General features: G+C 30.3%; 15 protein-coding genes across 17 annotated transcripts; 9 read left to right on the forward strand and 6 right to left on the reverse strand.

The window, feature by feature from the left end:
- Positions 1–5,013: 5,013 nt before the first annotated feature.
- LOC127241777 (non-specific lipid-transfer protein-like) lies at positions 5,014–6,830 on the reverse strand. Its single transcript, XM_051260986.1, has 2 exons — positions 6,389–6,830; positions 5,014–5,311 (listed from the first exon to the last, which is right to left on the reverse strand). The coding sequence occupies exons 1-2, from the start codon at positions 6,733–6,735 to the stop codon at positions 5,302–5,304; spliced, it is 357 nt and encodes a 118-aa protein (XP_051116943.1). The 5' UTR covers positions 6,736–6,830; the 3' UTR covers positions 5,014–5,301.
- A 19,967-nt stretch (positions 6,831–26,797) lies between these two features.
- LOC127241806 (uncharacterized) lies at positions 26,798–28,877 on the reverse strand. Its single transcript, XM_051261028.1, has one exon. It carries the CDS (start codon positions 28,867–28,869, stop codon positions 27,010–27,012), a length of 1,860 nt encoding a protein of 619 aa, XP_051116985.1. The 5' UTR covers positions 28,870–28,877; the 3' UTR covers positions 26,798–27,009.
- A 920-nt stretch (positions 28,878–29,797) lies between these two features.
- Positions 29,798–32,311, reverse strand: LOC127241757 (putative DNA glycosylase At3g47830). Its single transcript, XM_051260957.1, has 4 exons — positions 31,930–32,311; positions 30,787–30,987; positions 30,267–30,323; positions 29,798–30,168 (listed from the first exon to the last, which is right to left on the reverse strand). Exons 1-4 carry the CDS (start codon positions 32,284–32,286, stop codon positions 29,923–29,925), a joined length of 861 nt encoding a protein of 286 aa, XP_051116914.1. The 5' UTR covers positions 32,287–32,311; the 3' UTR covers positions 29,798–29,922.
- A 2,217-nt stretch (positions 32,312–34,528) lies between these two features.
- On the forward strand, positions 34,529–36,935 carry LOC127241867 (U-box domain-containing protein 38-like). Its single transcript, XM_051261101.1, has one exon. It carries the CDS (start codon positions 34,705–34,707, stop codon positions 36,319–36,321), a length of 1,617 nt encoding a protein of 538 aa, XP_051117058.1. The 5' UTR covers positions 34,529–34,704; the 3' UTR covers positions 36,322–36,935.
- Positions 36,936–40,056: 3,121 nt separating this feature from the next.
- On the forward strand, positions 40,057–44,046 carry LOC127241866 (endoglucanase 5). The gene is made up of 10 exons (XM_051261100.1): positions 40,057–40,552; positions 41,174–41,374; positions 41,542–41,628; positions 41,703–41,867; positions 42,400–42,523; positions 42,614–42,777; positions 42,868–43,183; positions 43,283–43,336; positions 43,413–43,466; positions 43,601–44,046. The coding sequence occupies exons 1-10, from the start codon at positions 40,082–40,084 to the stop codon at positions 43,894–43,896; spliced, it is 1,932 nt and encodes a 643-aa protein (XP_051117057.1). The 5' UTR covers positions 40,057–40,081; the 3' UTR covers positions 43,897–44,046.
- A 2,000-nt stretch (positions 44,047–46,046) lies between these two features.
- On the forward strand, positions 46,047–49,933 carry LOC127241774 (aminoaldehyde dehydrogenase ALDH10A8, chloroplastic-like). Its single transcript, XM_051260982.1, has 15 exons — positions 46,047–46,298; positions 46,644–46,786; positions 46,937–47,017; positions 47,095–47,243; positions 47,368–47,460; positions 47,621–47,744; positions 47,818–47,883; positions 47,969–48,035; positions 48,107–48,183; positions 48,268–48,381; positions 48,468–48,545; positions 49,008–49,159; positions 49,243–49,303; positions 49,404–49,510; positions 49,652–49,933. The coding sequence occupies exons 1-15, from the start codon at positions 46,190–46,192 to the stop codon at positions 49,740–49,742; spliced, it is 1,512 nt and encodes a 503-aa protein (XP_051116939.1). The 5' UTR covers positions 46,047–46,189; the 3' UTR covers positions 49,743–49,933.
- Positions 49,934–53,271: 3,338 nt separating this feature from the next.
- Positions 53,272–57,078, forward strand: LOC127241734 (aminoaldehyde dehydrogenase 2, peroxisomal-like). The gene is made up of 15 exons (XM_051260913.1): positions 53,272–53,444; positions 53,771–53,913; positions 54,140–54,220; positions 54,308–54,456; positions 54,769–54,861; positions 54,951–55,074; positions 55,151–55,216; positions 55,294–55,360; positions 55,487–55,563; positions 55,638–55,751; positions 55,831–55,908; positions 55,993–56,144; positions 56,232–56,292; positions 56,556–56,662; positions 56,828–57,078. Exons 1-15 carry the CDS (start codon positions 53,336–53,338, stop codon positions 56,916–56,918), a joined length of 1,512 nt encoding a protein of 503 aa, XP_051116870.1. The 5' UTR covers positions 53,272–53,335; the 3' UTR covers positions 56,919–57,078.
- Positions 57,079–59,874: 2,796 nt separating this feature from the next.
- Positions 59,875–63,247, forward strand: LOC127241862 (uncharacterized). The gene is made up of 14 exons (XM_051261094.1): positions 59,875–60,368; positions 60,448–60,545; positions 60,715–60,815; positions 60,895–60,973; positions 61,120–61,180; positions 61,262–61,401; positions 61,483–61,573; positions 61,978–62,026; positions 62,114–62,230; positions 62,306–62,453; positions 62,529–62,621; positions 62,697–62,765; positions 62,839–62,881; positions 62,959–63,247. Exons 1-14 carry the CDS (start codon positions 60,311–60,313, stop codon positions 63,057–63,059), a joined length of 1,248 nt encoding a protein of 415 aa, XP_051117051.1. The 5' UTR covers positions 59,875–60,310; the 3' UTR covers positions 63,060–63,247.
- Positions 63,248–68,016: 4,769 nt separating this feature from the next.
- Positions 68,017–71,259, forward strand: LOC127241653 (anaphase-promoting complex subunit 8). Its single transcript, XM_051260805.1, has 4 exons — positions 68,017–68,180; positions 68,267–68,594; positions 69,771–71,021; positions 71,118–71,259. The coding sequence occupies exons 1-4, from the start codon at positions 68,098–68,100 to the stop codon at positions 71,199–71,201; spliced, it is 1,746 nt and encodes a 581-aa protein (XP_051116762.1). The 5' UTR covers positions 68,017–68,097; the 3' UTR covers positions 71,202–71,259.
- Positions 71,199–71,914, reverse strand: LOC127241654 (protein COFACTOR ASSEMBLY OF COMPLEX C SUBUNIT B CCB3, chloroplastic). Its single transcript, XM_051260806.1, has one exon. The coding sequence runs from the start codon at positions 71,912–71,914 to the stop codon at positions 71,399–71,401; it is 516 nt and encodes a 171-aa protein (XP_051116763.1). The 3' UTR covers positions 71,199–71,398.
- A 3,323-nt stretch (positions 71,915–75,237) lies between these two features.
- LOC127241656 (uncharacterized) lies at positions 75,238–82,235 on the reverse strand. Of its 2 annotated transcripts, none has more exons than XM_051260807.1 (6): positions 82,156–82,235; positions 81,470–81,626; positions 80,780–81,291; positions 80,436–80,550; positions 78,743–78,909; positions 75,238–76,209 (listed from the first exon to the last, which is right to left on the reverse strand). In XM_051260807.1, the coding sequence occupies exons 3-6, from the start codon at positions 80,808–80,810 to the stop codon at positions 76,190–76,192; spliced, it is 333 nt and encodes a 110-aa protein (XP_051116764.1). In that variant the 5' UTR covers positions 80,811–81,291; positions 81,470–81,626; positions 82,156–82,235; the 3' UTR covers positions 75,238–76,189. The 2 variants fall into 2 exon arrangements, 1 of the variants encoding a protein (XP_051116764.1); XR_007836587.1 differs by lacking the exons at positions 75,238–76,209; positions 80,436–80,550 and adding exons at positions 76,219–76,513; positions 76,735–76,901 and having other exon boundaries at positions 77,396–78,909; positions 81,124–81,291.
- Positions 82,236–84,770: 2,535 nt separating this feature from the next.
- On the reverse strand, positions 84,771–86,769 carry LOC127241824 (uncharacterized). The gene is made up of 3 exons (XM_051261046.1): positions 86,602–86,769; positions 86,428–86,516; positions 84,771–85,131 (listed from the first exon to the last, which is right to left on the reverse strand). The coding sequence occupies exons 1-3, from the start codon at positions 86,635–86,637 to the stop codon at positions 84,978–84,980; spliced, it is 279 nt and encodes a 92-aa protein (XP_051117003.1). The 5' UTR covers positions 86,638–86,769; the 3' UTR covers positions 84,771–84,977.
- Positions 86,770–87,835: 1,066 nt separating this feature from the next.
- On the forward strand, positions 87,836–90,789 carry LOC127241853 (vacuolar protein sorting-associated protein 29). Of its 2 annotated transcripts, XM_051261077.1 has the most exons (5): positions 87,836–87,978; positions 88,281–88,480; positions 89,805–89,942; positions 90,036–90,370; positions 90,511–90,789. In XM_051261077.1, exons 2-4 carry the CDS (start codon positions 88,349–88,351, stop codon positions 90,327–90,329), a joined length of 564 nt encoding a protein of 187 aa, XP_051117034.1. In that variant the 5' UTR covers positions 87,836–87,978; positions 88,281–88,348; the 3' UTR covers positions 90,330–90,370; positions 90,511–90,789. The 2 variants fall into 2 exon arrangements, with proteins under 2 accessions (XP_051117034.1, XP_051117033.1); XM_051261076.1 differs by having other exon boundaries at positions 90,036–90,789.
- Positions 90,790–103,597: 12,808 nt separating this feature from the next.
- On the forward strand, positions 103,598–107,315 carry LOC127241773 (TORTIFOLIA1-like protein 3). Its single transcript, XM_051260980.1, has 5 exons — positions 103,598–104,576; positions 104,665–104,773; positions 105,368–105,918; positions 106,086–106,533; positions 106,700–107,315. Exons 1-4 carry the CDS (start codon positions 103,764–103,766, stop codon positions 106,494–106,496), a joined length of 1,884 nt encoding a protein of 627 aa, XP_051116937.1. The 5' UTR covers positions 103,598–103,763; the 3' UTR covers positions 106,497–106,533; positions 106,700–107,315.
- A 16,585-nt stretch (positions 107,316–123,900) lies between these two features.
- LOC127241807 (transcription factor MYB1R1-like) lies at positions 123,901–125,726 on the forward strand. The gene is made up of 3 exons (XM_051261029.1): positions 123,901–124,274; positions 124,681–124,889; positions 125,046–125,726. Exons 1-3 carry the CDS (start codon positions 124,001–124,003, stop codon positions 125,406–125,408), a joined length of 846 nt encoding a protein of 281 aa, XP_051116986.1. The 5' UTR covers positions 123,901–124,000; the 3' UTR covers positions 125,409–125,726.
- Positions 125,727–132,609: the final 6,883 nt, after the last annotated feature.

Raw genomic sequence — 132,609 nt, forward strand, 5'->3', positions numbered from 1 at the left:
CAAATTTTTTGGGATCTTGAATAAAAATAAATTATAAGCCCTATAAACACATGATTAAAATGTAGTTTCAAAATATAATATCACTGATTAGCGTCGATTGGATAATAGGTTGAACGTGACGGTCTGAACAGTGTCGAGTTAAGAAAAAAAATGAAAGACAGACTGTCTGGAGGTTCGAAAAGCAATGACTGAGAGAGGGTGAAAAAGAGAGAAGAGAGAAGGTTGGACGAGTTTGGTCGGGTGGGTGGGCGCAGTGCGACAGGTGTGGGGTGGAGAAGAGTAGACAACGATTGAATTTGGAAAGATGAGATGAGACAAAGTTGCAAAAAAGAGATAAGAAAAAAATATATATATTATTAGAGTTTAAAATTTAATTTTAAATTTAAATTGGATAATTATGAAGAAAAAAAAATATAAATTAAAAGTTAAAATTTAATAATAATAATAATATGTAATATTTTAAAATATGAACTTTCTATTAATAGGGGTTTGAGTAGTTGCTCACCTTGCTCATGCTAAGAGCCGCTCCGATTGCACATATAATTACTTTATATATAAAGTCAAATGACAAAAATGTCAAAACTTTTTACAGACTTCCACTAATTAATAAAATACTACTCCCTCCGCCCCAAGTTGTATGTCTGGGTCACTATAGACGCGAAAATTTAGGATAAGTATAATTAATAGATAATTAAGAATGTATTAGTGAAAATAATATAATATAAATAATTATAGCTTAAGGTTAAGATAACTAATTAGTTTAATTAAAATTAAAAAAATTAAATTAGAAAATTTAAAATGAGGTTATGTATAATCATTTTCCAAACAATGAAAGTGACATGAGAGGTTGGACGGACAGGACAGCAATGTGAACATGGTAAGTGGGACGAATTGAGTATTATTTCTTAATTTACTACAAAATCCCAAGAAATCCTTTCGGTTGAAACGAAGAGAGTATCATATACATATATATTAACATAATATATATAAAAATTCAAAGAACAATAAAAAAAATTATCAATCAAAACCCGACAAAATTTCCTCTAGCACACAAGACTTAAGGATCTGACTCAAAATCTAACACTCAAATGAGGAATGTCTCACGTTTAATTTACAAGAATTTTCTCACCTTGTATTGATGTTTCAGTATTGATGATACGGATTTAGTCATCGAGTTTTATATTTTTATTAGTAGTCGTATGTTATGGATTTATGCATCCATTTTTATTTATTTATTTATTTTTATCGGGAAATTATATTTTGGATTTAGTCATCTAGTCGATTTCTTTGATTAGTAGTATGTTATGGATCAATTTATGAATTTATGCATTCAAACGATTGTTACTCGAATGTTATGGATTTATGTTCGGGGCGACGCCAATCATATCATGTAAAAAACTCAATTATTTTAACCATGAAGTTTGAGCAACTAACATAATTAGGATGAAACTATAATTATACGGAATACAAAGCGCACGACTATTTGACGCTGTTACGAACATAAACACAACGCATAGCACCTACTATCCGGCTAAACAAGAGCTTCAAGATAGTAATCACGACTACAACAGAACCTACAATTCCATGTATTCCATCTGTTTGGAGGTTTGGATTTTGGATTATGATTTAAATATTAAAATTTTTTAATTTGAATAGTTGTATGATGCGATATAAATAGGTGTTGATATGATATTTTGAATGTAAAATAAATTTTTAATATACATAAAAATGAATAATAAGTGTTTAATAGGGTGTGTTTGTTTGAAGGATTCCAAAGGATTTGCACAATTCACGCAATTTTTCCTAAAAAAATATCAAATCAAACACCTATTTTTTATTTTTTATACTCTGTCTGTCCATTAACAATCTATCCATTTAACAAAGTATTCATTTTCTTTTTTTTAATAATTGTACTATCTATTTAACATTATAAATATCTTTCTAATTTACAACATATCATACAACATTATAAATATCTTTCTAAATATCATTACATTTATATCATACAATACTAATAAAGTTAATTTGGTCTTTTTGCGTTTATTTTTACTACATCCCAATATAATACTAATATTTCTAAAACTCCGTGCAAAACACAAATGAATATATAGATATGGAACAAATGGAGTATTATTCTAAAAATCACATTTACATTCACAACACCACATCAATATTTAATTTCACGATTTCAACAGCAACAACCACTACAAGAAAATGTCAATTCTATAACTAGGTTTTTTCGTTTCTAAATCCATTTTTTCCGTTACTAATAATATTAGAGACGGAATTAGAGATAAAATTACGTTAGCTACATGAACTTTAGAAACAAAATTCAGTTACAAATATACTATTTTTTTTTTTGGTAGTGAACAACAAAAAAAAAAGGTCAAATTTTTAGGTTAAATTGACATGATCACAAATTTTTACCAAGAAAAATGCAAAATAATAAGAATAACCTACCTCGGCCTTAAGATTTCGAAACCAACAAAAATCAAAATTTCATGAAAACAAATAAACCAATTTTAAACCTAAAAAATGACATATTGTTCAAGATCGACCTACCAATTGGACCAGAAATTCGAGCTCCAACAATGGTTATTTATAAAAGAGACACGACTGCCTTCTAACAAAGGATGTAAGAGTTCTTTTGTCATTTCATTTACTCATAGCTTTAATTAAATTTGTAAAAGAAATTCACAATACAAGTGTTTGAATGTCAATTTCCATCGAATACTAACGGTTGCGGGATTATGTGCAATGTTTTATATAACTACAAGTGAATTTTTGTCGTCGTCGTTGTTGTTATTATTATTATTATTATTATTATTATATGTGAATCTGTAGTTGATCGAATCTAATAATATATCTGCAAACTAAGACTGATAAGGCAAGTAACAAATTATGTATAATAAACAAGACTTAAGGCGTTGTAAATATAAGAGTTATTGTTATTTTGCCAAATATAAAATTATATAGGAGAAGTCTCTCTATGTATATATATTTATATATATTATTCTACAGTCGATATTAGTTCAGTAACATGAAATCTTACCACGTCTTATATTGTTTTCACTTTATCTCATCCACATTTATAATGAAAATTGTGGATAAATAATACTCCCTCCGTCCCAAACATTTTCTTTCTTGTTTGTTCCAAATTCACTGCAATATTTCCAAATTTAGAAATAATTAATAATATTTATATACATATGTTAATATACACTTCACTTTATCTCATCACATCACTAAAATAAAAAATAAATAAATAAGCATTTTTCTCTCCAATCACATCACTTAATATCCAAATTATCTCAAATTACCATACTTAATACTCTCCACCGAAATTTCTGTGCCAAACACAAATGTTGTATGATGTTTAGGATGGTTTATAAAATTAATAGGCTATTAAAGGTTGATCTAATATGCAATAATTAAAGAGTAGCAACGTTAAGTCCGCAAATTATATATATATATATATATAAAGTGGATAAGTAATTATTTTTTATCAAACAAATTCGATATAGATACGATGTTAGTTGACGATAAAAAATAATATTGAAACTATACATTTAAAATTATCACAAATAATTTGAATTAATTTATCGATGTCAATCATCCTATTTTAAAACTTTATAAGATCATGTATGTTTTACATGTATAAATATACATATATATTATTTTATGGTTAATTATTTTACCATACTTGATTAAAATAATTCATTTACATTTAATATTGAGTTTGTTCACACAATTTATTTTTGGATGATGATTCCGTATAAATATTATTAAAAGATACAATATATAAAAGATATAATTTATTTACCTATAAATATCGATAATTCTAACACAAAATATTATTATTATTATTTTATATTATCAGCTTGATTCCTCGACATACAAAATATGTTCATTCAAAAACAGAAAACGCCAAATATAACTAAACTAAATTACATTCAACATCGCATGATTATGTATAGTATAAATTAATATAAATTGTTCGTATTACCGTAGATACGAGAATTTATGTAAAGTATAATTAGTAAATAATTTAAAAATATATTAGTAAAAATTATTATTGTATAATAAAAATAATTATAGATTAAAATTAAAATAACTAAATAAATTATGAAATTTAAAATATAATTAAAGTATATAATTATAATTTATTAAAAAAATAAATTATATATGTGATATGGACCGAAACAGAAAAAAAATTAACATTTTATGTGGGATGTAAGACGGAGGATGTATATAGCTAATTAAAATGACTATATACGTCTTATATTATAAGTCATTTTTCATATGCATGTATGCTTTCATTGTAGGGTTTTTTATTATTATTATTTGTACAAAATGAATATACATATATATATATTAAGTTGATATGTTCTTTTAGTATTTTGGAATTTTCTAATTATTGAAAATTGTGAAAAATATTACTCTTTTTTCCACCAAATGTGTTTCCATTTTTTTGTATTTTACAAATACAAAAGAAATAATTAAGAATATTTTTGGTGGAGGAAAAGGAGTTTGAAGGATTGTGACATTGTTTTGATGAATTAATCTTTGTTTGTTTGTTTTTTTTTTTTTTATAATATCTTGTGATCTAAAATAATAAATCATTCAAATTTATTTTTATTTACTTTTTTTTTATTCTCATCTAAATTTATTTATTTTTTATTTTTAAATAAAAAATAACCATTAACTTTTATATATTTTCTTTAGTATAAAATAAAAAAATTTCTATTTTTACTCATTTTTCTTAAAATTCCATACTCGGTCAAATGAGAATAAAATTTGATAATGGATGGAATATATATTTTTATAAAGAATATAAAGAATTTTTAAAAATAATGAAAATGACAAAAAAAAAATAAAAAAATCTAATTAATGTATTATTTAATTAAAAATAAAGTATTAATTGTAATTTTTATATTAATAAAAATTATATGAATAATACGGAAATAAAATTAAACTTCATTAATATATATATATATATATATATATAACAGGTAAGGGAAAACACAATGCATTAACATTAATATAGAGTCACGTAGGGTGACTTTTACAGTACAGTACAGTAGAGTACATGTGACTGGCACGTGTAAGAAAAAACATTACAACGTAAGATTGAACCTAAGTCGATGGATATACCCAAAGGGCCTCCAAAGTATTTATTTATTTTTTAAATTATTATTACATACATACACATATATATATATATAATATATGTATATATATGTATGTCGTCTATCTCTTCGAAAAGTCACGTGGGGAGTGTCTGCATATCTGAAATGAGCTTCAACGAACCCTGCAAAATATTATCAATATATATATATATATATCAATACAATGAAGTTTTGCGATTGAGAAATTTTGAATTAAAATAATTATTTGATTTGATATTTTGAATGTAAAATAAAATTTTAATTTAATATAATAAATAAATAATAGGTATTTGATTTAATATTTTAAAAAAAATATATAGTAAAAGCGGTGTAAAATCCCCCGGTAAACAAAATATACTGTAGATTAAGTTGAGAATATCCCAAATTAAAAAAATATTGAAAACTTCTTTGGTTTATAGTAGTGAAAGACAATTCAATATAATACTCTCAACTCATTTTGAAATAAAGCTAGAATCACTTTGTAAGATACTCCGTCTGTTCCAAAATTATAGTCTTATTGTGTTGGGTACGAGATTTAAAGAATATTGATATTATATTGATAATTGGTAAAAAATTAGCATAAATGACCTTTTTGCCCTACAGTATATTAGTGTAAAAACTAGTGGCAATTGTGTAATAATAATAAAAAAGTATGGATAATTTTACGGTGATTTGGTTATTTATGGAAATAAGACTATTGTTTTGGGACGGACAAAAATGGTAAACAAGACTATTATATTGGAGCAGAGGGAGTATTAAATAACTAATAAAATTTCTCTTCGTCCGGACTTTTTATGTCACATTATCATGTCGGTGTGTTTGTTTGAGGATTTGGATTTGAAGTTGGGATTTAAACAGTAAAATTTTTTATTTGAATAATTGTATAATTTCATATGAATAAATATTTGATATGATATTTTAAATATAAAATTAATTTTTAATATAATACTATAAAAGAAAAAAAGAAAAATCATGTGAAGTTTGTCAAAATAACACATATATAGTAGCAAAAGTAGAAAAGATATTTAAAAAGAGTAAAAAAGTAGTACTATAATTTTTTACTTCCACAAAAAATGAAAAGGAAAACAGTAAAAAAAATGACATAATTATTGCGGATAAAAATAGTATGTTTTAACTAAAAATATTTTAAATAAAAAATAAGTATTCGACAAAAACCATTTAAAAATAACATTTTAGTTTCCACAAGGAGATCTACTAACCTCGAGCAATCGACGTTCGTGCTTATCGGGTAGCCTACGTTGACACCGCACTTTCCGGGGAGACCGGCAGCTTTGCCAACAAGCCCGGACCTACCCGCGCCAAGTTTCTTTAAGCAATTGCACGCAGCTTGTCGATCCCCGGTGGTTCTGGCGGCGGCGTTGAGGCTTCTAATCCCGCCGCAGCACGCCGCTGGGGGAGTAGTACCGGGTCCAGTTAGATAACCTATGCATTGGCTGACGGCGCTGGCCACTGCCCCGCAACTTATTGCAGCCTCGCCTCGAGGGATAGCCGAGGCGATAAGCGCCACTGCCATTAAAATTGCGAACGTTGTCTTTCCCGCCGCCATGTATAATTTTATTTTCAAAAAGATTTTTTTTTTTTTTTTTCTTTTTGTTGTTGTTTAAAGCAAATTTAATTTCTTTTTTGGTGGTGTTGTGTAGAGAAATGTTTTGGTTTTGGTGAGGTTTTTATAGAGGAGAAAATTTTATTGCATGGTTGGAGGATTGATGGGAATGTGGTTGGGGGTTGTTGGTGTAAGCCATAAATGTTGCAATAATTGGTGCAATATTTTTTTTGTATCAATCAACATTTCAAACTTACAACTAAGAGAGGTAAGAGTGATGTGATTTGCATCCGTTTGATTTGCGACGATTACAGTGCTGATTTTAAAAAAAATAAAAATTAATATATTGATTAAGAGTTTAGACAGCACGGATTAAGAGTTCAAATAGCATGTACTGTATTTAAAATGTGTATTTAATGTACTATTGTTGGTATTTTTTGAATTTTTGTCGGTGTTTTATAAACTCTTGAATTGATGTTATTTAGGGAAGTAGTAACACAATATAGAGCGTAATATATACGAGATATACTTCTATAAAACAACATATAAGGCACAAAATATACGTCTATAGAGCACGGTATATATTCTATAGAGTATTGGATATATTTCGTTAGTTTAAAAATTAAATATATAACACACGCTCTTATTTTAGAATGCACTGTACTATCGGCACTAAAGATTGATGTTATTTGAACTTTCAACCTGTGCTTTTTGAAAAAATTAACACGGTGCTGCACATAATGAAAGCGCATTGATCGGGATTTATATTTTTAAAATTTTGATTCTATTTATTGACTATATTTCTTTTTAATATTAAATCAAATATTTATTTTATTTTATAAAATAGTATATTGAAGTTTTGAAAATAATAAAAAATTGAATATTTGATATGATATTTTATTAAAATATATATATCTAAAATACTTCATATGTCAACTCATAAAATATATATATATTTTATTTTCTTATAACGTGGGAATCCACAGCCGCTATCCGTAAGTGCGCACTGGGTAAGCCTCCGGCCGAACCTAATATCCTGCAAATTAGGCGCAACAGACAAGTCACATTAGAATTCATAAAGTATACTTTATTTTGAGTTGTCCAATTATAAAGTAACTATTTTTTTATTAATTATAAACTCCATTTTCTTCTACAAATATATTTATTTTATCGTCAAATTATTATTTTTACAACAAAAAAATAAAAGCAAATATATCTTTATATTACTTTTAACTATTTACTACAATTAAAATATTATTACTTTTTAGATATTGCAACCAAAGTAAATATTACTCTTCAAATTGAATGGATGAAGTATAAAATTAAATAATATATACTCCATCCGTCTCAATAGAATAGTCCTATTTACTATTTTTGTCTGTCTCAAAACAATAGTCTCATTTCCATAAATAACTATATCACTATAAAATTACTCTTATATTTTCATTATTATTACACAATTATTACTACTTTTTACACTAATACATTCACAAGGGCAAAAAAATTTTTTACTCGTACTTTTTACTCACTACCAATATAATATCAATATTTTTTAAATTTCGTGTCAAACACAACTTAGACTATAGCTATGAGATGGAGAGAGTATAAAATATTTTATAAAATCTTTATAATAATGGAGGCTAATTTGTCAGGGTAAGAGTACATAATGGTATGGTCTTGTTCAGCAATCAATGTATAAAAACAAGATTGATTTTTAAATAAAATAAAATAAAAACTCGTAAAAATATATTGGGCAATCACTTCTTAACCTTTCATAGATTATCTTCTTACCTTAAACAGCACCGACATAAAATATAATAAAAAAATAATTAAAAATTAGAAGTTTGTTTGATTTTAATTTAAAAATTATTTTTTTATTAAATTTTTATTTAAATAATATTTTAGTTTAATATTTTATTAAAAAATAATATATTTTTAAAAGTCTGTTTGATTTTAGGAGAAAAAATTATTATTGATCTCAATATAATCAAAACTCATTATTTTTGGTTCAATATCACCAAAATTCATTATTTTTTGTCTCAATATAAAATTTTTATAAATTTTAGTCTCAATATAACAAAAATTCATCATTTTTTGTCCCAATATAATTAAACCTTATCTCTTTTTTTTTGTCCCACCGTTAACAAACCGACGAAAAATGCTGACGTAGACTTGCAAGATTGTACAATTTTTTCAAATATAAATATAATGTTTGATTTATTTTTACGTCAGCATTTTCCGTCGATTTGTTGACGGTGGGACCAAAAAAAATAAGGTTTGATTATATTGGGACAAAAAATGATGAGTTTTGGTTATATTGGGATTAAAATTTATAAAAATTTTATATTTGGACAAAAAAAATGATGAGTTGTGGTTATATTGAGACAAAAATGATTAGTTTTGATTATATTGGAACCAAAATTGATAAGAATTTTATATTGAAACCAAAATTAATAAATTTTGATTATATTGGAATCAAAAATAATTTTTTCCCTTGATTTTTATTTTAAAATTATTTTTAATTTAAATAATATTTTAATATAATATTTTATTAAAAATAATATATTTTTATCGAGAACCGTATAAATTATAAATATTTTTTTTTGTTTGAAATAAAAAACTATCCTGAAATTTTAATTAATATAATAATAAAAACAATCTATGGTTGTGTTTAGTTTTCTTTTTAAGATTTTTTTTACTATTTACTATTTCTTTTAGATAAATATCAAACTAAATTTGTATATTATATTAAAAACACATCAACTTATATATATATATATATCATACTTCATCCGTACACAAATTAACATCTTACTTTCCTATTTAGAATGTTCAACAATTATTGTCTCTTTGTATTTTTATTAACAAAATTTACTATTTTACCCTTACTTTATTTACTCTTTCATTTAAGGGCAAATTTGTCATTTTATAACAAAAAACTCTAATGGCCTAAAAATACGTGTAAATATCAAATAGAACATTAAAAAATAGACATAGAGAGTATTAATTTTTTTTTTAAATTTTTACTATTTAAAATTTAAATCTAAACAAACAAATACTCTCTCTATCCTAGTCAAAATATTCGTTTTTTATTATAGTAAAAATAATTACACTAATTCCAAAATGTTTTTTAATTTTACATAAACTATAAGGATACTATTACATATACAATTAATTTATAGATAAAATAGAAAGAACAAAAATATCAAAATAATCTTAAACACTTCCATTAAGTAATATATTACTATTATTTATTAATTTATTATAAAATTCCAAAAAAACTGGAAGAAGATAATAACATTTGTATTTAAATTATTGAGTGAATATAATATATCATCTATATTCTATTAATGTATGTATATTGCATATTTGAATAATATTTATAAAAAAACTATTCCACCTAAAATAGCAAGTGAACATACACAATTAAATTGGACAAATAAAAATATACATATAACTATAACAGAAAAGAAAAAAAAAGTTAATATAATATTTTTAAAAAACCTATTATTGATAAATAATATGATATTTTAAAAAGTAAATATATAAACTAAAGACTAAATATTCTTAAGTGAAAATAGATATTAGAATAAAATTTGCAGCTACTTAAAACTAGTCAATAATTTTATATTCACTGTATTGTGTTACTAATTACTTTTAAATTTAGGAATAAGTCACATCACACACCCCAACTTTCTAGAAAAATTTGGAGAATGTTAGGCCAAAAAATAAAATAAAATAAAAATAAAAATAAAAACAAAAAATAGTTAAAGATTTGGAGAATTTGTTTATTTGTGGAAATTCTATATACTATTATTTTGTATGATCATAAATTGCTCGTTAAATTTAATTTATGTATAGAATTTGTTTATTTTTGGGGTTTTTTACTTTATATAATTTTAATACTTTTAATATGAAATAATTATTGAATGTATTTTATATATTTGAATTAAACACATCATACATATAGATATGTATATGACTTACCATTATTTTTTGCATCATAATATGGTCGATCTATTTATGAAATCATATTGACGAAGACACGGAAAGTCCAAATTTGTTGCCACGGCGCGCACCAACAAAGTTTTCATGCTCAAATGTTGATGATCGACTATTTAATTTATTAATTGAATTGGGACCGTGGAATAGTTAATTCGAGCGTCCTTATATACATTTGTTTCCACACATGAATTCAAAGGGCGATAGATTTTAGATGTATTTGTGACATGTCACATTTGAGAATTAATTTCATCGCAACAATTGCGATAATGAATGTAATAATTGCGAGAGTTTGGAGGTAGTTGCTTTGTTAAATATATGTCACGATTCGATCAACTCAGACAACGACATTGCAACAATCACTCGCCAAATGTACACTTGTAGATAACTATACTCGTCGATGTTTGAGGTTCTTTAGGGATTATGTGTGTATTCACGATAATTTTTTCGGGTTTTTTTTTTTTTAAAAAAAAATTATATGTTAGTATTCTTATAACATGTGTTGATTCGGTCAAATCAGCGTTATACTAACTTAATCGAATCAACAACTGATCCAATCCCAAATTCAATTCTATAAATATCTTACTCTGTAGTACTTTTTTATATAATCTTTTGATTCAAAGTATAGTAGAATTTTAAAATTGGCAGCGTCCTCAAAGGTAAAATCAATTTAAATCGAACTGTATAGCTAAACTTTTGTATTAACAGCACCCTCAAACGTAGATTATTTTAAATTGAAATTGCTTATGATACTCGGTAGAGAACATATGTTTTCAAATAACTCATAGTGTGTTATATGGACATATTTATTGTATTGAGATCAATGATAACATGTGTTACCGTAAATTATTATAATGCGTTTTTAGTTTATATAATATATTTGTATTATATTAATATAAATGATGTATTATTATCATCCTATCATATATTGTACACTGTAAGGTAATGTCTTGTCATAGGATATAATAAAAATCAATAAAAATATACTTTTTTTGTCCAAACTCAAAGTATTATTTTTACCATTTTGTTTGTCTAGTACAAAGTATTTTTTTCTTAATATAGTAAGGGTGTGTTCGTTTGCAAGATTTTGCAAAATTCTTACTATTCATCCAATTTTTTCCCCCCAAAAACATCAAATCAAACACTTATTTTTCATTTTTTATATTATACTAAAAATTAATTTTACATTCAAAACATCATATCAACCCCTATTTATATCACATCATACAACTATTCAAATTCAAAATTTTTACTATTCAAATCCCAACTCAAAATCCAAACCCCCAAACAAACACACCCTAAAAGTATTTTATATACAAATATCAAAATACTTTTACTTTTACACAAATTATAAAAATATTACTCTATCTTATTTATACTTTGTAAGGGCAAAAATGTCAATCAATCTTAAACATTGCCCTAATCAATAAAATATTATTCCCTTCGTCCGACTGAAAAATAATATTTAACTTTGCGTTATTGTACTTAACATTAAAATTATTCTTGTATTAGTTTTGTAAAACACAAATAAAAATATTTTTATTTTTTTTATTAATTTGTACTAAATTTTAATATAATATTTAATATGAAAAAATTAATATAAAAAAATAAAACAAATGTTTTTCAAGCCGGACAAATAAAATATTATTTTTAATCCACTAAAAAAACAAATGACCCTTTTTAAAATGGGTTAAAGAAGTTCTTCCTCCGTCCCTTAACAAATTATCCATTTTTTCATTTTGGTCCGTCTCTTAACAAAGTATCTATTTTTTTTAGTAACTATTCTATATAAGTAACATTACAAATACCCTTACAACTTACTATATACTCCCTCCGTCCCACATACTATGTCTATGTTGTCGTTTCTGTCCGTCCCACATACTATCTCACTTTCCTTTTTTGGAAAATGATTATACACTTTAATCTCATTTTAAACTTTTTAATTTTATTTTTTAAAAAATTTTAATTAAATTAATTAGTTATCTTAATCTTAATTTATAATTATTTATATACTAAGATAATTATTTTCACTAATACATTCTTAATTATCTACTAATTACACCCCTCCTAAAATACCGTGTCTACAGTGTAGCAGACACGGTATGTGGGACGGAGGGAGTATTACACAAATACCATTATCTTTATATGGCACAATACTAATAAGGTTATTTTATTCATTTTTATTTTATTCTTACTACATTCAAATATAATACTAATAATTCTAAAACTTCGTATAAAAACAAACAGATACATAAATATGGGACGAAGGAATTATAAAATATCATTTATTACACTCCCTCCGTCCCTTAACAATATATTAATTTTTCTATTTTGGTTCGTCCTATAACAAAGTATCCATTTTTTTTAGTAATTGTACTATCTACCTAACATTACAAATACCCTTCTAATTTGCAATATATTACACAAATGTCCTTACATTTATATTATACAATATTAATAGGGTTAATTTAGTCTTTTTATCTTTATTTCTACTTTATCTCAATATAATACTAATATTTCTAAAATTTCATGTAAAAAATAAATGAATATATAAATATGAAACGGGGAGAGAGAATTAACAATGTTTTAGTAATAATTTTCTTATACCTAGCGACAAAAGTCAAAAAAAAAAAAAAAAAAAAAAAAAAAAAAAAAAAAAAAAACTACTCACATGACGAACATTGAACTATCAGAGTCGAACTGACTGTGTGTTACCTGGCTTCATGGGAACATTAATAGTGCGGCTATTTTTCGGATTTTGGTTTTGATTTTATTATTTAAAAAATAATAAAAATTATAATTGAATATATATAATTTTTTATTTTTTATATTAAATTATAATTTAATTATATATTTAAAATATCGTGTATATATATTCTATTAAATAATTATTTTAATTTAATATTTTATTGAAAAAAAAAGAAACACATGTATGGGCCCTATGGTAGTAATTTGGCATGCATATTACAGTAAGTTTACCACCACCGCCCCCACGTGTCCAGGTCATGGCCTGCCGTACCGTCCAATTTATGGTGTCGGCCGCGACGCAATTGGACCTGTCTCCTTTTTTTATTACTCATTATGTTCCGAATATTTAGTCTCGTTTTATTTATAGATACGAAAATTTAAAAGATATATAATTAGTAAATAATTAAAAATATATTAATATAAATAATTATCGTATGATAAAAATAATTATAAATTAAGATAATTTATTATTATAATTAAAATTAAAAAAATTATAAATTAAACTTTTTAAAATAAAAATAAAATGTATAACTTTTTTTTCAAAAAAAAAAGTGAAAAAAAAGTAGAACGGACGAAAATAAAAATGTGAACATGAGATGTGGAACGGAAGGAGTACTATTCTTCTCTAACTAATAATAAATATTATTATTATTATTAGTATTATTAAGATAAATTGTTTTTTAGTTAAGCAATTGAAATATTTTATAATTTTAGTCTATAAAAAAAGCTTGAATTGAAATAAATTTATAAGTAAATTTTTGTATATTTGGTCAAAGGCAGATTCAGAATTTTTTTGTATAGGTGGCACAATAAATAAATTAAAATAAAATAAAATATATATTAAAATAATAATATAATAAAATAAATTATTGTTAATAATATAAAAAAAATATTAATTTTTAACAATTTTATTTAGATAATGATAACATTTTAAATTTTAAATGGGCATTCAAATTTTGGTAGTACAATTATTAAATTATAAAAATATTATTTTAACAAAATAAAATCATTGGTGGCACGTGCAACCACTACCATCCGCCCTTGTATTTGGTCTTCCGGAAGACATCTGCATGGTACCCACGTTGCACGTCGGAAGATATTTGTCAGCCAAGTAAGCATCACCTGATTGACATGTGATATTTTTTTTTATTATTATTTTTTTAAATACATCTATTTAAAAAAATAAAAATATGTATTAATTTTCTTATAAAATTATATAAAAAATATATTTTTATTTAAATACATCAATTTAAAAATAAAAATAATAATTCAAAAAAATTCCAGCACGAGATGGTGCTTATCTTGCAGGTATCCTTTTGTGAGCTACGCGAGTGCTACGCAGGCATCTCCGATACCGAATACTTAAATGTGCAAAAAAATTTCACTTATAGAACTATTTTAAAATAAACTTTTATTATATGAGTAAAATGATCAAATGAGTTAGTTACGAGATTAAAAAAATAATTTATCCATAATATTATTAGTCTAATTATTGTTATTGTTGTTGTTGTTTAAATCATTTTATACCGGCAGCATATTATAAATAAACAGGCAATATATTGTTTTAATTAATACAATATATATTATGTTATTAGAATAATATTTCGTTTACTTACAAATTATACATATTTTTATTTTGGATTGTCCACTTACAAAGTAATCGTTTTTCTTTTTAAATAATTATGAGTTTCACTTTTTTCTACCAATACTCCTATTTTACCATCATATTATTATTTTTACATTAAAAAATAAAGACAATTATTTTTACACTAGTATTAACTACCTACTATAATTAAAATATCATTCTTTTTTAAATTTCGCACAAAAAGTAAATATATACTTTAAAATTCGATAGAGGTAATATTTATTTTTAATAAACAATTATGTGATAAAAAATTATATAAATTAATTAATTAATAATATATTTTATTTTGTATTTATTTTAGCAAAATAAAATATTTTACATATAAATAATAATTATTTCAATTACTCTAAATTTATCAAAATAATTTTATAACTTAGTGGAAAAAATTATACTAATATAACTAATAAATAATAGTATAATAAAAAACTATATATATATTACTACCTCCATCCCACTTAAATTGTTCAATTTTGCTTAGACATGGAGTTTTAGGTATTGTATAATTAGTAAGTAATTAAGAAGTGTATTAGTAAAAATAAATAGAAATCAAGATTAAAATGACTAAATAGTTTAATTGAAATAAAAAAAATTAAAATTATAAAATTTAAAATGCCATAAAAATATATAATTATATTTAAAAAATAAAAGAACAAATTATATGGAACAGATGTAAATAGAAAAACGGATAAATTAAATGAGTCACAAAAAAAAATATATATGTGTGAATGATAGAAATTAATGTATAAGGGCAAATTAGACATAAAAAGAACTAAAATTCAAAATATTGTTATGTTTTAAAAATTAATTTTTAGGGCTCAATAAAATTTTTAAAAGCTATATTACTAAACATTTAAAATAGTTGTACGAAGGATCAAATAGATAAAAGTTATTCTCTCCTTACTATTTAATTTGTCAACTATTTTTATTTTCGTCCGTCTCACATAATTTATCTTTTTTTTTTTCTGGAAATACAATTATACATTTTAATCACATTTTAAAATTTAAAATTTAAAATTTTTTATTTTAATTAAACTATTTAGTTATCTTAATCTAAAATATTTTTATTAAATCACAATTATTTTTACTAATACTTTCTTTTAATTACTCGCTAATTACACAATATCTAAAACTATGTGTCTAATCTAAATTGGACAAATTAGCCACGGAGAGAGTATTTCATAAGTTAAAAATTATTGAATAAACTAATTACCAAACACCTTCTATATAAAATGTCTAACTAATAAAACATATATTCCCTTCGTCTTATATCTATATATTCATTTACTTTTTGCATAGAGTTTTAAAAGTATTAGTATTATATTGTGATAAAGTAAAAATAAAGATAAAAATATTAAATTAACCATATTAGTATTGTATGATATAAAGATAATGATATTTGTGTAATATATTGTAAATTGGAAAGGTATTTGTAATATTAGGTAGATTGTTATGAGACGGGCCAAAATAAAAAAATGGATAAATTGTTAAGGGACATAATATATGCAATATAATCCAACAAATTGAAATAGTATAAAGGTACACATCCATTCACACTACCAGAACAAATGTTAATAATCATACAAATTTATGGTAGATTATAATTTCGCATTAAAAATCATGGATAGAAATTTTTTGACAAAATTATGTCACAAACTTCTGTGAATATTTATAGAAAAAAGATTACAAATAATTTTTAGTGAATATGAAAAGTAATGACTTAAATAAAGAAAATATTCAATACATTTATATTTCATCACAAATACTGTCAAAGAATCTTTTCATGTGTAATTTAAATTAAAACACAAATAACAAAAATATTCACAACATTTTAAGTTGTTACAAGCATCGGTATAATTGTTTTTTATTACACTTTAAAGTCATAACATAAGTAACAAAATATCTACAATTTTTTCATTACTATGAAATAGTCTTCACTTAAAATAACAACAAAAGTGACAAAATTATCTCTAATATCTTTATTTTTTACATATATTGTAATTGAATATTTTTCATGACTATTTAAAATAATGACATAAGTATTGAAATACTTGCAATATATTAGTTCTAACCGTCTTTCCATAATAATTGTGTTAACTATTTATTGTTACATTATAAATAAGTTTATTTAATTAATAAATGTTAATTTAATTTATTGGATGTATTAATGTAATTTAATATTATTGGTGGACAAATAATGAAATTCAAGAAACAAGTGCAACATTAAAAATATATGTTAAATAAATATAATAATTTTAGATATTAAATAGAGACAAAATGAAGTTTTTTTTAAAAAAAATTATGAAAAATATATGTTAAATAAAAATGTATATGCAATAAATAAATTTATAACAAATAATATTTATATAGTTAAAATATAAAATCAAACAACAACAAACGCTTTAACAAAAGGAAAGAAAAATTTCAACACAAAATAATTAACATTTATAGTAGAATAAGTCAACATAATATACTTGTATAGTTGTATTTTGTATATAAAGGAGTTAAATCCACGTTAATATCATTACAAAAGACAATATGCTTCAATAAAGATCAAATGTCTAAAACACATATTATAATGTGTATTTATCTTACATGACTCTATTTAACAATTATAATTAATATGTACTTTTTAAATATTTCTATATAAGTTGAAAGATTTTTAAATCCTCTCTCATGTCCCGTACATATACTTAATATCTCATATTGAACTATTATATGCTTTTGAATAATATAGATTCCTTCAGTAGATATACTATTATGTTAACATTTAAATTATTATGCCCCAAAGATGCATCATTAAGGATACATATATAATCATGCATTATCTTAATAAGTTTCCAATTAGACTATATAATTTATACGAGGCCGTCATATTCCAGTTACAATTTTTTTATATATAATATTTGCACTTTATCCTAAAAATTATAGTGGTGCTTTTGTCATTATGTATTCTTTTTCATCCACTTGCATCGAATAGTTCTTTATAATCATTTGCATTTACTTTTAAAAATATTATATGTATCATATAGAAATTCCTCGTAAGAAAAAACAAAAGATATTCCATTGGAGGATTTTAAATTTTACTATTTGAATGTGGTATTCTACATCTTTCAAGATATCTCGATAGTCCTTGGTTAGGTCATTCTACATCAACACTTGCATTTCCTTTATCTTAATTTTCCTACAATGTTATTTCGCCATTTAAGTCTAATATTGGTTTCTATTTTCTATTTCATATTGCCAAAATTTCTCACAATCAATATCCGGTATGATTATATCATAATTTATTGGTTCATATTTTTTGTTATAATTCACTCTAAGAGCATAAAAAATTGTATTTTAGGATTTATTTGGAATTCAACTAATAATTTCAAACATTTATTATTGATTGGATTAAGAAAATGCTCAAAGTTGACTGTTGCAATTGTAATTAACATTGATTTCACATTACATTGTAATTCGTCCAACTGTATGAAATTTCCAACATAATAGAGTATTGTAAAATAGTTATCTTGCAATGACAACGGTGGGAGGTGGTTCGATGAAGGGATGTCGATGTGGAAAGAAAGGTAAAACAACAAACGTCGGAAATAAGGAGGTGAGCCATCGCAAAAAAAGTTTACGCAGAACTTCGAGATCAATGAAACTACAAGCTCCCCAAGCACTGTGACAACAATGAGGTTTTGAAGCCGCTTTATGCAAAGGCTAGTTAGATTGTTAAAGCCGACAGGACTACTTATCGCAAATGTTGCAAGCCACTGCCTGCTGAAGCTCCTCCATTTTGATCAATACAACCAAGCCCGAATTCATCGGCTTTTCCCAATCTTGCATCTTCTTATCATGTCAGCCCTACATTTTCCTCTTTCCCAAGTCTATGACGCAGGAATGAAAATCCAACATCATATATTCTCTCTTTTCTTCATAATTTGTCTTTCATTCATTCTTCATTACCTCGCATGCACATATACTACAATGCTTCATTAATATGTTAGTCTTACTAGTCATCAAAAGTCTACACCAGTGTCAATATCGGAATGTGATGAGTTTGATGTACCTACTGTGACTTCTCTTATTTGGTCAAGTTCCATACCATACTAGCTCCGGGTTCTCCAGCTTTATCGACTTTCAATTGGGTATAACTTGTGGCAAACAATGATTTTGTCCAAAATGCAAGTAGCGAAGGATGTGGAAACTATAGATATAAAGCAGCAGCAAAAAAACCTCAGGATCCTAAGTTTAAGTTTGAGAATGATGCAAGGCCTGGGAGGTTGAAGTAATTCATAAAGTAGGATGGATGATTTGGTGCTCACGCTTGAAATTGGAAAACTCAATGTTTAGCCTTTTTAATCTCTTCCTTTAAAAAAGACTTCTACATTGATGTCACATTGTTATCACTTTTGATTACCTCCATATTTTAACTTGCTTTAGAAAATATTGTTGTGATACAAAATTTGGTTTCGATAATTGCAAATAAAAATCCCTTGCAACCCGAAGTTTTACTACCAAAAAAAAAAATATTAGTATTTTGTAACAAAATTGTTTTGTCCATAACTTCGCCTTTTTCATTACTAATGACATTATGGGCGAAATTAGATACGAAATTTATTAAATTTCGTTCGAAAAGTTCATGTAGTTAACGCCAGTTGTCCTTAATTTTTATTACAAATATATTATTATATTTTTTTTTTGTATTTATGGCATTCCTGCTCCAGTAACTTGTAGACTTAAATGTGAAGAAAATGTCTAATTTAACCGTTAAAGAAAAAAAAATTAAAAAGAGAATAAAGAAAAAATAATCGAGAATGAATAAAAATATGAAGAAATAATGAGAGTGAAATAGAGAATAAATGAAACTAAAATGATAAGAGTTAGTCTATTGTTGGTGGACTATAAATGGTCCTATAACAATGAGTTCTCATAACTCCTTAAATTATGAAACAATGAATTTTTAAAACTCTTCAAATTTTAAAATGTAAAGCATTTTCAAAACTACTAGTAGTTTTAGATTTTTTTTTTAAAAATTAAATAAATTTAGACTATTTATCTAAAAATCCAAAAATCTAATAGTAATGTTAATGAGATTACAAAAAAGACTTCGGACATAATTAGATGAAGACAATGATATTATTGATGATCTTAATATTTGAAAATCAAGTGAGTTATCCCGTGAAAAATACAAATGAATTGAGACAACAATATTTGGCTGAAGGATCTCATCAATTCCCTATTTGTTAGGTGGTGGTCATAAATAAAAAATGATGTATTGAATGGAACTGTATTTTAAGATTTGAAAAAGACTATTCAAAAATTCATAGAGCATCAATGAGGTGAAAATAGTTCACATAATCACGTTAGAACTAAATATTTTGGATATAAAGATAAAACAAAAAATATATATATTGTGAATTATGTTTTATGTGCAAAAGAAAAATATAAAATGATAAAATGTAAATTGTTTGTTGCATATGGTTGACTCATATAGTTGATATAATTAAATATCTTTTGAGACATGACTTAGCTATTGTCGAAAAAATGCGCCATCACAATCCGTACATTAAAATACCTTATTTAAACTAATCACATAATATTGTGAACTAAAGAAAAAATAAACAAAAGAATATATTCAAATGCTCATGTCAATAATTAATTGACTTCTCTATACATCCAAAAATAAATTAGCAATACATGTGTTACAGAAGTAATAAATATGATTTTGATTGAAAAGAAAGATAAATATTTTTCTATTTTAATTTATGAGATGCAAGATAATTCGGTAAGAGAATAATTGTCGATTATTTTGAGATTTGTGAATGATATTGAGGAATTGATTGGACATTTTGTTGGTTTAGTGCGTGTTAGTGATACTTGTTAACAATATTTGAAAAATCTCATAGATGAATCTTTTGAAAAGAATAGATTATTGTTTTCAAAATTAAAAGATTAAGGCTATAATGATACGTTTAGTAATATGCGAGGCAAGTTCAATGGACTCAAAACACCAATTTTAAAGAAAATAAGCATGCACATTAGATTTTTTTTTTTTTTTCACCAGTTCCAATTAGTTGTTATAAAATAAATAAAAATGGATGTGTTAATTTTTTTTAGTACATTTCTATGATTGTTAATGTAGTCGGAGTTACATGTAAAATAGGAGATAATTTGATATAGAAACACTATGTTGCTCATATAAAACGTATAAAGGAATGTGGTATATTGACTCCGATAGATAGGATGGGATGAGTGAAGTAGTTAGTTTGCAATGACAGCAGTGGAAAGTGGTTCGATAATGAGCGATTGTCGATGTGGAAGGAGATGGAGAACAACAAGTGGCAGAAAAGTAGAAGGTGAGCTATTTCCACAAAGATTTATGTAGGTCTTCGAGCTTAGAAAAACTACAAGCTCCCCAAGCACTGGAACAAAAATGAGGTTTTGAAGGCTCACTCTACGGAGATTGGTTGGATTGTTGAAGTCAACAAAACTGTTTATCACAAATGTTGTAAGCCATCACCTACTAAGGCTCCTCCATCAAGATTGAGAAAAATGAGTGTGTGTTGATCGATACAATCAAGCTCCATTTCGTCTTCTTTTCTCACTCTTGCACCTTCTTATTATGTCATCCCTGCATCTTCCTCTTTTATAAGTCCATCTTGAGAGAATGGGAATCCGACATCATGCACTCTCTCTTTTCTTCATAATTTGGTTTTCATGTCTTACCTTCCCTTACATATCCTTTAGTGCTCTAGCAACCCCTCATCTTTTATCTCCAACAAAAAGTTTGATGCCAAATCCTCAGTGAGAACCTATTACAGAGATAACATTGAACTCCTACCTACACCCTATTTTTGTTGAATCTGCTTCAGCTAGTCCTACTTGTGATGAGTTCAATGTACCTACTATGAATTCTGTTTGTTAAGTCAGTCTTAAAGCATGTCAACTCCAAGTGATTTAACTTCACCCATTTACAATTTGGCAAAACCTATGGTAAGGAAAAATATTCAGAATACAACCAGTAGTGACGGTTGTGAAAACTATAGATGTGAAGCAATAGTGAAAATGCCCCGGAAACTCAGTGTTTAGTCTTTGCAATTTCTTCCTTTAGAAAAGACTTCTATTTTGATTCCACATTGTTATGGTTTTTCGTTAGCTTCGCACTTTAACTGCTTTAGAAGATACTATGTGATACAAAATTTGCTTCCAATATACTATGTATACAAATTCTTTGCTATCCGAACTTTTTCGGAATCTCTATTCCGGTAACTTTCAGACTTAAATATAGAGAAAATGTCTAATTTTAATAAATAAAAAAGTTTAAATAAATGATAAATCTAAATAGTAATGATAGTGAATTAAAAAAAGAACTCGGACATTACTTGTTGAAGACAATGATATTATTGATGATTCTAATATTTGAAAAACAATTGAAAATTATCCTGCCAAAATTATAAATGATTTGAGACAATTTCTTTTTTTTTTTTTTTTTTTTTGGTGATGGTCATAAATACGAAAATTATGTATTTACTAAAGTTTTATTTATAAATTTGAAAAAAAAATTATTTAAATAGCACAAATGATGTGAAAATAGTTCACATGATCATGCTAAAACTAAATATTTTGGATATGAAGATTAAAAAAAAAAAACAAAAAATAAAAAACAAAAAGTGAAATTTAGATTGTTTATAACATACAATGGGATATCTTTTGTGGATACAATGAGTCAACATAGTCCGTACATTAAGGTAACTTATTAAACTTATTAGATAATATTGTAAACGGAACGAAGTAGACAAAATAATGAATTCAAATGCTCATGTCAATAATCAATTGAATTCTCAAGATATCGTAAAATAAATTATCAATACATGTGTTATAAAGGTAAGAAATATGATTTTGACTGAAATTAAAGATAGATATTCTATTTGAATTTATAAAATTTATGAAACGTAAGATAGTTTGGTAAGAGAACAATTATCGATACTTTTGAGATTTGTAAATGATATTGGAGAAGTGATTAAATATTTTCTTGATATAATACATTTTAGTGATACTTGTTCATAATATTTGAAAATTTCATAATTGAATCTTTTGCAACGAATAGATTGTCATTTTCAAAACTAAGAGATCAAAGTTATAAGGATACATAGCGAGTTCAATGAACTCAAAACACTCATTTTAAAGAAAGTAGGCATATACATTATATATATTATTTTTTGACACAAATTGCAATTAGTTGTTGTTTATAGAGTAAGTAAAAATATGTATGTATTAAATTTCTTTGAAAATATTTTTATGATTGTGAATATAGTTAGAGTTTCATATAAAATGGGAAATAATTTGAAATAGAGACAATATGATGTTCGTTTCTAAAGCAAGGAGGAATATGATGTAATAGAGAAGAAAAATAAATAATAATAATAAAATAGTATCAGCTTGTGATACTTGTTAAGATTCTCATATAATTCTTTACCTTTTTTTTCTTTTTTTTTTTTCAATTGTGGGATGTTGTAAAATAAGTTATTCAAATATTATTTGAAAATTGTGATGATCTGAAAAGTCAAACCATTACGGTTAATTTGATTGAAAAGATATATAATTTTCACTTTATATTCATTCAACATTTGATTGTATATTTATTAGGAATAACAAATATTTTGTCATAAATTTTACAGTAATATATATATATATGTACATACAAAAATAATAATTGATGTGTGATTGATTCAATTAATAAAAATTGAACAAGAAATTTAAGAATAATAATTGAGATTTAATTTGAGAGTGATTGTTGAAGCAAATAACTTAATTATTGGGGCGGTGCATGAATGACTATTGATGAAAAATGAAGTGTTTATATCTATTATTTTTGTGTAGACATGTTTTTATAGGTAATTGAATTCTTATTTATTTTATAAATAAATCTATGTATACATATATATTCAATCATTATTTTATATTATTTATTTTTATTATAGATTGTTGATATTATTTTGGAAAAAAATCAAAGCTAGTCACATTGATATTAAAATTAATTAATTTTGCTCACATTATAAAAAATTAATCAATTGTAGTCTCAATATAAATTATTTCAATTATTTTTTGTCCTATCTTTATAAAATTAAAGGTATTTGTTGACGTAGATATAATATATTGTGATTTGGCATCTGACTTGGACCAACATGCTCGTATTCAATTAAACATGACCGTTTATATGTAATTATGTACTGAATGTGGAGTTAATCACATAAGCTTGGAGGAAATCTCTTGGAATAGAGAAGATAATCAATTTTTGAAATTGAAAGCTTCATTATTAGCTCGAGAAATTCGGCCATGACGGTTCGTAATTGGATTCTCTCCTCTTTAAATCATTTTAAAATTGAAGCTATAATTTTCATCTGCCATTCTCTACTCCTCCAAATCAATTTTGACGCAATTCTTCAACATAACATTGCAAAAATAAGACAATTTTCTCTAGGAAAATCAAATCCTTCACCTTCACGAAGAGCTACCATTGGCGGCAGAATCTGGCTACTGCCATCATGAGCAACCGTTTGTTCTCCTCCAACTCGGCAGCGAAAGAAATCATTCTCGAGAGACATCTTTTAACTGCAAAATTATAATTCTCGAGGTCCGGTTCGAGGTGGCTGGCGAGTCAACTCGTCTGATCGGACGTGAGTGAGTTACGGCTGCGCCCAAGTTAGACTACATTTTGATGAGGCGAACGGAGGGTGTGATTTGGAACCATAAATAGGGCCCCAGAAATAACTCGACACCATAATACAAAAATCGTCCCCCACCATGGTCGCCCCAGTTCGAAATTTTTCCGCACGAAAAAAAAATGTATAGAGAGAGGGAGGAATAAGAATTTGAACAAGAACAAGAACAAGAACAAAATAACAAGAATTTAATAGAAAAGAAAATGGATTGTTAATGCGGTGCAGAATTGAGTGGGGACGATGTTTTGAACACGATTGAACACGAATGTTTTTTCAATAATGTTTGGTATACACTGCCATGTTCAATTGAATACGGGCATATTGGTCCAACTCAGATGCCAAATAACAATATGTTATGTCCATGTCAGCGAATATTTTTAATTTTGTAAATATGAGACTAAAAATGATTGAAATAATTTATATTGAAACTAAAATTGATTAACTTTTTATAATGGGACCAAACTTGATTAATTTTGATATCAATGGGACTAATTTTGATTTTTTTCCCTATTATTTTTCAATAATTGAATATTTAATTTTTTGATCAAAATTTGAGCTTATTACATAGCATGTCTTGATCTTGGTAATTTGTTTGCTAACTTTGATGCTAAAAATTTAAATAAATATTATACATGACCAAGTTATATTCATAGGACAATTTTCAACCCGTCGCTCTATTTCTATTTTTGCAATTGCTACAGTACAAATGCAGTTAATCTACAATATTTTTACTCCAACCATATACTTTAATTTTTACTCTAAAAAGTATATTTCTTGTATATTCTTCTTTTATATTATTTTATATAACTTTTCATATTTATAAATTATACCTCTAACTTTTATTTTTACATTATAATCCATATACATATAATTTATATTTTATTTAAAAATTACATATATTAAAATTAATATTTATAATTAATAACTATTACAAATAAAATAATTTTAAATAACTAATTATATGCTATCGAGACAAATAACTATTTAAAATAAAAAAATTATACATAACTTTTTATAAAATAAAAGTACACGTTACTTTTAAAAAAAAAAATTACAAATCACTTTTAAAAAATAAAATTACACATTATTTTTTAAAAAAAATAAAATTATATCACTTTTCGAAAATTAAAATTATATATTAATTTGAAAAATAAAAATTAGACATTATTTTTAAAAAAAATAAAATTATATATCACTTTCCAAAAAATAAAATTATGCATTATTTTTCAAAAAAATAAAATTATACATAACCTCTTAATGTATAAAATTATATATCATCTTCTAAAAGATAAAATTACAAATACACCCCAAAAAAAATAAAAATACAAAAAACATCACAAAATATCATAAAAATTCCATTCCAAAAATATATTTGAGGTACAATGTACTCAAAAATGAAGTAACACTGAACATTACTTAAAAAATAGAAGGGATTTGGGGATGACTTAAAAAATAGAAGGGATTTGGGGATGGGTTGGAGTTAGTCTTACGAAGGATAATTTGATGGTACACAACTTTGATCATATATTCATTATGTGTAATGAAATATGAATTTATCCAACCTTTGTGATTATGAAGATCTTGCAAAAAAAAAAAAAGTTGAATTCAAAGTTGATATTTCTTTTTATTTGATATATTGACTTATGACACTAATGGAAGTATTTTTGCAATTTTTTCTTAATTTGTATAATTTTTTGTACAAATATCATTATATTATTATTATTATTATAAGACACTAATGGAAGTATTTTTGTAATTTTTTCTTAATTTATATTACGTTTTGATATAATAATTAATATTCAAATATTAACACACATTGTAAATGAGACTCTTAGAAATGGAAGATGATAGTAAATAAATATTGAATATAATGTTCGAACTAACAAAGAATACATTTCTATTATATATAATCCAAAAACAACGACAATAACAAAAACACAAAATCCCGTGCCCTCTAACACATATCGATCGAAAAACCGAGAACTCGACAAGTACATAACACAAAAACAACACTAGCTCTACGCTACGGCACTCCTCCGTCTTCCTCAACGGCTAACTACCACTATATCGGTGAGCACGCTAAGTTATCGCGCGCCAATGTTAGAATATTTTCACAATGTATCGAGAAAACGCTATGTATATTTTATAGGTAATAGTACAACAGAATCGGAATCAGTAGTACCCTTTCCTCCTCGACTGAAATAACTCCAATCTCTTCTTCCCTTCTAACGCCAACGCCTCGATGTTCTTGTCCTGCATCAAGTTCGGTTGCTTCGTGCCCCATTCGAGCACGATAAGCACATCCTCCTTCGCCAAAATGTCGCTCTCCGGGACATGCATTGCGAGGTAACATAGCAAGACGAAGCACGGGATTTGCACCATTTGCTCGCCAAAGTACACCAACGGGACAAGATGCTTGATCCCGTCCTCGTCGATTATGGCCTTGCAATATTGCACGTTGAGGAAATTCTCCGGGCACGCGAACTTGTTGAGCGCGATCGCCGCCTCGCACATCACGTCGGGCTCGCGGTCGTCGAGGAGCTTCACCAACGGCGCGAGGATCCTCGCCTCGCTCGCCCGGAAAGTTCTTGCCAAGTTTCCGACGGATTGGATGCTCGGAATTAGAAGGTCTAAATCTTCCTTGTGAATGATTTTTAGAAACTGATCGATGACTGTTCGAGCTGCCGGCGCGGTGGGCTTGAACGCCCACCGCCGGAGCGTCTCGTCCTCCTCGGCCACCGCCGTGATCTCCATCAACGCCATGGCTGAATTGTACTGGATTTCGTCGTTGCCCTTCTCCACCAATACGGCGAAGCATAACATCGCGCGCGACTCGGTTATGCTCTTGCAGATCGCGGTGTTTCCCGCGCAGAGGTATCGAAGCGCTCGAGCCGCCATGATCTTCATCTCCGCCTTGATCGCCGGATCTTCGAGCTCCCGTCGCTTGATGCTGTCACCTCGATCTCCCGTCAGATGATGATGATGGGTCTTTTTCTTCTTTCGATTTTTTACCGTATCGTCCGCAGAAATGGGGTTTTTTTTCTTCGGCGTGCTCGATTTTATCGCGGTAGCGTTCGTAACGACGTTGTGCATTTGCGTCGTCGCAGGAAACCCGATCGGCTGCTTTGCGACAGCAGCTCGATTTGCGACGATGGCGTACTTGCTACTCTCGGGAATTGTCTCGAAAGCGAGATGGCTAATGAGGAGCTGGATAGTGTTGTTTTGCGCGAAGTGATCTTGACATTTCCGATGAGTCGCCGCGAGTTCGGCGACGGCCCAAGCGACCGCGACTTGGACCTTCATGTGGCCTTCTTTGAGGATCTTGGCGAAAACGGGACCGACGCCGGAGTTGACGATGGAGTCGACGGTTTCGGGGTCGCGGCCGAGGAATCCGATGGCTTTCGCGGCGTGTTCTTGAGCTTCCATCCGGCCTTCCTTCGCCAATTTGAGCAATGGCGGGAGGCCGCCTTCTTCGATGATCAATTTGCCGTAGCGATCGTTGTCGCGGGCGAGGGAGACGAGGGAGGCGGCGGCGTCGGCCCGGTCTTCGACGGAGCCGGAGCAGAGGGCGGCGATCTGCTCCCAAATGAGGCAGAGGATTGGCTCGTTGGCGGCGATGGGCGGGAGGCCGCCGAGGTAGTCATAGTCATCGCGGTCGTCGACAGGGGTGGAGACGCGGAGGAGCCAGGTGACGTCGCCGACGGAGTTGTCGAGTTGCTGGACGATTTTCCGGGGGGCGGCGGCGGGGATGATGGTGAAGAGGCGGCTGAGGCCGGCGGCGCGGCACTTGAGGAGGAGGGTGAGGGCCTTTTCGAGGACTTGTTGGGTGTCGTCGATGATGCGGCGGGTGGGGCGCTCGTAGAGGTCGCCGCGGAGGCGGGCGGCCTGCCGGAGGAGGGCGGCGAGCTTTTCCGACTTGGCTTTGATGTCGAGGCAGTCCTGGCGGAAGGAGACGGCGCCGTCGGCGAGCTTGGCGACCTCGTCGGCGTATTGGATGGGCTTGACGAGGATTTCTTTGGCGAAATCCGCCATGAATTAGGCGAACGGAGATCGCAGCACCACCGCCGCCGGGGGGGGGGGGAGGGGAGGAGGAGTGCCGCTGGTGTTTTGTGTTTTTGGAAATGGAGAGGAAAAGTCGGAGGGGGTGGGGGATGGGAAGGGAATATAGGAGGGTGGGTGGTGGTGGTGGTTGGATTGCGGCGGGCGGCGGCGGGCGCCGCCGGAGGGAATGGTGGGGCGGGATTGGCGTGGGCTTGTTATTGCGCTGGATTGTCGTTGTGCCCGTGGATTGTACGGACTGAGTACGGGATTCCACCACGTAAGCAAAATGCTTTACAAAATTATTTTTTTAAAAAAAAAAGAAAAAAAAAAAAAAAAGAAAACGTTTCCATATAGAATAGAGGATTGTATTTTGAGTGAAATAGTAAAAAAAAAAAAAAAAGTAAAAAATGTATTTTGAATTGAACAAGAAAAATATAATGATAAACACTTATATTACATCATATAATTATTCTAATTCAAAATTACCTTCATATAATTATTCTAATTCAAAATTACCTTAACTCGTAATGTATGAATTGTTTACAATATTTACATTATATTACTATATTTTTTTTGCTAAAAATTAACAGCGAAATCTATTTAAGATGTGTTTGTTTAGATGTTTGAATGGAGTTTGTATAGTAAAAATATTGATTGGAATAATTATACGATGAGATATAAATAAATTTTAATACGATGTTTTAAATATAAAATTAATTTTTAATATAATATACAAAATAAAAATGAATATTTGATCCTATATTTTTAAAAAAAAAAAATTAGTAAGAAAGAAAATCTTTCAAGATCCTACAAACAAATACACCCTTGGTAAATTACTATAGCTTGTATATTGGTTAAAGTATAATGTTTAGTCTTAATCAGCACTCTAACTATCCCCGTCTCATTCTATACGAAAAATTAGTTATTAAGAACATCGAAAACTCGAAGCAAACACAACCGATCGAAGAAGAAGACAGCGTAATTTTAGAAAATACGTATTAAAAGATCGACAAACAGTTGAATCCCTTCATATTAAATTTCAAGTTATGTTACCGTAGAACATCCTGAATAAGCTAACAAAGGGCAGCTGCCATTCCCGTCGGTTTCCTCCTTACTTTTTCTATCAACTTTCCTATAAGCGCATCTCCTACAAACCTTACCGTGGGCGTAGAGAAGGCAGTTCAGGTCGAATTTTAAATCGGCTGGAATCCGATGATTGAGATGGACGTATGTCTTTTTAATGTCCGCAATGGGTGGCACCCAGCCAATGGTCTTGGCTATCTGAAAAACCTGGAGAAGTACCAACAATGGTGCCCAAGAAATAATCAAACCCTATCAAAGACGACTAACTCAGGTAGGTAATTCATAAACATATGAAAACTACTTACGTGTGTGTCCACCGGAAAATCATCAAGTTGCAGATTGAACAATAACACACAGGCAACCTGCGAATCGAAAGGTGAAATTAAAAATTCATACGATTATAGGCCATGAGGCATGAGACCACACTGTCGAGCTAATACTGTACATTAAGCATTTTGAAGCTTTTTGGTGGAAAGTGTTCACAATGTCATGGAGGAGGAAATGGTAAATTCAACAAAAAATCAATCGACATAAAGCTCGATAGTAATACCTTTGAAGCAAAAGAAATAATTGCTCATCTTCATCGTACTTGAATTAAATTACATTATACAAGTGCAACATTCATGGCTGCTTTGACACCGAAGATTACACAGCACCGCAAAAAGCTTAATTGATTTTCGAGAAATATGGGTTCCAACTTTTTGAAATTTCGATCAACTTTAAATTGCATCACTGATTCCTCTTCTTCCCGATAGAAACTTACACAAAAACAAAAACAAAAAATCTATTCTTTCAGAAATGTATATTCATTTGGTAGAGAAGTACCGTTTTAGGTCCAATTCCTTTCAGAAGGGAGAGCTCTGCCTTCACTTCCTCAATCGACAACTCTCTTAAATACTCCATGCACAGCTTCCCCTTTTTCTCGAGCAACCAGCTCAACAAATTCTTTATACAAGAAGATTTGGTTGGCGCCAAGCCACCGCACCTTATAACATCCTCGATGCACTTGGAATCAGCTGCAAGAACCTTGAAAATGCACGGGCTATTTAGTAGAATTAATTATTTTAGTCAGCTTGCTTAAACAAAAGCCAACAACGGGTCAAAAGCCTTATAATCATGATTTCAAACTAGACGATCCAATAGATCACATAACATGGTCTATCCTAGAATGTCATTGTTCACACATTTTTTATCGATGAACTAATAAAGGAAGCGTTTGTTCGTATTTTAAAAGTTGTTTTCTAGTTTATAAGTATTTTTCCCCGAAAAATCATTGCATCCTAAACAAAAATTTATTTTCCATTCCAAACATCTTGTTACAACACTTAATTTCCATATAAAACAATGTATCCAAAACTTATTTTCCATTCAAGAAACTTCAAATTCAAAGAGGCCAAAGCATCCTAACCATTGAATTTTGTTTATTTCTACTTTCAAATCCAATTTTACCACCATTCCAAAATTATCAAATCCAACATTAAATCGCAACGAACATATTCACATAAGACAATCAAAGCCCTAACATATAGTTAAATAATTCTCCCACTGAAGAAACCTACACTCCATCTACTTACGTTTTCAAACTTGTTTTTGCAGTATTCACCAAAAACTCTCCCCAAAAAACATCACATTTAAAATACTTCATAAAAAAAACCTATTCTCCATTGACATCCAACACTTGTTCATAACTAAAGCATAATATTGTGAATTTTACAACATCCAAGAACCAAAAGGGGAAACAAATGGAATATATCTTTTAGAGACACTAAGCTTTATAGCCCACACAAAAATGCAACTCCAACAACATAACTAAAGCCTGCAACTATGCAAATTTCACTGTCCCTTCAAAGCAGCAACAATCAAAAGCAAAAGAAGACAAAAGAACTCAAACCAAAAAAGCCACACAACATATATAATTTCAAAAAATAAAATAAAAAGAAAGCTCAAAAGCCATGGATACCTACATACATTTTCCCAAGTAGGGAAAGCCTTTTTGAGCGAAGCAAAAGCCCTCTCAGAATTGAGCTCAGTAGTGTTCTGTGACAGTACGGTCCTCACCAGACCGTCCAGGACAGTCTCGATTTCTTCTCCATCCTCCTCCGGTAATTGCTGCGTGTTTTGGTAGGGCTTTGCACGCATTCTTCGGTTGCGGTATTTGAGGAATTCCTGGGGGAATCCGTGGTGGGAAAGGAGATCGTCGCGCACGGAGAGGCACTCTTCGGCGGTGGGACGAAGGTAGTCCAGAAATGGCGGCCCCACGGCGGCGATTGTGGTGGATTTCGGTGGTTTGACGGAGGAATGCTTTCTTTTGCGGATTCGCTCCATTTTTTTGGCTCCCCTCTCCCTCGTGCCTGTGAGATTGTATCGCAGAAAATACAAAGGGCTCGGCTTTTTAAAAGAGGCCAATTATTTTACTGCGGGATAACGTTTTGAACTTATTTATTCATGTGTTACTATGTTTCCAATTTTTTAAATTTAAAAATCACATTGAGAAATTAATTCATCAATTAAAAAAAAATAATAATTAAAATAGGTTTCAACTAAAATAATTTTAATCAATTTTGTTCCTATCTTTATAAATCTAAAAGTCCGGTTCACCTGCCACACATATTTTAAAATAATTATTTTGTAAGGTGATAAGAAAAAATATATTTATGTTATAAATAAATGAAAGTAATATTTTTTTTAGGTTAAATTGTATAAAATTTATATGTGGTTTTACTAAATTGAGTCAAGTCAAATCTTCGTACTTCTAAAAACTGTCTCAAACTCTTCGTAGTTTCGTAAACTCTACGTCCAAACTACGAATAAATTTTAAAATCTCAATTTTTAAATTCCTAAAATTACAAATATATTTATTTTTTTTTATATTTAGCCTCAAAAAATAGTAAAATTAAATTTTTAAAATCTGATAAAAATAACTATTTTTTTAGTATATTTACTATTTTTTGGACTAAATATAAAAAAATAAATATATTTATAATTTTATAGGTTTATGAAACCAGCGTATATTAATTAAATTAAATCAGCACCAAAACAAAATTAACTCAATCACTACAGTAACTAAAGCGCTGCCTATTGAATAAAATTCTGATTCTCAACGAAGAGTAACTGAGCTTTATCTCCACCATTTACTTAGCCTTAATATTATTACAATATAGTGCTCCTTTCGTAATTTAAATTTATTATTATTTTTTTATTTTAGATTTTCATTCAAATTTATTTTCGTTTTTTTAGTAAAAAAATTATAATTTTTTTTTACCAAAAAAATAAAAATTTTTATTCTTATATATTTCTTTTAAAACGATGAAATGAGTACATAATTTAATAATAGAGAAATTAAGTTTTATTTAATATTAAAGGATATGGAGCCACGAAACTTTGAGGGCCCTCTATATATGCGGGCTTTAAGTGCATGCACTCGTTTTAAATGTTACCATTTGTTTATTTATCTGTATTTGTACTTTTAAAATTTTTATTACTTTTAAATGAAATACTCTATTTTTTTTTACTTATCCATTTGGGTTACTATTGTAAATATAAGAATTTAAAAATTATATAATTCATAAATAATTTAAAATATATTAATAAAAATAATTATCACACAATCACACAATCACACAATCCATATATTTTGCATAGCGGGAGTTCCATGCAATATTTTTGAATATATAAGGGGATGTCGTCATGCAATTTTTAAAATAAATTAGAAATTTATGTTAAGTTTCGAAACTACAAGGGAGTTATATGGACAATTTTACCTTATTATTATTATTGTTGTTGTTTTTATAACGTGAAATCCGCAATCATTATCCGAAAATGCGCACGGGATAAATTTTCGGCCGAACTTAATACCCTGTCAGCTAGACCTAACAAAGCAAGTCACACTATGCAAAATCTGTATGAGAGGCGGACCTGAAAGCGTAGTCTAAACTTATTATTATTATTATTATTATTGGCTTTATAAGTAACTCATTGTATTACTTTTTAGTGTAAAAAACTTCTTAAACAAATAAATGGACATGAGAAGTTGAAATTAAATGACAAATAGTATTCATTTTGGAAGTAAGTCCTCTTCAATTCAATGAGCACCCATCTTCAACCCATCATCTCCGTTTATCCAGTGCAATTGCTACAGTAATTTTACTCTAATTATAACTTCATTTTTTATTTTTATTCTTTAAATATTCAATTTTTCCTATTATTTTAAACAATTTTTTATTTTTATAATTTAAAATAAAATTTTAAAAATTTTAAAAAATAAAAATTAAATTTTAAAATTAAATTTATAATTTTAAAAAATTAAAAAATTTAAAAAAAAATAGTGTTTGCTATAATGCAAATAGTTGCATTGTAGCAAACTCTAAATTTGGTGTTGCGAATGGCGCTGGATTGGAATAGCTCGGCGGCAAAAATAATGTTCGAACACCAGACATTGAGCATGTTGGATATGCTCTTAATCCCAGTTGAATAAACCAATGTAATCATAATAATAATAATAATAATAATAAAGCTTAAAGCCTTAAAGCGCAGCTGAGATGAGATGTTCTTTCCCGCAACGCATCCACTTTCCTATAAATATAAAGCTCCTCTTCTTCATCTCCTCTTTGCTTTCCTTTGTTTTTTTTTTTTTTTGTCTTTCAATTCAATGCTCTTTCTCCGATCTTATCATCAACTGCTTTACCTTTTTATTATGCACTGAATAATACTGTCATTGTTCTGTTCATTATAATTATCTGCAGGATGGCCGGAAATCGGAGACTCCGGCGGTGGCGCATCAATTTTTTCTACAGATCTTCAGCCAACTCCAAGGATCCGCCCAAGGAATTCGTCTGTCCGATTTCAAACTCCTTGATGTTCGATCCTGCCGTCGTTTCATCCGGCCAGACGTTTGAGCAACTCTGCGTCGATGTTTGCAGAGATTTAGGCTTCGCGCCTACGCTTCGTGACGGCTCCACGCCGGATTTCTCGACGGCGATACCGAATCTCGCTTTGAAAAGTGCGATTGAGAACTGGTGCTTGAAGTCAGGGCTGGAGTTCCCGAAGCCGCCGGTGTATTCGGATGTTGAATCGATTGTTCGATCTCGCAGCGGCTCCGCAGCCTCGGGGAAGGAAGAGAAATCGGAAATTAGGTATTTGGAGAGGGAATTGTTGAACGGAGTTACGGAGAAGGCTCCGATCTTGTTGTCGCACGCTGCGAGTGAATTGAACCGTAGGAATTTGTACGAATCTTCGAGCGACGACGAATCGGAGGAATCGGTTATCGCTAATGCGACGCCGCTGTTGCCGTTCGCTACACGACCGTCGTGCTTTTCGCACTGTTCTTCTTCGCCTTCAGTGTCGTCGGAGTTCTTCTCCGACGAGGCGTCGTCGAATTATTTTTCTGCTTCGTCTTCAATCTCTCCTTCGGAGGATGAAGATTTTGTGACGCAAATGAACAGTTTGGATGTGTATGACCAAGAGCAGGCTGTGATTCTTCTTAGGAAAACAACACGAACCGAAGAAGATTCTAGAACGTCGCTTTGTACAGAGAGGCTTCTAATGGCGCTGAAGAAGCTCTTGACGTCGCGATACGCCGCCGTGCAGAGCAACGCGGCGGCGGCGATCGTGAACATATCTCTCGAGAGGTGCAACAAAATCAAAATTGTGAGAGCAGGAATCGTTCCGATTCTAATCGAGGTTTTGAAAAATGGATTCGAGGAATCTCGCGAACACGCCGCCGGTGCGATCTTCAGCTTAGCGATTGAAGACGAGAACAAGACGGCGATCGGAGTTCTCGGCGCGCTGCCGCCGTTGCTGCACCTGCTCAGATCCGGAACGCGGCGGAGCCGCCGCGATGCCGCCCTGGCGCTTTACCACTTGACGCTGGTACAGAGCAACCGTAAGAAAATCATAAAGCTCGGCGCCACCGCCGTTTTAGTGGCGTTGCTGGCGGACAGAGAGGCGGCGGAGGCGGTGGTGCTGGTGCTGTGCAACCTCGCCGCGTGCGGCGACGGCAGGGCGGCGCTGCTCGACGCCGACGCGGTGGAGCGCTTAATGGCTGTTCTGAGAAACCGGTCCGAGTCGTACTCGGAGACGACTCGGGAGAATTGTATCGCGGCGCTACACTCACTGAGTCATGCGAACTCGAGGTTTAAAGCAATGGCGCGGAGCGCCGGCGGCGTGGAGGTGCTCCGGGCGGTGGCGGAGACAGGTAGCGAGCGGGCGAGGGAAAAGGCGCGGCGGATTCTGGCGGGGCTGCGGCGGCGGCAGGCGGCGGAGACGGAGGAAGTCGATTGGGAAGCCGTAATGAAAGGCGGCGTGGCTCAGATGAGATTCCGAGCCGGAGCGAGTTGCGAACGTAACTCGACCGAGTTCTGAGTTCATATAATTAAAATTAATTAGAAAATACGGGTAACTATTAGTTACATCTCTAATTAATAAGAAAATTACATAAGCCTCCCCTAAGAATCGTCAAATTACTAATTAAACCACATTTAGGAGATGGTTTTTAGTGGAATCATTTTAATCGTAAGGGCCTTTTCGTAGACACACACCATTACTCTATTACTATGGCCTACCTTTATGGTACTATTTTCTTAATTAATTAATTATTGGATAATAATAATAATAATAATAATAGCTTTGAGGGCCTAACATCTTTTTGTCACCTTTTGACAATTATATTAAAGTATTTTATCTTATATCAATATCTAGGCTGCGACTAAAGTGCAAAAACCATACTATAGTTTCAATACTATACCTATCTTACGATCACAAATTCAATCCTACACCGCCAGCCCATCAGGGATTAGAACCATCCCTTATATTTAATTAAGATTAAGATAGATAGTGGCCAGTCATGACTCATGATTTTCCTTCAATGGTAAGTAGAAATGCAATTAGAGTTGTAGAGCTCTTATACAATAATCATTGTATAAAAAATGTTAGTATTAATTTACATTACACCAATAGGAAGGGAACACAATGGCTATATATATATATGTTTAAATGCGCACGTATTTTGAAATTTTAAAATGTCAACGCGCACTGATGAATGTAGTTATATACATTTATATGTATATCTAGAATCATGGACCTTCGTACATGTTATCTAGCATGATTTGCTTTGTCTGATCTAATTTGCAGAATATTAAGTTCGACTGAGGTTTATCTAATGTGTACTTTCGAGTAGCAGCTGCGGATTCTTATATCATAAAAATAAAAATAAAAAATAAAAATTGATTTGCAGTTATATTGTTTAGAATTTTAACATTATCAAAATTATAGAAAAACGTCATTGAAAAATAAAACGGTAGAGAAAATAATTTATTATTATGTTTGATAAAATAAATAAATAATTAAAAAAAATACTTTCTCCATCTATTTATCTATTTTAAAAATGTATGTTTACTTATGATGCGAAATTTAAATTTAAAAATGTATGTTTACTTATGATGCGAAATTTAAAAAATAATAATATTTTAATTGTAATGGTTAGATAAAGTAATATAAAAATAATTTTTATTTGTAAAAAGAAAGTAAAATCCATAATTATTAAAAATAATAATAATAATTTTTTATTAGACAATACAAAATAGTAGAAAGAGTAAGCATAACTGAAAAATATAGAATTAATCTATTTGAAATATTAGAATATATAGCAAAATGATTAATAAAGAGAAGATGATTAATCCGGTAATAAAGTTTCAATAGAGTTCAAACTTGTGGATAAATGTTAGGGTATTTAATTGAAGTTTTTAAAAAACAAAAAAAAAAAAAAAATACATAATCACTTGTTTAACGCAATATTTTATAAAATAAAACAATGCATTTTTATTAAAAATTATAAATATTAAATTAAAAATTAAAAATATATGAGTATATTAAATGAACCAACCTAATATTTCTCATTTTTTATTTTTTATTTTATTTTTCTGCATATAAAATAGAAAGAGAATCAAATAATACAAAATATTTAAAAAAAAAAAAACACAATTATATTAATGAATAAATTTTATAATAGAATTACATAAATATTATTAATATTGTTACCTTCATCCAGGCTTTAGGCTTCGGTCCAAATTGTACCCTGTGTATTATGTCCAACTAATACAAATATGGCATATGGAAGGTAATATTTAATGCTTTTTTTTTTTTTTTTTGGTTGGGTTTGAAAAAATTTAGTTTGATTTTGATATTAAAATAATATTTGATGGGATATTTTGTGAGAGAAAAAAATATATTTTTTTCGGGAAACTCAAAGTTCAAATAATAAAATTTGTGTAAAAAACATATTAGTAGAAAAAAGTGAAAAGAATTAAATCAATTTGTAAATTAGTCCTCGCCAATTTGTTTCCCATCCCTAACGTAAATTATCCCGCTTCGACCTCGGCTTATTGTTTTTTCTCCACCGACCTAGACGCTCTTGCCCGACCATTTGCTCCTCTCGAGAACATTTACGCAGGCAGAAATCCTAGGTCGAAACAATCGCGAGTGCCACCGCTCTCGTCGTCGACACCACCGAAAAGTAAGGGTTTTATCCAAAATATTTTTACTTCTTTTTATTGTATACATATTATAGGTAATGGAGATTGATGAGCCGACTATGAATAATTTTTCGTCTTCGTGTAAATTAGACTTACGAACATAAAAAATGATGGTCAATCTTATAATATCATCGGGGGTGCGGCTCATGACAAGAGCAGGGTGAGCAACTGCTCAGGCCCCTAATTAATAGGTGGTACATATTTTAAATTATTATTCATTATTATTATTATTATCAAATTTTAAACTTAAATTTTAATTTGTATAGTTTATATTTTTTTTCTATCTGTTTCTTCCTAATCATGTCTCGCCATATCTTTTCAAATTTAATCGTCGTCTACATTTTTTTACCTCACACCTGTCGCATTGCACCCGCCAACTCAGACCAAAGCTGTCTCACATTCTCTCTTATCTCTTTCACCTTGCTTCAGTCATTCTCGCTTTTCGAACTTTCAGACAGATCGTCTTTCATTTTCTTTTCTCAAATTGGCATTGTCCAGACAGTCACGTTCAATCTCTTATCCAATCGACACCAATCAGTGATATTATTTTGAAAATATATTTTAATAATGTATTTATAGGATTTATAATTTATTTTTGCTCAGTGACCCAAAAAAGTCCGAGACAGCCCTGATCATCACATTTCTCCCAAAGAAATAGCTCAAATTGAAAGAAAGTTCGACAATAAAGATAACGCTTACCAGTTACTTAGCTTATGCTAAGAAAATATGTTTTGGCATGTGAAAACACACAACATGCTGAAAAGATCGAGCAGAAAGATAAAATTTAAAACGTTTTGTTGTAGTGCCGAAGGTATAAAGGGAGAAGATAAACGAAATATCAATATGAAAGTTCCATAACCAATAATAAGATTCAGTTGTAAGAAAATGATGAAAATTCGATTGAAGAATAATAAAAAATACAAAATGTTTGAGTTTATATTTAAGCACACTCATTAGTTCACTAGTCTTTGGAAATCTCAACTTAATTAAAATATGATCATTTTCTACTTTTAATAAATTTATTTATTTTAAACATACTTAATAAATATAAATTAATTTAATTGAATTTCTAATCTTTTACGTGTGAAACTCCTTTATTTTAATTTTTTTTTATAAATAAATATTTTTATCTTTTATCTATTTTTATTATATAAAATTTTATTATTTAGAAAATAATATATATATTATATATTTTATTGAAATGTAATGTTAAAAATATTTAAAATACCAATAAAAGTATTCATATAAAGAATAAATAAATAATATTATAACTTATATAAAAGTTGAAAAATACAAATAAAGCAAATCTCAAATACATGAACATTCTGATCGACGTGGGGCGCTCAATCTTATTACATACATACATACATACATTCCCTCCCCATTTATTATTAATTTATTTTCATTTTCTTTTTCGATTTTTTTTTTTCTTCGTCTTCCACGAACGTGGCGGCTACCACCACCACCACCACCCTTTCCCCTCCCCCAAATTAAATTAATTCTACAATACATACATACAATACATATATATATATACATGCATTCAGGACTTAAAACAAACAAACAAGACAAGACCTTCACTTCACACAAAAATGGCGGCACCACCATCGCCACCGTCTTCCGCCGCCGTCCGCCGCCGGCTGCTCCTGATCCTTCTCGCAATGGCCGCAATTCACGGCGGCGCCGGCGCGCTGGCTTTCAATAACAACAACAGCTACGGCTACAATTACGCCGACGCGCTTGACAAGACGTTCTTGTTCTTCGAGGCGCAGCGCTCGGGAAAGCTGCCGGCGGCGCGGCGCGTGGCGTGGCGCGGCGACTCCGGCCTCTCCGACGGCTACGGTCAGGGCGCGAACCTCGTCGGCGGGTACTACGACGCCGGAGACCACGTGAAGTTCGGGCAGCCGATGGCCTTCGCCGTCACAATGCTGGCGTGGGCCGCCGTGGACTGCCGCCGCGAGCTCGCCGCAGTCAACCAGATGGGCCACGCGCTTGAAGCTATCAAATGGGGCACCGATTACTTCATCAAAGCCCATCCTCAGCCCTCCGTCCTTTGGGCTCAGGTAATTTTAAAAAATTAAAAATTAAAAATTAAAAATTAAAATATTTATTTTATTTTATTTATTATTTATTACACAAATAACATTTTCCCTCCATCAATCTTAATTTTGTTGTTGGGTACGAATTTTAAAAATATTGATATTATATTGATAGTCGATAAAAAAAATATTACTAATTTTTTTTTTACCTTTACAGAGTGTAATAATGTAGAAAATAATGACTTATGTAATGATAATAAAAAAATAATAGTATTGGTATATGATTATTTATGATATTGAAACTATTATTTTGAGACATACAAAAATAATAAACAAAAATATTATATTGTATCAGAGCTAAACACTTGTAAGAACAAAAATTTCTACCAACTGTATATATTTTTTAAATCCCTTAAAAAAAAAACATAAATTCTTTCTTTTTGGACGGTAGTAAGATTAGTTTTTATTTGTTTGTTTTTACTTTGTCCGCTGTAAAAATAAATATTTTATTTTTACGATCATCCAAATATATATTTATTTTCAAATTTGTGTGTCTAATAACTATTATATTTGATGATTTTAAGAAAGAAAAAAACATTATAAATAGTGTTGGATAAAGCCGGACCTTATCGATGTATTTGTTAGGTTGGTGATGGTGCATCAGACCACTATTGTTGGGAACGGGCGGAGGACATGACGACATCGAGGACGGCCTACAAGCTCGACCCGGAGCACCCCGGCTCGGACCTCGCCGGAGAGACTGCCGCCGCCTTAGCCGCGGCGGCGCTAGCTTTTAAGGATTATGACTCTGCCTATAGTAATCTTCTCCTTGTGCACGCAAAACAGGTTAGAATTGTTTGGACCAATTAGTTAGTTATAAACTTGTAAGAATATTACAACCATTTTTTTAGTTAATCTAATTCTACCTAACACAAACATTATTGGTAAGAAAAACAACATTATTTTATGTGGATTTATTTTTTATTTAAAATATTACATTTTCATCGATACAGATATTCTCGTTCGCGGATAGATTTAGGGGATTTTACGACGATTCAATACAAAACGCCAAGAATTTCTACGACTCCTCTAGTTATTCGGTACGCCAAATTTAATGTATTCGATTGTCGCCTTTTTACACAAATAATTCATTTCTATTATTATTTATTTTTAGGACGAGCTTTTGTGGGCTGCGGCGTGGCTCTACCGTGCATCGGGCGACAACTACTACTTGAAATACACGATCGATAATTGTGCATCGTTGGGCGGGACGGGCTGGGCCGTCAAGGAATTTTCATGGGACAACAAGTATGCCGGGATCCAAATTCTTCTTACAAAGGTACCTTTGTTGTTACAATATGATCCAACACAAACTTTGATTAAGGGTGCGCAATATTACCGATTTTCGTTTTACCGATCAAATTCAAAAATTTGAATTCGGTAATTTGGTAATTCGAACGATATTTAGATATGCCGAATTCAATGTTTTTAAAATTAATTCGAATTTAGTTTGACCATTTTTTAATTCGGATTTACCGATTTTGAATTCAAATAATTAATTTATTTAATATTATATATACATATATTTTATTTTTCAAAAGAAATACTTTATATAACACCCATTCACAAAAGGTTAATGATTTATAATTTTATATTATTATATTTAATTGTATTAGTATAATATTTTAAATAAATTAATAAATTTAAATCATCATAATTCAATTTTTTATGTTTATGAATTTAAATTGAATTTGTTCGGAAATTTTTTTATATCCGAATTTCCAATTTCGTTTTAGATGCACACCCCTAACCACAATGTCTTCTAATTCAATTCGATTCAATTCAATCTGATCCTTTTTGTATTCGTATAGGTTTTGTTTGACGGAGCCGGAGGCGAATATGAGTCCACGTTGCAACAATATCGCGCCAAAGCCGATTACTTCACTTGCGCTTGTATGCAAAAAAACGACGGCTACAATGCCCCGATGACTCCCGGTAGTTATATTACATCGCTAGCTCGATTTATTATCGCATCAATTTTTTTTTGTGCAAACTTGTAATGATAAGCCTTTTTTTTTTGTTTAGGGGGGCTTCTATATATACGCGAATGGAACAATCTTCAATACTCCGCCTCGGCTGCGTTTCTTCTTTCCGTATACTCCGACTATCTCTCGAAGGCAAAAAGCGTCGTCAAATGTCCCGACGCCCAACTCCTTCCTCAAGAGCTCCTCAACTTCGCCAAATCGCAAGTAAGTTGTTATTGCAAAGACATCTGTCTATCAAATCTTGTAATAAAATGATGTATTTTTCTAACAGCTTAAGAATTTGTCATGTCTTAGGCGGATTACATTCTTGGCAAGAATCCTGAGTCGATGAGCTATTTAGTGGGATACGGTCGAAACTACCCGGTGCACGTTCATCACCGGGGGGCTTCGATCACACCGGTCTCGATTTTACATTCGCCAGTTGGATGTGTCGAAGGATTCGAGACGTGGTACAAGAGACTTGAGCCCAACCCGAATGTCATATACGGAGCCCTCGTTGGCGGTCCGAATTCGAAAGACAAATTCTTCGACGATAGGTCAAATTACGAACAAACCGAACCTACTTTGTCCGGGACAGCCCCGCTCGTCGGGCTCTTCTCCAAGTTGTGCGGTAAAAAAAAATTAAACTGAACTTTTGAAACGAACGTTTGTGTAGTAAATTTTAATTTACTAGTTTACCGTCTAATATTGGCGTGTATGTTTAATCCAGGTTTGGACAACAAAGAATCGCCGAAACCCTCCGACCCTTATAACAAACCACGAGGTTTGTCCTAAACCTTCAAATCGGTTTATTTTTTAAAGATCGAATAGTCTAATATTTTCACGTGTGTCTAATCCAGGTCCATACAACAAAGAATTGCCGAGACCCTCCAATCCTTACAACAAACCTCAAGGTTTGTTAAATTTTCCCATCTTTCTATCGTATTATATATTTTTTCAAATGATCGTGCCAAATACTATTTAAAACATTGTCGCAATCGATCATCCAAGATGTCCTAACATCACATTCTTGTCTTATCTACTACAGAAATCGATGTCCCAGTTCGATTCCTTCACTCAATAACAAATACGTGGAACGTTGGCTCAGAATCTTTTTACCGACACAAAGTGATCGTAAAAAATGTGTCCCCAAAGCCCATAAGGGAAATAAAGTTCCGTTTCGAGGGACTCACCGGATCGCTTTGGGGATTGTCGCCGGCGCCGGAGAAGAACACTTACCAATTGCCCGAATGGATCCAAGTACTTGAACCCGGATCCGAATGCACATTTGTATATGTACAAGGTGGTCCTCAAGCCAAAGTGTCCGTACAAAGTTACCATTGATATCTTGACAAGATTGTCTCGAGATGGAATTTATGTTTTTTTTTTTCCTAATTTTATTGTCATTTTTATTCATGTTTTGTTGATTAAAATGGCTAGTAATTGGTTTTTGCAAATTGAAAACTTTATCATGTAAAGTTATATGAATTTTGGGGATTATCAATGATGTATTTGATAATCAAATTAAAATCATTATTAAGATTAAGTTCTTTGCATTGGTTTTTTATTTTTGCCCATTTTTTAAACTTTAATAAAATATAGTACTTATTTTCATGAAAAAATTATATTTAATCTTTATGTTATTCCAATAAAAAATAAAATGTACAAAATACAAATCAAACACACCCTAAAATTTCGTTCCATTTGCATTTTTTTTTTCATTTTAAAACTATCTATTACGAGGGTGTTTAAATAATTTTTTCAAAATTTTTTAACTTATTGAAGAATTTTTAATCAGTAAATCAGCTAATTTTTGTATTTGGTAAATTAGCGTTTTTAATTAATTATCAGGTTAGTTTTTTTTTTCTTATTTTTATTTGTCTTTAAAATTAATTAATTCTTTCATGTATATTAATATATATTTTTATTACACTATTCATTAATTATTTTGATATATATTTTTTAAATAACTTATAAATTCATATTTATAAATTTAAAATAATTATTTTTTATATGTCAATTATTTTATTAATAATTTTTTAAAAATTTTTTTAGAATAAAGATAATATTAAAATATTAATATTATTATATTTTTTATCATATAATATTTTTATTAAAAATAATATATTTATTTAAAATTATAAATTTAATGTAAATATATATTAATTAAAAATTAATTTAATAAAAATATATATATTAATAATTTTTGTTCTTTTATATTCGTACTATTTCTAATGAAAAAATTATATATTTTTCAATAAATTTGAATTAATTTTTTATAAAATATTTTAGAAATAATAAAAATAAATATCTTAATAAATTTTTAAAATTAATAATAAAATTCTAAAAAAGTCTATCCACAGAAAAAAAAAACTCAACTAAGCATATTGAAAATAACATAGCTTAATCGAATCAACTATCAGCCAAACACTCAAGTGAGGGATGTCTCACCCATTGATCTACGTCTCACCCCTTGATCTACAAGGGTTTAACTTGTATTTGAGTTTGGTTTGAGGTTTGAGAGTTTCAATATATATTGATTTCATAGATAATAATATAATAATATAAATGTGTATTAAATTTAATTGATAAAATTAATAGTAGTATGATTTGATTATGGATTTATATTACATACAACATATATATTTTTAAATTTTTATTTATTTGTATTATAAAAAAATTTATTCTCTACAAAATAACATATATATTGTATTTTTTTTTAATCTATAATTATTATTAATATTAAATAAATTATTATTTATATATTTTAAAATAAAGAAAAAAAAAAGGAAGCAAACATAGAGCTGCTACACCTTGCAATGTGTTGTCCTATTTAGCGGCAGCCTTTGTGATAAGACCAAAAATGAAAAACTGTCAATTACTCCTTCCGTTCCATGTAATATGAGTGTATTACTGTAGACGCGGGAATTTGTGTAAAGTATAATTAGTATAATTAATAAGTAATTAAGAAGTGTATTAGTAAAAATAATTATTATAGTAAAAATAATTATAGATTAAGATTAAGATAAGTAAATAGTTTAATTAAAGTTAAAAAAATTATAAAATTTAAAATTTAAAATCTGATTAAAGTACATAATTATATTTTTAAAAATAGAAATAATAAGTTAGGTGGGAGGGACGAAAATAGAAAATAGCGACAAATTATGTGAGACAGAGGGAGTATTAAGTAAATAAAGGAGAATTATTATTTCCTAATCAAGCAAAATGACCTAATTAGCTCCAACCGATAAAGTATGATTTATTTATATAATGAATAATAATTAAAAAAAAAAAAAAGAAAAAAAAAAACTTAAATTTGAAAAGAATATTCGTGGTGACAAACAAACATAGGAGTAGTATTATTATTAGTATCATTATTAAATGGCTCAAATTTTTGTTACTAAAAATACTAAAGGAAAAGACTAAAATATCCCTTTCGTTTATAGGCGTTTCGAAACGTGTCGTTCCACTGTTATATACATCTGTTGAAAGGACTCAAATGAGTCCAAACCCAGTGTAGTAGTGCAGAAACAAGAGAGAGAAAGAGAGAGAGTGCGACGGCGACGGCGACGGCGACGTGGATAAGGAACTTGCTCCGATCTGAGTACTCGAGCAATCGGAAATTTTCTCTGCACTGATGGCGGTTACCATTCCGACGCGGCAGCTTTTCATCGACGGAGATTGGAAAGCACCGATCAGCGGAAAGCGCATTCCGATTATCAATCCGTCCACCGAAGACACTATCGGTTATCCTCTTTCATTAACTGCTCTCTCTGTTTTGTTATGTTTTTACTTCTGATGTTGGATTAGCGGTTTTTATCGTCCTTTTTTGTTTAACTAAAGTTGCCTTTAGTTGCATCCAATGTTGTGGAAGGATCTGTTTTTGCGAATCACTGGAAAATAGAAACGAAATTTGATCTATGTCTCTTCACTAGGTTGATTTGGAACTTCGTTTGGAATTAAGGAAATGATGTGGTTCACTGGTTCGTTTGTTTATATGGACCAAAAGGAAAAGGATAAGATACTAGGAGTCAATTATTTAGCACAGCTCCAAACTGATACTCGAAATTCTTACGATTTGTGTATTTCAGGGTATATTCCGGCAGCTACCGCCGAAGATGTGAATGTTGCAGTAGAAGCTGCTCGGAAAGCATATTATCGTAATGGAGGCAAAGATTGGTCATCAGCTGCTGGAGCACACCGAGCCAAATATTTACGAGCGATTGCTAACAAGGTTCTCTACGATGTTTACTTTTCATTGTACCTAATGCTATATATGTTTTTGAAATTGCATCATTTGACATTCAATTTAGCCTATACAATTGATAAATTCACTAGTATTAGGTCTCAAATTCAAGGTGCTTAATCTCTCTAATAAATGCAGATCAAAGAAAGGAAGCAGGAACTGATTAAGCTTGAAGCAATTGATTGTGGGAGGCCATTGGATGAAGTTGCTTGGGATATGGTATATTTTCTTAAACATTCGCTGACTTCGTCGTGTTATTCTCTCCATCTTGATGCTTAATGTTCTATGTTATCCAGGATGATGTTGTTTCATGTTTTGAATACTTTGCTGATGCTGCTGAAAAACTGGATTCGGAGCAACGGGCTCCTGTATCACTACCAATGGAAGCATTCAAGTGTCATGTTCTGAAAGAACCAATTGGTGTTGCCGGTTTAATCACGCCATGGTAAGCGTACACTAGTCGATAAGCTTATTCATTTCGGGACAATGGTTCCACGAAGCACTAGTCCTGTGGTTTTCTATATGCCAACCACATTACACTTATTGTCGATTGCCTTGTGCATTTATAGGAATTATCCTCTGTTGATGGCTATATGGAAGGTTGCCCCTGCCTTAGCAGCCGGGTGTACTGCTGTTCTTAAACCTTCGGAACTAGCTTCAGTGTATGTCTTCTTGATGTTCATCTTCCTTGTGCTTGGTGTTCATGCTCCATGTTTTCATTTTCTCTCTCTTGGATATTCAAATTGAATTATGATATTGAAAATGGGTATCGATTACCTAATCCATTGAGTTGATAAACATTTTCTGTGATTTCAACTGCAGAACTTGTTTGGAGTTGGGTCAAGTGTGTAAAGATGTTGGTCTTCCACCAGGTGTGCTCAACATTATACCTGGTTTGGGGCCCGAAGCCGGTGCCCCTCTGGCTGCGCATCCTCTCGTTGACAAGGTCATATCCATGAGATTTCTTCTTATCCCAACATAAATGGTATTTTAACGCTAATTTCATATTTGATGTGCAGATATCATTCACAGGGAGCGGTGCTACAGGAAGCAAAATCATGACATCTGCTGCGAAACTCATTAAAGTACGTCGGCATTGCAGCTACATATACATACAACATACGCATATGAAGGTTTTCCTCCTAAATCTTTTTTCTCCTCTTAATGCAGCCCGTTACAATGGAGCTCGGTGGAAAAAGCCCCATTATTGTATTTGAGGATGTTGATCTCGACAAAGGTGACTTTTTCGGATATGTTCATTTCTAATAAAATGTGCTCACTTTCCACTGGTGTCCCCATTGAAAACAGCTGCCGAGTGGACTATTTTCGGTTGCTTTTATGCAAATGGTCAGATATGCAGCGCAACTTCTCGGCTCCTAGTCCATGTGAGCTATCAAAGAAAATGATTGATCATAATCTTCGATAATCTGATGTACCTAATATTTGGGACACAATGTGAAATATTCCAGGAAAGCATTGCATCGGCATTGGTGGAGAAGCTCGTGAAATGGAGCGAGAACATTAAAATAGGCGACCCCTTTGAGGAAGGTTGCCGACTCGGCCCTATCATTAGTGCACAACAGGTAACAAATCTCATTCATTGTCACTGTCATAGATTACACGACTACGTACTTAACTGCAGAGGACTTCTCGTCAAAAATTTTGTTAGTATGAGAAAGTGATGAAGTACATCTCGACAGCAAAGGAGGAAGGAGCTACAATCTTATACGGGGGCGAACGACCACCGGTATACCTTCCATCGAACCTTTTACTGCTTTTACACACGATTCATTAGCAGTGGGCAAAAAATTGAACCGAATTTTCGGTTAACCGAGCAAATTCGGTTCGAATACAATTACTGCATATATGATATTTATTTTGTTCGGTTTCGATTTTTGATTTTTGATTTTTTTTTTGGTTCAATTAAACGAACCGAATATATTTATTTGATTATATATTAAATTTTATATTAATAATTATATTCGGTTTCGGTTTAGGTTCAGTTTGAATATTTGAAATATTTGCAAATATTTTTATTTAATTATTTTTTTAATTTTTGTTCAGTACTAATTATTTGTAAATATTGCAAATATTTTCGGTTCGGATACAATTTGCGGTTTCGTGTATTTATTTGGTTTGGTTCGGATATCAAATACATGCATATCTGCAAATATTCGAACTGTGTCCTAACACTGTGTTTAACTTGCAGCATTTAAAGAAGGGCTTCTATGTTCAGCCGACTATAATAACCGATGTGACGACCTCAATGCAAATATGGAAAGAGGAAGTCTTCGGACCTGTTATTTGCGTTAAACCATTCAAAACCGAAGAGGAAGCCATTGAGCTAGCTAACGATACTCAGTAAGTCGGGTTTCATTCCCTCTGTCATGCTCTTCAATTCCCCGAACTTCTTTAAATAGTTTGGCGCCGTTTTATTTCACCAGTTACGGTTTGGCTGCTGCTGTGTTATCCGAAGATCTGGACAGGTGCGACCGCGTGGCTAAGGTAAAAAAACAATCTTACAACCTCATTAAGATGAATTTTATTCGATCTCTTTTATTTATTTTTTTTCTAAATGTTATTGTAAATTTGTTGTCGCTTGCAGGCATTCGAAGTAGGCGTTGTTTGGGTGAACTGCTCGCAGCCGTGCTTCTGCCAAGCCCCTTGGGGCGGCAAGAAAAGGAGCGGCTTTGGTCGCGAACTTGGAGAAACGTAATAAACTAACAAACGCTGTTTCTCATTCACTCATTGTTTCATTTTTATTTGAAGCTTTTTCGTTCTCTGCAATATTTATGAAAATACGAGCGCAATATTTTTTAAAATATGATAGATCTTTGTGTTTCGACTTATCAGGGGGATCGACGACTACTTGAGTGTAAAGCAGGTGACGCGATACGCGTCGAGCGAGCAATGGGGGTGGTACAAGCCCCCTCCCAAGCAGTGAGAGTTGTCGAGATCGATCGATTGATCGACCGACCGACCGGGGAGAAGCTTCTAGAAGGTGGTTTGCTCGACACTTGTAGTCTTGAATTGAGGTAATAAATGGATTTTTATTCCATGGAAGGACTGCCTTATTGTGTTATATGGTGAGCATCGAACCTTTTCTTATATGTCTTTAATGTGGTTTTGTGTTTACATTTTGGGATTGTTCATTTGCATTGTTTGTTTGTGTTTTATTTTTTCTTTGATGAAATAGTAAATAGGTATTTTATATTTAACTAAAAAATAAATTGTTAATAATAATAATAATAATAAGTTTTGATTATTTTGGGTTTGAATTTTTATATTTTAGATATAGAAATATTTTTATAAGTTGATAGCATTGTTGTAGTAACGTATAAAATATAAGAATTTTTATAAAAATTGTGGAAAATACAATTACTAAGCAAACACACCCAATGGGTTTATTCTTGTGTTTCTACTTTGCAGATGACATAATTATTTATAAATATAGTATAATATATATTAACACTATATATAAATATTTTTTTACTCATAAAAATTTACTTTTTAATATAAAATGTTATTTTTATATTATTGTTATAATTATTCGTATCTAATATAAATAAATAACTTTATTCAAATATATATATATATATGAAGTGAATAAATCCGTTTTATTCAACATATATTTATAGATATATAAAACCTCCACACGAAAAAGGAAACAAAAAAAACAGTACTAAGTAGTTACTTTTAAAAAATATATTTTTAAAAAAATATATATTTCTAAACAAAATATAATATATTATATACATTCATTATTTTTATATTATATAAACCTATCTTTGTACTTAATATAAAAAAATATATATTACTTCTGTCTGCCTCTAAGCATTATTGTACTTAATATTAAAAATCAGACGAAGATAATATTTTTTTTTCCAAAACAGTTTCATTGAACAAACAAATCCAACTCTCTTTAGACAAATAATAAACTACTATTAATTTTATTTTATAATATTCCTTTTGTAGTCTCACACTGTAGTTGATACAATAATTTAAATATTTTTAAAAAGAATGTGACTAAGAAATAATTAAAGATGTATCAAACGAAAATTGTGATATAATACGCGAGATAAAGGAAATATTTATTATATTTTTTAAAAAATATTTTAGTTAATATTCTTACACACTATTTATTACATATATACAAGATTATACATTTAATGAGAATAAAACAATACTTATATAATGAAAGAATATAACAATGATCCCATAAGGATGGCCTGACGGTTTTTTTATGAACTTATTACCGTGAAGTTATGGGTTTAAAAATATTTACTCAAAAACACAAAACTCAAATTCTTTAAAGTTGGTGTTCTTTTATCAAATTTTCACTATTCAATTATTTTTATAAAAATATTAAATCAAATATATATTTTATATCATATCATATAACTATTTATGTTACATCATATCATATCATGTAACTATTCTAATCCAAAATTTTTACTATTTGAATTTTCTTTAAAAAAATCCAAATTCCTAAACAAACACATCATACACTCTTTTATCTACAACCAATGTATCAATTTAAGTAGTTCACATTTTTTATTTAAATAATATCTTTTTATTCCTTAAAATTATATCACTATTTTTTATTATATGCTAAATTTATGTATATTTTTATTTATAGTAAACAATTTTATTCATGTATAATTTTATTATTTATACTTTAATAAATAATAATTAATTTATCATTAAATTTTTTATTTAATCTATTATATTTTGACTAATTCTTTAACAATTTTTTTTTTTTTTATATAATATTGAAAAACCTTTTGAGTTCTATGCTGCCAACTTAATCAAGTTACTTATAGCGATTTATTTTATAAAATAAAATAACATTTTTATTAGAAATTATACAAAATAAATAGTGTTAAATTTTAGTTTCAAATTGTAAGTACAAACCTCGAATTTCTAATTTAAAAAAATGATTCTATACATTAAAATACTTTTATATTTTATTTAAATTTATATTTATACCATTGTCTATTAGTTATATTTTTTTTAAAAAAAATATTTTAATAATTCGTCATAAAAAAATAAATTAATAATTGTATTCTTACAAACTTTTTATGTATAAAATACTACTTACATTCCTCAATTATTTAGAAAACAAATAAAATATATAGATGGGTAAGAGTAGCAGAAAGTACTACAATCAGCAGATTATGGAAATTTAATTCAACATACTGACTTGTAAAGGTAAGAGCTAACTGCATATAAATGGAAAATTAACATTAATAAATAAATTAATTAATAAATAAATAAAACTGCCTCTGAATTTAATTTTGCCATAATTTAGATAGTTTTTATACTTTATTTGTAAAATTTTCATAAGTTCTATTTGAAAGAATAAAAAATAAATTTTATATGAAAATAAACAAAAATACAAAAAAAACAGGGTATATTTCTTTACAAAATTTTTTTCAAATCTTATTATTTGGACTATGTTTTTTCAAGAAAAAAAATAAAATATATTTTTTCTTCTCACAAAATATCGTATGAAATATTATTTTAATACTTTGTCTGTCCGATAAGAAGAGTTCTAATTTTTCATTTTATTTCGTACTAATTTAGTAATTTTATTAACTGTTAACATAATAAATACTCTTCCAACTTATAATATATTACACAGATGCCACCATCTTTATACTTCTTCTGTCCCACGTGTTTCTATTTTTTATTTTCGTTCGTCCTACATAATTTGTTATTTTTTTTTTTGAAAATTAATTATACACTTTAATCATATTTTAAAATTTACGATTTAAAATTTTTTAAATCTTATTTAAACTATTTAGTTATTATTTTTACTAAATAATTATTATTTTTACTAATACACTTATTAATTAATTCTAGTATCTACGGTAATGCGTCAATCTTATCTAGAACGGAAAGAGTATTACACTATACTGATAAAAATATTTTTGTATTTTTTACTGTAACCTAATACTCCCTCCGTCCCAAATCTATCTATCCATTTTGTTTATACACCAGATTTTAGGAATATTAGTATTATATTGGGATAAAATAGAAATAAATGTAAAAAGACTAAATTAACCGTATTGTATGATATAAATGTAATGACTTTTATGTATATTGTAAATTAGAAGGATATTTGTAATGTTAGGTAGATAGTATAATTACTTAAAAAAAATAAAAAAAAATAAAAAAATAAAAAAAGACCAAAATAAAAAAATGGATAAATTATTAAAGGACAAAAGGAATGAAGTATAATATTAATATTAAAAAATATACAATCAAACGTTATTATTTGTATAGGTCGAATGAAATGCTAAATTCAAATCAAAATTTCAAAAAACTCAACAAACAGAAACACAATCAGGATAATTTAAGAAATTAGAAAGTAAGACGATAATAAATTCTGAGGGTAGACTTAAATTACGTAACTGCCCCTAGACGTGACATCATATAGTACAAATATATATCGCTGTATAGAAAACTGCGACGATCTTGTTTTAGTACAGAGTGAGTGTTAAAAGCAATTGGGTGTCTTCTTCATCCGGAGCTATGGCGATTCCAATTCCGACACGGCAGCTCTTCATTGACGGCGAGTGGCGAGAGCCGATCAAGGGGAAGCGCATTCCGATCATCAATCCCAGCACTGAACAAACTATCGGTTAATTGATTTCTTCACTTAATTTAGTTTTCGTATTCAGTATTAGCACTTTTATCTCCTCTGTTTTGTTTCTGCTCGACTGCGTGTTTTTCTGTCGGATCTAGTCTGTGAATTGATTTACTGTTGAAAAGGATAATAAATTAGTTTGTCACGTTTTTACTTGGTTGACTTGGAATCAATTTTTCAATAATTTTTTTGGAATTTGATGAAAGGGATTTGGTAACTGGCGTGCTGTTTTTCAATTTCATGGACCAAAGTGTAAAATATAATTAAGTTTTTGGTGCAGCTTAACTGATGCTCGAAATCCTTGCGTTTGCGCATTTCAGGGGATATTCCTGCTGCTACTGCTGAAGATGTGGATATTGCGGTAGAAGCTGCACGGAAAGCATTTTTCCGTAATGGAGGCAAGGATTGGTCTTCGGCGACGGGAGCACACCGAGCCAAGTATTTACGAGCCATTGCTGCTAAGGTTTTATGGTTTCTTTGGATATTGTTAACTCAGCCTTTATGTGACTTAATTCTGCTGTATATTTGTTGGCTTGATTTATCAAATTAATTTATTGGATTTGCACAATCCATGTTCGTTTTGGGGATTTATCTTGCAGGTAATTGTAAATTTGGTGATGTGTCATTGTTATTTGTGGCTATAAAATCTAGCAAAACTTTCTATGGTTATCTTTTTCATTTACTTGCAGATTACGGAAAGGAAACCGGAGCTAGCGAAACTTGAAGCGATTGACTGTGGGAAGCCATTAGAGGAAGCAGCTTGGGATATTGTATGACCTCAATATATATATGTGTGTGTGTATTGGTCTATTGTAAATATTTGCTTAAGATGTGTGTTTATTATCTGTCTTGTTCAGGACGATGTTGCTGGATGTTTTGAATACTTTGCTGATGTTGCCGAAAATATGGATTCGAAGCAAGTTACTCCTATTTCTGTGCCGATGGAAGCATTTAAGTGTCATGTTGTGAAAGAGCCCCTCGGTGTAGTTGGTTTAATCACACCATGGTAGATGCTCATTCAATTGGTGAAAAGATTTGCTTTCTAAATAATTTTGAAGAGTATATTATTTGTGTGTTCATTTTGGTTGCACGCGGTTATCCTTTATATGGGGGTGTGTTTATTTTTCGGCAACTAAATCATGTGTGTAGTCACGCTCCCCATGATATGGCTATATATTGAAAATGGTAAATAAGTTATACTAGCTGTAGTACAAAAGAATCGGAAGGGCTATTTTATGACACATTTTCCAGATGAAGGATTGTGCCGTATTTCTCTTTTTGGAACCAAAGTATTACAAATCCTTTCTTGTTTTTATAGGAATTACCCTTTATTAATGGCGACATGGAAAGTTGCCCCGGCACTGGCTTCTGGTTGTACGGCTATTCTAAAACCATCCGAAATGGCATCAATGTAAGTCTTCATGATATTCATCATCCATTGGTATGAAATTTTTGGTCGAGCACTAGTCACTTAAGGTACTTAGATTACATCAATTGCAGAACTTGTTTGGAGTTGGCGAATGTTTGTAAGGACATAGGTCTTCCACCCGGCGTGCTAAACATTTTGACTGGTTTGGGGCCAGAAGCTGGAGCCCCTTTGGCTTCACACCCCCATGTCGACAAGGTCCGTAGTGTTTCTTATTTGTTCGAGTCTAGATATTGATAATTGTGTTTAATCATACTTCAAAATCGATGTACAGATTGCATTCACAGGGAGTAGTGCTACCGGAAGCAAGATCATGACTGCTGCTGCACAGCTTGTGAAAGTACGTCTCCTACAATCTTGAGTTTGCACAATCTGACGTTATTTTCAAATATATTTATTTAATTTCTGGCGTTGCAGCCGGTTACGTTGGAGCTTGGCGGGAAAAGCCCAATTGTTGTGTTTGAGGATGTTGATCTTGATAAGGGTTAGAACTTTCGAAACTAGAATTATAGTGACATAAGTGTTGCATTTTTCGGAAGCATTATAGAATACTGATTTTGATTAATCTATCGATCGTGCTAACTTTCAACTTGGTTTCTATTTGGTTCAGCTGCCGAGTGGACTCTCTTTGGTTGCTTTTGGACAAACGGTCAGATATGCAGCGCTACTTCTCGTCTCTTAATCCATGTAATTACGACGAAACCTCTCTTACAATTCTCACCTTAAGGTATACATTTTTCTTATGCCCGGAATTCTTCCAGGAAAGCATTGCTCCAGCATTCGTGGAGAAGCTCGTGAAATGGTGCGAAAACATTAAAATTTCAGACCCCTTAGAGGAAGGTTGCAGGCTCGGCCCTGTTGTTAGTTCCGGGCAGGTAATAAAACCGGCTATTATTCGATGATTATTTGGCAAGATTTACGGTTGAAGATGACTGAAATATTACTGTGTTACAGTATGATAAAGTGATGAAGTTCATCTCAACAGCCAAGGAGGAAGGCGCGACAATATTGCACGGCGGCGCACGACCTCAGGTGAAACTTCCCGAACCATTTTTTCCACTTCCGAACCATCTCACAAATGCTCTTTAACTAATCTAGCGAGCGATTTGACCGCAGCATTTGGAGAAAGGCTTCTTTATCCAACCAACTATAATAACCGACGTGACGACCTCCATGCAAATCTGGAAAGAGGAAGTCTTCGGACCCGTCCTCTGCGTCAAGACATTTTCGACTGAAGAAGAAGCAGTCGAACTGGCGAACGATACCCAGTCAGTTGGTTTTCGGATCCTACATTGCCGATTCTTTTTTCTTAATTGGTAATTTTCTGATTTTGGAGATCATTATGTTATATTCAGGTATGGCCTGGGTGCTGCGGTGCTATCGCAAGATCTCGCAAGGTGCGAGCGGATGACTAAGGTGAGAATTGTTTTTTCATTCTAACCATGGTTAGATCAAATTAATTTCTCTTTCGGAATCGATAGTCTTAAAGTTCTTAAGGTATAACTTATTTTTTCTGCATTCTAACCATGGTTAAAGCAAACTAACCTCACTGCCGGGATCGATAGTCTTAAAGTTCTTTCGGTATAACTTATTTTTCTGCATTCTAACCATGGTTAGAGCAAATTAACCTCACTGCCAGGATCCACAGTTTTGAAGTCGTATCGGTGTAACTTTCGCAGGCATTTCAAGTAGGCATCGTGTGGGTGAATTGCTCGCAGCCGTGCTTCTGCCAAGCCCCTTGGGGTGGGAAAAAGCGCAGCGGTTTTGGGCGCGATCTCGGAGAATGGTAATTTAATTTGAATCTTGTTCGGGTTTTTGACAATTTTGAGAAATGCTTGTTTCTTTCGACAACTATCTTACCTACGTGAATGAAAAAAAAATGCGTGCAAATAGCGGTCGCGGTCAAGCTAGCTAGCTATGTCATCCTGGTTTCGCACGTTTGTTTTTTTAGGGGTCTCGACAACTACTTGAACGTGAAGCAAGTGACGACGTATGTGTCCAACGACGCGTGGGGTTGGTACACGGCGCCTTCGAAGATGTGACGAGCTTTTACATATGGTCGACGGATGATCGGTTGTGGACGTGAGAAACAAAACCTATGGTAATGTACTCTTACTCTTCATCTTTAATGGTGAAACTTTGTGCTATTTGTAACGTTGAATTTCTATGGAAATAAATGCATGAATAACTTGTTCTTTTAAATTTTGATTTTATTATTTAATTATTTTTTAATAGTAATTTGAATGCGATGATTATGATTATGTTATGTAGTGAAAAATATTAAAATGGTAAAAATTGGATGTAGATTTGTCTTGATCCGCCCAAGTCATAATGATGTTGATTTGATTGGATCATGTTATAGAAATGACCGGAGCAGCGTATGTTTATACATATGCTGATTTATAATACATACACTCATTTATAATAGTATATTACTTCCATTGTTATTCAAAATTTTGGGCTCTTATTAAAAAATATTTCGGTTTAATTATATTTACATGACGGATAGAGTATATATTATATTATAAATATGCTGAAATATATATAAATATAGGATTGGATTATTCATGTGTTGAGATAATATGCTAATTTAAGTTAATCAGTATCTGATTCTTCAATTATGAGATTTTTGAGATTTTTTGATTTTTTTTAATTTTTTTTTTTATTTTTTTACAGTTTTGTATCATATGATAGTGGAGTATATATAGTTTTTAAAATTTATATTTTTTATAGTTTCTTTTATATTATTATTAGTTGATATATATATACTTTCTAAATTTTATAAAAATATTTTCTGATTTATTTTTTATTTGGTTGAAACTATGTTCTCATATCTTTTTCATATTTCTCTAATGAATTTAATTTTATATTTATTTTGATTTTAAAAAAAAAGATAAAAATGAAAATGCAGAAGAAGTGTAGGTTTATAATTTCGATTTTTTTTAAGTTAAAAAAAAATAGTCATTAGTTCTACAGATTATATTTTTATAATAATTTTTATTTGATCTGTATATATTTTGATGTCAAATCCTGAAGCATTCAAATCATATGTATCATTATTATATGATTTTTTTTTCAATTAGTTTCATCATTTTTATATAAAAAATTTTTCTTTTTTATTTTACTATTTTGGAGAAGATATCTAATCACAGTATTTATTTTTATACTTTTTTATAGTGTATAAATAATTTAATATGATATTTATTTATATTTTGCAAGATCTTATTTAAGTGTCAACACTAGTATATATTATACTTAATTAGTTTGGACAAATTTGTATATTATAGAAGATTAAAAAATAATACTTTCTCCGTAAAATATATAATATAATATTTTTTATTTTGCTATGTTCTTATTATGTCATTTTTTAAAAAAAAAAGAAAAAGAAAAAATTGATACATTTTAATTTTAAATTTTATTATAGTAATTAATTATTTATATTATATTATAATTCATTTTACTAATATATTTTTAATTATTAATTAATTGTATTTTTTCTGAATTTTGTGTCTGGTGTAATCCCGAAAAATTAATATTTTAAAATTAATTAATAAAAATATGTAAATTGATTTTGACACTTTGTATTTTATGTGTATATATGTATGTAAGAATATATTTATAATTCATGTAAATATTTAAAAATATTCAAATATTAATATGTTATTATTTTTAACTTTTGAGTATAACCGAAAAAAATAATAAAAGGGAGGAGGGATTAATTGATTTCATTTTACTGTATGCGGCATAATTAAGAAATATTATTTATTTATGTTTTACATCTAATAGAGTACATTATAAATAAATATTGGTTAAATAGAACTATATGTAGTGTTGCCTGTAGAGTTGTCAATAGCTCGATTCGTATACCTTAAATGGGTTAAATAATTCAATTATAATCCGATTCGTTTATTATCGTGTAAGGTTTGTATTAACCTGTGTATATAATTAAGTCAAAATTTTTCATTTAAATTCAATTATTGTTTGTCATATAGTTGTGTTAGGTTAATTTTTGTTAGTTATAAATATAAATGAATTAAGTTGAATTATTTAAAATTGAATTTAATTTAAATAATATGTCGGCTAAGTATTAATTTATAAATATTTGATATATAATAAATATATTAATTAATATTAATATATTATAATCTGGTCATCGTATCAAATTCGAGTTGAGAGCTTTAACTCTAACCCGATCAATTTATTATTGTGCCGGATGCATATCAACCGGTATAAATAATCATATTAAAATCTTTGACTAAAATCCAATTCTTTTGTATCGTGGTGTCAGTTTTGCCAAGTCAAAAAAAATTATTATTCTCTCTATTCCAATACAATTGTCTTGTTTACCATTTTTGTTCGTCATAGAACAATAGTTTCATTTTCATAAATAATCATATCACCGTAATATTATTCATACTTTTTCATTATTATTACACAATTGTCACTATTTTTTACACTAATATACTCGTAAGGGCAAAATGTTATTTATCCATACTTTTTGCCAATCATGGATATAATATCAATATTTCTTAAATCTCGTATTCAACACAATAACACTATACTTTTAGGATGGAATGAGTATTTCAAAAAATTCCAAAAATTGTTTATGTGTATGTGTTCTTTTATCAAACATCTTCAAATTTCTAATACTATTATTTATGGAAAAAAAAATTCGAAATATAAAATCAAATATCTATTTTTTTATTTTATATATTATATTTAAAAAAATTTAATTTTATATTTAAAATATTATATAAAATTAATTTATATCACTTTATACCATTATACAAATTTAAAATTTTTAGTATTCTAACTCACAATTAAAAATTCAAACTCTAGATCAAACACACCCGAAAATGATATATGCATAGACGGAGCAACTTTTCAACTACAAATTCATAATAAAAAAAGAAAAATCAACGACCTTCTTCTTTCTTTCCACAACAAAACATGTCACCAAATCTACCTCAAAATTGCTCCTTGCAAACAAAATGTCTGTCTGTATCTGTATCTGTATCTGTATCTGATCGACTCCATTTTCGACATTCTGTCTTCACTCTCATTCCATTCCATTTCAATATCACTTCTCCGCGACGCCATTAATGGCATTCACAGCAGCAGCAGCAACAGCTACAGCTACAGCCCCCACATGGGGATGACATGCCGCTGTCAGAACTACCCTACCCCCCTCTACCCTTCCAATAAATATCTTTCTTTCACTCTTTCCAATTCCATAAAATTTTCAGTCACAGATCAAATTTCGAATCTAATCTCATCTCCACTGCACTGCTCTGCATCCATTCGGAGATGTTCTGTTCGTCCCCTCTGTTTTACCGCTAATGGAGGAGGAGTTTCAATGTTTCATCACTACTTGAATTCAAACTACACTCTGCGGTAACCGTCGTAAATCAGAATTTCCAGATCGGGATTATCAATGGGGAGCTCCGAGGAGAGAGTTGTGGCTGTAATCATGGTCGGCGGACCTACCAAAGGTTAGAATTCAATTCCTGTTCGGATCTGTAATTTGAGGAATTCTTCATCTCGTTGATGGAGAACGACGATTTCGAGCAGGAACCAGATTCAGACCGCTCTCGTTGAACACTCCCAAACCCCTCTTTCCATTGGCCGGACAGCCGATGGTTTATCATCCAATTTCTGCCTGCAAACAGGTAATCAATTGCTTCTGATTTCTGCGATTCGGATTCGAATTCGATTTGGTACCAAAATTGTTTGCAGATTTATTAATATGATAGTATTTCCAGCTGATTCCTTCGTTGATTTCTGTAATTTGTGAATGAAAACTCATTGAGTATTAACAACGTTATTTCACCTTCTTAGATCCCTAATCTCGCACAGATCTACCTTATTGGTTTCTACGAAGAACGCCAGTTTGCTCTGTTCGTCTCCTCCATTTCCAACGAGCTTAGAGTTCCTGTTAGGTAATCGCCATTAACGATGATTCAATACAACAGTAACTTTCATCTGTGATCCGTAGAACATTTTGCTGTTTGTTTTTAGGTACTTAAGAGAGGATAAGCCACACGGTTCAGCCGGCGGCCTCTATAATTTTCGAGACTTGATCATGGAAGATAGCCCGGTGTGTCCTAAATCAGTCGAATATATTGCATCATTTCGTTAGATTTTGATCTTGTCTAGGAAGCAAACAAATGTAGCCTTTCGAATTCGTATTCATTCGTCTGTTTTGCATCGGACATTGTGATTGAATACTAATCGATTATGCAGTCGCACATTTTCTTGCTGAATTGCGACGTTTGTTGCAGCTTTCCGTTGCCTGAGATGCTCGGTATGTTCCATTTTCGCAACCTACATTTCGACATTATCGATCTTTTCATGAATGTTGAAAATTGAAACATTTTGATTGCAGAGGCGCATAAGTCGTACGGTGGGATTGGGACGATTTTGGTGAGCAAGGTGTCGCCGGAGTCGGCGAATCAGTTCGGGGCACTTGTAGCCGACACCGTCACAAATGAACTGCTGCACTACACGGAGAAACCCGAAACTTTTGTATGAATCTGAACTAGTGTCTGGTTTTCGATTTACGTATGTTGTCTTTTTATTGTTGTTTCTTAGCTTCTTGATTCTTAGGTGAGCGACCGTATAAATTGTGGCGTGTATGTATTCACTCCCGATATCTTTACAGCCATTCAAGGCGTTTCGACCCAAAGAAAAGATCGAGGTAAGTAGCAATCAACACTTTCTTACCATACTATAAATTTTGATGCTCGATTGTCTGTATCTTACGGAAAATATGAATCATAGAAGCCATTGAACTCCTTAAGCTATTACATGATTCGATTGTCGAACATTTTTCTATTAAGCATTCGATGTCTGAAAACACTATAGCTTTTCCTTAGCATCTACGTAGTTTACGACTTTTGCAAGAATTGATGTTTCTTCGATTCATCGTGCCTGTTGAGGTATTTTAGATATTCAGTTTTAAATTTAGTAGATTTAGATTTGGTTATTTTTATCATGCAATGGTCTTCCAATTTTGAAATTTTTTCTATAATTTCTATTTTGTTTCTATCTCAACAGTGCCTATGTAGTTTTCTTCTCATTATTTGTCGCTCCGATCCACAGCTACGCTGAGGCGACTATCGAGTTTCGAAGCGCTTCAACCGGCGCACAGGTACGTACACTCGACAACGAATCGACTGCTAGCTACCTAATCGCCTCGATTCTAACTGACGTTGTTAACGGTTTTTCGATTCGAAAGGAGTTTTCCATCGGACTTTGTTCGATTAGATCAGGACATTCTATCACCATTTGCCGGGAAGAAGCAGCTGTACGTGTACGAAACCTCGGATTTCTGGGAACAGATTAAAACCCCCGGGTGAGCTAACGATCACGGCACTTCTTACTGTCCTACGATTCGATTAGTCTCTCTTACGCGTCGCGTTCTTCGCAGAATGTCCCTGAAATGCTCTGGGCTGTACCTCGCCCAGTATCGGTTCACCTCCCCCCATCTCCTGGCCGGCGGAGACGGTAAAACCAAGGCTTCAATTTCCGGCGACGTCTATATTCATCCGTCTGCAAAAGTTCATCCAACGGCAAAGGTAAGCTAATGTTATTTTTTGTCGAACTTGTAATCGATTGCATTGTATGATTATAATTCGGGTAATTGGAAGCAGATTGGCCCCGACGTTTCGATCTCGGCAAATGCTCGGATCGGAGCGGGTGTGAGGCTCGTCAACTGCATTATCCTCGACGATGTCGAGATCAAGGTAGGTACTTTTTACCGTATTCTCGGTACGTAAAATATGCTCGACAATGGCGGCGCTCACCATTTAATTTTCCAGGAAAATGCGGTTGTGATCCATGCCATCGTCGGGTGGAGATCCTCGATCGGAAGATGGTCCCGAGTCCAGGTAAATTAGTGAATCCTTACTCGATCGATCGACTCACCGGATGAGTATGACGTAATGATGATGCAATTTTCAGGCAACGGGCGATCACAATGCAAAGCTCGGGGTTACAATCCTCGGTACATCTCTAACTTGTAGTATTTCATTATATTGATCGATCAATCGATGTAGGTTACGATTAAGATTGTCGATGCAGGCGAATCGGTCGGAGTCGAAGACGAAGTGGTGGTTACCGGCAGCATTGTACTTCCGAACAAGACTCTGAATGTCAGCGTTCACGGCGAGATTATACTGTAAGATTACTTCCTACAACCTCTCTCTGTGTTGTTAATTAGTCAGTCTTTTGGTACATAGACATCATCTATAGGTAAATTATTCATATATACCTTTGATTATTTTGGAAAATTCGATCTGCTGGGAATTTGTTGTTCTACTTTCTAATGTTTAGTTACCAATAAATAAATAATACTCTCTCGATCGTGGAATTTTATTCTCATTTGAGCTTTAAAAATTAAGTAATAATAATAAAAAATTATAGTAAAAAAATATAGTGTTTTTTTACTCAAAATAAAAATAAATTTTGATGACAATCAAAAAATAAATAAATAAATTTGGACTACAACAAAGTACTTCTAAAAGAAAAGTTTGTTCGATTGCTTATTTCCACGTACGATTTGAACTGATTGGTACCCATCTCAAATATTCAACAATATTTTATATTTTGTTTGGTATAAATATTTGGTAATGTTTTTAAAATAGAAAAAAATTATTACCTTCGTCATTATGTTCTTATTTTCTATTTTTGTTTGTCCTAAATAGCTTGTCCTTTCTATTTTTGAAAATATAATTATGCACTTTAATCGCATTTTAAATTTTAAATTTTAAATTTTTTTAATTTTAATTAAACTATTTACTTATTTTAATCTTAATCTATAATTATTTTTACTAAATAATAATTATTTCTACTAATACATTTATTAATTACTTATTAATTATACTTTACCTAAATTCTCATGTCTACGGTAGTATACTCATATTACATAGGATGGAGGGAGTAATTATATTTTATAGTATCATGTCACTCAATGTATAGATATATATATTTCTCTTATAACATCACTTACTTAATACTATCATCCACCTAAATTATTATGACTAAAATAAAATACTATTTCGCTATATGTGTAATGGAATGAGTATTTTATTGTGTAAGAGTAATGTATGCCTGTGTTTATCTGGGATTTGGATTTTGAGTTAGGATTTGAATAGTAAAAATTTTATATTTTAAGTTTGACGGATCTATCTATTTATTTTTTACACGAAATTTTAGAAATATTAATATTATATTAAAATATAGTAGAAATAAAGGTAAAAAATATGAAACTAATTTTATTAGTATTGTATGATATAAATGTAATAGCATATGCTTAATATATTATAAATTAGAAAGAGTATTTGTATTGTTAAGTAGATAATATAGTTACAAAAAAAAATAAAATGTATATTTTGTTATGAATGGGAGAAAGATAGAAAAATAGATAGATTGTTAAGGGATATATAAAAGTAGTTGCGTTTATATGACTTAATGTTTGTTTTTAAAAGCTTATTGAATAATATTGTTGTGTATATGTTTAAAAAAAAAAAGCATAGATTGCCTTGTTTGAGCTTTTATCATTTCTGATACAATATTTTATACATAATTTTTTAAGAAAAATATATTATTATTATTATTATTATTATTGGTAAAATATAGTACTAAACTAAATAAGTCAATAACTATTATATAAACTCAAACTACTCAGATTGAAACTGAGATTTCTTAGAATATGTGACTAGCTAAAGTGAGTAGAAAATTTGTGATGCAGTTAGGAATATAGCGGGCAAAAACTGATCCGATACGAAATAATTGGGTTTGGGTCAAATATTTCAATCCGATTATGTATACGGGTTGACACGAAGCCGACACTATAATAAATGGATCGGGTTATGATTGAGGCTCTCAACTCGAACCCGACACAACAACTCGAATATAGTATATTAATATTGATTAATATATTTATTATATAGGTAAAATAATCATAATTTAATAATTTTCTCCTAAATTAATTTAAACTAAGTTAAATTTTAAATAATTCAACCTAATTTAGGCTCAAACTAATAAAAACTAACATAAGACGATAATATGACAAAAAATAATTTAATTTGAATCAAGAATTTTGACTTAATTATGTATACTGGTCAACACGAGTCAACCCGAACCCGGCGGGATAATAAACGAGTTGAGTTATGGTTGAGTAATTTAACCCGTTTAAAGTATTCAACCCGATACAAATCGACCCATTGTCAGCTCCAGTTAGAAACACGTTACCATTAGGTTGTACATTTGGAAATTAGATTTGAATTTATAAATTAATTTGATTTAAAATATTTATTTGATATAATATAAATGCTAATGTTTGTTTGAGGATTGGATTTTAAATCCACTATTCATCTCATTTTCTCCTCTAAAAAATATCAAATCAAACACCTATTTTTTTTATTTTTTTATATTATACTAAAAATCAATTTTATATCAAAAACATCACATCAACACCTATTTATCTTACATCATACAATTATTCAAATTCAAAATTTTTACTACAAAATCCAGAACCCTGAACAAACAAAACCATGACCAAATATGTCAATATATTTTTAGGCGAATTGCATGTGTATTATTAATAGGGTCTATTTGGTTTCAATTTAAAATTTGTTGTTGGAAATTTGATTTTAATTTTTTAAATGAATTGTTGTTTGATTGATATTTGAGTTATTACTTATTATTATTATTAATTTTTTAAATGAATTGTTGTTTGATTGATATTTGAGTTATTACTTATTATTATTATTAATTTTATAAGAGATTGTGTGTTGAATAAAATATTCAATATCATACTAACATCAACTCAAATGCCTACCAAGGTACATAAAATAACATAAATTATCAATGAAAATGTTATTTTAATATAATATAAATATAACATATGAATTGATAATATATAATAGCATGTAAATTAACAAAATATAAAATTACATGTTGTATGTCTGTCTATTTATTTTTATATGTACTGATCAAAGTTAATCAATACAATGCTAACTAATCCTGATAAATATGTGGATATAAAAAAGAAAACCATCCGTTTTGATCTAAAGAAAATTGGATCGATTAACACTATCTATCCATCAATTTTCATTTTTAATAGTTATAAATATCACTATATATTATAAATATTTTAACATATATTAATCAATGTCTAATGGCATCCAATCCACTTCACCGTCTAATCGTGCTCTGATACCAGAGTTAGGAGTGCCAGATTTGTTTTTTGATATCCTCCAAAAGGCCTTGTACTAGCGGGCGAGCTCACCATCACAACCAATGTCCAATGCCACCCAGTCCACTTCACCATGCTCTGATACCACTGTTTATGACTAGACCAACTCAACACTAGTATGATATTGTTCGTTTTGGGCTAAGCCCGCACGGATTTGTTTTTAGAGATTCAAAAGCCTCATACCAGTGGAGTTTACTTGAGACTTATAAGGTGTAGAATTTTCTTCCTAACTTTTGATGTGAAACTTGAGTTTGCACCCCAACAATATTCTTAATTATATCAATAAATATCCTTATGTGTGGAGGCAATACGATATATATATTTTTTTTCATAAAATATTCTAATAAATATTCTAATTCTTTGCTATTTTTTATTTTTTATTTTAAGAAATTTCAATTTTTATATGTAAACAAAACTATTTTTAGGTGCCGTGAAATTTAAAAGATCAAGAAAATAAAAAAAGAAAAGAAAATAATAATTTAGTGACTTAGTCTGATCGGAATGATATATGTTTAAAGATAATCAAATCAAATATTTTTACTAATATTTTTGGCATGTAAGTTTATAGAGAAAAACATACTCCCCGTTCCAACTGAATTTTCTAGTTTAATTTAGACACAGAGTTTTATGTATTGTGTAATTAGTAAGTAATTAAGAAATGTATTAGTAAAAATAATTATGATTTAATAAAAAATAATTTTTAATTAAAATTAAGATGACTAAATAATTTAATTAAAATAAAAAATTATTAATTATGAATTTTAAAAAATGTGATTAAAATATATAATTATATTTTCACGTAAGAAAATAATGTGGAACAGACAAAAATAGAAATACAAGATAAATTAAGCGGGATACACGGAGTATAAAGTACTATAAATGTCAAAAATGAAATCCTAGTACAGGGGACTAAAAAACTATGGGGTGTTTGTTTGGATTATTTTTGTTTTTATTTTTACTAGTCATAAATTTTTTTCCTAAAAAATACTATCAAATTAAATACTTTCTATTCTTTATATTGACTAAAAATTAATTTAAAATTTAAAATATAATATCAATAATTATTTGTATCACATTAAACAATAATTTAAATTTAAATTTATTATTCAAATTAAAATTTAAAATCAAAACCCCAAACAAGCACACTACTTTATATGGACATGCCTAAAAATTTTTTCAAGACCAAAAGACAGCCAAACAACTGTTGAAAAATAGAACATACTTACGTAACAATTGACATTTTTTTTTGTCTTGTAACTATAGATAATTTTTTATTTTGGGTAAAATTTAATAAATCAAACATTTTAATCAATATAATCAAGTTGATAATTAACATTATAAATTACGTATAACTCACTCAAAATTATTTTATATATGTTATTCTTTAAAAAAAATATATAAATATTTTTATCTATATTTAAAATTTTAATTTTTTTATAAAATTAAATTATATATTATAAATAAATAAATGTACTTTTTTTTATTTAATTGCATTATATAAAATTTTATTATTTATAAAATAATATTCATATTATCTATATTTTTTTAATATAATTTTTAAAATATTTAAATATATATTTTAAATTTTTTTAAGTATATATATTAAATTTATTTTAAAACTATCAATATTATTAATTATATAAAATAATATCATAATTTATTATTATTAATTAATTAAACATAATTAATGTGATATATTAATATATTTTGAAAAAATATTTTATATATATATTTTTAAAAAATAATCAGTCTATTTTATTTTTTTTGTTTGTAAAAAAAAAAAAAAATAAATAAAAATTTACCTCCTTTTTACATTCACTATTTTCAAATAAATTAAAAAATGAACCGCCGGTTCTGAAGCTATTGGGCAAAGTCTAGACCCAATCCCATTTTCAAATTCGTTGCGCCTAATTACAATCATCTTCCAGAATTCATTCAAACCATTCTGCGTTAGATCGTCAATGGCGGCGGAAACTTGCCGGACTGAGCTACGCGCCGCCGTCCGCCACCTCAGCGACCGAGGCCTCTACTCCGCTTCCAAATGGTTCCCCATCTTTCTATTTTCTATTCTTCTTCTTCTTCAAAATTTCAATTTCCAACTATTTATGCCGCTCCTCTTCTTGTTGCTAGGGCTGCGGAGCAATTGACGGGGATAGAGCAAGATCCTGCCAAGCACACCCCGTCGCACACTCGATTCCACCGCGGAAGCTCCTCCAGTATCCGCCGCCGCTTCCCCGCCACCCCTTCCGACTCGTCCGCCACTCCTTCCGCCGGCGTGCTCTACGTTTTGACGCCGTCGGTCGAGGAGGAGTACGATGACTTCGATCCGGTGGATAATGACTTCTATTTGCTCGCAAAATCGTATTTCGACTGCAGGGAGTTTAGGCGTGCGGCTCACGTGCTCCGCGGCCAGACTGGGAAGAAAGCCGTCTTCCTCCGCTGCTATTCACTTTATCTGGTGAGTTGCTCTTCAATTTTGTACTTTATTCGAATGGTTTTATATGCAGTTTGCAGTAGCTATGATTTGCAAGGTTTTCTTTCTCTGTGAATTCAATGTATGGATGTCGATAGAGGGTTGATTTTGAAGAATGAGATTTGCTTTGAAGTGAGTTTGAAGAAGAACTAGAAGCATATTAATGGTAGCAACCTTGGTATATGGATAACTCTATTTATTGCAAAATGAGATGCTCTAAAGTGAACTTGAAAAAAAAACTAGAGCTATATTAGTGGAAGTAGAGTTGATTTTGCGATCCAAGTTTATATGATTTGCTATATTTTGAACAATTTTGTGGCGTCTGAGATGTTTCCGTCTTGGTAAAACTGAGCTCGTGACGATCTAGCAGTGAGTGTGTATAGGGGTGGATGTATGGCTAATGTTTGAATGGATTTGAATTTTACGATTTCTTGAGGAATCCCGGTTTCCTCAGGACATATGATGCCCACATAACTGCATAGAATGGATTTTGATGACTTGGGGCCGGGTGTAAGTATACTAAATCTGTTTCTGAATCTGCCCTGCTATAGCGAGCGTAAGGGTGATTAGCTATTGACGGTGAATCTATATGTTTGATATATTTATATATATCTGAAGTTTGCAAAGTTGCATTTGTTTTATGTTATATGTAGTAACAGGCATAGGACTAATTTGATTCGAATAATCATTACATTCGTCTTGATTGCTTGTCCTGCTTGGAGATGCAAACTTGTCTAGACAATATCATTTCCTGAATCAACTAATTCAAGAATCATTTTTACCATTCATTATGGAATAAATGCACCTGTAGGACCATAGTTTTGCTCGAAGACAGCTTGTTAGATCTTCCCTCTTTAAAATCAATTTTAGTGCAATGTTTAGATTATTGATATGTATTGTTGCTTCTTACTATCTTCATCTTAGTAAAATCTAGAGAATTTGATCATTGGACCTTCTCACAACCCACTGGTCCCTTTTGAATCGACGAATTTATAATTGCGTAAAATCTAGTACTTATGGTGGTTTCCTTTTGAATCGATATTTCCTCATTCTCAAGCATTTTTATAGCTAACATTTTTGTTGTTCCGGAAAGTTTATCATCATCATGTTATTAAAACTCTCGCGATTACATCTGAAAGCACCTAATTATGTTTTCTTAAGGCTGGAGAAAAGCGAAAGGAAGAAGAGATGATCGAGCTTGAGGGACCCCTAGGCAAGAGTGAAGCTGTCAACCGAGAACTAGCTTCTCTAGAACGGGAACTCTCAATGTTCCGAAATAACGGAACTATTGATCCTTTTGGCCTCTACATATACGGTCTCGTCCTCAAAGAGAAAGGCAACCAGAATCTTGCAAGATCCGTACTCGTAGAATCCGTGAATGCTTATCCATGGAACTGGAGCGCTTGGTCCGAGCTGCAAACGCTCTGCACTACAGTCGAAGCCCTGAACAGTCTAAACATCAATAATCACTGGATGAAAGACTTCTTCCTCGCGAGCGCGTACCAAGAACTCCGGCTGCACAACGAGTCCTTGGCGAAATACGAATATCTACAAGGAACGTTCGCTTTCAGCAATTACATCCAAGCCCAGATCGCCAAAGCTCAGTATAACCTCCGGGAGTTCGAGCAGGTGGAATTCATATTCGAAGAGCTTCTAAGAAACGATCCGTACAGAATCGACGACATCGATATGTACTCCAACGTGCTTTATGCCAAGGAGTGCGCCTCCGCTCTCAGCTGCCTCGCGCATCGGGTGTTTTCGACGGATAAATACAGGCCCGAGTCCTGCTGTATTATTGGAAACTATTACAGTCTTAAAGGGCAGCATGAAAAGTCGGTTACATACTTCCGGAGGGCTCTTAAACTGAACAAAAACTATCTATCGGCGTGGACTCTCATGGGCCACGAGTACGTTGAGATGAAGAACACTTCGGCTGCCATTGACGCCTACAGACGAGCAGTTGATATAAATTCTTGCGACTATCGAGCGTGGTACGGATTAGGACAAGCGTACGAGATGATGGGGATGCCTTTCTACGCGCTTATTTACTTCAAGAAGTCGGTTTTCTTACAGCCGAATGATTCTCGACTGTGGATCGCAATGGCTCAGTGTTTCGAAACCGAACAGATTCATATGCTCGAGGAAGCCATACAATGTTATAAAAGAGCGGCGGATTGTAATGACAGGGAAGCCATCGCGCTGCAGCAACTGGCGAAGCTTCACTGCGAGCTCGGTCGGATGGACGAGGCGGCGTCTTATTACAAGAAGGATTTGGAGAGAATGGAATCAGAGGAAAGGGAAGGTCCGAACATGGTTGAGGCTCTGACGTTCCTCGCGCAGCATTACAAGGCTCAGAAGAGATTCGACGAAGCTGAAGTGTACTGCACCCGTCTTCTCGATTACACCGGGCCGGTAACACATCCTCGAACTCGATCAATCGTTAATGATATTTACTTTTCCTACATCATCGGATTATTGCACGAACAATTCTCGCAAACCGTTTTGCAGGAGAAGGAAGCTGCAAAGAGCCTTCTTCGAGGCATTCATCACGCGAGGGATGATGACGATGACGACGAGCATTTCCCTCCATAATTCGAATGCTTTCATTTGTTTTTGTTTTTGTTTTCTTTTCATCGAATATTTACAGCAGTTTTTGTCGTATGCAGCGAATTCTATTGCGACAAAAAGGGAATTTCGTTCGATCATTACTACATTGCTGCTACATTACATTTATTTGGTGTGTTCCTATTTCAGACAGATGAATCAAATGAAATGAATGATGATGATGATCAAGATGAAACCTGTTGTTGGGAGAGGAGGAGGATGAGGAGGCCCTGGGGGCCGAGGAGGATCTCGTTGAGGAAGCTGAGGAGGGCGAACCAGACGACGGGGGTGACGTCGACGCCGGCGAGGGGAGGGATGAGCTTCCTGGTGGGGATGAGGAAGGGCTCTGTGGGGGCGTAGGCGATGAGGTAGGGGAACTTGTGGAGGGGGAGCTTGGGGTACCATGACATGACGATTCGGAGCATGAATAGGAATCCGAATGCAGAGAGGAATGGGCCGAGAATGGCGATCCCTAATTTGAGAGGCTCTAATTCCATGAGTAGCAGTGATTGGAAATGGTGGTGGTGGTGGAGGGTGCCATTGGAGATGAAGGTGGGGGTAGGTGGTGGTGGTGATGGTGGTTTAGTGGAATTGCAGGTGAGGTGGTGATGTTGGTTTGGGAGAATTGGGGATTTGAAAATGGTCGGGGAGAAGGAGAGGTTTGACGGCCATGAAAGGCTGAGGAGAGTTGCGGAGGACATGGTTTTGTATGTCTATCTGGTATGAGCTCTGTTTGTTTGGTTTTTGTTTGTTGATTTTAGGGTTTTGTTGTTGTTGTTGTTGTTGTTACTGTGCAGGTGAAGGAGTTTCGGGAAGAAGAAGATCGAATGTGTGGTGCAGGTATTTCCCTGGTTTTCTTTGGATGGGGTTTGATTTATTTTATTTTATTTTTATTATTATTATTATTTGGTTGTTTTTTAAAAAAAAAATAAAAATGAAAGGAAATTAGATGAATTTAAAGTCTTTGGATGTGTGTTATAATTTTGGGGATTAGAAATAGATTTGAAATATGTATATAAATTTTTTATATAAATAGATAATTAATATAAATTAATTGCATAAAAATGTAAAAAATTTAAATATTTATCGATGATTCATGAATGTATTCCATTTATATTTTGTAGAATTTTGTTGGATTTTTAAAGTCCAAATGTATTCAATCCAAATTTTAAAAGTCTTTCAAAATAAGAAGTAATTCAATCGAAACTTTTAAAATTTTGATGTAGTCAATATCTTTTAAAATTTGAAGATATTCAACCGTCCATAAATTTGGTATAGTATAAAATCTTTCCTTATTGTAAGAGATATTTTTAAAATTATTATTATTATTATTTTTATTATTAATAAATAGATAATATGATAATATTTATTAATATTATTATAATTTTAAATAAAAATAAAAATTAAAAATTAAAATATATTAGCTATGTATTATTGTCATATTTTCTTTTCAATTATTGAATATAATATATTGTCATTTTTTTTTTCAATTATTGAATATACTATATTATCATTCCGGTGACAACAAAATAGATATTTAAATATATATCTTTCATTGAATCGTTAATTTATATTTATTTACTTTTTGTTTTAATAATTTTTTTTTCAAAAATTGTAACTTATATTTTTTATTTTATTTATATACGTATTTATTTTTTTTTTATGTAAAATAGTTATATAAATAATAATAATAATAACTAATAAAGAAATATAATATTAATGTGATATATTGAATGATAATATAATATTAAATTATAAAATTAAAAATATTAATATACAATATAGTAGTGTTATATATGTTACAATGTTTCTACATTATTAATAATTAATACTCCTTTTGCCCCGTAAAATTAGTCCACATTTTCTATTTTGGCCGTCCCGTGAAATTGATCACATTTTTTAGTATAGTAATAATTAGTAAATACTAATTACAATTATAAATTTAACTATATTTTATTTAATTATTAATATCTCTAATTTTTATTGTTTGTTATATTGTAAATTTAAAGCAGTGCGAGTAACCAAGTTGGGAGTTTTTGGGGCTTATGTAGTGCAATGGCCGAAAAATGGCTGAATAAACAAATCGCTTAATGACGGTATTGATCAGAAAATAATGAAGTGCTGGAACAACAATGGTGATATCGGGGTTAGGGTTTCCCATGGCTGGGAAATCGGTGGATAATTGAGAGTTTAGGATTTTTTTGGTAAAAACTGTATAGCAATTGCTGCACCTAAAGTGGGATGCCTACGTACCCAAACAGGATCAAAATATACGTAGTTCTCTTAATACATGCTATACAATCTAAGTCAAACAAAACAGACCATAAGAGCCAAGGTAGGCAAAGTATCAAAGGCCAAAGGGAATATGCCTAAGGCATCAACACTAACCACACAATACTAAACCTATCAAGTCTAAGTAATATGAACACTAAGTGTCACAAAAAACAAGTAAGGGAGTGAAGCTTGCTACCTGAAATGGAAAGTCGAGAGACCATCTCCATCCGCTCGAATGAGACTTTTGATCGATGAAGTGATATATGTCGGGACAAGCGTCCGCTCAATCGAATGACTGCACCCAAAGTGGACTGCTTACGTACCCAAACAGGATCTAGCCATACGTAGTTCTCCGTATACAAGCTATACAGTCCAAGTCAAACAAAACAGACCATATAAGCCAAGACAGTCTAAGTAGCAAAGGCCAAAGACAACATGTCTTAGGCATCAACATCAATCAAACGATACTAAGTCTATCAAGTGTAAGTAGTATCAACACTAAGTGTCACAAAAAACAAGTAAGGGGGTGAAGCTTACTACCTGAAATGGAAAATCGGGAGACCATCTGCATCCGCTTGAAGGAGACTTTTGATTGAAGAAGCGATATATGTCATGAGAAGCGTTCGCTCAATCGAATGGTTGCACCCATAATGGACTGCCTATGTACCCAAACGGGATCAAGCCATACGTAGTTCTCCTAATACAGGCTATACAGTCTAAGTCAAACAAAATAGACCAAACAAGCAAAGGTAGTGTAAGTAGCAAAGACCAAAGGCAATATGCCTGAGGCATCAACACCAACCAAGCGATACTAAGTCTATCAAGTATAAGTAATATAAACATTAAGTGTCACAAAAAACAAGTAAGTGGGTGAAGCCTGCTACCTGAAATGGAAAGTCGGGAGACCATCTGCATCCGCTCGAAGGAGACTTTTGATCGACGAAGCGATATATGTCATTAGAAGTGTCCGCTCAATCGAATGACTGCATACATAATGGGCTGCCTACGTACCTAAACGGGATCAAGCCATACGTAGTTCTCTTGATCCAGGTCAGTCCAAGTCGAACAAAACAGACCATACAAGTTAAGTTAGTCTAAGTAGCAAAGGCCAAAGACAACATGCCTAAGGCATCAACACCAATCAAACGATACTAAGTCTATCAAATGTAAGTAATATTAACACTAAGTGTCTCAAAAAACAAGTAAGGGGGTGAAGCCTACTACCTGAAATAGAAATTCGGAAGACCATCTGCATCCGCTCGAATGAGACATTATATCGACGAAGTGATATATTTCGGGGAAAACGTCTGCTCAATCGAATGGTTGCACCCAAAGTGGGCTGCCTACGTACCCAAACTGGATCAAACCATACGTAGTTCTCCTGATACAGGCTATACAGTCCAAGTCAAAACAAAACACACCAAACAAGCCAAGATAGTCTAAGTAGCAAAGGCCAAAGACATGCTATACTAAGTGTATCAAGTCTAACTAATATCAACACTAAATGTCACAAAAACCAAGTAAGAGGGTGAAGCCAGGTACCTGAAATGGAAAGTCGGGTGACCATCACCATCCGCTCGAATGAGACTTTTGATCGACGAAGTGATATATGCTGGAAGAAGCGTCCGCTCAATCGAATGGCTGCACCCAAAGTGGGCTGCCTACGTACCCAAACGGGATCAAGCCATACGTAGTTCTCCTGATCCAGGCTATACAATCCAAGTCTAACAAAACAGACTAGACAAGTCAAGCTAGTTTAAATAGCAAAGACCAAATGCAACATGCCTGAGGCATCAACACCAATCAAGCGATACTAAGTCTATCAAATGTAAGTAATATCAGCACTAAGTGTCACAAAAAATAAATAGGAGGGTGAAGCCTGCTACCTGAAATGGAAAGTCGGGAAACCATCTGCATCCGCTCGAAGAAGGCTTTTAATCGACGAAGTGATATATGTCGGGAGAAGCGTCCGTTCAATCGAATGGTTGAACCCAAATTGGGCTGTCTACGTAGATCAAGCCATATGTAGTTCTTCTGATCCAGACTATACAGTCCAAGTCAAAGATAACAGACCATACAAGCCAAAGTAGTCTAAGCGGGAAAGGCCAAAGGCAATGTGCATGAGGCATCAACAGCAGTCAAACGATACTAAGTCTATCAAGTATAAGTAATATCATCACTAAGTGTCACAAAAAACAAGTAAGAGGGTGAAGCCTACTACTTGAAAAGGAAAGTCGGGAAACCATCTGCATCCGCTCGAATGAAACTTTTAATCGACGAAGTGATATATGTCGTAAGAAGCGTCTGCTCAATCGAATGGCTGCACCCAAAGTGGGCTGCCTACGTACCCAAACGGGATCAAGCCATACGTAGTTTTCCTGATACAAGCTTTACAGTCCAAGTCAAACAAAACAAACAAGACAAGCAAAGGTAGTGTAAGTAGCAAAGATCAAAGGCAATATATCTGAGGCATCAAAAACAACCAAGCAATACTAAGTCTATCAAGTGTAAGTAATACAAACACTATGTGTCACAAAAAAAACGTAAGATGGTTAAGCCTGATACCTGAAATGGAAAGTCGGAAGACCATCTGCATCCGCTCGAAAGAGACTCTAGATCGAAGAAGTGATATATGTCGGGAGAAGCGTCCGCTCAATCGAATGGCTGCACCCAAAATGGGCTGCCTACGTACCCAAAGGGGATCAAGCCATACGTAGTTCTTCTGATACAGACTATACAATCAAAGTCAAACAAAACCACCAAACAAGTCAACTTAGTCTAAGTAGCAAAGGTCAAATGCAACATGCCTGAGGCATCAACACCAATCAAGCGATACTAAGTCTATCAAGTCAAAGTAATATCAACACAAATTGTCACAAAAACAAGTACGAGGGTGAAGCCTACTACCTGAAAAGGAAAGTCGGGGAACCATCTGCATCCGCTCGAAGGAGACTTTCAATCGAAGAAGTGATATGTGGCGGGAGAAGCGTCCGTTCAATCGAATGACTGCACCCAAAGTGGGCTACCTACGTACCCAAAGTGGATCAAGTCATGCGTAGTTCTCATGATTCAGGCTATACAATCCAAGTCTAACAAAACAGACTAGACAAGTCAAGCTAGTTTAAGTAGCAAAGACCAAATGCAACATGCCTGAGGCATCACCAATCAAGCGATACTAAGTCCATCAAGTCTAAGTAATATCAACACAAAGTGTCACAAAAACAAATAAGGGGGTGAAGCCTGCTACCTGAAAAGGAAAGTCGGGAAACTATCTGAATGCGCTTGAATGAGACTTTTAATCGACGAAGTGATATATATCGTGAGAAGCATCCGCTTAATCGAATGGCTGCACCCAAAGTGGGCTGCCTACGTACCGAATCAGGATCAAGCCATACGTAGTTCTCCTGATACATGCTATACAGTCCAAGTCAAACAAAACAGACCAGACAATCAAAGGTAGTGTAAGTAGCAAAGACCAATGGCAATATGCCTGAGGCATCAACACAAACCAAACAATACTAAGTCTATAAAGTGTAAGTAAGATCAACACTAAATGTCACAAAAAACAAGTAAGAGGGTGAAGCCTGCTACCAGAAATAGAAAGTCAGAAGACCATCTGCATCCGCTCGAATGAGACTTTATATCGACGAAGTAATATATTTCGGGAAAAGTGTATGCTCAATCGAATGGCTGCACCCAAAGTGGGCTGCCTATGTACCCAAACAGGATCAAGCCATACGTAGTTCTCCAAATACAGACTATGTAGTCCAAGTCAAACAAAACACACCAAACAAGTCAAGCTAGTCTAAGTAGCAAAGGCCAAAGACAAGCTATACTAAGTCTATCAAGTCTAACTAATATCAACACTAAATGTCACAAAAAACAAGTAACTGGGTGAAGCCCGTTACCTGAAATGGAAAGTCGGGTGACCATCTCCATATGCTCGAAAGAGACTTTTGATCGACGAAGTGATATATTAGGGGAGAAACGTCCGCTCAATCGAATGGCTGCACCCAAAGTGGGCTGCTTACGTACCCAAAGGGGATCAAGCCATACGTAGTTCTCCTGATCCAGGCTATACAATCCAAGTCTAACAAAACAGACTAGGCAAGTCAAGCTAGTTTAAGTAGCAAAGACCAAATGCAACATGCCTGAGGCATCAACACAATCAAGCGATACTAAGTCTATCAAGTCTAAGTAATATCAACACAAAGTTTCACAAAAACAAGTAAGGGGGTGAAGCCTGCTACCTGAAAAGAAAAGTCGGGAAACCATCTGCATCCGCTTGAATGAGACTTTTAATCGACGAAGTGATATATGTCGTGAGAAGCATCCGCTCAATCGAATGGCTGCACCCAAAGTGGGCTGCCTACGTACCCAAACGGGATCAAGCCATACGTAGTTCTCCTGATACAGGCTATACAGTCCAAGTCAAACAAAACAGACCAGACAATCAAAGGTAGTGTAAATAGCAAAGACCAATGGCAATATGCCTGAGGTATCAACACCAACCAAGCAATACTAAGTCTATCAAGTGTAAGTTATATCAACAGTAAGTGTCACAAAAAACAAGTAAGAGGGTGAAGTCTGCTACCTGAAATAGAAAGTCGGAAGACCATCTGCATCCGCTCGAATGAGACGTTATATCGACGAAGTGATATATTTCAGGAAAAGCGTCTGCTATATCGAATGGTTGCACCCAAAGTGGGCTGCCTACGTACCCAAACGGGATCAAACCATACGTAGTTCTTCTGATACAGGCTATACAGTCCAAGTCAAACAAAACACACCAAACAAACCAAGATAGTCTAAGTAGCAAAGGCCAAAGACATGCTTTACAAAGTGTATCAAGTCTAACTAATATCAACACTAAATGTCACAAAAAACAAGTAAGAGGGTGAAGCCAGGTACCTGAAATGGAAAGTCGGGTGACCATCACCATCCGCTCGAATGAGACTTTTGATCGACGAAGTGATATATGCTGGAAGAAGCGTCCGTTCAATCGAATGGCTGAACCCAAGTTGGGCTGCCTACGTACCCAAATGGGATCAAGCCATACGTAGTTCTTCTGATCCAGACTATACAGTCCAAGTCAAACAAAACAGGCCAGACAAGTAAAGCTAGTCTAAGTAGCAAAGGCCAAAGGCAACGTGCATGAGTCATCAACACCAATCAAGCGATACTAAGTCTATCAAGTGTAAGTAATATCAGCACTAAGTGACACAAAAAACAAATAAGAGGGTGAAGCCTGCTACCTGAATTGGAAAGTCGGGAAACTATCTGCATCCGCTTGAATGAGGCTTTTAATCGACGAAGTGATATATGCTGGAAGAAGCGTCCGTTCAATCGAATGGCTGAACCCAAATTGGGCTGCCTACGTACCCAAACGGGATTAAGCCATACGTAGTTCTTCTGATACAGACTATACAGTCCAAGTCAAACAAAACAAACCAGACAAGTAAAGCTAGTCTAAGTAGCAAAGGCCAAAGGCAACGTGCATTAGGCATCAACACCAATCAAGCGATACTAAGTCTATTAGTTGTAAGTAATATCAGTACTAAGTGTAAAAAAAATCAAGTAAGGGGGTGAAGCCTGCTACCTGAAATGGAAAGTCGGGAAAGCATCTGCATCCGCTCGAATGAGGCTTTTAATCGACCAAGTGATATATGTCGAGAGAAGTGTCCGTTCAATCGAATGGCTGAACCCCAATTGGGCTGCCTACGTACCCAAAACGGGATCAAGCCATACGTAGTTCTTCTGATGCAGACTATACAGTCCAAGTCAAACAAAACAAACTAGACAAGCAAAGGTAGTGTAAGTAGCAAAGACCAAACACAATATGTCTGAGGCATCAACACCAACCAAACAATACTAAGTCTATCAAGTGTAAGTAATATCAACACTAAGTGTCACAAAAAACAAGTAAGAGGGTGAAGCCTACTACCTGAAAAGGAAAGTCGGTAAACAATCTGCATCCGCTCGAAGGAGACTCTAGATCGACGAAGTGATATACGTCGGGAGAAGCGTCCGCTCAATCGAATGGCTGCACCCAAAGTGGGCTGCCTACGTACCCAAACGGGATCAAGCCATACGTAGTTCTCCTGATCCAGGCTATACAATCCAAGTCTAACAAAACAGACTAGACAAGTCAAGCTAGTTTAAGTAGCAAAGACCAAATGCAACATGCCTGAGGCATCAACACCAATCAAGCGATACTAAGTCTATCAAGTCTAAGTAATATCAACACAAAGTTTCACAAAAACAAGTACGAGGGTGAAGCCTGCTACCTGAAAAGAGAAGTCGGGAAACCATCTGCATCCGCTTGAATGAGACTTTTAATCGACGAAGTGATATATGTCGTGAGAAGCATCCGCTCAATCGAATGGCTGCACCCAAAGTGGGCTGCCTACGTACCCAAACGGGATCAAGCCATACGTAGTTCTCCTGATACAGGCTATACAGTCCAAGTCAAACAAAACAGACCAGACAATCAAAGGTAGTGTAAGTAGCAAAGACCAATGGCAATATGCCTGAGGTATCAACACTAACCAAGCAATACTAAGTCTATCAAGTGTAAGTAATATCAACAGTAAGTGTCACAAAAAACAAGTAAGAGGGTGAAGCCTGCTACCTGAAATAGAAAGTCGGAAGACCATCTGCATCCGCTCGAATTAGACATTATATCGACGAAGTGATATATTTCGGGAAAAGCGTCTGCTCAATCGAATGGTTGCACCCAAAGTGGGCTGCCTACGTACCCAAACGGGATCAAACCATACGTAGTTCTTCTGATACAGGCTATACAGTCCAAGTCAAACAAAACACACCAAACAAACCAAGATAGTCTAAGTAGCAAAGGCCAAAGACATGCTTTACAAAGTGTATCAAGTCTAACTAATATCAACACTAAATGTCACAAAAAACAAGTAAAATGGTGAAGCCAGGTACCTGAAATGGAAAGTCGGGTGACCATCACCATCCGCTCGAATGAGACTTTTGATCGACGAAGTGATATATGCTGGAAGAAGCGTCCGTTCAATCGAATGGATGAACCCAAGTTGGGCTGCCTACGTACCCAAATGGGATCAAGCCATACGTAGTTCTTCTGATCCAGACTATACAGTCCAAGTCAAACAAAACAGGCCAGACAAGTAAAGCTAGTCTAAGTAGCAAAGGCCAAAGGCAACGTGCATGAGTCATCAACACCAATCAAGCGATACTAAGTCTATCAAGTGTAAGTAATATCAGCACTAAGTGACACAAAAAACAAATAAGAGGGTGAAGCCTGCTACCTGAATTGGAAAGTCGGGAAACTATCTGCATCCGCTTGAATGAGGCTTTTAATCGACGAAGTGATATATGCTGGAAGAAGCGTCCGTTCAATCGAATGGCTGAACCCAAATTGGGCTGCCTACGTACCCAAACGGGATTAAGCCATACGTAGTTCTTCTGATACAGACTATACAGTCCAAGTCAAACAAAACAAACCAGACAAGTAAAGCTAGTCTAAGTAGCAAAGGCCAAAGGCAACGTGCATTAGGCATCAACACCAATCAAGCGATACTAAGTCTATCAGTTGTAAGTAATATCAGTACTAAGTGTAAAAAAAATCAAGTAAGGGGGTGAAGCCTGCTACCTGAAATGGAAAGTCGGGAAACCATCTGCATCCGCTCGAATGAGGCTTTTAATCGACCAAGTGATATATGTCGAGAGAAGTGTCCGTTCAATCGAATGGTTGAACCCCAATTGGGCTGCCTACGTACCCAAAACGGGATCAAGCCATACGTAGTTCTTCTGATGCAGACTATACAGTTCAAGTCAAACAAAACAAACTAGACAAGCAAAGGTACTGTAAGGAGCAAAGACCAAACACAATATGTCTGAGGCATCAATACCAACCAAACAATACTAAGTCTATCAAGTGTAACTAATATCAACACTAAGTGTCACAAAAAAACAAGTAAGAGGGTGAAGCCTACTACCTGAAAAGGAAAGTCGAGAAACAATCTGCATCCGCTCGAAGGAGACTCTAGATCGACGAAGTGATATACGTCGGGAGAAGCTTCCGCTCAATCGAATGGCTGCACCCAAAGTGGGCTGCCTACGTACCCAAACGGAATCAAGCCATACGTAGTTCTCCTGATACAGGCTATACAGTTAAAGTCAAACAAAACAGACCAGACAAGTCAACTTAGTCTAAGTAGCAAAGGCCAAATGCAACATGCCTGAGGCATCAACACCAATCAAGCGATACTAAGTCTATCAAATCTAAGTAATATCTACACAAATTGTCACAAAAACAAGTACGAGGGTGAATCCTGTTTCCTGAAAAAGAAAATCGGGACACCATCTGTATCCGCTCGAAGGAAACTTTCAATCGACGAAATGATATATATCGGGAGAAACGTCCGTTCAATCAAATGGCTGCACCAACAGTGGGATGCCTACGTACCCAAACGGGATCAAGCCATACGTAGTTCTCCTGATCCAGGCTATATAATCCAAGTCTAACAAAACAGACTAGACAAGTCAAGCTAGTTTAAGTAGCAAAGACCAATGGCAATATGCCTGAGGCATCAACACCAATCCAGCGATACTATGTCTATCAAGTCTAAGTAATATCAACACAAAGTTTCACAAAAACAAGTAAGGGGGTGAAGCCTGCTACCTGAAAAGAAAAGTCGGGAAACCATCTGCATCCGCTTGAATGAGACTTTTAATCGACGAAGTGATATATGTCGTGAGAAGCATCCGCTCAATTGAATGGCTGCACCCAAAGTGGGCTGCCTACGTACCCAAACGGGATCAAGCCATACGTAGTTCTCCTGATACAGGCTATACAGTCCAAGTCAAACAAAACAGACCAGACAATCAAAGGTAGTGTAAGTAGCAAAGACCAATGGCAATATGCCTGAGGTATCAACACCAACTAAGCAATACTAAGTCTATCAAGTGAAAGTAATATCAACAGTAAGTGTCACAAAAAACAAGTAAGAGGGTGAAGCCTGCTACCTGAAATAGAAAGTCGGAAGACCATCTGCATCTGCTCGAATGAGACATTATATCGACGAAGTGATATATTTCGGGAAAAGCGTCTGCTCAATCGAATGGTTGCACCCAAAGTGGGCTGCCTACGTACCCAAACGGGATCAAACCATACGTAGTTCTCTTGATACAAGCTATACAGTCCAAGTCAAACAAAACACACCAAACAAGCCAAGATAGTCAAGTAGCAAAGGCCAAAGACATGCTATACTAAGTGTATCAAGTCTAACTAATATCAACACTAAATGTCACAAAAAACAAGTAAGAGGGTGAAGCCCGGTACCTGAAATGAAAAGTCGGGTGACCATCACCATCCGCTCCAAGGAGACTTTTGATCGACGATGTGATATATTAGGGGAGAAGCGTCCATTCAATCGAATGGCTGAACCCAAATTGGGCTGCCTACGTACCCAAATGGGATCAAGCCATACGTAGTTCTTCTGATACAAACTATACAGTCCAAGTCAAACAAAACAGACCAGACAAGCAAAGGTAGTCTAAATAGCATAGACCAAAGGCAACATGTCTGAGGCATTGACACCAATCAAGCGATACTATGTTTATCAAGTCTAAGTACTATCAACGCTAAGTGTCACAAAAAACAAGTAAGGGGGTGAAGCCTGCTACCTGAAATGGAAAGTCGGGAGATCATCTGCATCCTCTTGAATGAGACTTTTGATCAACGAAGTGATATATGTCGGGAGAAGCGTCCGCTCAATCAAATGGCTGCACCCAAAGTGGGCTGCCTACGTACCCAAACGGGATCAAGCCATACGTAGTTCTTCTGATCGAGACTATACAGTCTAAGTCAAACAAAACAGACTAGACAAGTTGAGCTAGTCTAAATAGCAAAGGCCAAAGGCAATATATGCCTAAGGCATCAACACCAACCAAACAATACTAAGTTTATCAAGTGTAAGTAATATCAATACTAAGTTTCACAAAAAACAAGTATGAGGGTTAAGCCTGATACCTGAAATGGAAAGTCGGGAAACCATCTGCATTCGTTTGAATGTGACTTTTGATCGACGAAGTGATATTAGTCGGGAGAAGCGTTCGTTCAATCGAATGGCTGCACCCAAAATGGGGTTGCCTACGTACCCAGACGGGATCAAGCCATACGTAGTTCTCTTAATACAGGTTATACATTCTAAGTCAAACAAAACAGACCAGACAAGTCAAGATATTCTAAGTAGTAAAGTCCAAAGGCAACATGACTGAGACATCAACACCAACCAAGCAATACTAAGTCTATCAAGTGTAAGTAATATCAACATTAAGTGTGACAAAAAACAAGTAAGGGAGTTAATCTTGATACCTGAAATGAAAAGTCGAGAGACCATCTGCATTCGCTCGAAGGAGTCTTTTGATCGACGAAGTGATATATATCGGGAGAAGCGTCCGCTCAATCGAAAGAGAGACTGCCAGAGAGGCAGTTTTCCGATGTTGCAAATTTTGACGGATTTTGATAGGGGGTAGTTCCAGCGCCTTCTGCGGCGATACGGCGGTGCGAGTAAGCAAACTGGGGGTTTTTGGAGCTGATGAAAACGATAGTGGTAGTGCGGTGGCCGAACAATGGCTGGATCAACGGATCGCTTAATGACAGTGTTGATCAAAAAATGATGAAGTAGTGGAACAACAGTGGTGAAGTCGGGAGAGTATTTATTTTTATTTAAATTACTGTATTATATTAAAATTCCATTCAAAATATAATATTAATGTATTGATTTTGAATTTTTTTTTTTTTTTTTTAGTTTTGAATTTAAATTCAATATTTTATATATTCAAAATAATATATTTTTATTAAAAATAGTAAAAATAAAATTCCAAAAATAATGCCAAAAAAATTAAATACCTATTCTTTATTTTTTTTATAGCACATGAAATTAAATATGACAAATACATTTATATAAATAAAATAAAAATTGCATACTTTAATTAAGTCAGCATAGCATTGTAACTGAAATTGCATACTTTTGTCCGTAGAATTGAATTAAGTCACCATAGTAACTGACAGTATTTTTGGGATGAATTCGTGACTGTAAAACTATAAATTTGAACCTCCGCCACCTAAGTCTTCATTGTTACACACAATTGCCTAGTATAATTTGTCTTTAAAGTTAGAAAGTTTGGTCGGGAGTTTAGTACTTTGAATAATAGCTGCTTTGAGCTCTCATGTAATAATAATAATAATAATAATAATAATAATAAACATTTAAACGAAGCAGCAAAAGCATAGAATAGAAAGACTCGACATCAGATTACATAAAAAGATCCATAAACACCAACAAACACATACATAAATTTCCATAGAATCTCTTCTTCATACACAAACATATATATATATATATATGTCTGTGCCTGAATCTTGATTTTATTCTAGTACAAGTCAAGTCTGAAAGGCGCGGCGACAACACGACGATGAAGAAGAAGAAAAAGACAACATTAAGTACTCTGGGGGTCGCTGAAGAAGCTGTTGATGGAGGGCATAATCTCCGGTCGCCTGTTGCGCACGAATTTCCTCAGGGCATGATCCGCGTATTTGTGCCCCTCCTCAAAATTCTCGAGCACCCCGGCAGCCCTCCCTTGCTTGTTCACCCTACATTGCATTTCGCCGTAAAAAGATCTTACCATTGTGGCAAAAGGAGTGTTCGTTGTGATTTTACTATACAACCACTAAGTTCTCTCGTAGAAAAAGATTATCTTCGATACTTAATTTTTTTCTGTGTAAAATATTGTACTCAACAACTATCTTCACCTAAAAAATATCTAACGTAAAAAAAATTAATTAAGATAGTCGGGAGTTTAACACCATGACCGATCACAAGTCCAACTCCTACACCACCAAGCCATCCCTTACGGACTAACTTCTTTTTTTTTCTTTTTTTTTCATAATATAAACATATATGTTTTCCAAAGCCAAATTTTCCATTCCTTGCATCACATACAACAAATATTTCCACTTATAATGTGTCAAAACAAAAACCAATACATAAATAAACACACAATTGATCCCATTCCATTGTTTAAAATCCAATTTATAAGAACATCTCTACATACATTTTTTTTTTTTAAGTTTTATAATTATTAATCAACAATATATACTTTTCTTTTTCAGCTAAAATATACATTATTTAATTATAATTAATAATTTTATATATCACAATTTTATTATTTTTATTATAACAAATAACAATCAATATGTTGGCATCGCATTTTTATCTTCATCCTTTAACAAATTTCATATAATACCTCATTATATTTTTTTAATAACATCAGTTAATTATCTTTTGTTTGTCATAAAACTTCGGGAAAAAATTATTTTGTCTCAATATAATTAAAATTATCAATTTTGATCTCAATATAAAATTTTTATCAATTTTGATCTCAATATAAAATTTTTATTAATTTTGATCTCAATATAACAAAATTAACTCATCATTTTTTTTTGTCTCAATATAATAAAAATTTATATTTTTTGTCCCACCGTCAACAAACCGACGAAAAATACTGACGTGGACTTGCAATATTGTACAATTTCTTCAAATATAACATAAGGTTTGATTTCTTTTCAGGTCAGCATTTTCCGCCAATCTGTTGACGGTGAGACTTAAAAAAAAGTTTTTGTTATATTAAGATTAAATTGATAAAAAATTAGCATGGGTTATATTTAGACTAAAAATGATGAATTTGGATTATATTGAAACTAAAATTGATGAAATTTTTATATTTGGATCAAAATTTTTGGTTATATTGAAACTAAAAATAATTTTTTCCCAAAAACTTCACATCTAATATTCAGATTTTTTGCTATACACACCTTCATAGTTTCTCCAAATACATACAGAGAGAGATGTGTGTTTCCAAGAGAGAGAGAGAGAGAAAGAGGAGAGACCTGACTTCAGGATTGATGAGCATATTGCGAGCCATAGCAAAACCGCAGATCCCAGTTGCAAATCCCATCGCTGCAAACAGTGGAAACACCTATACATACAAATACTACTGTAATTTTTAGTTGAAATTAAAAAATAATAATAATAATAATAAATGAGGAAGATCAGAAGAACACCTCTGGCCTGATCCAACGACTGCCAAAGGAAGCCATCCCAACCTGCAATTTTAATTTTTTATTTTTTAATTTCCCTTTCTTTCTGGTTTTTGGCTGAAGAAAGAAGTTTTGCAGTTATAGAGAGAGAGAATTGGGAGGGGAAGGCGATGAGACTGAGGACTGTATTGTCATTATTATTTATTTATTTATTTAATTTAATAATATGATTTGTTTGGTATACGTTATTATTGTGATTACAAAAACAAAACAATAATAATATTCTGATCGAGTGGATAAGGCTGTGCGTAGTGGAGAAGACGAATTCTGATTGGCTGCTTGTGGGACTGATGGTCCACACCAACAGCCAATGGTGTCTCAACACGCGTCCCCTCGACGAATATGCTTTTTTACTTGCTTTTATTTCTTTTCTTTTAAAAGAAAACTACAAAGCCCAAGCCCAACCCAATGGCAATTGGGCTTTTGATGAACGACCTCAAGTTTTAACGGGCTCGCGATTTCTAATTATAAATTAATAATATATTAATAAAAATAATTATCATATAATATAAATAATTATAAATTAAGATAACTAATTAGTTTAATTAAAATTAAAAAAATTTAAAATTTAAATATTTAAAATGAGATTAAAGTGTGTAATCATTTTCAAAAAAGAAAAGTGACACGGATAGAAACGGCAATGTAGACATGTATCTAGAACGGAGAGAGTATATAACAATCTATCATGTGTTCTACTAAAAACGTTCTTTTATTTATTGCGCCAAATTTTTGTGTTAACTAAACATCCTTTTTTAAACGCTTAAATTTAAACAAATTTTATATAAATAAGAAAATAAAACGTAAAATATCTTAAATAATTTTTTTAAATAAAATAAATAAATAAATAAATAATCAATCATTTATTTTTATAATTTTTAAATAATTCAAATAATAATTTGTCTCTAAAAAAAGAAATAATTAATTATTTATTTATTTTATTTAAAAAAATATTTAAAATAATTTTATTTTTTATTTGTATAAAATTGATGTAATTTAACTCTTTATTTACAAAACAAATATAATTTTTGAAAAAAAAAACATATTTTATGCAAATTTTAAAATATATAATATTTTGTACACTAAAATAAATGGGTGTTACATTAAAAATGAATAAATTGTAAAATAAAAAATAAAATAAAATAAAATAAAAGACGCCATTAATTAAATGTTGCTTATAATTAAATCTAAAATTAAAATGGGTTGAACAGCCAAACCCCGTAACTCCGTCACATAATCCAGATTCCAGCCCTAATCTCTTTCCACTTCTTCTTTCTTTTTCTTCGTCTGCTACAGCTACAGGCGCAAAATCTTTGGTCTCCTCTTCAGCCGGTGCACTAATTTGTAAGTCCAACCTTCTTGAGTGAGAAATTTTCAAGCATATGCACACAGTTTGGACAGCATATTTGCCGTTTTTGTTATTTCAATTTGATCTGGGCTGTGTCCGGAAGATATTGCCGATTGAGCAAATTTTTGGTGTTAATCGTTTGATGTTGCACCCTTTTTACACGCGAATTAGTTATTAAATTGATTTGATTGTTGTATCGTATTGTGAATTGCTGTTCCGGTTTCGACTCGCTCGATACAGATCTGTACCGGCCGAGCTGGCGATGTTTCCTATTGATCAGATGTTTGGTTCTTTACAGATTGTGGATTGCACTTGAAAATTGGGGGAAAGAGGATTGAATTGGTTATACTGTTCGAGTGACTGGAGATGGTGCTCGTACTGGCATTGGGCGATTTGCATATACCGCATAGGGCACCCGATCTGCCAGCAAAGTTCAAGTCTATGCTTGTTCCTGGAAAAATTCAACATGTTATTTGCACTGGCAATTTGTGCACGAAAGTAAGTATTCCAATCCCAATTAAATACAATAGTTACTGAACTATATGCAATGTGTCATGTTAGTTTAATCGTTAGTTGTTACTGAATCTGGCTGGTGTTTATATAAAGTCTAAATGTATTTGTGCTTTTCTGCTTGACATATTCGATCTTGTAATGTGTTTTTTAGCTTTCAAACTTGCATGTTTTGAACACAAGAACACTTTGTGATTTTCTGGATATCCTGTTCTGATCACATTACAAGAGAGCCCTGATTAGGTATTATTTGATGGTTGTGTATAGTAACAGGTCACTGATTGTGCATCGAGGAGATAATGATTGGTTGACGAGCGGTAACCCTTACCATACCAAGGGATATATCTAATGAATAATTGTTACTACTCTAGCAATTTAGTGCTGCTATGCTTGCAACTTTTGAATTGTTTTCGGCATCTTATCAGGTCATAATATTCCTGCCTTTGTTGTAGCTGTACACGAACTATTGAGTCTTGTTCAGAGATTATTCCTTACAATTTGGTTGCGATAAAATTATATCTGCAATCCATCAGAATGAGAGGAGTGCATTCTTTTAATCTGGTTTTTAAGTAGGTTATAGGTTTGACATTTGATACAGAATACGGCAGCAGCAGTGTTCACGTAGAATTGTTGCCTTATCTCATGCTCTGCTATATTGATATTGTCTTGTGTTCCGAATTCTGATATGTTAAGGTATATAACTGAATATGGAAGCGAAAAAGGCAATAAGTTACACAAAATTTAATAATCCAGTTCCATCAAAATGATCTATATCTGGGGGCGTGGCTAAGCAAGGAATATTACTATGTGGATTTGTGATTTTCACATGAACGTCTAAAGCAACTCACACCATAGAAAATAAGAACATAAGTATCCTACGTCGACAACTGGTCCATGTTAATAATATTCTAACACCATAGGAATCTCACTATGTGAATTTGTAGATTTTACGCTATAATCAGCCTTCATAGCCAACATGATACCTTGTTAGGGTGGGTTTGGATTTTTTGGTTTGAATTTTTTAATAGTAAAAAATTGAATTTGAACGTTTGTTTGATGTGATATAAATAGAAGTTGATGTGATTTTTAAATGTAAAATAGATTTGTAGTATAATATAAAAAACATAAAATTATTTGATTTGATATTTCTTTTAGGGAAAAAAAAATTGAATAGTAAAAATTGCAACAAAACTCACAAAAAAAATTGATTTAATCTCTCATGCTCTACTACATTGTCTTCGACTAATTTGGGTGAAAGTTCAACTCTGTTATCTCTTACACCGAATATCTATTTACTCACACGTACTTGCAGGAGGTTCACGACTACTTAAAAACAGTTTGTCCCGACCTGCACATCACTCGGGGTGAGTATGACGAGGAGCCACGCTACCCAGAAACCAAAACACTAACAATCGGTCAGTTCAAGCTCGGTGTCTGCCATGGCCATCAGGTACAGTTCCAACCCTTACGCATTATACATTTCCGGCATGTCTACAAAAATAGTCACACTGATAAAAAAAAAAACTAATAAAACCTCTGAAAGGTAATTCCATGGGGAGACCTCGACTCTCTGGCCATGCTCCAGCGCCAGCTAGATGTCGACATTTTGGTGTCTGGCCACACACACCAGTTCACAGCCTACAAGCACGAGGCTGGGGTGGTTATAAACCCGGGTTCTGCCACCGGTGCCTTCAGCAGCATCACTTATGACGTCAACCCGAGCTTTGTCCTCATGGACATTGACGGGCTGCGCGTCGTCGTTTATGTCTACGAGCTAATCGATGGGGAAGTCAAGGTTGACAAAATTGATTTCAAAAAGACCACGACATCTACCTGATGACGGTTAATGTATCCTTGGGAGTGTCTGATCCTTAGCATGTTAGAGATTCTTGCTTTATAGACTTTCGTGAATGTACAAACGAGTTTTTTCAATCTGTTCATGTCTCTGCTGTTTATTTGGATGAAGTTGTACTACTGTTGGGACGAAATGCTGATTCGTGAAGTTCTTGTTCTGACAGCGATTCGATCTGCCTAAGGAAGCCGGCAAAAAATCTTCTGTTTTGGCTGATGATGGGATCCTTTTCGATCTGTCTCTCGTGCCTTTGGTAACTATTCTGCTTTGTTCTTGTAATAATGTTGCAGTTTCGAATTTGTTCAGTTTTCTACCATGCTGTTTTGAGAAAATTTGATGTGGGAGTAGCAGAATTTTTTGAAATGTGCTTTTGAAATCATTTGAATTGTTACATCTCCAGGAACATTATATATATATATATATATGTATTTATTGTTTGATGAAAGTGTCTTTGTGTTTTGATATATTGTTTTTGAATGAATACTATGGATTTTGAATGTAGTATTTTAGGAATTAAATTCATTTAATTGTATAATTTAGCAAATTTTGAAAGACACCCTTCGTCTCAAAATATCTTTTTTATGTTGTTCTTTCGATTCTTCTTCTTTTTTTTTTGAATTAATTTTAATTTTCAGTAATGGTAAATTGTAGCATCGATTAGAGGTGAATAAAGTGATTAAAGGTCTTCCTTTAAGCAGCAGCAGCAGCAGCATCATCATCATCATCATCATCATCATCATCATCATCGTGGAATGTATTGTTTTACTGCTATTGGGTGGGAGAAAACTTTAATTAATAAAATATAAAATAATAAGAATGATATATAAAATATATTTAGGGATGTCAACAAAATCAGTTAAAAGAAAATAAGAATAATAATCAAATATTGGCAGTAGTTGGCGGGATGGCTATCCGAGGCAGGCAAATCAAAGTTAAAAAGACAAATTTAATTTAGGAATTAGTATTTTTTTTATATATTTAAATATTTTAAAATAAATATGCAATATAATTTATATTATATAAATATATATTAATTTTAAAATCATAATCCGCTTCGAAATATATCTTTTAGACCTAGACTGGCCCATTAAGAACAGTCCACCAAAGGTATAGGGTAATCCATTGTTAAAAGTTAATTTATAATTTTGAAAATAAAATTAAATATATTTAATAAATAATAAAAATGTTCATGACAATATAACACCTAAATTTTAATGTATTGTTATATTCCCTTTCTCGGTAAAAAATATAGGTAAAAGATTTTTTTTCCTTGTGAGTATACTAGTGTAAAAATAGTGACAATTGTGTAATAATAATAAAAAAATAAGAATAATTTTATAGTGATATAGTTATTTATGGAAATGAAACTATTATTTCAGAATAAACAAAAATAGTAAACAGAACTATTATATTGAAACGGTAGTTCAAAACTGTTATATATTTTTTGGTTCAAAACTAAAGGTGTGTTTGGTTGACTTTCCGGCCAAAGTAAGCACTATGCTCCCAACTCTTTTTTTAAAATATTACATCATATAAGACTAACTCAAAATTTTTTCAAAAATTTTATTTATATCTCTCTTCAATCAACATATATATTTATATACATTCAAAATTTTCTATTTATTTATAAATTAATTTATATTAATCATAAATAAATATGTATATATTTTTTTGTTTATCTGTATTTTATAAAATTTTATTATCTACCAAATGGTATTCATATCGTATATATTTTATCAAAAAATTAATTAAAAAAATAATTAAACACATATTTTAAATTTTTTTAATCTTATATATATTACATCATAAATCAAATATTAATTAAATAAATAACTCTCACTCAACTTCCAAGTCATTTTTGTTATTTTAATATGTCTAAATTAAAATTATCTTTTTAGTAATTTTCAATTAAATATAAAAACTTTATTTTATTTTCATGGCACTTTTACTTTAATACTACATTATATTAAGATAAAATAGATATTATATTATTTTGATTACACTATATATTCATAAAAATATTAATTTATTTTAATTCGAGTGCTCATGATGAAAAACTTACTCTTTGATGAGAGAGTATTCTATTATTATAATTAAAAAGAAAATTGTATAAATAAAATATATTATATTATAAGAAAAAATAATAATATTATATGAAAAAGTATCATATAATTTTATGTAATATTTAATCAAACAAAATAAATATTATGTGAACTAATCCTATTAGGGTGTGTTTGTTTGGGGTTTGGATTTTGAATTATGATTTAATAATAAAAAGTTTAAATTTGAATAATTGTATGATGTGTTATAAATAGGTGTTGATGTAATATTTTGAATATAAAATTAATTTTTAATATAATATAAAAAATAAAAAAATAAAAATTTGATTTGATATTTTTAGAAAAAAAAAATTAAATAAACAATAGAAATCTTACAAAATCCTCCAAACACACCCTAAAATAACCCTAGGGCCTAGGAATTATTGATTTATTTACTCAATTTATTTTTGAAATACAAGATTTTCTATAAATATGATAAAAGAATATAATATATATATATATATGTGTGTGTTTTATTAACCTAAAAAAGTTAATAATTCAATAAAAGGATTATTTTTATATTATAGATTTAATTCTTCACATTTAAAATTAAGGGTAAGCTGAATTTTTAACTTTGTAATTGGACTTCTTTATTATTTTAGTAATGTTTGAAGCTGTCTTAAAATAGTCTCGTAAGTGAAAATTTTTCGCAATTTAGTCCTCAATATTTATGTAGCACATGCGTGGCACGGACACGTGTCAACCAAGTCAGCATCATGTGGCTGACACGTGTCCGCCATGTGAATTTTTTTTTAAATTTTATTTTTTAAATATAAAAAATAACAATATAAAATTATAAAATTAAAAATTAATAAATAAAAAATAAAAATATCTATATATCTGTTAAGTCAGAGTCACGTAACCTTTAATAATTTACTATATTAGTACATGTTTTATTATATTTTTTATTTTTTATTTTTAATATAAAAAATATCCACGTGGCGGTCATGTGACGCTGACCTAACGGACATGTGGATAATTTTTATTTTTTATTTTTTAATTTTAATTTTAATTTTTATAATTTATAATTTATAATTTATAATTTTATTTTTTATATATTTTTTATTAAAAGAATAAAATTTTAAAAAAATTATCCATATAGTGGATACTTGTCAGTCACGTGGTGTTAATCCGGCCGACATATGTCTGTCGATCTGCCACGTAGATGCCACATACATATTGAAGACTAAATTAAAAAAAAAAATTCACTTACGGGACTATTTTAAAACAATTTCAAATTATGAGACTAGAATAATAAAAAGTTCAATTTCGCACTAGAAAAACAGTTTAACTTAAAATTAAATACACATTTATATAAGTACACAAAGTGAATACAACTTAATTATCTTTATTTAATCCAATTATTGGAATGGTTGCAAACATATGTGGTATGTAATTGCTACAACTACCACTATTTTATTACTAATTGCTATCAACAGCTAGGTAGTTGTCACGTGCATAGATAAACTAGGCACGTGATCAACGAAAAAGCAAAAAAGATACATTATAAATCTCCAATTCATCAACTTCATTTATCCAGTTTTAATTCCAAATATACAGTTGCACAGTAATTTTACTGCAGCCATAACTTCATCAATTTTTCCTATTATTTTAAACAATTTTTTATTTTTATAATTTAAAATAAAATTTTAAAAAATAAAAATTAAATTTATAATTTTAAAAATTAAAAAATTAAAAATAAATAAATAAATAAAACAAAGCCAAAAATTGGCGTTGCTGACATTGCACTATAGCAACGCCAATTTTTTTGCGTTGGATTTGGCGTGGATTGGAGACAACCCACGCCAAAAATGCCAACCCAACGCTGGATTGGATTTGGCGCTGGGTTGGAGATGCACTAAGTATAATTCTAGTTTTACAAGTTTGTATATATTTTTTTTCTTATACTAGTTTAGAAATTGTTTCAAAATATATTTTACAAAATCTCCAAATGTATAAATTTAATAGATTGGTGAAAGATTTTGTGTAATATTTTTTAAAACATAAAAATAAAATAAAAATAAAAATTGCACAATTTTTAAACAAGAATTATACAAATTTTTTTAACCATAAGCGGATTAGAACAATTACGCCGTATTCAAATTAAATGAAAATTTTTTTTATAAGATTATCATTGTTAGTAATACATATCTTTTTTAGAGTTACAATAATTTTGTCGTGATTCTTGTACCCGGCCCGGCCCGATGTTAGAGATGTACAACAAACACATGCACCCAAAACTTGTTCATGAATTAGATTTAAGACAAGATTTGTCGTTTAATGAAATGTGCACATGGGATCGATCATTCATTAATTTTCTTGACTATTGCCATAATCTTATGTCCTCTTGTAATGTTCTTGTGTTTGTCTTGTCTTGTCTTTGGGTTATAGACATATGCATATATCCTCGTAATACATCAACTTAATAATGAATAAGCCCTTTTCGATCAAAATAATAATAATAATAATATTTCATCCGTCCCTTAACAATCTATTTATTTTTTTTATTATAATCAGTTTCATAATAAAGTATCAATTTTTTTTAGTAACTTTACTATCTATCTAACATTACAAATACCCTTTCAATTTACAATATCTTACACAAATATCATTACTTTTATATTAAAAAACACTAATAAGGTTAGTTTAGTTACTTTTATTTCTACAACATTCTAATATAATACTAATATTTCTAAAACTAAGTGCAAAAAGTAAATGAATAAATAAATATGAAACAGATGGAGTAATAATAATAAATAAATAAATAAATAAAACCTATAAAGATGACGAGTTGATTTGATAAATGAATTTATAATTATAAGATCATAGATTTAAAATCCAGCTATGCTCTGTGATCTTGTATGTCATAGCATGTTTTACCTTATTGAATTAATTTTCAAAAATTGTAAATTTTTTCGTCATAAAAGAATTAGATTGTATATCATGTATTGATCGGGTCAAGTCAGCATTGTGATGATCTAACCGGTCAGCATATGTCATATGAGTGACCAGCATATATTTATACATATCTCAACCTATTATATGTGATAAAATAACATTGAATTATAATATAATATTTTTCATGTTCTAAAACAATATGAATATTTGGGATTGACACTTGAAAATTAAGAAAATTAAGATAGCATTGAATTATAATATAATATTTCGAATTGTAGCATTATATTGTAGTGAAGGTAAAAGTGTTTTTAAAAGACCAAAACACATTTACTTTATGTAACTATTGTGAGAAAAGTGGAGATTGTTTTGTAAAAAAGGTGGATAGTTAATTACCAAAAATGAAAATGAGACTATTGTTTTGGGACGGTCGAACATGAAAAAATAAGACTACTGCTTTAAGACGGAGAATATTGAAATATGTATAAATATGTTGATTACCCCGTAGTATATGTTGATTCGGTCAAATCAGATTTAACTAGATTAACAGCCGATCTATGCCTAAAGTAAAAAAAGACAAAGTTTTGATTAGTAAAATATTGAATTGAAATATTTTTTTATGGGACGTAGTGTTAAATTTTAATGTAATATAAAAATAAATATAAATAATTGATTTGATGTTTATAAAAAAAAAAAAAAATTAATAGTAAAATCAAAACTAAAATATCACAAAAAAGCTTACTATAGATTTTTATGAGTGATAAAATATATATATATATATATATTCATTTACATTAAATGAATTGTATAGGATTTGCTTGTTTAAGATTTGGTTATTAATCACTCTCACCTCCTAAAAAACAATAGAATAAAGGGTAAACTGTTTTGGGTAAACTGTTTTTTTTAGTCTAAACCCTTTTATCATTTTAGTCATGTGAGTGGAGCCTATCGCAAACTAGTCCCATAAGTGAAAACTTTTCGTTGTTTTAATTTTCCGGCGCCGGAGACGCCCGCGTTACTCGCCGGAGATGACGTGTCCGCCAAGTGTCACGCCAGGTCAGCGACACCTGGTGGACACGTGGATTTATTTTTTTATTTTTTATTTTTTAATTGGACCAAATAAAAAAAATACAAATAAAATTAAAAATAAATTAAAAATAAGTTCTAAAAAAAGTAAAACATGAAAATAAAAAATAAAAAAAATCCACGTGTCCGCTAGGTTAGCGACACCTGGCGGACAAGTCACCTCTGGCGAGCCACGCGGGTATCTCCGGCGCCGGAGGACTAAAACAGCGAAAATTTTCACTTATGGGACTAGTTTGCGACATGCTCCACTTACGGAACTAAAATGATAAAGGAATCCAGTTACGAAACTAAAAAAAATAATTTACCCTAGAATAAAAGAGTTATTTTAAATTTAATTTATTACATAAAAATTATATCTTTAATTCAAAGCATTACATCAAATTAATATTATTTCAATTTAAAGTTGTATTACTTTCAAAATAAAATCCAAAATTTAAGGCAACATAACCTAATAGTTTGTTTACTTATGACTTTTATTGTATTTGTTTTAAAAAATAAAATCAAACAATGATTTAATATAATATTTTGAATAAAAAATTAGATTTAAAATCACTAGCTAAAACGAACCATATATAAGTTTCTTGTGAAAATTTGTAGCATGTTTCATTTTTGTTTATTGCTACTTAAGTTTGTGTCGAACTTATTTACCTATTTGATTCGATTTTTGTTGTGTTCCCATTTTTAAAACAATGTGTTCGATTCACATTAATAATTGTTAGTATTTTTAGGACAATGTGTTCGATAAAATAGTAATTAACATTAATAATTGTTAGCATGAGTTCGATTTGTCCGTTGTTGAGATTGTGCGATGTCATTTTCATCGAAGCAACATTGTCTAATCAAACAAATTAGACGGGAATCGAGTAGTCAATCTCAATTGCGACACTACATGGTGAGCAAAAAGACATCCCGTCTTCCTTTCCCACATCTTTTATTTCGATCATAAAATATACATACTTCAATAAATTGAATAAAATTAAAAAATTGTAGCAAAAAATTTCATGTATAAATCAGTACTTATGATATGGAAATAAATTAGACTAAAGTGAAGATTATTTGAGATAATCTCGACGGAAAAATGTTGTATTCCAAGAATTGAACTATCGATCTTCGCTAGAAGATTATAAGTTTTAATTAGGGCCATTTAAAATTAGAATTATATATTACCCATGTTTTAATAAGGAGGGTTTCACATGTTTTTTGCATATTGATTTTAGAATATTAATTATTATATCAATACAATACGTAGTACAAATGAAAAGAAAATGACAAAAATATATTTATTAGTCTCTTATAATACAATTACAATTATATTTGTGAAATAAATTATACAAATATAAGGATATTTTTAATGTTACCTACAATGACGTAAAAGACAAATAATACTGATTTATGAGCCGGAGGTAGTATTAAAATTACTAATTTAAGAATCAAAACTCGAATTGTAACTCTATACAATGTTTGATTGTGATTTGAAACTGAAATCAATATTGTTTATTTTATACGATTTATAATAAAACTATACTCCCCCCGTCCCGAATATTTTATCAGTTTTACTGTAGACACGGAAATTTAGAAGGGGTATAATTAGTAAATAATTAAAAATATATTAGTGAAAATAATTATCGTATAATAAAAATAATTATAGATTAAAATTAAGATAACTTATTAGAATAATTAAAATTAAGAAAATTATAAATTAATTTTTTTTAAATAAAATTAAAGTGTATAATTTTTTTCAAAAAAAAAAAGTAACAAAATAAATAGGACAAACAAAAATGAAAAGGTGGACATAAGATGTGGGACGGAAGGAATATTATTTTATCTCATAAAATATCACATCAAAATCGATTTTAAAAAGTACAATCACAATCACATACATTCATACATATATATATAATTATTTTTTACTATTCATTATATTATTTTGTCTTTAAAGATATCAAAATTAATGCAAATTTGTATTTTTATATTAAATATTTATTCTATTTTTAAAATCATTGAAAAAAATGCAAAGGTATATACACCCCCCCAATTTTCTTTTATTTTATTTCTTTAGATTTTGTTACTATCATTTTCAATAAAAGTACATCAATTTTCTATACAATATTACATTTAATAATAGCTAAAACATAAAACACCAACAAACAAAAAATATAACACATAAAAATGTTTCCTTATTTTTAATTATTTTACTAACTATTTATTTAGGAAATGACCTTATTACCCTTAGCCATCTTTAGAATAAATGAGGTTTGGTAAGAAGGTTGGGAATGATGATAAAAGAGGATGATGATAGTTCAACTACATCTACTCTCCCCCTCTTCAACTGCCACGAGGACATTAATTTATTATCATTATTATTAAATAATTTTATTTTTTTTCAATTTATCAAATTTATATTATTAAAAATTTAAAAAAGTTGTCGTACATTGTAAATGCTTGATCTTTAAACAAAGCCCACAACAATAAAGATACAAGTGTAATCACCAAAATTACAATTCTCATCATTCTATTCTATGTAAAAATGGCTAAATTGCACAAAATTCACTTGGAATTTCATGAAATTGTGCAAAATTTTTCGTGCTTTTAAAGCTACGTCAAACTTTATTGTGGTTTTATAAACTTTGCGTCTAACCACTCGGTTGTCCTTATTTAACGGTATTTGACCTAAATATGCACAAACTGCGAATAAATTTTAAAATCTCAAATTCTAAACTCCTAAAATTATAAATATATTTATTTTTCTTATATTTAACCTTAAAAAAATAGTAAAAATAATTTTTTTAAACCTGAGAAAAAAAACTATTTTTAAGTATATTTACTATTTTTTTAGGCTAAATATAACAAAAGTAAATATATATAATTTTAGGAATTTAGAAATTGAAATTCTAAAATTTATTCGAAGTTTAGACGGATTTAGGTCAAATATCGTTAAATAAAGAACTGCCGATGAAGTTAGACGCAGAGTTTATGAAAACAAGAGAGAGTTTGACGCAATTTTAAAAGTATAGGGGATTTGACGCAATTTTATATAACGAATTTGTGCAATTTAGCCCAGTAAAAATTTAAAAAAATATACATAATCATTTTTATTTGATTTTATTTATTATTATTTTTTTGGCCAACATGTCACACTTTTCTATAAAAATAAAATTAAATGCAGTTTTAATTTTACATGATTCATAAAATTAGTGATAATTAAAATGTACAGTAATTAGTACATGCACATATGTGACAATAGTAATTTGTTATGTAATCTATCAATTTCTTACCTACCAAAATTCAATTTTGAAAAAAAAAAAAATGATTTATATTCTTTATTTGATTTTTAGAATTAATTTTTCTTTTTAAAAATTTGCTCAAATGGAAAATTCTAACAAATAACTTGAAAAGCACACTAAGATAAACTAATACTTCATCCGTTCCATGACAAAGTATCTATTTTTTCATTTTAGTTCGTCCCATAATAAAGTATTCATTTATTTTTTTTAGTAATTGTACTATCTACCTAACGTTACAAATACCCTTACAACTTATAATATATTACACAAATGTCATTACATTTATATCACACACTACTAATAAGATTATTTTAATAATTTCTACTTTATTCCTACTAATTTCAATATAATACAAATAATTCTAAAACCCTGTGTAAAAAGCAAACGGATATATAACTATGTGACGGAAGGAGTATAAACAAGCCACGGTTGATAGATTCATAAGTAAAAGGCATTTACATAATTTATTTTTATTTTTATTTTCATTTTTATCATCATAAAATATGCTGAACAAAATATTGAAAATTTGAATTTTTTTGTTGAATCAAACTGAAATTTAATAATGATTAATTTTGATTAAATTGGATTGATTTTATTTTTTTTAATATAATTTCATATTTTTGGATAAATTTAAATTGGTAAGCCAAAAGATTGAATAAATTTGAAATGCGAAATATATTATAATATTATATATATTTTAGTAATAATGAATTAATTAATTATTTGAATTTTTTTTATTTTAACTTTTGTTTTGAAGTATTTTATATTTTAAATGACCTTTTCTTATGTTTGTTTTGTTTTTCGATCTGCTAAATATTATTATTTTTATTAATAAAAATTTATCTAAAAAAAATACGGAATTTTCCAGATTGATTTGTATTTATAAATTTTAAGTTTTGTACAATTAGATTTTGATCAAAAATTTTACAGAAATTTGAAATTTTGAATTGATTCGAAATTTTATTTATATATGTATGTTTACCTACCTCGATTAATTATTTACAGCTGTAAATTGTAATTAGGGTCAGTTAAACTGTAAATTATTATTTCAATAATTTGCATAATTAAAAATAAAATTCAAGAGTCATCTATATTTAATTGTAACATTCAATTTAAAAATTAATTTGGGTAGGTTAAAAAAGTTTGGTAGATTTTTTTGGTATTATTTTGATTTGTGTGTGTGGGACTTTTATACATGTACATATTTTTTTAGTTAAATTATGTAAAACTTTAATGAAAGATAGATATTGAATGCAATATTTATTTTTATTACTCATGTCTCAGATACCATGTCCACGTTGCCGTTTCTGTTCGTCTCACATACCATGTTACTTTCATTTTTTGGAAAATGATTACACACTTTAATCTCATTTTAAATTTTTAATTTTTTTTTAATTTTAATTAAACTAATTAATTATCTTAATCTTAATTTATAATTATTTATATTATAGGATAATTATTTTCACTAATACACTCTTAATTATCTACTAATTACACCCCTCCTAAAATACCGTGTCTACAGTGTAGCAGATACGGTATCTGGGACGTATCATTTTTTAAAAATAAGTTAGAATATTAAATAGTAGAATGAATAAATAGAAGACAAAATTATTTAAAATTCACTTAAGGTTTTCAAAGTCGACCTCATACTCTTTTGTGATTTAGAATTTGTATATGACTCTTTTGTGTTTTATAAAATTGTGCACAAAATTCCTAAATATTGTATGAGATTCTCTTGTAAATTTAAAAATTATTGCATAAAAACCACTAAAAAATAATTTTTGTGCAATATTTTGAAAATACAAAACAATTTTATGTAATTTCATTTTTATTTTATTTATTCTTTATTTACCCTTAAAATTCATTTGTTTATTTCATATATATAAATATATTTTTATTGCCGGATTATTAATTATTTTTAATATATTTAATTTATTAAATTGTAATTTTGTTTTTATAAATTTAAAATAATAACTATTATTTTTTGTTTACTATAAATCATTTTATTTGTAAAATATATAAATTTATTAAAATTAAATCAAATAGAAAAGACAAATATTATTAATATAATTATATATTTATCATTATATAAATTTTATATAAAAATTAATAAACAATAATTAACATAACAAAAATACATATACGAAATATTTATTAATTTATATTTAACACAATTTTAATAATAAATTATTATTTTTAATAAAAATATTTTTCTCAAATCTAAAATATAAAAATAAATATTTTATAATATTTTTACAATTTTTAATAATTAATTAAAAAAATCTAATAAATGTTAAATTAAAATGAATAAAATTAAATATTTCAAAAATTAACATATAAATATCTTTAATTGTCATTTTACGTGTAAATAACTAATGTCAAACATTATTTTACCAAATATTTTAATACAAACATCTAATTGTATCAGCTAGTCAAACCACCTAACTGAATCAGCTAACAACTAACAGCTAATTGAATCGACTAAAAGCTATTCGTTAATTGCCAAAACGCAATTTTAATCCATTCCAATGATTTTTTTCCGGGTTTTTTATTTTATTTTATTATGTATTTATAACATTGTTTTATGAAAATATTTGTTTTATCTTACAAAAATATCACATCAATTTTTTTAAGACACATATACCAACCAAACATACCTTAAAGGATAAAACAAGTATTTCTATAAAAATACTTTAAAATATTTTATAAAATATAAGGAATTATGATGTATAATTTCCTATAAGATAATTTCTTGATTTGGTTTTGGTTACAAAAGAATTTTTTTACTAACACTATTTTCAATATATATTTTATTCTCTAAAAGAATCAACATTAGAAAATAATATTATTTTTAAAATTTTGATTTTGTTGTAATTTAAAATGGAAGTATTTTGTGTTTACTTGTAAGATTTGTTTTTTCGTTTTACTATTCTAATTTTTTTTTCCCCCAAAAATATCAAATCAAACACCTATTTTTTATTTATTATATTACACTAAAAATTAAATTTTACATTCAAACATCACGTCAATACATATTTATATCACATCAAACAACTATTTCAATTCAAAATTTTACTATTAAAACCAAAACCAAAAATCAAGATCGCACAAGTAAACACATATTTCATATGAAAGAATAATATATTTTTATTAAAATTGCACGAATTAAATAATGTATTTTGATTTGAAATAAATAAATAAAAAAAAACACACTTTATATTGGGGGTAATTAATAAAATTAAGTGCTTATTTATTTAAATTTATGTGTTTTTTTTTTTTTTACTAAGTACGTTTTAAATTTTATTTTAATGTGATTCTTAAAAAAATATATAATAATAATAATAATAATAATAATAATAAATTTAAAACTTATAAGGAAACAAACCCTAACACAGATCAGTAACAAAAATCAATTGTGCATTTAATTTTGTAAATATATATTTATATAAAAAAATTGTATGCTAAAAAAATACCTCAAACGTTTGTAACACCACCTTATGCATCGCCAATTTTCATGTTAAATAAGTGAGGTACTGGATGTGTTTTTTTAGCAACATATATGATTTTTTTCAAAAAAATTAATATATTATATATATTTATTATTTTTATAATTTTCAATATTTTATATATATATATAATTTTTCAAACAATTTCATCGAACAAAAGACACGCTTAATTAAATTTGATTTAATTTAATTATTAATAATATAATAGTAATTTATTAATTATGCAGAGAGGGATCGTGAATTCGTGATGGAGACTGGACTACAGAAGGAAGGCGAAAACACGGGTTTCTTTAAAACGGCACCGTTACGATGCTAATACCACCGGACGGCACCGTCTCGTATGCCGCTTCGTCTGAATTTACAATTGTGTCCCTGAGCTCTATATATATTCGCAGAAAGCGAGGTTGAGGTAACTGCGCCTGTAAAAGCACCGACTTATCACCTGCCCCACCCACCGCGATGCAGCCGGAGATCCCGCCGGCGCCACCGTTCCGAGCTTAAATTTCACTTCCGGCAAACGGTTTTAGGCAGACATTGTAGCTGTTGACAATGTCGGGCCCGAACTCCCGCAAGCAGCAGGCTAGGGCGCGTGATCTGAAGCATCGTGTGCTCACCTGCATACACAGGCTCTCTGATAGGGATACTCACTCCGCCGCCGCTTCGGAGCTTGAATCCATTGCGAAATCTCTGTCTGGTGATGCTATTCCGCCTTTCATTTCGTCGATAGCCGCTACTGACTCGTCGGATAAGTCTCCGGTACGCCGCCAGTGTGTGCGTTTGATCTCTGTTCTCTCCGAGCACCATGGGAATTCTCTGTCGCCTTACCTATCGAAGATCCTATCCGCCGTCGTCCGCCGCCTCCGCGACCCTGATTCGTCCGTCCGTTCCGCCTGCGTCGAAGCCTCATTATCCCTCTCGTCGCACATCACCTCTCCTCCATTTAACTCCGTAACAAAACCTTTCCTCGAATCGCTCTTCATCGAGCAGGACTCCAACACTCAGACCGGCGCGGCTTTATGCTTGGCGGCGATAATTGAGGGATCAAAAGATCCAGATGCGGGGAGCTTAAGGCGATTGTTCCCAAAGCTTGAGAAGCTAGCGAAATCTGAAAGTTTTAAGGCGAAGGCTGCGCTGCTCACTCTAATTGGAAGTATCGTGCAAGTGAAAGGAGTACTGAGTAACGGCAAGACTGCAATTAGAAATATCGTCATGTGTTTGATGGAATTTCTGAGTAGCGAAGATTGGGCTGCCAGAAAGGCTGCTGCGGAGGCATTGATGAAGATCGCCATTGCAGAGAAGGAATCACTGTCGGAGCACAAAATCTCGTGCTTGAAGACGTTTGAGGCAAAGAAATTTGACAAGGTCTGTTTCCTTGAAATTTCGGTAACAGTAGTAACTTTAATAGACTTTTCGCATCCCCAGTTGATTCAATATTGGTTGATTTCATTAGGTGAGGGCAACGAGGGAAACTATGAATCAGATGATAGAAGCGTGGAAGCTGATTCCAGATCTACCAGATGAGGTTTCATCAATCCCTGAATCAGAAGCTTCTTCTAAACGTATGGATTCTGAATTTGTTTACTTTTCTTTCCTAATTGATCATATCTTTGATGGATATATCTTATTCATTATTTCAGATTTCATTGTTTAGATTTCAATTCCATCACTTAGCGAAATTACTTCATCAATATATCAAACTGGAAAAGATTAGTCTACAGTTTCATTTGACACACCATCTGCTTTGGACTGTTATGCTTTTCCTCTGTCAGTTTGTTCTTTTGCTTTGGCAGTTATCATCTGTATTTGACGTGTGGTTTATTAGCAATTTTATGCCATGATGTAATGATATATTGCCTTTTTTCTTTTTTCACGCTTTCATTCAAATATAGTAATGTGAGATTTGTAATTTCATCATTTTGCCTATGCTTGTTCCCTTGAATATTGGGCATTTTAATTGTATTCTAAGTAAAGAATTTTACTCAATCATGTTGCTTTGAGTACAGAAAATGCTAGTGATGGGTGTTGCCTTACTCGGGATAATTTCTTACTTTACTCATTTTGCCTATACTTGTTCCCTTGTATATTTGTCGTTTTAATTGTTTCCAAAGTAATGAATTTTATTTAATAATGTTGCTTCGAACTTTTGAGTACAGAAAATGCTAGTGATGGGTGTTACCCTCCCGGGATAAAATCTTATTGTTCCCCTGGGGCTTCTACTACTCAAACAAGAAATCGAAGTCCTCCAAGCAAGCCAACAGCCCGGTCACTGTTTTCTAATGCTACTCCTGCATCCACGGCCAGGAAAAGAAGCCCTCTTGGTAGTAATGAAAGCAAACCAGGCCGGGGACTGTTCCAGAAGCTAGACCTGAAGAAGCCCACCAAAGTTGAAATTGTTGGTTCTAATGGATCTTGTGGTGTGACAGTCTTAGATGATAGTCCATCAGACAAAGGCGAGGAGGAAAGAAGACAAACTGGAAAAACAGAGATCAAACGTAATCTTTTCAGCGAGAACAATGGGAAGCAGAAGCTTCATTTGTTTAAAAATAGTTCTCGAGTTGTTCCATGGGGTGATGCCAGTGTTGTTGTTAGTAATGAAACTGGAGATACCTATAGCAACCAGAGAGGATGTGAAGACCTATCTCAGATCCGAATGCAACTTGTGCAGATTGAAAATCAGCAGTCCAATTTAATGGATCTTCTTCAGGTATTCTTCTACATTTGTTATTCGCATTGTTATTCTTTGTAATAAGTGTTCCGTGCTCTAAATCGGCATCTTCTTGACTAATAAGAATAGATGGTCTTTTTCGCTAGTTCCTATTTTCATGTCATTGATTACATCTGCAATACCCTGACATTTATTTTGCAATGTAGAAATTTATCGGAAGCTCTCAAAACAGTATGCATTCTCTTGAGGCTCGTGTCCACGGTCTCGAACTTGCTCTGGATGAAATATCATTTGATTTAGCAGTCTCAACCGGAAGGGTGTCACAAAATGGTGCTGCCGGAGCAACATGCTGCAGGCTACCCGGTACAGATTTCTTGAGCTCTAAGCTCTGGAGACGAGCAGAGCTTCGCCCAACCACTCGACTCCCCCTCTCTAGAGATACCCCATCAATGGCTGAACATAATGGAAATGGCAATGGGTTTCCTGTGGAGAATCGAAGGTACATGATCCAAGGTCGACGCGGGCTTATAGTGAACCCGCTGGCCAAATTCTCCAGCAGCTCTCTCGGATTTTCTGAAGTTTCCTCAACTGGAGTTCTTAATAGCACTGGCGTTTGACATAATTAGGCATTTCTACACTTGATGGCTTCTTCTGGTACGCGCTTCGACTAAAATATTAAATGCGCACAAAGAAACCACATTCTGTGGTCTACTTTCTTTGCTTCCAAAATCATCCATCTTTGATACAACATCTAATTAATTTCTTTGGTTCACAAGATGTCACTTTCACGATAATTTTGTATCCTCCTTTTCGATGCCAGGCTGGGCTGCAAAGGACTGGAAGAACTCTGCGGATGGGTTTCCTGGACAAAAAGGCAACCGGAGGAATTTGGAAACAAGGTAACCGGTTTCTGTCTCGATTGATTAGTTATTTATTTGCGAATGATTAGAGGCGATAAATTGGGAAGAAATTATAATGCAAATGAATGAATGGATGAAATGAAGTATAAGTAGCTTGTGTTTGAATTAACCTTGAGGAGAAGTTTCGCTTGCATTGTTTTTTTGTTGGCTTTGGAAATGTTTTTGTATCTGAAATGATTCTTGCTGGGGTGGAGGGTGGGTGGGTGTATATGATTATGGTAGTGAACATGCTTGTCTTCTTCATGATTTAAAATGGTGGATGTGTGTGTATAATATATATATATATATAAGTTATGGAAGCTGTATGTATGTATCTCTCTTTGCATGCCTTTGGTAGACATCATTATTATCTGTATAGATCTTGGATTTAAGTTTATTTCTGAAGTATGTTGTTGTATGTTATGAAAATTAATTGAGAATGTGTTTATTAAGTGCAAAACATGAGCATTGTGAATATTTGTATTTTAATGTGATTTAATATATAAATATTTTTAATCTAATAGTGTTTAATTATTCGGACTGTAATTCTGAATATATGTTCTTCACTGTTTTGTCATTTTGTTGAATCACATATGTGTATATATAGGGATGGCATACTTTACAGTGTCGAAAATATCGGTCTATACCGATACCGTACAGAACTTTTCGGTACGAAGAAAATACATACCAGTATCGTGCCGAAAGTTTCAATATATCGAATTTCGGTATATCGAAATTTTTGGTACGGTATCGGTATATACCGTTTACACCGAAAATTTCAATTTCGGTACGATATTGGTATATACTATTTATACCGAAAATTTTGATTTCAATAGATACCTGTATATACCGATTATACCGAAAATATAATTTTAAATTTCAAAATAATTAAAATTTTTAATAAATATCACTATTCTCCACCACAAAAATATTACTAATAATTAAATTATTTAATAAAAATAATATCGGTACGGTTTCATACTCAAATACCGAATTTTTCGAAAATTCATATCGATATTGTATCGAAAATTTCGGTACGATATTCATACCATACCGAAATTTTCGGTATTTTCGATACGATACGGTACGATAAGTCGATATTTCGGTATGTTCGGTAAATTTATCTATCCGTATGTGTGTGTGTGTATATATATATATATTGAAAATGTTAAATTACATGCCAAATAACAAGTCTAGCGTTCCGAATTTTTGGGCAGTGGTATGGATATAATTTGTTTGTGGAAAATAGTATCTTTTCATAAAAATCTTAAATTGAATAGTTGATAAAATAAAAAATATGTATATATATATTCATAGACACATTCATTGCAGTTTAGCATGGGATCCAAATTGAATATTAGTATTGGTTTGGGTCTTACTTTACTTTGTAAAATAAAAAATAGCTTATGGGCAGCCATCTTTTAGGTTTCGAAATATGATTGATTTATATTTAATCCACCTTTCAATTCATTTAAAAGTGATAGGTTGTAGATCATAAATGTTACCCGACGAAATTGAAATATTAAATAAATTTTACTACAGTGGTTCATTTTTAATCTGTTACCATTTACATTGTCGTTGTTACAACTCAATTTATGGTTTAGTTGATTTTATTGGATCTGATGACGGAGCTTCAGGGTGTGCTATTCAAAATAAAATAAAATAATTTCAATTGTATTGTTGACTCATGTGGTGATACTTACGGGTGATTTATATGATAAAAGAATTTTTTCTTTTAATTTTAACTTAAATAATACACTTCATTTTATTCCATCACATCATTCAAATAAAAATAAATAAATAACCACGTCACTTAATATCCAAATTATCTCAAATTATTATATTTAATACTCTTCATTTAAATTTTCTTTTCAATCACATCACTTAATATCTAAATTATCTCAGAGTACTATGCTTAATATACCCTATCTAAATTTCCGTGTCAAACACAAATGTTACACGGTGTTTGAGACGAAGGGAGTAGTATTTTATAAAATAAAATTATACTCCATTTCAACGAAAGCATATGATTTAAACGCTACAAAAATGAGTTCGGAAACAAAACAAATAAACCAGTTTTATTTGAAATGTTTATGCGCATTATATTCCTCCCTCCGTCCTATATAACATGGGTATGTTATTGTAGATACGAAAATTTAGATAAAATATAATTAATAAGTAACTAAGAAGTATATTTATAAAAATAATTATTATTTAGTAAAAATAATTAAAAATAAAGATAATTAAATAATTTAATTAAAATTAATTTTAATTTTTAAAATATAATTAAAGTGTATAATTAATTTTTTTTTAAAAAAAAATGATAAATTATGGAGGGCAGACCAAAATAAAATAGGGACAAATTATGTAGGACAGAGAGAGTAAAATATAACACTAGACTTTAATTCATCCATGCTATAATTCATATGCAACTATATAAATAAAGAATGAAAAGGTACGCGACGTATAAAAATATATCAATCGAAGTGCAATTTTATTTAATTGGTTTTTCATTCACCAATTTTAATCTGTTGAATCTTCAAATTTTGCTTTAAAAATCAAAGCATTATATTCAACATCTATTTCGATCAAAATACCACATTTAACAACTATTTCATCTAAAAACCATCATAAACGACAAATTTTAAAACCATCAATATGCAACAAAATGTAAAATGAAGAAACACAAGTAGTGACAAGAAATGGAAATGAGATGTAACACCAAAATGTAAGAAACAAGTCAAATATAATTATTCGTCAAATCTACCGCGACCAAAACTCATTTCGGTTTAAATTCTACCATCAGTTTCCAGCATGTACTTAATATGAAGCCAAAAAGAAAATAAATAAATAAACTCAACTTAAAGGAGAAATCAATCATTTTCTTTAGACGTCGAAAATTTTAAATCAAGGATGTAGTAGGTTCATATAAAAGGGGGTTGGATTCAACAAACCTTTTCTTGCCATATGCTGCTGTTGCATCCTTCTGTGATTCAACAACAATCTGTGAGTAGAAAAACAGAAAAGAAAAAGAAAAAGGTATTATTCGGTCCTGAGTAAACATCGGCGCGTAATCAAACAGCTGTTTGGTTGCTCGATGATGTCTCCTTTTCACCCTTCTGCAAAACACATAGAAAGATCATACAATGCTTCGGCATCACAAACTAGTAGTTAAGAGTAGGGACTACTCAATCAAATCACAATATATATATATCCAATATTTCCCTGTGATCAAATGAGTGTTCGTCTATTGATTGTTTTAAGCTGAACTAATGATAGAAGAAAAACCAAAATTGGTGGAAATAATTTACTAGAAAAAATAAGGGTGTCTTTATTTGTGTTTTGGCCCCTTTTGTGGTGGAATTTGAAAATTTTCGGGGTGGAAAAGAGAATTCTATGTTTTAAATGAAAAATAAACATTGGATGCGATATTCTCACAGAGAGAGATTTTGTAGTGTGAAAATAAAACAAAAACCAAGATAGGTTTGTTTACTTTGCTCTATTTTTCTATTATTTGTTCCTGTTTAACTCCTTATAATCTTCAACAAAAATATACTCTCTCCATTAAAAAAGAACTTATATGGATCCGGCATGAAAATTAAAAAAATATATATATTTTATTGAAAAATCATAAAGGTAAAAAAGTAATTTGGGATATTTTTAAAAATTTTGGTTTGTAATTAATGATGAAGGGAGAGAATATAATAAAGATACTAACAATTGTAGTAAATAAGTGTTGAATATAGAATAATAATTAAATATTGAGAATTTGAGTGTATTCTTTTTGCAAAACAAACACACATTTCCCCACAAAATTAATATATTACACACATTTATTATTTTTGTATTATTATCTATACATTTTCCTATACCTCATGTAAAAAGAATATCCCTTCAAGTTATTTCACAAAACAAACACACAACTGTGCCAAAAATTAGTAATAGGCTAAATTTGACAGACTTACTGAAAAAAGAAAAGTAAGAGTAAATTTGATGAACGGATAAACTACTATTTTTTTCACACAAAATATTAAATCAAAATAATGTTAAATCAAAACTCAAATCTAAAACCCAGAATATAGTTCAAAGAGAACACACAATACATTTCTTGAAAACAGATTGCTTCTAGTTCTCAGACGGCCATAGATTAATTTAAACATATTGAATTTACAATAAAGTTCAGGTCAAGAGAGAGAGAGCAGCAGTCAATAAAAATGCAACAGAAACAAAAGATTTCAGGATGCTCTACTCAACAAATGAATAAGCCTTCAGGAGCAGTGTCTAAAAGGACAGGTAAAATGATGTAAAGACTTGATTATCAAAATTAAAATTAATAAATAAGCCCACCTCCATGATCATAATATAGAAGAGATTATTGTGAAAACCAACAACTACTCTACTCTCATAATAATTCAAGCCCAAATAAGTTAACAATAAATAAATAAATAAAAGAAGAAGAAGAAAGAAAGAAAGGAGGAAAGAAAAACATCCTTTCTATAATGAACAGTGTAAGACACCCTAGCGTCCCTAACGTATTGAGTCTTTGCATCATTGCTTTGAATATGTTCCCATTAATATTTTTGTTGTATTTGTTGTTATATTTTGAAAAGGAAATAAAGATAATTCTTATTTACTGAGTCAACATCTAAAGAGGGGCATGTTTAACACACCTCAAAAGAAATTCGATTAATAACAAATAGATATCCTGCTAATAGTCTCAAGTACACCAAATATTTACCGGTCAAAATATCCAGTAATGTGATGATGTAGTAATTCGAACAAACCAATGTTATCATTATGTGGGCTTATCATTCAGTTGATTAGTGATAGAACCTTTTCCATGCCCCAGCCTTAACACTTAATCAACACTTTCTATTGAGTTCCGTACTTTTGGGTTCATATCACAAACTAACAAACCTTTAGACTAGATCTACTTCAAATATAGCCATTTTTATGCGCTCCGTCAATTTCATCTTTCATCGGATCCCCCACAAAACCTATATACCTATAATCCAAAAGCCTATGTCATGGCATGGTATCCAGCAGATTGCATACGGATGTTCTTTGAATATCCTCACTTTTCATTCCAAGTGCAATGCAGGCATCCTTCATCAAGATTAGGTGCAACATAGCACCCACAAAGGAGAAATGCTGTAAAAGGACATGTAAATATTTTGCTTCATTAGAGATGCCGGCCCTTTCTAAATAATTTTAAATGTCAAAGAGGTGGTTGTCAACCCCTATCTTCTGTACGATTGTAGTTTAAAAAGACAAGGTCACACTTGATTCCCTAGTAGGGCACAACTCATTGCCCTCTTAAATCATCCTAATTTGTAGCGAAACTTCCTCTAAACATCTCAAAAGGTTTTAGAATGTCAGTTATGCCCGCCAATTTAAACTACAATACCAACTATCTCAGGGCATTTTTTTAAAAAAACCAAAAGTACCCACGTGGCTAACATACTCACAAGATCATGTCTGCCTTGCAATCTCACATAATTGGGTTAGTGATGATGTCACAATCATGTCCTCAAGGCCATCTAAAACGCTACGACCCAACAGAAGTAAAATAGCAGCACATTTGTTAGGAAGTAAGCTTTACAACAGCTAAAAACTGTACAAACTTAAGCAGATAGGTGATCTAAGTGAACCTCACCATTGTTATCCATTCTTTAATCCTCAACTTCAATGGATATATTAGAAAATAAAATCTCATAACTTGACCAGACACTAAAAGGCAAACACACTAGGTGGCGGACAATACCAGCCCCAGCTCCACTAGGTATAACATCAACAACCTATTTACATGATGAGATCATATTTACAAGTAACCTAAGGCCTAAATGTCTTCAACAGCGAGTCTTTCACGGTGGACAGCCCCTGGATAGACTGTCAACTCTGTTTCAGCAACTAGTGGAAATGAGCAAGATCACACTACCATTTTCTTCGTTTCTGGAATCAATCCTACAATGTCCATATCATTTGACTACGACTATTACCACCACTTAGCAGGAGGATTCATTGGGGTACCATGCCTCTCAATACAAGGAATTACATCCAATGCGAGTAATTCCAAAAACTGTAGTGTTGAATAGCTCACGTTCAATCTTTAAGGTACAAATCGCCCTTTTAAGGACAAATATAGGAAAGACCTGCTCATGTGGCATGCCAATTATGGCCTATGGATCACATTACATTATCGCCTAAGTTACAAACCGCCCTTTAAAGAACACGGATAGGAAAGAGCTGCCCATGTACCTTAGGTTGATGGATCATAGAACATTATTGACTAAGTAATTCAACAACTATTGTGTTGGGTACATATTCAATCTCTAAAATACAAAACACATTTTAGAGAACCAAAGAACTAATACAGCATCGACTACAAGGATGACGTGATACATTATCCATACACTAGTTTATTGCTCTGAATCAAAAAAAGTTGATCCATCCATGCAGAACATTGCTAAAAGTTTCAATCTACATATCATATAAACCCTAACCTGCTTATCTATACATTAACACAAAAAATTCTTAATCTAGTTAACTGACTCCACCAAAATGCTCTGGCACCTCTAATCTCGTCATCCAGTTTCCTCTTACCTAATTAAAACACTATAATTTGTAAATTTTGTAAAGTTGTTAATGTCAGTTCATCCAGGGAAATCCTTCAACCAAAACAAGTTATTAAATCTCTGGTTTCAATTCCATTCCATATAACTTCAGATTCCTCCTCCAAATACGACCAAAATACATAGCAAAACATCGAACCAAATAGGCCAATCAAGGAAACGAGCAACGGAAAGGCTAATTACCGATTGAGCGGAGTGCCAGGCGAGTCCGCGGTATACGTTGACGGAGAAAGTGGCCGTAAGATATATGGTGGCAACGCCGAGCCCCGCCGTGAAAGCCCTGAACGCCCAGTCCCCAATTTTTCTCGCCGCCGCCATTTATTTAAGCTATCAACGCCTCAAATCGTGGCAATTCCTTCTTCAGTATACGAATTGCAGATCGTCAATACAGATTTCAGTGCGAAGGTACGATCCAATCCTGCATCTGGAAAATTTTTGGGCAGAAATGCTAAAGAAATGAAGTTGCAAAACCCTCGGGAGTATAGTCGTGGCGGTGGTTCTTCTTGTTTAGGCTGAATTTTCCACTTTGATTTTGTATAATGATGGGCTTAATAAAAATTTTTTGGTGTTTCCAAATTTTAGAAAAATTTAAATATAATAAACAATTAATAAATATCGGATATAATATGTTGTAAATATTATATATATATATATATATAATTTATTTGATATAATTATTTTATTTAAAAAAATTAGTGTATATAGAGTTATAAATAATTGTTAAATGTATTCTTTGCTGGTAAAATAAATCTTAAAAATAAGTAGATTGAACATTGGACTTGTTTGTTTGGTATTTTTGCATGGATTTGGTTTAGATTATTTTTAATAAAATATTTAGACACAATTTTAATAAAAATATAATTTTCTTCATCCGAAATAATTATACAACTTTATTTGGACAAAGAGACTTTTGTGTTTGGATTTGGGTTATAGGCTTACCATTACAACATTCAATTATTATTTACGTTTAAAAAAAAAAAAAAAAACAAACAAACAAACAAACACTTCCTAAGAAAGTTATAGGTCTAATGAACTAGTACAGTCACTAATATTTATTATTTTTATATTTTTTATACAATTTTCTATATTTTATATAATAAAAAATTTCTAGACAATCTCACAAAACAAATACACCTACAAGTTTAGTTATAATTTTGAATTAAAATTATATGTAATTTAATAAAAATATATTTTTTACAAAATATTACGCTCCCTCCGTCCCATTGAAATGTTACTATTTTTTATTTTCGTTCAAAACAAGGCTATTATTTCCTAATTTAATAATTGTACTACCTACCTAATATAATAAATATCCTTTCAATTTATAATATATTATACAAATGTCATTACTTTTATATTACACCATACTAATAAGAGTATTTTTGTTTTTTTTACTACAATCCAATATAATACCAATATTAAAAAATCTACATGCAAAAAATAAATGTCACATTTCCAATAGAACAGAGGAATATTAAAATATTATTTAAGTGAAAATGGAAAAGTAAACTCCCGGTCGTGTTCCTTCCGAGTCATCCAAAGTTCCAGTCAATCATCTTGGAACTAAGATAAATAAATTTTTATTTGATTGGAAACTAAAATTGATAAAATAATAATAATAATAATAATAATAATAATAATAATAATAATAATAATAATCGAATAAATATTGATAATTATAATATTGAATATGATAAAAATAATTTTTATCGAAAAAATAACATATTTTTATTAATATTATATAAAATAAATAATATTAATTTCAATTTAAAAATAAATAAAGTCGTCGTTTTTTATATTACAAACACACTTATCATGTATAGTATATAAGACCGAAAGCATTGGAGATTTCAACCCATAATTCTACGATAGTGATTGTTGTTTGAAGATATGTTATCTACACAATCAGTAGGGAATAAATAACTAAACATATACAATTATTTGAACACCAATAATTCAACACTATCTTATTTAATCTGAATGTCTCCAATTATTATGAAGAGTCCATCATAAATTTAATTTAAATATTTAACCCATATATATATATACAATTATAATATGTGTATTGGTAAATCTTTCAATCGAAACTAATAGCTTACAAATCATTTCAGGTCATCTCCAACAGAGCTGTAATTTTGACGTTCTCAGAGCATCTCCAACCCAGCGCTATTAATAGCTTATTTGGCGTCGGTTGTCTCCAACCGACCCCAAATCCAACGCTATTTTTTGGCGTTGCTACAGTGCAACGTCAATTTTGGTGTTGCACTGTAACAAAGTCAAAAAATGACGTTGCGCTATTATTATTATTTTTTAAATTTTTTTTAATTTTTAAAATTATAAATTTGATTTTTAAATTTAATTTTTTATTTTAAATATTAAAAATAAAAAATTGTTTAAAATAATAGGAAAAATTGAATATTTGAAGAATAATAGTGAAAAATAGAGTTATGATTGGAGTAAAATCATTGTAGCAACTGTGGAGTTAAAATTGGATAAATGAAATTGATGGGTTGGAGATGACCTCAGTCTTCAATTGGGCGCTATTTTTTACACAAAAAATAATGTTTGCTACAGTGAAACACCATATTTGGTGCTGCACTGCAGTAACGCCATTTTTATCGTGTTGTGTGTTTTTTTTTTTTTTTTAAGATTAGTATATTAATTAATTTATATATTATTTATTTATTTAATTTTTTTTAAAAAAATATTAATTATAGATATAAAAAATGGTTTAAAATAATATATAAGATGAAATATTTGAAGAAGAATATTAGTTTTGGAGTAAAAAATAGAGTTGTGGGTTAAAATAAAATTATTGTAGCAACTGCATTTTTAGAGTTATAACGGCATAAATGAAATTGCCCGATTGAAGATGGTCTCGTATTGGAAAGCTATATTTGACAATAAATTTAATAAATAAAACAGTGATATAATTCAAATCAGTAATATTGCAAGCAATATATATAATAAAAATACATTAATAACCTAACACTTAAATAAAAGAAAAATAATATTCTCTTTGTTCCAAACAAGGTGCAATATTTATTTTTGGCACGAGTTTTTAGGTTGATAGTATTAAGTAGGATAATTTAAAAAATTAGATGATGTGATAGAGAGAAATATATATTTTATTTTTTTATTTGGATGATATGAGGAGATAAAACGTGGGGTAGAGATTAAGTATAATTAATTATTTTTTATTTTGAAAATATTGCAGGGTGTTTGGGACATATCAAAAAAAAATGTTGCAGAGTGTTTGGGACATAGGGAGGGGTATTTTTTTAGCATAATTTTTTCAAATTCTACTATTTGGACTCTACATTTTTTGAAAAAAATATTTTTTTTTCTCATAAAATATCCCATCAAACATTATTTTTATATAAAACTCAAACCAAATTTTTTTCAAATTCATCAAAAGAAACACATAGAGTATAAAAATATAGGCACGCCATAGTATGTGACACAAAACCATCAATAAATTACACACATATATATAAGAAATTATTTTTAGTAATTACTTCGTCCATCCCACATAAATTGTTTATATTTTTATTTTCGTATATCCTATATAATTTATTCTTTTATTTTTTGAAAATATAATTATATATTTTAATCACATTATTTTAAAAATTTCATAATTTATAATTTTTTAATCTTAATTATATTATTAAATTATTTTAATTTTAATTTATAATTAATTTTACTATACCATAATTATTTTACTAATATACTTTTTAATTATTTGCTAATTATATTTTACCTAAATTCTTGTATCGATGATTTATCTGGAACGATGAAGTAAAAGAAATATATATATATATACACGGTTAATTCTCCAAAAATCCCTATTTTGCGAATTCTTTTCCTTGTCAATCCATATTTATATATTTGTTTCTTGTAACTCCCTATTTATTTCTTACAATTCTCCATTTATAATTTTATACATTTTCACCAAACTTTCAACTTTGTCCTCAAAATAATATTTTATTTATAATTTTATATATCTAATGTAATAAAAACTCTTGATTTATATAAATAATTATTAATTTTATTATTTTATATTTTCGCAAAAGGACAATAAAGAATATTGGAAGTACGTATTCATTAATTTATTTATAATTTAAATATATATACATATAAATAAAAGAAAGAGATTGGTAGGGACAAGCTATTGATAAGCTACCTTATCTTTGACTTATCTCTTCATCTTTTTCCCACAAACTTTCCCACATGTGATCTATATAATATTTTTCAACTTGTCATATTCTTACCTCTCTCTCTCTCTATATATATATATATATTCCTAAATTATTAATTTTACCCCCTCTGTCCCGTATAATATGGGTATACTATCGTATAAACGATAATTTAGATAAAGTATAATTAGTAAGTAATTAAAAAATATATTAGTAAAAATAATTATAGATTAAGATTAAAATAACTAAATAGTTTAATTAAGATTAAAAAAATTAAATTTAAAAATTTAAAATATAATTAAAGTGTATAATTAATTTCCAGAAAAAGAAATGACAAATTATATGGGATGAACAAAAATAAAAAATAGGGACAAATTATATGGGATGAAGGGAGTAAATTTTTGTGCATTTGTCTTATATGCCATTTATTATCCATGCAATAAGGATGGAATATTTCATTATCCATCAAGAAAAAAAAAAGTTGTGGGCATCTAAAAATGCAAATATATATATAATATATATGATGAAAGTAACTATCATATGTATATACCTTTATCATTATTATTATTATTATTATTATTATTATTATTATTATTATTTAAAATTATTAATAATTGATTTAAATTGGTACAAAACTTTGATAATGTTCCACTAAAGTAGATGCAATTCAATGTATCAAGTAAATGGTTAAAAATTTAACATTGCTTATTTGGTAAATTAAATCAAAATTTTCTTTAGATAGAACAGACAAATAAAGATATGTATATATATATATATATATATATATTTAACATTTTAATATATTTTACGTAAATGGATATGATTTTTTGTAGTCTTTCTGTCTATAAATAATCTTCTCATTTACTTTTGGCACGTGAATTTAAGTATATTAGTATTTTATCGAAGTGTATTACAAATGATATACATAAATATAATGTAATCCTTACTTTTTGGATTAAAAACAATAATGTAATGATAAAATAAAAATATTTTTTGTATTTATGTTGTAATTTTACCCAAAAAAAAAGAAAAAAAAAAAAAAGAGAAATTTGAATTGATAGACTAAAGTATAGAAAAAGATGAGAAATATATAAATGAATGTTTTATGTCATTTATCGGGGGAAAATGATTAGTAAAAAAACTTATTAAGGATGTGTTTGTTTGGGGGTTGAATTTTCAATCCACTGTTCATCTCATTTTTTCCAAAACAAAAAAAATCAAATCAATCACCTATTTTTTTATTTTTTATATTATACTAAAACTCAATTTGACATTCAAAACATCACATCAACACCTATTTATATCACATCATACAACTATTCAAAATCAAAATTTTTACTATTCAAATCCCAACTCAAAATCCAAACCCCCAAACAAACACACCATTGACTATGGATATTTTATTGTAGAAAAAGTACCATAAATACTATCTAATATTTAAAATACAATGAAATAAAATTTTGTAATATATCATAAAGTTTAATTTCAAAAAGTAGTTAGAAAATGTACAATAAATTGTGTAACACTATAAAGTTAATTTATATTTAAAATGGAATCAAATAACTTTTTATAATATATTCTTATTTAAAGTAATATATTTCACTTGGGATCGAAGAGACGGGCAAAACAAGTTTTTCTCATAAAATTGCAAAAAAGGATAAAAGGATAGGGTCATCGAAGCCGTATTATTTCCAACTTTATTTTTAGCATTAATTTAATTTCTATACATTTTTGTCCATTTTTATTTTTATTGTTTTATTATATATATATATAATACTTTATAATTTTATTACATAATGTAGTACATTTTAAGAAATATGAATGAAATGATGAAATCATAGGATATATAAATACATATATATTGATGTAAATATACAAGATAATATATTTTAAAATTTAATATTAAATGTCCTATTAATTCATAATTTACATTCCTAAATTATAGATAAAATATTAATGTGTGTGGTATTTTTCAAGGTTTCTTGAATTTAAATTTTTTTTTAAATGAAATAAATTTGAAAATAATATTTTTCTTTATATACTCTTTTAGAAAGCCATAAATAGTACATATGATTGAATTGTTAAATGTGAAATAAACAAAATTGAGTATGTTATACATTTTTTTTTTTCAGAAAAGAATTTTATTTTATTTTTGTGTAAATAGATCTAAAAATACAAATTGTAAATAATTTATATTGGATCATATGATTTAATTAGAATATTTTATTCATAATTATTTCCAAATTTAAATGTAGAAAAATATATCAAGGAAATACAAGAAAAGCCATTTCTTGTCCCTCAATATTTCTTATTAATTATATATGTGAAATGTATTTAAAAACTATAAATATTATTAATTACATAAAAATAATAAAATAATATTATTACAATATTATTAACTAATTAAACACTATTTTTTTAAATATTATGTCACTAATAAAATAATCAATTAATTTGAGACGCATAGAGCATTTATTTATCTGTAATAAACATAAATTAATTTTATAAAAAACAAAAAAATTTAAAATATAAATAAAAATATTTATTATTAGAAAAATATAAAAATAAAATAATTTTGAATGAATCACAGTTTTGAAATTTAATTAAATATTTATATTTATATTTATATTTATTAAATATATTTAAAATTATTAAACTTATCACAATAGAAAAAATCATCGTAGGACAGATTAAAAAAAAAAAAAAAAAAAAAAGAAGGTTATCTGTAACAAATGAAATAAGTATGGATATGTTTACCATGCGAGGTTCGGTTTTAGTTTTATTATTTTAATTTTTTTTTTAAAAAATATCAAATCAAATACATATATATTTATTTATTATATTACATTATATTAAAATTTAATTTTACATTTAAAATATTACTTCAATACATATTTATATCACATTAAATAACTATTTCAATTCAAAACTTTATTATTAAAACCAAATCCCAAAATAAAAATCCACAAATAAACAAAAGTCTATGTGTTTATTTGTAAGATTTTGAGTTTGGATTTTGGTTTTGTATAGTAAAATTTTGAATTAAAATAATTATTTGATGTGATATAAATATATATTGATGTGATATTTTAAATATAAAATAAAATTTTTATTTAATATAATAAATAAATAATAAGTATTTGATTTTATTTTTTTAGAGAGAAAAAATATTGAAATAGTAAAACTAGACTAAAAATCCTACAAGTAAACGGACCCGAGGGAATATGTGGCGCATATTCATTGGTCCACATATCATCCAAGAAAAAGGAGACAAGACACACATCACAAAGAGTATTTGGATAAGCCGTTGTTCCATCGACACGTGTCCAACTTGGTGAAAAATATCTTGTCCGAAGACTATTATTGGTCCGTGGATGCACGCGTTCTTGGCGACCACACTATTATTGTTATTATTATTAGCACGGCTAAGAAGTACTCCCCCCGTTTTAAACATCGTGCAATATTTATATTTGACACGAGAATTTAGGTGAAAAATATTAAGTATGATAATTTGAGATAATTTGAATATTAAGTGATATTATTGGAGAGAAAAATAATTATTTGTTTTTTTTATTTGAGTGATGTGATATGATAAAATGAAGTGTATATTAATATATGTATATAAATATTATTAATTATTTTTAAATTTGAAAATATTACAGTAAGTTTGGGACAAACAAAAAAAGAAATATTGCAGGGTGTTTGGGACGGAGGGAGTAATTTTGCGTCATTGTATTTAATATTAAAAATATTTTTATATTTATATATATATTTACAAATATCATTATTATAAGACACTGATAGATGTATTTTTGCAATTTTTTCTTAATTTGTACTATGTTTTGATATAATAATTAATATTTAAAGATCAATATGTAAAAAATAAATGAGACCCTTAGAACCGGACGGAGATAGTAATATTTTAATTGTCGTTGATACTTAAAACTAATGCAAAAATAATTTTTTCTTTACCTTTTGGTGTAAAAAAGTAACTATGTGATGATAAAGTAGGGATATTTGTGAAACAAAATAAAATTAAATATTTAATAAAATAATTACTTTGTAATTGGACAGTCCAAAATATAAATATGTATACTTTCTGGGTGGACGAATGAATTATTATTTTGTACTAATATTTCATTGTGATTGAAAATACAAATGTGAGAAGAGTTACGGTTTAAAATCAACACTATACCGATTTTTCAAAGTAGCACACGTAAAATATCGAAACAATATATATTTTTTGTTACATAACAACATATATTTGTAATAAAGACATATAATGTTTGTTTATAATTATAATGTGTGTTGTATAATAATATGTTGTTAAAAGTAAGATTGTATGTTGTTTGTTAATATATTGAGTGTTGTTTAGCACAATACTCACCGCTATAACGCCTTAGTTGTCTATTTTCTTTTAACATATATTTTTTTAAATACAATTTTTAATATATATTTTATTTTTTTACATTTGATATAAAGTATGAAGTGTCGAGGGTCTGAACTCATGAGCTCACGGTACATGTTCAACCTCTACACTACCAGACCATCCTTTACGGGACTTAGATTTAGTTGTTATTTTTGTGTGATAGTATTTGATTTGATTTGATTTATTTATTTATTAGTGGAGTTTTTATGGCCCTGTCCATGGACATAGAGATTTATTTTGAAGCACGTGTCTTTTAATACTCCCTCCGTCCAATGTAATTTGCTTCTATTTTTTATTTTTATCTATCCCACATAATTTGTCAATTCCTTTTTTGGAAATATAATTATACACTTTAATTTCATTTTAAATTTTAAATTTTATAATTTTTTTAATTTTAATTAAACTATTTAGTTATTTTAATCTTAATCCACAATTATTTTTATTATACGATAATTTATTTTTACTGATACACTTCTTAATTACTTACTAATCACAGTTTACCTAAATTCCTGTATCTATAGTAATAGACCCATAGTACATGAGACGGAGGGAGTATTTCATATTGTGTATTTCACAGCAAATTAGGATATGTATTTTGTAAGATATGATTTATTTCTTTTGTTGGTATATTCGATTATTTTTCACAGATAGTTATCGATTCTTTTTATTTTATTTTAATTTTCAACTAAATATGAATTGTGAATAAATATTTTTAATATAATTTTAAATTTGAATTTCAATTGATATATAAATTTTGTCCTAATTCTTTAATATATTATCTATTTTTTTTTATTTGAGTTCGTTTTATGACAAAATATTTATATTTTTTAATAATTGTATTATATATCATCTAAAATTTAAAATATTTTTACAATTTATAATACATTACAAATATTATTAATATTATATCATATAGTAATACCAAAGGTATTTATTTACATATTAATATTACAAAATGTAAGTATAAAAAGTAATCAAATACATATTTAAGGGACAAAGAGTCTATTAATTTAGGTTCCAAATTCAATCGGGATAAAAATTTTGTGATTTATAATTTGTATTACAGCACATAATATTCATTCTATCATAATTCAAAAGAATTATTCTATAATTTTCATCTGTCTCATTTCAAAATATTTATTTTCTATTTAAAAATAATAATACTAATTTATATATCTACAAAATTACTCGATCCGTTGTTGGCCTGACGGTGTAGGGGTTGGACGTGTAACCGTGAGGGGAGTGTAAAGAAACACACCCTAAGATGCAATGAGTTGTGCAAAAATTGGGGGAGGGGCTCCAACCCCCTCCCCATTTTTGCAGCGCTGTACAGTGTTACAAAATAGAGTAACACCGTACACTCCATTCTATTTTTTGAGCGGAGTTTGTGTGATATTTTGTGGTGTCTGTGTATTTTTGTTATTTTTGGGTATATTGTGTAATTTTATTTTTTTAAAAAAATAAGATGTAATTTTATTTTTTTAAAAAAATAAAGTATAGTTTTATCTTTTTGGAAAGCAATATAATTTTATTTTTTAAAAAAATAATGTATAATTTTATTTAAAAAATGACATATAATTTTACCTTTCGAAAATGCGTAGTTATATATATTTGGATTATATTGTAAAAATAAATTAAAATTGAAATGTAATTTATAAATATAAAAAATTATAGGATAAAATAATATAAAGAAAGAATATAAAGGGAATATGTAAAAATTGAAATTTATGGTTTATATGAAATTACTGTAAATCAAAGTACCGGAGATAGTCTAAAGTTCTTAATTTCATTTATTAGTTTTTGGAAATGACCATATTTACATGAGTCATGGGTCACGCTTCCTCGTGGCTTTTTCTGCGTGCTATCATATAGAGGTATAAAACGCGCTCCATTTCTTATCCCCAATCCCTTCATTCGCCTGCCTGCCTGCCTGCCATTGTGTTGGCTCAGAGAAGTAGGAAGCCGATGTCTCTCTGCAGCGAGTCGCCGTCCGCCGTCACGAGCAGCGACGGAAGTGGTTATGCTGGTAGCGGAGAGTTTATGTTGTTCGGAGTCAGAGTGAAGGTTGATCCGATGAGGAAGTGCGTTAGTATGAATAATTTATCTGAATATGAGCCGGCTAGCAATCCTATCGATGACGAGATGCCCAAGGCAGATGTGGATGGTGCTGGTGGCGCTGGTTACGTCTCCGCCGACGCTGTACCTCCGCCGTCCAAACGGTGTCGTGAGCGTAAGCGAGGTCAGATCTCCAGTCATTTTTACTGTATTTATAAGGTTTTCCGATTCAATTTTTTTTGGAACTGCCTTTTTTTTTTCCTTCATTTCTAGTAGAATTTTCAATAATTGATGGCTTGTATTTTATTTATTTATTTATTTTCAAGTTCAATTGACGAAATTAGTTTTTGTGTTGTTTTTCAATAATTGATGTTGTGTTAAACTGTTAATCCCTCGAAGAACTCATCTGAAATGTGCAGAATAATGATTTGCCATAATTATATTAAATATGATAATGATCTTGCTTCTGTAACTGTAAGACTGTAACTGCACGAAAAATTACTTGTTTTTCGAAGTCAACTAGTAGCAAGATTGTTGAAACAAAGTAAATATCATTTGTGTTATTCCAATCATTTGAGGATAATTTGCAGGAGTTCCATGGACAGAGGAAGAGCACAAGCAATTCTTAATTGGATTGCAGAAAGTTGGAAAAGGGGATTGGAGAGGAATCTCTAAGAACTACGTCAAAACTCGCACACCAACACAGGTTGCAAGCCATGCTCAGAAATACTTCCTCCGCCGGAGTAACCTCAGTCGCAGGCGACGCCGCTCCAGCCTCTTCGACATCACAACCGATCTGGTAAATAGCTTTGCTAACACCTCTTTTACACTTTTAACAGTCTCAAAATTGATAGATTCATGATCAGCAGCAGTGCTATAGTGAACTTGTTCATCAAGATTTACTGCCATGTAAACTAACAAATTCACATATATATATATGTATATTTGTTATTAGGTTGCTCAGGTGCCAACAGAACATTCTAGAACCCAACAAGATGCCACTGCTAATCCAGTTTCAGCCACCACCGCGCCGCCTGTAACTTCCAACACATGTGGATTCTCAGTTGCACCTTTCCCTGTAACCGCCGGACCTGTTTTATTATCAATGCAAGGTGTGAATTGTCCGGCGAAACCAGGAGTTCTCGTTCGACCAGTTCTAGCTTATCCTTCACCAAATCAACGAGCAGCTGCCGAGTCATCGTCGCCGTCTCTGAGGCTATCATTGTCATCAGGGCAGGATCAGCCATCAACAAGGGACTCATCTTTCCAGGTTCTTTCAACCCTTAAAACTGATGATATCCGAATAAGTGTTGCATGATGAAGAAGAACATGAACACGAATAAGAGTTTTTAAAGAAAAAGTAAAGATGGTTCATCATAAATTTCATTGTAAATATAGAGTGTTGATTTTAAAAAAAAAAAAACATAAAATTGAGAAAAAAAGGCATCTTGATGTGTTGCTGCCCATGCTTTTCATCTTCTTCTATAATATATTAAAGAATCTTTAGCCTGTTTTTGGTTGAGGAGTGAAAAATAGACAGCAATTATTTGTTAATGGGCTCTTTTTGTGTGTGTTCTAACTTGTATGGTGGTGGATTTCTATCTTTATTTATGTATGTGGTCATGTTTTGGTTCCACTAGGAATTTATTATTATTATTATTATTATTATTTAAATATTGGATGAATGTGATGGATGGAATTAAATTCCATTTGATCAAGGGAAATTGGAAAAAGTCCGTAGTGGATGCGTAGACAATGACTTGGATTGATTTATTGCCAATATAATAATAATAATAATAAATAATAATGATATATGGTCCCATATATATATATATAATTCATAAAGAATAATGGCATTGGGGCTAATAAATTTTTAAGAATGTTCACAAGGGTGTGTTTGTTCTTTCTGCTTGGCACTATTGGGGTTGTCCATTTCATACAAATATATATATATATATATATATTTGATTTATTATTTATTCTCTAAAACTGTTTTTATCCTCTGTTTCCTTTTTATTCGGGTGTGTATGTTTGGAGTATTGGATTTTAAATTTACTGTTCATCCCATTTTTTTCTTAAAAAAATATCAAATTAAACACTTATTTTTTATTTTTTATATTATACTAAAAATTAATTTTACGTTCAAAATATTACATCAACACCTATTTATATCATATCATACAACTATTCAAATTCAAAATTTTTACTATTCAAATCCCAACTCAAAATCCAAAATCCTAAACAAATTACTCTGTCAAATAATTATTTACTTTTGAAGAAGTTGATACTATAGTTTCTTTATTAGATTTTTTAGGTATACCCATTTTTTAAAATATTATTATAAAAATACAATATATAATATTTATATATTTATTTATACAAATTAATCATTAAATATAAAATATTATTTTTATATATTATTAATATAATTTTTCATACTTCTTAAATATTAAAAAAACAAGGTTAAAATGAAATTTATTTGTAATTTTTTTTTTTTTGTTTGGCGGTGATTAATGCATTGAAATATAAAATTCGATACAATGTTAAGAGGGCACACATTCCATCATAGAAAAACAAACAAAGACAAATGAAATATGAATTATATAAAGACGCATATTACACTGTATAAACACAAATGAAATATGAATTATATTAACATAATACTCTTCCCGCCCCGACTACTGTGTCGGGTTACTGTAAATATAATAATTTAAAAGAAGTTTAATTAATACTTCATTCGTCTCATATTTATATATTCATTTGCTTTTTGTACGAAGTTTTAGAAATATTAGTATTATATTGAGATAAAATAAAAATAAAGGTAAAAAGATTAAATTAAGAGCACGTTTGAATTGACTTAAAAAATAAGCAGAAGCCAAAAGCAGAAGTAGAAGCTAAAAGTAGAAGCAGTTTGATTTTGTATTTGGATAAATCATTATAAAAACAGCTTTTCGTAAAAAATCTGTTTGGACGTTATATAGTTGAAAGTGCTTTTAAACTGTTAAAATTATTTAAAAGGACATACAGTTAATATAATACTAATATTTTTCTATAACACTTTTATAATTTAATTTAAATTTTATAAATTATATTTAAAGATTTTAAATTAAAGTATAAAAAATGTACTTTTAAATTTTGATTATTTATATTTTAAAATTTTAATTTAAGGATAATATATCAATTAAACATAAAATTACAGTATAATATTATATAATTTGTATTTTATAATTTATTTTAAAATTTTATAAATTATATTTAGTAATTTAAGTATAATTAAAAAATTTATATACTCCTATTTACATTCGGTATTTAAATTTTAAATTTTAAACGAAATATAGTACATAAATTAATAATAATAATAATAATAATAATAATGAAAAAGTAGGATAGTTTTACGGTGATATGATTATTTAGGGAAGTAAGACTATTATTTTGGAACGGGCAAAAATGGTAAACAAAACTATTGTATTGAGACGGAGGAAGTATATACTAGCATAAATACTCGTGCTAAGGACGGTGCAAATAATAAAAATTATAATATAATAATATATAATTTAAAATTAAAAAGAAAAATTAACCAACAATTAACAAAAAAAAATTGCAAAATTTTATCTATGAAATAGATAACAATTAAAATATTAGCAAAATTTAATAAAAAAAATAAAATAAATTAATCACTTTTAAATTAATTTGTAAAATATGTGACAATTGAAATATTTATAAAATATACTAAAATAAAATCATATAAAATTATTTATACACAATAATAAAAAAAAAATAAAAGTAAAAAAATAGAAACAAATGCTCACAAAAGATATCTTCTAAAAAATATAAAATTAAACATAAAAAATCAAACGAAATATAATAATAATAAAAAATTCATAAATTTAAAACTAAAATAAAAAATAAATACATTGTTCAACTTTATCTTTATATCATCTTTGAATTGTCATCTTATCTTTTTCTTTTTGAAATATTATAACAATGACATCCCAAAAATCACACATATTTCATATTTGTATCTTCATTTTTGCAAAAAATAATATTTTCATTTTCATCTCTACCAAAAAAATCAGTATTTTGAGAAAAAAAATATTAGAACATTAATACTAAAAAAATACATACACATAATATTCTTGTTATTTGACATTTTTTTGCATTTGGCATTATCTTCTTTTGCATCTTATCTGTACAATATAACAAAAAACAAAAAGTATATCAATATTGTAAAAAAAATATTAGAAAATTAACACACAAAAAAATACACATTTAAAACTAAAATTAAAAAAATACACATTTAAAACAAAACTAAAAAAAAATACGTATACATAATATTCTTATTATTTGATATTTTCTATATCATTTGGTTCATTTTTATCTTGTCTATTTTTTTTTTCTTTGTATGCCTAAAACTTTTGAGAAAAAAATATTATAAAATTACCAAATATAGTATCATTATTTTAACAAAAATATTAGAACATTAACACTAACAAAACAATAGATATAAATAATAAAATAAATACGTAAATGTATATATGCATACAAATAAAAGATAATTCAAAAACAATTAATTAATATATATAATATTTTTAACTAGTACAAAATATCTGAATATGATAGAAAATTATCCAAATAGTTAAGCATTTAAAATCAAAAATAAAATTTAATATAATAATTTCTCCATATTTATATATATAGTTAACAATAAAAAATCAAAATAGATATAAACATATACAAAAAAATATAAATTGAAATTATAATAATGGATAGAAATACAATTTAGAAATAAATATAATTAAAATAAATATAATACTAAACAAACAAATTAAAACAGAAAAAATTAAATTTGTCCATCCCAAAATAGTCTCCTCCAACCGAGTGTTCCGATAAACAACTTTCAATGTCCACAGTCTTTCTCTGAAAAATCCAAAATAACTTCATGAATACAAACTTTTAAATAGCAAACGATAAACAAAAAGAATAAATTGAAATTATAATAAACGATAAAAAATAATTTAGAAATAATTATAATTAAAATAAAAAGAATACTGATATATATATATATATAATTAGCAACTACATATATAAGAAAAAATTCAAACATCCACTAACCCACGATTAAGAGAACGGAATAAAACTGTATATCCACTAACATACTTAAAAATAACTATAAAAATTTTAAAATTAAAAAATATCTAAAAACCTCAAAATTTTGAAATTGCAAATCTCAAAAACACCCTTGTCTAGGATTAGAGGTAGGCAAAAAAATTAAACCCAACCATCGAACGGTTGACTTGAACCGAATTTTTGGTTAACTGAGAAAATTCGATTTGAATACAAATACTGAATATTTGATTTTATTCGGTTCGGTTCAATTTCGATTTTTTGATATTTTTTTCGATTCGATTAACCGAACCATATATATATTTATATTATTATCTGTTACGGAAATTACAGGAAATCAAGAAGAGACAAACAAAGACACAAGAACACAAGAATTTGGTAATCCATTTCGATCACGATGATCTATGTCTGGGGGCGCTCCAAGTCAGGAATTCTACTATAAAATACGCAGACACATGTTAAAGTGAGAATACATGAATATTGATAGGCTAAATCTATGTCAATAATATCTAAATCATATCTCTAAAATTTAGAATATAATATCTAAATCATATTCGTAGATTTTACGATGTAATTAGGCTTCATATCCCAACAATCTTCCACTTGAAGACTGATTTCATCTTTCACTTCAACATTTTACTTCATCCGCGATAACAACGTCAAGCCTCCTTCTTCACTTATCGAGGCCCATTGAGGTTGAACACAACCTCAATTCATGTAAGGTTACCACCTTAGATTGTCTTTCAGGATTGCTCATAAATCGGTTCACTACTCCCACTGCACGTGCTTTCCACCTCATAAAGGTATCAAAAGCATCATAATTCCACTTACGGAAATATACTCATACCTCCCTTGTAACGTCGTCAATAACCACGGAGTAGTACTGTGAGCCTCCAAGGGTTGATACAAAAGTTGGTTTCCGCAGGTTCGTATGAACCAACTCTAACTTTTCCTTTTCCAGGTCTCTCATACCCTTTGAGAATGCCACCTTTCGTTGCTTCCCAAAGATATAGTCCTCGCATACTCCAATATCAACGGACTTGAAACCTGACAATCTTCCATTTGACATGAGCTTCCCTATCCCCTTCTCGCTCATGTGTCCGAGACGAGAATGCCATAAATTTGTGTAATTATTTATGGCCACAGAACTAATTCCATCTTGCATGATTTTCGTCATGTAGAGAGTTCCATCTCTTCTCCCTTGGGCCACCATAATGGATCCTTGAGTTATCTTCCACGACTTAGTTTCAAAAATTATCGAGTAACCTACCTCATCCAATTGTCCTACGAAAATCAGATTCCGTTTTAGACCTAAGACATGGCTCACGTCATTCAGTCTCATCTGATTCGAATCATTCTTTTACCTACAATTTCAAGTGTCTCATCATCTGCAGGATAAACAACAGCAAAATTACTTGCGGTATAGGATTCCATAATTCCTGAATCACCGCCTGAGTGGAATGATGCTCCTGAGACCAAAATCCATGACTCCATTGGACTATTGACGCTCAGAATCAGCGCATCGGATATCTCCTCCGTTGCGTTTGCTGAACCCTGATCCTTCTCCGACGCCCTGCACTGTCGTTTCAAGTGCCCCTTGCAGTTCCAACGTACCACCTGACTTGCATTTTCCTTGTCCTTGTTCTCCGGCTTCAACTTTGACCATTCTTGATCTTCACCTTTTCTCTTTGCCTCAAATCTAAATTCAGTTGAAACATTTTTCCAAAGGGTTAGTCGAACCACACTCATTGTCTTCCGGTCGATCTTCTTTTACTCGACTTCATCCATCTTGACTCCCACAAATAAACCAAAGGCTCACTTGAAATGAGAGCACATCGGATATTCCGCTGCGTTTGCCGAACCCCTTATTCTTCCTTGCCCACCTTGCACCATTTATCACAAAGGAACCCGCTGCCTGACCTACCAGAACTGTCGTGATCGACCCAACACCGCCAGGAGACTTTCAACTCAAGGCACCTCCGCACAGGTCACAAGGATTCCTATAGCCACAATCAATATCTGATGCCTTCCACATATCAACGAACCAGACTCTGATACCATTTGTTACGGAAATTCCAAGAAATCAAGATGAGACGATCAAGAACACAAGAATTTGGTAACCCAGTTCGATCACAATGATTTACGTTTGGGGGCGCTGCCAAGCCAAGAATTTTACTATAAAGTACGCAGACACATGTTAAATTGAGAATACATGGATATTTATAGACTAAGCCTACGTCAATAATATCTAAATCATATCTCTAAAATCTAGAATATATATTAAATCATATCCCTAGATTTTAGGATATAATCAGGCTTTATATTCCAATAATCTCCCACTTAAAGACTGATTTCATCTTTTACTTCAATATTTTACTATAAAGTACACAGGTACATGTTAAATTGAGAATGCATGAATATTTATAGGCTAAGTCTATGCCAATAATATCTAAATCATATCTCTAAAATCTATAATATAATATCTAAATCATATCCTTAGATTTTAGGATATAATCAGACTTCATATCCCAACATTATCTTTTCAAATTTATATTAATAATTATATTCTGTTCGGTTTCGGTTCGGATATTTGAAATATTTACAAATATTTTCGGTTAACCGAAATTTTCGATTTGGATATGGTTCGCAGTTTCGGGTATTTGTTCGGTTCAGTTCGGATATCAAATACCTATTTATTTGCAAATATCTAAACCGTGCCCACCCCTACTATATACTCCCTCCATCCGTCTCTGAGAGTCACATTTACCTTTTGTGTGTCATTGTATTTAACATTAAAAATATTTTTATATTTGTGTAATTTTTTCTACAAAAGTCATTATATTAGTACTATAAGACACTAATGAAAGTATTTTTGTAATTTTTCTTAATTTCTACTATGTTTCGATATAATACTAATATTCAAATATCAACATATAAAAAAGAGGCAGTATAATAAATACTCCACTAATTTTCTTTTTGTAATACTATAGAAGCCTACTGAGATTCATATAAATTCATTAGGGTGTGTTTGTTTGGATTTTGAATTGAGATTTGAATAGTAAAAATATTTGAATTAAAACAATTGTACGATGCTATATAAATATATATATATTGATGCAATATTTTGAATGTAAAATTGATTTTTAATATAATTTAAAAAATAAAAAATAGATATTTTGATTTGATATTTTTAAAAAGAAAAATTAAATGAATAATTAAAATCCTTACAAATCCTCCAAACAAACACACCACTAAACATTACATAAATTCATATATAAACTCTACTTTTCCAACTTATTTTCGGTTCTTATTCTCATTAAAAAAAATTACATTTAAAACTTATTTAAAAAAAAAAAAAATTATTAAAAAAGAGCATTACATAAAATAATATTAAA

The sequence above is a fragment of the Andrographis paniculata genome, unplaced genomic scaffold, assembly GCF_009805555.1.
Source record: "Andrographis paniculata isolate CXL003 unplaced genomic scaffold, ASM980555v1 Contig83END, whole genome shotgun sequence".
In the NCBI taxonomy this organism is placed as follows: Eukaryota; Viridiplantae; Streptophyta; class Magnoliopsida; order Lamiales; family Acanthaceae; genus Andrographis; species Andrographis paniculata.

What these genes read in the sequence shown, in the direction of transcription:
- LOC127241777 (XM_051260986.1), bottom strand. Translation starts at nt 6,735, where the DNA reads ATGGCGGCGGGAAAGACAACGTTCGCAATTTTAATGGCAGTGGCGCTT.
- LOC127241806 (XM_051261028.1), bottom strand. Translation starts at nt 28,869, where the DNA reads ATGGCGGATTTCGCCAAAGAAATCCTCGTCAAGCCCATCCAATACGCC.
- LOC127241757 (XM_051260957.1), bottom strand. Translation starts at nt 32,286, where the DNA reads ATGGAGCGAATCCGCAAAAGAAAGCATTCCTCCGTCAAACCACCGAAA. An exon ending in AAGGAATTGGACCTAAAACG is followed by an intron (nt 30,324 to 30,786) that starts GTACTTCTCTAC and finishes TTCGATTCGCAG; the next exon opens with GTTGCCTGTGTGTTATTGTT. An exon ending in ATTTTCCGGTGGACACACAC is followed by an intron (nt 30,169 to 30,266) that starts GTAAGTAGTTTT and finishes GTACTTCTCCAG; the next exon opens with GTTTTTCAGATAGCCAAGAC.
- LOC127241867 (XM_051261101.1), top strand. Translation starts at nt 34,705, where the DNA reads ATGGCCGGAAATCGGAGACTCCGGCGGTGGCGCATCAATTTTTTCTAC.
- LOC127241866 (XM_051261100.1), top strand. Translation starts at nt 40,082, where the DNA reads ATGGCGGCACCACCATCGCCACCGTCTTCCGCCGCCGTCCGCCGCCGG. An exon ending in TCCTTGTGCACGCAAAACAG is followed by an intron (nt 41,375 to 41,541) that starts GTTAGAATTGTT and finishes TCATCGATACAG; the next exon opens with ATATTCTCGTTCGCGGATAG. An exon ending in CCCTTATAACAAACCACGAG is followed by an intron (nt 43,337 to 43,412) that starts GTTTGTCCTAAA and finishes TGTCTAATCCAG; the next exon opens with GTCCATACAACAAAGAATTG.
- LOC127241774 (XM_051260982.1), top strand. Translation starts at nt 46,190, where the DNA reads ATGGCGGTTACCATTCCGACGCGGCAGCTTTTCATCGACGGAGATTGG. An exon ending in GCCGGTTTAATCACGCCATG is followed by an intron (nt 47,244 to 47,367) that starts GTAAGCGTACAC and finishes GTGCATTTATAG; the next exon opens with GAATTATCCTCTGTTGATGG. An exon ending in CTGCTGCGAAACTCATTAAA is followed by an intron (nt 47,884 to 47,968) that starts GTACGTCGGCAT and finishes CTCTTAATGCAG; the next exon opens with CCCGTTACAATGGAGCTCGG.
- LOC127241734 (XM_051260913.1), top strand. Translation starts at nt 53,336, where the DNA reads ATGGCGATTCCAATTCCGACACGGCAGCTCTTCATTGACGGCGAGTGG. An exon ending in CTGTTGTTAGTTCCGGGCAG is followed by an intron (nt 55,752 to 55,830) that starts GTAATAAAACCG and finishes ACTGTGTTACAG; the next exon opens with TATGATAAAGTGATGAAGTT. An exon ending in GAACTGGCGAACGATACCCA is followed by an intron (nt 56,145 to 56,231) that starts GTCAGTTGGTTT and finishes TGTTATATTCAG; the next exon opens with GTATGGCCTGGGTGCTGCGG.
- LOC127241862 (XM_051261094.1), top strand. Translation starts at nt 60,311, where the DNA reads ATGGGGAGCTCCGAGGAGAGAGTTGTGGCTGTAATCATGGTCGGCGGA. An exon ending in GCGCTTCAACCGGCGCACAG is followed by an intron (nt 62,027 to 62,113) that starts GTACGTACACTC and finishes TCGATTCGAAAG; the next exon opens with GAGTTTTCCATCGGACTTTG. An exon ending in AAGTTCATCCAACGGCAAAG is followed by an intron (nt 62,454 to 62,528) that starts GTAAGCTAATGT and finishes AATTGGAAGCAG; the next exon opens with ATTGGCCCCGACGTTTCGAT.
- LOC127241653 (XM_051260805.1), top strand. Translation starts at nt 68,098, where the DNA reads ATGGCGGCGGAAACTTGCCGGACTGAGCTACGCGCCGCCGTCCGCCAC. An exon ending in CTCTACTCCGCTTCCAAATG is followed by an intron (nt 68,181 to 68,266) that starts GTTCCCCATCTT and finishes TCTTGTTGCTAG; the next exon opens with GGCTGCGGAGCAATTGACGG. An exon ending in TTCTCGATTACACCGGGCCG is followed by an intron (nt 71,022 to 71,117) that starts GTAACACATCCT and finishes ACCGTTTTGCAG; the next exon opens with GAGAAGGAAGCTGCAAAGAG.
- LOC127241654 (XM_051260806.1), bottom strand. Translation starts at nt 71,914, where the DNA reads ATGTCCTCCGCAACTCTCCTCAGCCTTTCATGGCCGTCAAACCTCTCC.
- LOC127241656 (XM_051260807.1), bottom strand. Translation starts at nt 80,810, where the DNA reads ATGCAGATAGTTTCCCGACTTTCCAATTCAG. An exon ending in TTCCCGACTTTCCAATTCAG is followed by an intron (nt 80,551 to 80,779) that starts GTAGCAGGCTTC and finishes GTACGTAGGCAG; the next exon opens with CCCAACTTGGGTTCATCCAT. An exon ending in TTCCCGACTTTCCAATTCAG is followed by an intron (nt 76,210 to 78,742) that starts GTAGCAGGCTTC and finishes AGTCTGTATCAG; the next exon opens with AAGAACTACGTATGGCTTGA.
- LOC127241824 (XM_051261046.1), bottom strand. Translation starts at nt 86,637, where the DNA reads ATGGCTTCCTTTGGCAGTCGTTGGATCAGGCCAGAG. An exon ending in GTCGTTGGATCAGGCCAGAG is followed by an intron (nt 86,517 to 86,601) that starts GTGTTCTTCTGA and finishes TTGTATGTATAG; the next exon opens with GTGTTTCCACTGTTTGCAGC. An exon ending in CTCATCAATCCTGAAGTCAG is followed by an intron (nt 85,132 to 86,427) that starts GTCTCTCCTCTT and finishes AATGCAATGTAG; the next exon opens with GGTGAACAAGCAAGGGAGGG.
- LOC127241853 (XM_051261076.1), top strand. Translation starts at nt 88,349, where the DNA reads ATGGTGCTCGTACTGGCATTGGGCGATTTGCATATACCGCATAGGGCA. An exon ending in CTGGCAATTTGTGCACGAAA is followed by an intron (nt 88,481 to 89,804) that starts GTAAGTATTCCA and finishes ACGTACTTGCAG; the next exon opens with GAGGTTCACGACTACTTAAA. An exon ending in GTGTCTGCCATGGCCATCAG is followed by an intron (nt 89,943 to 90,035) that starts GTACAGTTCCAA and finishes AACCTCTGAAAG; the next exon opens with GTAATTCCATGGGGAGACCT.
- LOC127241773 (XM_051260980.1), top strand. Translation starts at nt 103,764, where the DNA reads ATGTCGGGCCCGAACTCCCGCAAGCAGCAGGCTAGGGCGCGTGATCTG. An exon ending in ATCAGAAGCTTCTTCTAAAC is followed by an intron (nt 104,774 to 105,367) that starts GTATGGATTCTG and finishes TTTTGAGTACAG; the next exon opens with AAAATGCTAGTGATGGGTGT. An exon ending in ATTTAATGGATCTTCTTCAG is followed by an intron (nt 105,919 to 106,085) that starts GTATTCTTCTAC and finishes TTTGCAATGTAG; the next exon opens with AAATTTATCGGAAGCTCTCA.
- LOC127241807 (XM_051261029.1), top strand. Translation starts at nt 124,001, where the DNA reads ATGTCTCTCTGCAGCGAGTCGCCGTCCGCCGTCACGAGCAGCGACGGA. An exon ending in GTGTCGTGAGCGTAAGCGAG is followed by an intron (nt 124,275 to 124,680) that starts GTCAGATCTCCA and finishes GATAATTTGCAG; the next exon opens with GAGTTCCATGGACAGAGGAA. An exon ending in TCGACATCACAACCGATCTG is followed by an intron (nt 124,890 to 125,045) that starts GTAAATAGCTTT and finishes ATTTGTTATTAG; the next exon opens with GTTGCTCAGGTGCCAACAGA.